Below are 144,179 nucleotides of genomic sequence, written 5' to 3' on the forward strand. Positions count from 1 at the left end.
GGGCCTCGGAGGCCCCCCCCTCAACAAATCGCTCGATATTTTCGCCGTGCGAAATTTTTTGACTGCGCCACTCGCTGAGTTTTTATATTCAAGTCTTGCGCAACTTTTGAGACCAATTTTGCGTCACCCGGGTATGTGGTTCCGAAATTACGTAACATTATGTAAGTGCATGTCAGACCGAAAATTGCTCAAAAACGTGATTTCGTGTACAAAGTCAATGCAAATTGTGTTTTCAACCAAATTTCATAAATGTATGATTATTTTTAGTTCTGCTTGTCTAAATGTATTCATTTTTGCTTTTTATGATCACAGAAGAGTCCCCAACAAATTTCATTGAAAAAACAATGAAAAACAAAAGGTCCAAAAAACAAAGAAATACATAAGAAATTGCAAAAAACAATATAATACATAAGAAAATGATTTGATATCACAATTTTTTTCATGTACTCTTGCTTAGGACACATCAAAGAGTTTCTATACCAAAAATTAGTACATTTGGAGCTTTATTTAGGGAGTTAGAGGAAAAAGTATGATTTCGCATACTAATTACGCATAAATTAGCATAATCACTTAATAGCGATTCGCATGAAATAAATTACTATACAATCTTGTAGATTATGTCCCAGGCAACCCGTGTGCCAATTTTCGGCGCGATCGCGCGGTCGACGGCCGAGATCTTAGGGGGGGGGCCTGGGAGGCCCCCCTCGGCCATAGGAACTCCCAAAATACCCCGGCCTAGATAGGGTTAATGTATTCGAAGTAACTCAATTTTAAAATGAAATCATATAGTCCAGTAGACGGTCTCATAGGCCATGTACAAGACCTGGAAAAGTTGTTAAGTACAAGGTTTTTTTGTTGATTCGTAATCTAGATGGGTATTGAAGTAAATTCAGCTTGGTTGCCACCTTGGCAACCTTGAGCAATTTTTTTAATTAGCCTAATTAGCATAATCGTCTAATTAGCATACTTCTCTTAAACCAGAAAGACTAAAAACATAAATAATATCATTTGTCTAAGAGGTCCTGTGACTTTGAATCCATGCATAACAATATTTTAAATATCTAAGTTATGCAATTATCGTAATCAGCCTAATAAGCATAATGAGCTAATTAGTATACTAAGTGTAATACACTGTGTATATGTATTTCATTCATTCATTCATTCATTCATTCATTTATTCAATTTTTCCAACAAAATTAAGAAGCATTAATTACAATAAATAAAATATGACATCAGAAAATACAAATGATAAATATTCAAGTAAACCAAATATATAGAATATGCACCTGATACAGAGGATAATATATCAAAAAAGTTGGAAAAACGGAGTGGTCCACTGAAAAGCAAGGCTTGTAGAGTGTGGACCACTCAAGACGAAAAAAAGTATAACACAAATAACTATATATCTATACAAAATAGATAATGAAATAAAGATATAAATAATAATTATAATAAAGGAAATTAGAATTAAAAGATGAGCAGAGACAAAAGACAAAAAAAAAAAGACATGAAGATACACACAAAAAACAAAACAAAAACAAAACACAAAAAACAAGAGTAAAAATAAACAAACATTGCTGCACAATCTGCGAAAAACGAAGAAGGGATAAATGGAGAAAGAGAAAGTCAAGGATAGGAGAGGGGGGGTAGAAGTGTAGTCAATCTGACACCAACACCGAGGGCAACCTGTAGACAGGTAAACAATAAATAAACAAATAAATTATAGAGGAAAAGAAATCAATGTGAAGTTTTGTAAGATTGTAACAAAATAAATTTTAATTTTCTTTTGAATGAATTAAGAGAAGGGGAAAACTGGATATCAGGGTGAAGAGAGTTCCAAAATTTTGGGCCCCTATATATAAATGTATTTTGGGCGAACAGTGTTCTGAGCATGGGCAAATGAAGGTCGTCGCGACCTCTAGTAGGGTAATTGTGAGAGGAGCTGTTTTTTAAGAACATGTCATGAAAAATAAAAGGAAGCATATTATTATTGTATTGGTACATGAATTGGCCAAGCTGGAGTAGGTAAAGATCACTGATCTTCAAAATTTTGTTTTCGAAAAAAATAGGATCAGTGTGGGAACGTACGTGAGAAGAAAAAACAATACGAAGTGCTTTCTTTTGCAGCAATAAAATCCTGTTAAGTAAAGTTTGATGTGTGTTTCCCCATATAAGCAGACCGTAGTGAAGATATGGTAATACTAAAGAAGAGTAGAGTGTGAGTAAGGAAGTTGATGGGAGGAACATTCTTAATTTATTCATAACACCAATATTACGAGACATTGTTTTGCAAATACTGTCAATATGACACTTCCAAGAAAGCTTATTATCTACAATGACACCTAAAAATTTAATATTCGATACACATTCCAATTGAAAATTATCAAACTTAATACTATTAGGTAATGAAGTTAAGGTGTTACTATACAACATGTATTTTGTTTTTTCAATATTAAGAGAAAGTTTATTGCTTCTAATCCATTCGAGTATTTTAGACAGTTCTTGATTGAGTGTTTGAACAAGAGTGTGTGGGTCTTTATGAGAAAAAAATAAATTGGTGTCATCAGCAAAGATTATGAAAGACAAAATTTCAGATGATCTGCAAAAATCGTTAATATATATTATGAAAAGAAGAGGTCCCAAAAGGCTTCCTTGTGGCACACCGCAATTAATGTTACATAAGTTGGAAGAATGGTCGTTCAGTGAAACAAATTGTTTTCGATTGGAAAGGTAATTCCTAAACCACTCCAAGGCCTTGCCACGTACGCCATAATGAAAAAGTTTGCTGAGTAATATTTCGTGGTTGATTGTATCAAAGGCCTTGGAGAAGTCTAGGAATATACCAACCATATGAGAAGATTTATCTAAGGCATGAGCTACCTTTTCAATAAATGACAAGAGAGCATGAACGGTACTATGTTTTTCTCTAAAGCCGAATTGAAAATTTGAGAATATATCATGATCTTTTAAGAAAGTGAAAGTTCGAACATATATAATTTTTTCTAAAATTTTTGAAAAACACGGTAGTAAAGAGATTGGGCGATAATTATTAACACTCAACCTGTCCCCCTTTTTATACAATGGGATAACTTTAGCTATTTTCATAGAATCAGGAACTTGCCCATTACTTAAAGATAAATTAAAAATATGAACTAGGGGAACAGCAATGAATGGAATAATCGATTTTACTATAATATTATTAATATCGTCATATCCAGAGCTTTTCTTGTTTCCTAAGTGAGAAACAATGTCCATGACTTCATGAATATGCGTTGGATTTAAAAAGATCGAGTTTGGGTTAGAGGGACCAAGAAAATCAGAGAAATGCCCACGAGAGGGCGGTATATTGTTGGCCAAATTTTTGCCTATGGAAGAAAAATGAGTATTAAAAATATTTGCTATGTTACCACAATCCTGAATAACCATATCATTTGATGATATTTTTGTAATATCAATTTTGTTATCCGCTATGTTCATAGCTTGTTTAAGAATTTTCCAAGTATTTTGCATATCATGTTTATGTAATTCTAGTTTATTAGTAAAATATTTTTTCTTTTCTAAGCGAATTATTCTCGTCAACGTGTTTTTGTAAGATGTATATTTATCTCTATTTCTTTCAGTAGGTTTGGATTTGTATTTATAATATAGATTATTTTTTCGGTTTATTGAACGAAGTAAAGATTTTGATATCCAAGGAAGTCTAGGTGTTTTCTTGTAATTATTTTTGTTGTTATTTCTTTGCTTTGGAAGAAAAGTATCCATGTGCCTATTAAGTAAGGTAATAAAATTATCATATGAAGAGTTCACATCAGTAGAATCAAGAACACAAGACCAGTCCACATTTTCTAAACTATCATTCAGTCTAGATAAATTCCGTGCGTTAACTATACGTTGGAGAGGGCGGGTGCCGTGAATATTGTTGGGTTGCGATAATTTGTAGGAAGTCATGATCGGATAATGATCAGTTATATCTGAAAGAATAATGTATGAATCAGGATGAGGAACAACATTGGAAAAAATATTATCAATTAAAGTACTAGATAAATTTGCAACACGAGTGGGTTTGGTAACGAGTGGCAAGAAAGAGGCAGACAAAAATGTTTCTATAAACTCATGGGCAATATTATTAGAGGCACATTTAAGAATATTTATATTAAAATCTCCCATAATAAAACAATCTTTATTCTTAAACATGTTGTTACGAAGTATGTCAGATAAACGAGCAATGAAATCGTTACCATTAGAGCTGGGAGGGCGGTAAACAACACCTACAATAACATTCCTACCGCCTGGAACTTCAATTTCTAGAAAAAGAGATTCCATTATATCATTACTAATTGAAATTGTTTCGTGGACAAAGTAACGGAATTTATGAAGAATATACAACGCGACGCCTCCACCCAATCTCCCCTGACGGTTTTTAGTAACAAGGTTATAATTGTCAATAGAGAGTGGAAGGTTGGAGTCATGTGAAAGCCAAGTCTCTGTTACACCTATAACAGATAATGGTTTAGGAGAGGGATTATTTAAAAGCAACTGTAATTCATCAAAGTGTCTGTTCAGGCTTCTTATATTAAGATGAAGTAGAGAAAGTGTGTCACAGTTAAAGTTCATGGTGATGTTGTCAAATTGAGAAACTGTAATGTATTTACTAAAATGATTATTTGCTGGATCGTGTTGACCGAGATTAAGCAGCAACTCTTCAGCCGATGAATTTATTTGATCCGCTATAGAATCATCATAAGTACTTGAAAAATTTGATTGAGTTGTGTTGCTTGGACTAAGAGAGGACCTGAACAAATTAAATAAATCATCGTCTGTTATAGAGTTAAAAGCAATATGATCATTCGGCATAGCCATGGCGAAACGGTGAAGAATTACTGAAGCCAACGGTGTGGTTAGAAGACTGGTAGAAAGGAAAAGAAATCATGGGATGAAGAGTGAAAGAAGGACAGATTTGAGCAGCAGGACAAACAGAAACACAATGCTCACAAAAAACTAAGATATTCATTAAGAACATGGACAACTTACTTAAGCAATATATATCAAAGGAAACAACAAGATACTTAGAAAAACTTAACTAAAATATATGGTTACAAAAAACGATAACAACAACAAAAACTTTAAGTATCCGTCTCTCCTGATGGTTTTTCTTGTATACATCAATGAAAAAAAAATGAGGATATGGAATGAATATGAAATAAATGTGTCAAAAACAAAATAAACAATTCGAAATAACGACCAATCAAAGAATGAGGGCTAGAGCAGGTAAATAATCGAGAACCTCGAGAATATAGAATCGTATCACTTAGGGGGAAAAAATCTTACATAGAGTGAAGGGGGACAATAACATTACAAATGTAGAAAAAGAGAGAGAAAAAAAGAGAAAATTGTTCATACAAGGGAAAACAAATCCACAAATCCCTGCATGTAATTGACATAGAACCCAACTTCTTTTTGTTGGTTTGTAATATAAAATGATTTACGACGAAGTTAAAAAAAAAAGAAGACCCCAAATAACAATCGGCAGTCTATAAAGTAAGATATTCAAAGCCACTAACAAACATAAATACACTCTAAGTTCCCTTGAGTGCACTAAGACAACAAACCAAAATTAGATTTTAAAACATCACAGATAGATTCCGAATTTTTTAATAGAAATTCTAATTCAATCCTGGCTTCCTCCCTAAAAACAGGCACCTAGATTGTAATCTAGGAAACTTAATGACCTATCAAAATAATGTATTACGAAGACCAACGTAGGTGAGCAACACATCGACTATCACTTTTTTTTAAACAGAGTATTCAAAGAAGTATTGAACAAAGGAACTTTTCAACTCAATTCGGAATAAATAATACTTGTGTATTACAGTGTACATAAGAAACAATAAATATGGAAACTTGGGGTTTCTGCACATTGAGTTCATGTCGTGCTATAATTCTAAAATAGCTGCAAGAAAATAATTATCATTGAAACATGATGAGTAAAGCCTATAACAACAAGGTGCAAACAAGTATCCATCTTGCGATCTTATCAAGACTGGACATATAGGATGGAAACCCCTAATTATATATTCAAGTAATTCCTTTTTATCAAATAAAACAGTAAATAACAATGATGGGAAAAGTATTAATATTTTTCACGCTTTGTCACATGAAAATAATGGGAAAAATACAATAGACACGAATAAACTAGTGTACACAAAAAGGTTCGCGAATTCAATTTTCTAACAAGGGATGATGGTAACTCAAGAAAACGATTAACGCCATCCTTGTAAGTTAAGAAAAACCCATTCTCATCATAACAATAATGGTGAGGGGGAAAATATAACTAAGTTCATTGAAACCTGAACAAAAAACCTAATAGCTCTGGGATTATGAACTATAAATAAAACATCTCTATAGAGAACTCTGATCTGGCAAACCAGCACGCATAATGGAAAATTAAAACAAAAATTATCAAAAACATTCTTGATCCAATCATCCGTGGTAACAAGGGCTTGTAAGGCTGGTTGAACACACATACATGTACACAGTTACATGCAAATGACTTTCAATGACTGTCCTATCCGGCTCAGACATGACATTGGACACTTGATCATTGGTTATAACCTAATCTTTACCTTTACAATCGACTGCACAAAGAGTGCAGATGAAAGTCTTGTAATGGATGGTTGGACACAAAAGTAAACAGATAACAACCAGGGGTATAATTACGATAGACATCAATTGACTTTTCTGAGCGAGTAACGAACATTATTTTATTATTTCCTTTTTTTTCAGAAAGTGTAAGCCCCACATTAAATTTACCTCTCTATGTACTATGTTATTTTACCTCCTGAATAATGAGTTTTAACGTCAACTAGCTATTGAATCACTAAAAGAAAACCTACACTCTAAATTACTTGGAGTGTTCAAGGGATTAAACGATAATTAGAGTAAAATAAGAATCATAGTCTTGTTGATTAAACAGCATCGTTCCCATTAACAGACGCTTTGTTTGCTTTGCAATCCAAGAAACCCAGAGTGTATTAAAAATTCAGTGAACTATGATACTCTAAAAACTATGAATATCAGCAGATATAATGGATTATTTAAGTCATTACAGAGACAAAACAATTGTAAATAATTAATTTGCAAAGTTCGCTGATGAACAAACCATGTATAGTCGTAGCATAACCAGGTCGGTTAGTTGGTGGTTAGAATTAGGAAGAGAAAAATTTATCCAATATGACCAAAACAAAACTTGAATCGAATATATCCAAAACAAAACTTTTCTTAAAATGATTAGTAAAGAGAAAAGTATGTATATAACGACCAATTGACAAATAACCTCCAAAAGACAATATTTTGATTATCAATAGTACCCACATAACAATATGCATATGTATTATAATAACGCCCAAAGGATAGAGCTAATAATCAGCAAAATGATCTGAATATATACTTGACTGTAAATGTACATTTCAGCAATGACAGCTACACAATTAAATTAAAGAAGAGAAATAACAAAAGTAACTAAGAGATCAATTAGGAGGGGGAAACATGAGAAGGCTGTCATCCTGGAGCTGGACTAACCTGGTACAGTAATGAATCTTTAGGCATAACCAGAGGCTGAATTGAAAGAGTCGTGGCCTACATGATGAGAAGTGTCCCGGGATGTTTCCTCAAAGTTGTAGGCATCTCCTCCACGAAGACGCCACTTGCCAGCGTAGAAACGCATTCTTACACCTTGTGTGTAAAGCGATTGAACCTGTTTCGCCCATTTACGCTTTTCGTAAAGATCAGCGCTCGTGAGATCATCTATGATGAAGAATTTTTCTTTTTTCAGAACATCGCGAGCTTTCTTCATAACTTCAACTTTGTCACGGTATGATAATAGCTTTACTAAGATGTGACGGGGTTTTCCGGAAACCTTCTTCCCGTCGCGGTGGGCCCGCTCAACCTTCGAGCTGATACCAAAGAGCGATCGAAGCTTATCTTCAGCTATCTCGATACAATTTTCGCTTTGTTGGGGCTGGGATGTTGCTCCGATGACCTCCGAACGCGATGTAGGCTCTGTTTCATCAATCCCGACGATACGGATGTTGTTTCTCCTCGAGAACCGCTCACTCTTGTTAACTGCTGCCTCGTTTTTAACAGCATCAGCACGTAGTTTAGAAACCTCCTGTTCTAAGGCCTTTAATTTAGCTTCCATGCGTTGCTGGTGATCCTGGAGGGCATTGACCCTTTGGCGCTCGTATTCAACGGAGGCCCCTAGAAGAGATTCCACGGCCTCGATCTTTTTGGCCAGCCGATCAACTGCTTTTTCGAGCATTCCTTCGAATTTCTTTGTTAAGAAGGATTCGTATTTAGAAGGCATGTATTCATCATGAATAAGGTGATCGGGCTGAGCGACGCTGTCAGGTGTTGCCATGGCGACTGGTTTGGCGGGGCCTGACCTGCTTAGGTTCTCAGAACTCGGGCTCGATAAAGGATCCACAGCAGGCTGGTCAGCCAGAGTTTTCGGCGAAAATGGATTCGGCCTCTTGTAAGTCGATTTAGAAGGTGGGCCAGTTTGAGCTTGCTTGGCACTCTTAGTCGATTTTTGTGACTTACGCAAATCGTACGACATAGCTCCTCCAAGACACCCAAACAGTAGATGAACAGCAGTCCAGTGGTTAATGTGAGAAGGCAAATAAATTGTCAATTGCGGCTAAAAATCCTCAAAAAATAGGAATATCAGGAGAGACGGAAAATCCGTGTACGATTAAGACAGCGCCATCTTGTCTCCTATTTGTGGATGTCTATCCAGAAAATTCCCAATACGTAAATAATGCAACCTTTTTATGGTTTTCTATAGCGAGGAATTAAGTTATGACATTATTTTTCCATTTTAACCAATGTAATCGCCGTAATTAGCATAATTAGCATAATGCACTAATTAACATATATGTGTGTAATATATATAAAATACATGTTTCTTTGTCATTTCATATCGAGAATGCCCGAAAAATTAATAATACAGCTATCTTATGGCGTTTTATGGCGAGGAATTCATTTATGACATTACTTTTCCATTTTAACCAATGCAGTCGCTGTAATTAGCATAATTAGCATAATCAACCTAATGCACTAATTAACATATATATATATATATATATATATTTGTCAGAGTACTACAACAGCCAGAAAACAAATAATAGAGCTATCCTATGGTATCATTCTATGAGGAATTCTTTTGTGAAATTATTTCTAAAAACGTTTAAGAAATGTTACTGTTTTAATTAGCGTAATTAGCATAATCCGCTAATTAACTTATGAGCAATATTTTACAATATATATTCCTTGTCATTTTATAACAATAATGCCTGAAAATATGAATAGTACAGCTATCCTATGATTTCCAATGACTAGGAATTCACTTATGACATTATATTACCTTTTTACCAATGTAATTTTCGTAATTAGCATAATGCGCTAATTAACATATTTGTGCAATATGTATATATATTTTTTATATTGAGAAAGCCTGAAAACAAACAATTACAGCTATCCAATGGTTTTCTATGATGAAGAATTCTTTTGTGACATTATTTTCCCCGTTTAACAAATGTTATTGTGTAATTAGTGCAATCAGTATACTGCGCTAATTAACACAATTAACAATATATATATATTTCTTTGTCATTTTATTGTCTCACCTGCATAGCAGAGTGAGACTATAGGCGCCGCTTTTCCGACGGCAGCGACGGCGGTGGCGTCAACATCAAATCTTAACCTGAGGTTAAGTTTTTGAAATGACATCATAACTTAGAAAGTATATGGACCTAGTTCATGAAACTTGGCCATAAGGTTAATCAAGTATTACTAAACATCCTTTTAGAGTTTCATGTCACATGACCAAGGTCAAAAGTCATTTAGGGTCAATGAACTTAGACCATGTAGGAGGAATCAACATCAAAATCTTAACCTGAGGTTAAGTTTTTGAAATGTCATCATAACTTAGAAAATATATGGACCTAGCTCATGAAACTTGGACATAAGGTTAATCAAGTATCACTGAACATCCTGCGTGAGTTTTATGTCACATGACCGAGGTCAAATCATTTAGGGTTAATGAACTTTGGCCGAATTGGGGGTATCTGTTGCATTCCCATCATAACTTTGAAAGTTTATAGATCTGATTCATGAAACATGGACATAATAGTAATCAAGCATCACTGAACATTTTGTGCAAGTTTCGGTCTCATGATTAAGGTCAAATGTCATTTAGGGTCAATGAACTTTGGCCGATTTGGGGGTATCTGCTGAATTACCATCATAACTTTGAAAATTTATTGGTCTAGTTCGTTAAACTTGGACATTAGAGTAATCAAGTATCACTGAACATCCTGTGCGCATTTCAGGTCACATGACCAAGGTCAAAGGTCAATGAACTTTGGCCGAATCGGGTGTAACTGTTGAATTACCATCATAACTCTGAAAGTTTATGGATCTGATTCATGAAACTTGTACATAAGAGTAATCAAGTATCACTGAACATCCTGTGCGAGTTTCAGGTCACATGATCAAGGTCAAAGGTCATGTAAGGTCAACGAACTTTGGCCATGTTGGTTTTTTTTTAATAACCATCATATCTCTGTAAGTTTATTGGTCTAGTTCATAAAAAGTGGACATACAGTAAGAGTAACCATGTATCATTGAACATCTTGTGCGAGTTAGAGTAGTTTTCAAAGTCAGCACTGCTGCTATATTGAACCGCGTGATGCAGGTGAGACGGCCAGAGGCATTCCACTTGTTTGTTGAATAACCATCATATCTCTGTAAGTTTATTGGTTTAGTTCATAAAAAGTGGACATAATAGTAACCATGTATCACTGGACATCTTGTGCGAGTTAGAGTAGTTTTCAAAGTCAGCACTGCTGCTATATTGAACTGCGTGATGCAGGTGAGACGGCCAGAGGCATTCCACTTGTATTAAAAAATGCCTGAAAAAATTAATAATACAGCTATTTCATAGTTTTCTATGACAAGGAATTAATATGATATCGTATTTCACTTTAAATGATGTTAATGGTGTAATAAGCTTAATTGGCATAATGAGCTAATCAAAGTGGAACTCATCTGGCAGTCTCGACTGCATTACGCGATTTTATACAGCAGCAGGTTTGACTTTGAAAACAGCAATTGCATATAATATTAACGTAAGAACAATTCATAAGATGTCCATTGATCCAAAATGGCCTTAGACCATGATCAAGTGACCTAACATGTGTGCAAAACAATCCTTCATCCTAGATTACCCATATGTTTATGTTTCATGAACAAGACCCATTATTACCCATATGTTTATGTTTCATGAACAAGACCCATAAACTTTCTAAGGTATGATGCCAAGTTAAAACATACCCCTGACATGGCCAAAGTTCATTGACCTTATATTACCTTTGATATTGGTCATTTGAATTCACATAGATGTTATATGCATTGGGCCAGTAATAATAATTAAGGCATTGACATTGGTTAATATGGAAAATTACTGTCATAAATGAATTCATCAACATAGAAAAGATCAGAAGAGCTGTATTATATATGTTTTCAGGCTGATGTAGACAGTACTTTGACACAGGAATCTATTTATTGCAAATATATATTAATTAGCGCATTATGCTAATTAAGCTAATTATAACAATAACATTGTTTAAAGGAAAAAGATGATGTCACAAAAGAATTCCTCATCATATAACTACAGGATAGCTGTATTATTTATGTTTTGGGGAATTCTCACTCGGTATAAAATGACAAAGAAATATATATATTGCACATATATGTTAATTAGCGCATTATGCTAATTATACTAATTACGACAATTACATTGGCAAAAAGAGGAAAAATAACTTCAGAAATTAATTCCTCGTGATAGAAAATCATGGGATAGCTGTTTTATTTATGTGTTTGGCATTTTCGATATAAAATGACAAAGGAAAGTATATATTGCACATATATAATGGTAATTAGCGTATTATGCTGATTATGCTAATTACGACAATTACATTGGTAAGAAGGGAAAAATAATGTCATCAATGAATTCCTCGCCATATACATTAAAACAAGCATAGGGTAGCTGTATTAATCATGTTTTCGGACATTCTCGATATGAAATGACAAAGAAATATATAAGTTTATATGTATTACACATATACATGTACATGTGTTAATTAGTGCATTATGCTAATTATAAATAATTACAGCAATTACATTAGTTAAAATTGAAAAATAATGTCATAAATGAATTCCTCGCTATAGAAAACCCTAAAAGGGATGCATTATCTACATATTGGGCATTTTTGGGATAGACATCCACAAATACGTATATACAATGTATTACACTTAAGCTAATTAGCTCATTATGCTAATTAGGCTGATTACGATAAATGCATAATTTAAATATTTAAATTATTGCTATAAATCGATTCCTTGTCACAGGACCTCTTAGTAAAATGACATTATTTGTGTTTTTAATCTTTCTGGTGTAAGAGAAGTAGCATATTACATAACATAATATGCTAATTAGATGATTATGCTAATTAGGCTAATTAAAAAATTTGCTCAAGGTTGCCAAGGTGGCAACCAAGCTGAATTTACTTCAATACCCATCTAGAACGCAAATCAACAAAAAACCTTGTACTTAACAACTTTTCCAGGTATGAAAAATATCTACTGGACTAATATGGAATAATTCAAATATAAAACATGAAAACAAGTTACTGTATTTCAGAAAATGGTACGATAAGGTTATAGTTAAAGTACACCATTTAATTAAAAATGGTTCATGGAAAAACTCTGAAAGTATTTCAGACTTACTGTCGATGAATTCTCTTTGTATCTTATTTCAATATGCTAAAATTAAAACTGCTCTTTCAAAACATTGGTTCGATAAGTTGAACACTGCTCAGCATGAAAATCACGATGATCAACCAACGCAAAACGACAAATTTATTCAAATAAAAACCGGTGACTCAATTGACATTACAATATCAAAAACAAAACAATTCTTTGTAGCTATAAAAAAGAATTAACACCAAACGGTGTTATATTTTCGGCAAGACAGTCTATCACTTGCAGAAGATTATGATTGGTGGAAATTGCTAAAATTTAAGTTTAGAAAATTATTTAATAACAGAGTTAAAAAATATAATTTCAAATTGCTGCATCGGATTTTGTCGTACAAAGAGAATTTAGTTCGATGGAATATCACATCAGACATGACTTGTAACCATTGTAAACAAATTGAAACTTTAGATCATGTTTTGTTGTATTGTCCACAGGTGAATTTATTTTGGCAGAAACTACGGTATTTCATTATCCAGTTTAATGTGAATATTCAGATTAATGAGAAAACATTATTGATTGGCCACGATGTTGAAAATGAAAACATGACTTTGCTTAATGTAATTTTGGTTTTCGCACAATATACGATTTACAGAGTCTATATGTTGGCTCAGTTCACTTAAAAAAAATTCAGTTATTTTTCTATGTTGTCAGATTTCAAGAGAGAATTAGTTATTAATTTAAGATTTCTTGGAAAGAGTATAAAACTAACAGAAAAACAGTACAACGAAATCAAAAGCATGTGAAATGTGAAAATAATTAAATATATTGTTTGTGTTTAGTTTATTGATTTCAATGTAAAAGAGTAACAAGATAAAAATATCAGGAAAACAGTATAATGATATCAAAAGTTTGTGAAATGTGAAAGTAATTGTATATACTGTATGTGTTTGATTATTGATTTTAACGTAATAAATACCTCTGATGAGGACAGAAAAAAAATAACCGGATTAAGCTTCCGAACAATAATAAAGCAAACCTTTGAAGTATACAGAAGTTGTAATAATAATGCACTTCCCATATTTTTGATGCCATGTTCCCTAAAAATCAATTTGATCATAACTACCCCACGAGACACTCTGACGAACTTTAATTCCACTTTACAGAACTTTACTGGCCAAAAATACATTCCTTTTTAACGGTCCTAAATTCTGGAACTTACTAGCTAATGATATTTAAGACAGTGTCTCCTTAAATTCATTCAAACGTAAACTCAAACTTAGTCTGCTTAATTCCTATAATTCTTCTCAACGGAACTAACACTTCATTATCTTGATTATAATCCTTGCATTTTTAACTTTTATTGTTTTATCTTTTTTCATCTCATATTGTCCAGTTATATCATCCCTTGTTATTTCACCAGATCGAGCTGGTTCATGGTCAGCCCTTTCCCATTCTCAGTTTTCCTCCTTTAAACAAAAAACAGTTATCTTGTCTTGTACTGTCCTGTCTCTTGTTTTGTTTTGTCTTCCCCTCTCTCTGTTTTTTCCGTCTGTTTTGCACAATATATCCGTTACAACGAAGACCTCTTTGTGTGAAAAGCTTTGCATCATTTCAGTAATTATGTTTGCATTAATATTATTTCTTTTGTTATCTTTTTCTTTCCTATAATACATGCATATACGCATATAAGAATAAGTCAACTATAATTTCTTCATTTCCAAGGGGATCCACACTTTACAAGCTTTGCACTTTAGTTGATCCCCTCATTTCCATTTATGCTCTATATTATACCGTTTTTTTTTTCTTTTTTACGAAGAATGCCCTATAAACAGTCAGGACCATATTCGATTTTCCACTAAGGAAAAATTAGTGTGGAAACGTTCATGGCTCACTTATGCCCATAGAGGGATTTCGATCGGCGTCGGCGTCTCTATCGATACGCTCTGTGTGTGTGTGTATTTTGAGTTTTGTCAGACGTGTATCAATCAGATATGATTATTTACGTCTGGGACCGACCTTTTACGTCACCATCCGAAAGACGTGACCAGGGCTCGAACCTCGAACCTCTGCATCAATTTGTAACTTCCCCACAGCTTGGATTACAGGCGCACGCCACAACGCCCAGTTATTCGATCTGTGCGATCGAAAAAACTAGCATTTTCACAGCCGTTTTCTCAAATACGAAACATTCTACGATCTCGCATCGGCGTAACTCCCGTGTGCATGGTGTGTATGAGTATGAGAGTACATTGTGTACCCGTCTGCCCGTACCGTCTTGTATACACATAAGATTATCCGCTTCTCTTTCCCTCTCACGCTCTCTCTCTCTCCCTCTCTTCTGTATCCTCTCTTCCAGCCCATGGAGAAATCACATGGGTAGCCTAGCTTAGCCCAGCATTTGTAAAATAAGCGCATAACTATGATTATTAAACCACAGGAGTTCATGTATCCTACCTTAAAATGAAATCCATTGCTAACCTGCCATTAGAACAGCGATACTTCACAGAAAATTATGTTATTCCAAATTAGAGTATTCCACGCTTGTCCATCATGAGTCAATCACTGAGAAATACATTTCATTAAGTTGTTCCAACAAATAACAAGTGGCACACTTTTCTTCGATCGTCCCAGTTTGGGACCAATCGCTTCCACAGTCATTGGTGATAAACCCAAAAAAATAATATCTGTATGGTTAATGAAAGTTAATCTCTCCATATAGCCCCTGTTCATGAAAGCACACACAGCAAATATAGCACAGGAACACCAACCGAAGAGATGTTGGCGGGAGTTTTATACTCTGGCATATCTGGGGTCTGTTGCATAAAACTCCAACCTGCCAACTGATTTTCAGGTTGGAATCCCCAAATTCTGATTGGAGCCCAGCCTCCATAATATTACCAGTTGCTCTCAGAGTACTGCCAAACTAAGCAGCTGATTCGACCCGAAAAAAAAAAACTAAATTGCAGTTTATGTAACAGACCCTTCTCTTATCCGTAGATTGGTAGTCTTACCGTTGAAACATCTTATCGTATTTTTGCCAATTATTTGAGTCGTCACAAAATAAATATTTTTCACCAATTCTCCTCTCACACTCCAATGATATACAGCAGTTGTCTTTTGTATCATTTTCATTACGAATGCCTTAATGATATCTATTTAAAGAACGGGAAAGGGGACGGGAAGATAGTAAGGCACAGTGCAAGGTATTACTAAAGAATTCGAATGAAAGACTATTCCGAAAAGACAAAGCATCAGTGTTCATCATGTTCATGGTGTTATGCAATGCCAGCATACCAAGCTTGCATGTGAATAGCGCATGCTCGCAGTCAATGCATATTGCATGCTACGCATACGTCGATCGTGTGCTGGCTGTATGTGTTAATATGGGTTGACAGTCCGAACTTACGACTGTCCTTCCGAGACTAGTGTACGAACAACCGTTGAGGATTTCTTAGCCAAAATTCAAACTTGTTGTTTCGACGCGAATTTCGCCCAATGTACAGGTTGGTTTATTCTGAAAAATTCTGAACCGCTAGTTCATTTATTCATCTTCCAACACAGGGAACTAAAAAATAAACCAACCTGTACATAGCGCGAAATATTTTTTGGTTTCATCGAATGTCAAAACCGGAGGTCGGTTTCCCATAGCTATAGCACAGCGGCCAAAGTATTGCGTAATGTTGCATAACAGGTTGAACCTCGAAACTAACGTTTTCGCATCGTTAGCGGTATATCGAATATGGTCCTGACTGATAAAACTATACTTGATTTCTACTGCTTTATATTACTTTGTATTATGTTTTTTAATGAAAATGAAATAAAATAATTGAATTGAAAAGTATATTACTACAATTGTTATCATTATTATTACTATTATTATTCAGCTTTTCTGGCCACTTTCATTTTGATGTATATTTCATTCACATTGGTTTGGTATATATTCATGAATGACAAAAAACCCGAATCATATAGATTGGACGATATATGATATTAAACTATCAGATGAAACTGATGTTTGGTTGTCTCCACATACTATAAATTGATCTTTTTCTCATAAATATTGTACATAATAGGAAAAACTGGTAATTGAAAGGCCATGTGGACGGACTGTTTCAGAGGACCTGGCTGAATTCATGTGCTCCTCAAACACCCTGAGCTCTGTGAAGATCAGTATGCCTGACTACGTACGTTACCTAGAGGGTGCAAAAATGCATGATGCGTTCTACTCTGTGCTTGCTCGGAACGCCACTGATACAAAGGTACGTTTAACAATGATTTTTTTTTCCATATAACAAATTCGTATAATATAATGTCAATTAAAGTCATTTTTGTAATTAATATGTTTTGGTAATATATAATTGTACATCATGACCAGGAATGGTGGTAATCATAACTGCGTCTATCTCCATGACATAAATGGAGAACACTACTGATGAATGTTAATTGCTATTTACTATCAAAAGTATTACAATCCTCTTGCTCAGGCTACTTAAGATATTTCGGTGATTTTCCGTTATTCCGCATTCACCCCCCTTGCTCTCTCCCTTCTCCCTCCCTTTCCCTCTATTCACATGATATGATTAATTTCGCTTTCTCGTCTCTTTCCCTCCCTGGCTCTATTCTCGGTATTTTTTTTAATCTCGTGCAGTTCTTAATTTGTGTGCTTAATTTTACTTGTGTTTTGTCCGCTGTTGTATGATTTGTTAAATGTCCCGCTCTTGCCCCATGCTGTCATTCTTTTATTTATTTTATAGATTTTTTTTTTATATATCTTTGTCCTTGTTCAGCTCGCGTGTTGGCCCTTTTTACGTGTAGAAGTCAAATCATGTTGATATCCACCCTCATTTTCCTGATAACAGAGAGAATATCAAAAATAAACATTATATAAACAATTAAAATTCATTCATATTTGAAAGAATATAAATAAAAATGTGATGATATTCATTTCTGTATTAATGTATCACTCATTTATTGAAGGGAGCTTTCAACAACAAGGTTTGCCTTCCAGTAGGTTTCAATTTGATACCATTCTCTGTTGAAATATCAAATGAAATAAATTTTTGATCAACCAATTAATTCATTGATATAAAAACTGTGATTGCCTGGCTTTGGCCATAAAGCTATAAAAACAGCATGACTGTAACATATAAACCTAATAGTTCAGAAAATAATTACAATTTTACGCCATTTCACTTCATCATTTCATACGCTTGTTTAAAATGTTGGTCGTTGATTAAAAGTTTAAGAAAAAAAAAATTTTTTCCTTCTTTTCAAAATTCAATTTGTTCATTTATTATTTTTTTATCAATATTATCGCTTAAATTGTTTATTCATTGTTTTATTTTTAATTTGATTATTCATTATAAATTGATGGGAGGGGGGGGGGTGTCCCCAAACAATGTGGTAATGGTTGTTATAGTTTTATTTTCGGTCTTGGAATTTTCGCCTTGAATTGCTTACTGCGTTTATATAATTTCTTGCATAATTAAAAAAATAAATGAACTCCAACTTTCGTACTTGTACATCAAACAATACAGCACTGACTACAGTACGTATAAAAACAAGTTTGCACTTAAAAATAGTTGTGTGAAATGACATATAATACCCTGAATCTTCTTCCACATTTAATGATCGGTACAAATCTATTTAAGCAGATGACGATATAACTGTCAAAAAGTTTTCCGCCTGCTTGCTTTTGAAAAGTTCGTAAAAATGGCTTGCACAGAACTTTGAAATGATTATATGAATACGAGTAGACGATAATCATGAAGAACACATGGTGTTAAGCTAGGTAGATTGTTTGAAGATATATCTTTAGTTTTAGCGTGTTTCCTTACCCAAAACACTTCATAGAGCGCAATTGTGCACCAAGCCCCACATTCCAAGGCCATCATGATAATCTGCTTTACAAAGAGCTGTGATGCACATGGAATGACCAAGGCTTGATTTATACGTTAATCATTGTCAAGCTTGGGGAAAGTGAAAATAAATTTTAACCCCATTTTTTTGAAAAAAAAGCTGGGGAAAAAATGATGGGGTAAACTTTTGAGTTGTCCTCAGATCTGACTGGCACAAAAAAGGAAAAGGTTGTGCTTACTTAGGATTAAAATTGGGTGGCATAAGCCGTTACAAAATCATTAAATGCTTATGTTTTATTTCAATTGGCTAACAATTCCAAACACAGAGGAGTTTGTCTTCGCCTCATTTCATTGACAGCGGGCATTTCTGACAGTGCTTTCTGAGGTGTAACATTCTGTCAAAATGTTTACTTTCATTTGATAGATGAGACCCAAACTCAAGAAGTATGTGCAAAAAATAAAATATCCCCAAGTTGTATAGTTTTCAATTCCCAGGACTTTTTCAAATTGTAAATGTTTCATTGATACGCACTGTAGAGGGCGTCAAATACCCGAAACTGTCTCTAATTTATGTCCAGGCTTACAAACTGTATGCAACAATTGTTGGAAGAATCAATCTGTTTAATTTCGATGAAAGAGCTTAATGGATCAGATATAAAAGAATGAAGCAAATATTCTCAACACTTTTTACATTGTAAAAAAAAACAATTGCTGGAGTCATGATAAAAAAAGCCTTGTACAAATTCAACCCAAAACTTTAACTGTTTAATGTGTTTTCTACGACTTTAAATGAAATCAAAATAATCAAACACATTAAATTGATGAATGTTCGGTGTATTTTCAGAATATTTTTAATGGTAATTTTAGTTTCGAAAGGTCTGTATTCATATTAACTTTAGACGCGCTACTTCGTACACAATCAACTGTTTAATATCCCTTTAGATATAAATGAGGAAAAAGGTTTCTGGTATATCTATATATTTTCTTCACATATCTTTAGGGTAAAGAATCAAGTGGCACACTTCTTTGATGAGGAAAAACAAACAAATCTTTAAGATGTTGAAATCCAGAATGTATCCGTAGAAAAAATAATGTAGAAAATAAAAATCAGTAATAAAACTTCGCCCATGCAGCACATTTTTCGATAAAACATGTTACATTTCGTCTCTGGATCATTCCGTCCCTGAATACCATTTCTATTTTACTTTAATTGTTTATTGAAACGAACCCAAAATGTAGGAACCGTTGTTTCCTTCAGGCGCGGATCCAGGATGGGTCCGAGCCGGCCCCGCCCCCTATTTTTTGACAACCTGCAGAAAAAAGTGTACTCTTTACCTTGATAGAAACTACGAAAAACAGAAATAAAAGTAAGAAAGAGGTAATTTACAGCCTCGGCCGGCCCGACCCCGAAAGGAAACAAAAAAGGTGAGGGGAAGAATTGGAAAATAGACTTTATATAAAAAATTTCGCTCGCGCTTTGCGCTCGCATTGCCTGTGTAATGAATCCCATTCAAGAGGGTTAAATGACACTAATATAAATAAAATATATCCAGTTCTGATATAAATTTGCACACAATGTTTCCAGCTCGCACATCAAGCTTTCATTATTTTGTTTGATTTACATAAATTGTTTATGTATATCAAAATGTTCAGCTCGCGCTGCGCGCTTGCATTGTTTGACGTGTGAGATACCTATCCTCTTTGGAAATTCTAACCATTTTTTTTTCAAAATGCTCCTTTATCATGTCGCATTTAATTGTTTGAGACACACAGCTTGTTTATTTAAATGAAAACGAACTTAGACTGTCCATTTTTCAGGTCGGAAGATCAGAAATTTTGAGCTCGCGCTTTGCACTCTCATTATTTATTTGGTGATACTTGTATCTTCTTCATTAATCACTAAAAGAGTCCTAATTGAGTCACTTTTCACGTTATTGTAATAAAATTTCGGCTCGCGCTTCGCGCTCGCATTCTTTAGTTGGATACATATCTTTGTTCATGATTATAAAAACTGCTCTGAATCTTCAGTTCTAAGGACATAAAATATCAAAGATTTTTAGCTCGCGCTTCGCGCTCGCTTTATATATTAAGATCACGTGAGATTTACCTTATATTGTTTATAGCAATACAAACTAACATATACTTAAAGCTTCAGTCTTTAGTTAGGACTACCCCCTGAAAAACCAACAAAAAAGCCAGACTGTAGCGGCCAATCGAGAAAAATGTTGATCAAAATATTTTTGCCCCCCCCCCTATTGGCGAAAGCTGGATCCGCCCCTGTACTTTTTCCTGTGTTGAAAAGTGTGCATATATGTGCCCCTCTGATATTGTTTTAGCAAACAAGGACAATTCAAACAATGACAAACGTGTCCCTCTAGTAATGTGCATAATGCTTTAATACTTCATTGAAATAGTAAACTATGAACATGGAAGTACCATTCGAATTGTTTCATCAAATCTATTTGGAGTCTGTCTCTTTTTGGGTTTAAAAAGCAATTTGAACATGTTTGTACCTTCAAATGAAATCGACATTTATTGACATGAAAACAAAATGACCGATTAGGGTAACCTGTTTAATCTGATCATTCATTGTCGTCGTACTTAGCACTGAATGCAATATAAAGCAAACTCAGACAAAGAGCACAATTTGAGTATATAACCAGACCGGGAATGACGAAGCCTGCATTATATTTGATGAAACAGTTTGAGGCATGTCTTCAATGAATATGCAATAAACATAACGCGTATGTTCATGTCAAATCCTCACTTATCATTTTTGTTGTTTGAAATTACGTTTTTGAAAATAATGTCAACCGCGAAAGGACAATTGTTTTTTTAACAGCACTTCAGTAATCGTGAGATGAATATTATTGCAACTGATTTTGTTACGAGGGAGACATATTCAACATCCACGTGCTTTTGTTTGTTTTTGTTTTTAATCATTTCCACTACCTTTTTTCATCTTTCTGGCCCAATCCTCTCTTTGTATTTTCTATATCTTCATTTAATTAGCCTTTCCCTTTACTCACCTTTTCTCTTTGCCGTCTCTATCCTTTCCCATCTCTTCTTTTCTTTTACTTTCCATTTATGTACAATGTGCCTCTTTGTATTGGTTATACAACATTTTTGCGTACTTAACATGCAAATGTTGAATCCAAAGATGATTTTTTCCCCAACAATTTATTTCCTTGTATTTTGATATGAAATACTAGTAATTGTATTCAAATTATATCATTTCATGTTTGTACTGTAAGTATTATTCTGTCATTGTAGATTAGACACAGGTTTATTTTTAATTCTGCCTTTGGCTGCGAGGCATGTTTTAATCAACCATTTTGCATTTAATTGAATTAAATCCACATGTTTCAATTTGGAATTGATTGGATATCATGTTATGTCCAAGGAAAGCTGGGAACTGAAGTCATCAGCACAACTATTGCATACTGCATTCATGGCAGCGTGCTTTTGACCGTTTTCACAAAATAAAGCTTAATTATGAATTTCAACCATATTTTTTTTATTAATAAGAAATAAAAGGCAAATTCACAGCCTTCGATCACATAAGCAAATACAGCATGAATAAAACAATAATTTTCCTTTCATTTATAGTGGGTAGAGGCTTTAGAGCAAATTACTGTGATTCTCATAACATTATGTGAACGACCAAGAGTTATTTCCAACGATTCGATGATCCATATTTGTTCTTTAATCGAATGTAGAATAGAGTTCAATGGTTTAGTCAGACCCTTGTTTGATGACGTATTTTTTATTTCAAAATTATGTCACCATTATTCCAGATTGAGAGTCTTGATATCGATGACATTAAACTCAGTCAACGTCAGTCTGCATCGCGTGATCTCGCTCAGTTCATTTGTAAGATGCCTCATCTCAGGGAACTTCATCTCGGTGGTGCATACAGAAACATCAGTCCCTCGCTTCATGACGAGTTCTATTCAACGTTGTCATCATTAGCATCGTCTGCAAAGGTATTTTTTTTTTTTTTTCGTTCTCTTCAAGTTTCATAGCATTTTTCTCCAGTTGATGCAGTATAAGGTGATGAGAATTTTCACTTTTTAAAACTGAATTTTGTCTAATGTTATATACCAGAGGAATGATATATCATTATGGTTTGAACATTGTGTATAGGCATAAAGTGTTTGGCCCAATTTGTATTATTTTATTATTCTGTGGAACATTTTTAACCATTACCTTGATTTACTTTTAAAGTTATATTATAATCCGTTAGTTATTCCAGGAAACCGAGATAAGCAGACTCTGCTTCAAATTGAATTTCATTTTCTTTTATGTCCTTTATATTTTACTTAAGTTTGTATTGTATTTTATGTTTGAATTGAAAGAGAAGCAGAACGAATTCAGTCAATCTATCATGATATTCTTAATTCACCTTCTTATAGTCACAGACTCCAGTACGCAAAAGTTTTGGAAGCCATATTGGATTTTTGGTCATACCAGACAAATGACTGGCCTTAAAAGGAAATGCCCTTTTTACACAGGATTTTCTTAACCCCGGACTATCGCTAACCCCGTACTATCCTTAACCTCGTACTATTTTTTTCCTTTTCACGCATGCCAAATTGTTATTGCTAACCCCGGATAAGAAATGCTTGCTTTTCACACACGAAACTCGCTAACCCCGGACTAGTGGTTTTTGTCGATCATTCGTAGTACAAGCAGGGTACAAGTACTTCACTCGTACACTTTTAACACACGCTACAATTTCCTTAACCCCGTACGATAGGTGGGGCCGAATTGCCATTTAGCCCAACCTATAGTATGGGGTTAGGCTTAGCCCACTTTTGTTTTACACATGCGATCTTAACCCCGTACTATTGCTCTTAGCACTGCAATTGGTGGGATAACCCTGCTTTTTTGCAGGGCCAAATAATCCCGTACTATAGGTGGGGTTAGCCCACTTTGCAAAAATGCTGTGTAAAAAGAAAGTGGGCTAAGCTTAACCCCGTGCTATAGGTGAGGCTAAATTGCCATTTAGTCCCACCTATAGTACGGGGTTAAGGAAATTTTAGCCTGTGTAAAAAGGGTGCTAATGTATTATTTTGGCCCTTAACCCAGTGGTTTAGACACCAAAATCGCATCTCCCAGGCCAATATGAAATAAGCTATGTCCGCTTTAAATAGCAGCAGTCAATTTAGAATCAATTTTTGGAAGCCAACTTAGATTTATTTTTTACCGACCAGGCGACCGACTGTCCTCGTAACTTGCACTAATGTATTAATTGATCCTTGAAACTAGTGGTTTAGGCACAAAAATCACATCTCCCAGGCCGATATGAAATAAGCTACGTCTGCTTTAAGTATCAGTAGCCTATTTTTAAGATCAGATCAATTTTGGACTCCATCTTCGATTTTTGGACATACCAGACCATTGACGGTCCATGAAACTTATCCTTGTATATTATTTGACCATTGAAATCATGGTCTAGACACCAAAATTATTATATCCCAGGCGGATATCAAATGAACTATGTCCATTTTAATTATCAACGGCCATTTCAGAATCAATTTTTGGAGTCCATCGGGGATTTTTGCACATACCAGACCACTGACTTTGCTTGTAACTTGCCCAATGTATTATTTGACCCATTTATCCATGGTATAGACACAAACAATCATATTTCTGGACCTTTAGCAAAGTATGTAGGGATTTTTTCAGCAGCAACAGCCATTTTCGACTCCCTTTTTGGAAGCCATCTTGGATTGTTGAACATACTGGACCACTGACTGTCCTTGTAACTAGTCTCAATGTCTTTTTTGACCATTGAAATCATGGTCTAGACACCAAAATTATTATACCCCAGGCGGATATCAAATGAACTATGTCCATTTTAATTATCAACAGCCATTTTAAACTCCATTTTTCGAAGCCATTTTGGATTTTTGGACACACCAGACCACTAGCTTTCCTTGTAACTTGTTTCAATGTACATAAAACCCTTAAAACCCCTGAATAAAATAAAATAATTTAGATGAATTGTGGATTTTCAGCCTACGGCAGCATTTCGGGTGCCATCGTGGATTTGCCTGGTACACAGGAGGGCCTACTGAATGGATCAAGGCAAATAAACTCTCACTTAACTTACAAAAGACCAATTACATGTTATTTAGTAATAGAGTAAATAGTTTGCCTGACAATCTCATTTTTGAAAACATCGTCCTTGAAAATGTTTCTCAAACAAAATTCTTGGGTGTACTTATTGATAATAAATTGTCATGGAAACTACACATCGATAATATATGCAAAACAATGTCAAGAAATATTGGAATTATCAAAAAACTCAATTTTTTTCTTCCATCTTGTACACTACTTACACTATATTACACCTTAATATTACCATACATTAATTACGGTATTTTGGCATGGGGTTGTGCAATTCAAACACAATTACATAGGATACTTTTGTTACAGAAAAAAGCACTTAGGATAATATTTCATACACATTTCAGATGTCACACGGATAAATTATTTTTTGAAAACAAAATCCTTAAAGTTGATGTATATCTGTTCCAACTCGGCCAATTTATGTATAAACTAAATAAAGATGATCTCCCCGCAATTTTTTCAATTATGTTCTGCAAAAACTCCTCTGTACACGATTATCCTACAAGACAACGAAACTCTTATCACCTACCTCCAACCCGAACTTTACTTGCAAAAAAATCTTTTGTTTTTTCTGGTCCCGTATATTGGAATTCCTTGCCCAACGCCTTTAAGGAATCCCCAAGCATCACAATTTTTAAACATAACCTTAAAAAGATGCTTATTTGCCAATACTTTACACAAACAAGTCAATCTACCACATAACGAAAACCATATACAATTTTTTCATTTATTTATTTATTATTATTTTTTCCCCTCCCAGCATACAACTTGCCTGCCGACCTGTTTCCGCACCTGCCATGCTCCTCTTTGCACCTCCATTGTACCTGCACCCCCTCTCTCCCTACATTTGCCTCTCTGTTCTTCCCTCATAATCAAAATTATTGTAGCCATGTTGTTATTTTTTTATTATTTCTATTGCTATTACTATTATCATTTATTCTAATTTGGTTCACTCTTTCGTTGTTACCTTCGATATTTTGTATAGCCTCCTTTTAAACTGTCTTCCGTCTCTCCTTTATACTATATTTTTGTAATATACGTATTGAAACTAAGTTACGGGAGCTTGCCTCCCATACAAGCTTCGCTTTTCTTAGCAAGCCCCTCCGTTCTGTTTTATATAGTTATTATAGTCAAAGTTACTTTAGTTTGCATTAGTTCTCATTGTTTATACTTTATTTCGATTGATGTTGTACTTTAAATTTCACTATGTATTGTTTGATTTTGTTGTGCTTTGTGAACGGAAAATGAATAAATCTAAAATCTAAATCTATTATTCATTCTACCCTAAATCAATGTTTAACACCCCCCGACCATTTAATATGAACCGAAATAGGATTCTAGGTTGGATAATGTGTCAGTTGTATCCATTTTCAGTGAATGGCGGCCATCCTGGACGCCATCTTGTAAAACTAACCACTTTCCCGGATGCGGATTTTGGTAGATTTTTAGTATATTATTCCTGAGGTCAAATAGTACAGAACACCGTTGAAAAATCATTTGTTGCAATTTGTTCCGGGTAAGGCCGCGTTTGGTCGTATATTGACCCGTCTATATGTTAAACACTAGAAAAAACAGAAATCATGTAATATCATTTAAGGCACTTGCCGGTTTAAAACGAAACTCGAATTTCAATTTCATTTTTTTTCCCAGAGTGTTTGTCCCATTGAAGACACCGATGGGAAAAAAATCGCGTCGAAATAAAAAAAAAACCGCCAGAAATCCAAAACCCAAGCGATTTCGCACGCGACCCGAGTGATTAGTATAAGCCCCTTGAAGTGTTTTGGGCAATAAAACAAGTTAAGTTAAAAATAGTAAAAGATATCTTCAAATCAATTTTTTTCTTCTTCATTATTACGGTGTACACTTATTCGCCTAACTATTTTAAAGTCTTGTGCAAATAATTTTTCACTAACTTTTCAAAGGTAAGTGGTGCTTACTCAAGCAGAAATATTTTTTGTACAGTTATATCGTAATTTGCTTAAATTTATCTGTACCAATGTTAAGATGTGGCAAAAAATCTTCAGGATATTGCAAATGTCTAATTTTACAGGATTTTTTTCGAAGAGTATTTTTTTATACGCACTGTATATTTGCAACTAATTTTGTTACAAGAAAGACATATACAGCATCCACGTGATTTTGTTTGCTTTGATTTTAATCTTTGCCACAATTTTCTTCGTCTTTCTGGCCCAATCTTCTTTCCTTATGTTCTATCTATATATCCTTTTAATTACCCTTTCACTTTACTCACCTTTTCTCTGTCTGCCTCCCTTTGCCGTCTTTATTATTTCCCATCTTTTTCTTTTCTAATAATTTCCATTTATGTTCAATGTGCCTCTTTGTTAGTGGTCATAATTAAATGTGCGTACTGAACATTAAAATATTTAATACAATATATGTTTTTTTTTCAACAATTTATTTCCTTGTGTTATGATAAAAATGCTAGTAATTGCATTCAATTTATATCATTTCATAATTGTACAGTAAGTATTATTCTGTAATTGTAAATTGGACACATGTTTTTTATTCAGTCTTTGGATCCGAGGCAAGTTTAATAAACCATTGTTTGAATGGAATTGAATCCACATGTTTCAATTTTGAATTGATTGGATATCATGTTATGTCCAAGGAAAGCTGGGAACTGAAGTCATCAGCACAACTATTGCATATTGCATTCATGGCAGCGTGCTTGGCCGTTTTACTTATGAAATTCAACCATATTTTGTATTAATAAAATATCAAGGGCAAATTAACAACCTTCTATTACATAAGCAAATATAGCATGAATACAACAATAATTTTCCTTTCATATATAGTTAATACAGGCTTTAGAGCAAATTGCTGTGATTTTCATAACATTATATGAACGTCCAAGAGTTATTTCCAATGATTCGATGATCCATGTTTGTTCTTTAATCGAATGTAGAATAGAGTTTAATGGTTTAGTCAGGCCCTTGTTTGATGTATTTTTGTTGCTTCATCACGTTACTATTATTCCAGATTGAGTATCTTGACATCAGATACATTGATCTCAGTCAACGTCTGTCTGCATTAAGTGATCTCGCTCAGCTCATTTGTAAGATGCCTCATCTTATCCAAACAGTCTGAAATATCATGACGAGTTCTATTCAACATTATCATCCTTGGCATCGTCTGCAAAGACTTTCAGTTTCTTATTTTCTTCCAATTAGTGCAGTATGAAGTGATTCGGATATTCACTTTTTTCAACTCAAATTTGTCTAATGTTATATACCAGAGGAACGATATATCATTATAGTTCGAAGATTGTGTATAGGCATAACGCGCTTGGCCCAGTTTGTATTATTTCATTATTCTGTTAAACATTCTTAATTATTATCATAATTTCATTATAATCCGTTATTTATTCCAGTAAACCGAAATGAGCAGACATTGCTTCAAAGTGGATTCCCTTTTCTTTTATGTCCTTTATATTTCACTTGAGTTTGTGTTTGAATTGAAAGAGAAGCAGAAAAAATTCAGACAATCCCTTAATCAATCATGATAATCTTAATTTCACCATCTTAGAGTGACATACCCCAGCCCGCAACAATAAAGGGCTTTCCTTTCCTAATTCGAGAAGCATTCAACGTTAGCCTATTGTCTGCGGTTTTGTGTGTGTGCGTGCGGGGGGGGGTGCTTGTTGTTTCCAACCATCCGTCGAATAGGTAGAAATCAAGCATGTTTTCATCCAACCATTTCTTAACCTTGCGTCAATCATATTTTACGCTTTTGGTCTCATATGGAAGAAGAAGAGATGGCTGATTGATGTATGACTTTTTATCGAAACAGATAGCAGTAAAAGCCAGAAAAACTCACTCAAAATTGCAAATTTTCTCGTGCAAATTAGATTGGTAGCACCATTTTCCATTGTTTTTACTCAGTCATGCATGCGTTATAGAAATGTTGAGGTGAATATCAAATACAAGAATCGAAGCATAATTATCTTTCCATTCATTTTAGGAGGAAAATTTATGATTCTAATGGCAAAAATTACTTTTGATTCCGGTGTCCCTCTTTCGGTGACGCACTGTACTTTACATTTTCCTTCTTGAATAATTGAAGACAATTACTTGTTACTCTTTTCCCCTGTTGACAATTACGTATAAAATAGAAACAAACGATTATAGAACAAACAACATCAGACGCATCCATCTAGTTATGTACATAATGTCTAAAATATTACGTTCAAATAATCTTTAGCATCATCTGCAAAGGTATATTCTATTTATCAAAACCTAAAATCTGACTAAAACGACTATATATTTCACCTTAAGTTTTTATCGTGTATTTTCAATTAATAATCGGGCCGATACTTTCAAAAATACGGAGTGTGGAAAGTAAGCGAATGCAAAACGCGATTTCCATTAAGATTTTTTATTATCATGATTATGATAACAATGTTTATTACCATGATTGCAGCCATACTAGATTGGTGTGTTGTTTCGTGCATGATATTCATGCTAGATTTGATTTTTATATCCCCATTTCTGTGTACGTATTAATGTACAGTAATCTTGATTCCATCTTCATGTTACTATTATATCAGATTGAGATTCTTCATCTCAGTGAGAATCTCAGTGAACGTCCATCTGCATCACGTGATTTCGCTCAATTCATCTGTAAGATGAATCATCTGAAGAACCTCACACTCTACGGTCAGTATCATGATGACTTCTACTCAACAGCATCGTCGATGGCATCAACTTCAAAGGTAATATATGTGAAGAGGTTTTTACATGTAAAAAAAGTACCACTTACAAGCAAACCATACAAGTTCTGATTTTTGTTCATGCTCCTCATTCGGCTGCCATTAATTTGTCTAATGGGGCTATGATGCCTCATATAAGGTGAAATTGTACATATCTTTACTGAATTGTTATTCTTGTAAATCTTATTTCATTCTTTCAAGTATGTTTCAGGTATTAAAGTAGCACCTTTCTTAGTTCAATTAATTATAGAGTGTTATGAACATTTTATTCAACAACTTGGTTTGATTGGTGCTATTGTGTTTCATATAGCACTTGCAATTCTTGATATTAAATGAATTGTGGAGCGTTGTGGCCCAGTGGATAAGTCTTCTGACTTTGAAACAGAGGGTCGTGGGTTCGAATCCCAGCCATGGCGTAATTTCCTTCAGCAAGAAATTTATCCACATTGTGCTGCACTCGACCCAGGTGAGGTGAATGGGTACCCGGCAGGATTAATTCCTTGAATGCATGAGCGCTGAGAGGCAGCTCGAGCTAAAGCCGGGGTAATAATAATAACAACGCGCCTCGGAATAGAATATTTCTAGATAGAAGGCGCTATATGAATGCCTATTATTATCATTATTATTATTAACAATAATTTTATTTATCAAAACCTAAAATCTGACTAAAAGGACTATAGGCTATATTTCACCTTAAGTTTTTATTGTGTATTTTCAATTAATAATCGGGCCGATACTTTCAAAAATACGGAGTATGGAATGTAAGCAGATATGCAAAACGCAATTTCCATTAAGATTTTTTATTATCAGGATTATGATAACAATGTTTATTACCATGATTGCAGCCATACTAAATTGGTGTGTTGTTTCGTGAATAATATTCATGCTAGATTTGATTTTTATATCCCCATTTCTGTGTACGTATTAATGTACAGTAACCTTGATTCCATCTTCATGTTACTATTTTATCAGATTGAGATTCTTCATCTCAGTGAGAATCTCAGTGAACGTCCGTCTGCATCACGTGATCTCGCTCAGTTCATCTGTAAGATGAATCATCTGAAGAACCTCACACTCTACGGTCAGTATCATGATGACTTCTACTCAACAGCATCGTCGATGGCATCAACTTCAAAGGTAATATATGTTAAGAGGTTTTTACATGTAAAAAAAAGTACCACTTACAAGCAAACAATACAAGTTCTGATTTTTGTTCATGCTCCTCATTCGGCTGCCATTAATTTGTCTAATGGGGCTATGATGCCTCATATAAGGCGAAATTGTACATATCTTTACTGAATTGTTATTCTTGTAAATCTTATTTCATTCTTTCAAGTATGTTTCAGGTATTAAAGTAGCACCTTTCTTAGTTCAATTAATTATAGAGTATTATGAACATTTTATTCAACAACTTGGTTTGATTGGTGCTATTGTGTTTCATATAGCACTTGCAATTCTTGATAGTAAATGAATAATTATATTTATCAAAACCTAAAATCTGACTCAAAGGACTATATATTTCACCTTGCCATTTTATTTTGTATTTTTAGTTAACAATCGGGCCGATACTATCAAAAATACGGAGTGTGGTATGTTAGCAGATATGCAAAACGCGAATTCCATTTTGGATTTTCTATTATGATATCATTTTTATTACCATGATTACAGCCCTACTAGATTGGTGTGTTGTTTCGTGGATGATATTCATGATAAATTTGACGTTAATAGTCCCATTTCTGTACGGATTATTGTACATGTACAGTAACCTTGATTTCATCTTTATGTTACTATTATATCAGATTGAGACTCTCAATGTCTTTGGTCATCTCAGTGAACGTTCGTCTGCATCACGTGATCTCGCTCAGTTCATCTGTAAGATGAATCATCTGAAGAACCTCAAACTCTGCAGTCAGTATCATGATGACTTCTACTCAACAGCATCGTCGATGGCATCAGCTTCAAAGGTAATATATGTCAAGAGGTTTTTACATGTAAAGAGAGTAGAACTTACAAGCAAACCATACAAGTTCTGATTTTTGTTCATGCTCCTCATTGTGCTGCCTTTGTCTATGGGGCTATGATGCCTCATATAAGGCGAAATTGTACATATCTTACTGAATTGTTACTTGTTACTTGTCGCAATAATCCCAAGACGCAGCTCCTTGGAAGCTATACTGGGATGTCAATAATGTCATGTGCCAATGGAGGTGACAAGGTGCAGGATTTGGGTTGGCTCACATATATACAATAAAAATGAGCATGCAGGGGTGCGAGTAAAAACATGCATTGGTCCATTTATAGCATGTGGGACCCAACAGGAGGCTGCATCATGCTGATGATAGGTAGTGCAGCCTCTCTGAACGTAGTTGGGTTTCCATGGAGAATGACATGTCCTGGTAATCTGTTCCATATCCGTACTGTCCTAGGGAACATTGTATATTTGTATGTGTCTATTGTAGCTTTGGGTATGGCATATTTAGCTTTATGGTCGTGCTTACCAAAGTAGGTTGCTGGAGAAATGACCTGTGGCAAAGGCACGCGAACCAGTTGATGGTGCTATTCTTGTAAATGCTATTTGATTCCTCTAAATATATTTAGGGTATTCAGGTAGCACATATCTTATTCCAATTCATTTTAGAGTATTATGAACATTTTATTCAACAATTTGGTTTGATTGGTGCTATTGTGTTTCATATAGCACTTGCAATTCTTGATATTAAATGAATAATTATATTTATCAAAACCTAAAATCTGACTAAAACGACTATATATATTTCACCTTAAGTTTTTATTGTGTATTTTCAATTAATAATCGGGCCGATACTTTCAAAAATACGGAGTGTGGAATGTAAGCAGATATGCAAAACGCGATTTCCATTAAGATTGTTTTATTATCATGATTATGATAACAATGTTTATTACCATGATTGCAGCCATACTAGATTGGTGTGTTGTTTCGTGAATAATATTCATGCTAGATTTGATTTTTATATCCCCATTTCTGTGTACGTATTAATGTACAGTAACTTTGATTCCATCTTTATGTTACTATTATATCAGATTGAGATTCTTCATCTCAGAGAGAATCTCAGTGAACGTCCATCTGCATCACGTGATTTCGCTCAATTCATCTGTAAGATGAATCATCTGAAGAACCTCACACTCTACTACGGTCGGTATCATGATGACTTCTACTCAACAGCATCGTCGATGGCATCAACTACAAAGGTAATATATGTTAGGAGGTTTTTACATGTAAAAAAGTAGCACTTACAAGCAAACCATACAAGTTCTGATTTTTGTTCATGCTCCTCATTCGGCTGCCATTAATTTGTCTAATGGGGCTATGATGCCTCATATAAGGTGAAATTGTACATATCTTTACTGAATTGTTATTCTTGTAAATCTTATTTCATTCTTTCAAGTATGTTTCAGGTATTAAAGTAGCACCTTTCTTAGTTCAATTAATTTTAGAGTATTATGAACATTTTATTCAACAACTTGGTTTGATTGGTGCTATTGTGTTTCATATAGCACTTGCAATTCTTGATATTAAATGAATAATTCTATTCATCAAAACCTAAAATCTGACTAAAACGACTATATATTTCACCTTAAGTTTTTATCGTGTATTTTTAATTAATAATCGGGCCGATACTTTCAAAAATACGGAGTGTGGAATGTAAGCAGATATGCAAAACGCAATTTCCATTAAGATTTTTTATTATCATGATTAGGATAATAATGTTTATTACCATGATTGCAGCCATACTAGATTCATGAGATTGGCGTGTTGTTTCGTGAATAGTATTCATGCTAGATTTGATTTTTATATCCCCATTTCTGTGTATGTGTTAATGTACAGTAACCTTGATTCCATCTTTATGTTACCATTCTATCAGATTGAAATTCTTCATCACAATGAGAATCTCAGGAAACGTCCGTCTGCATCACGTGATCTCGCTCAGTTCATCTGTAAGATGAATCACCTGAAGAACCTCAAACTCTGCGGTCAGTATCATGGTGACTTCTACTCAACAGCATTGTCGATGGCATCAACTATAAAGGTAATATCTGTTAGGTTTTACATGAAAAATGTAGTACAAACAAGCCATACAAGTTTTAATATTTTTAAATAATACTCATTCTATTGACATCATCTCTAATGAGGCTATGATTAACTGTAAATATACAATAAATTGATATTGTTCATATCTATACTGAATTGTTAATATATCAATTGTCAATTAATAGTTAACAGTAGCCATGAACCAATTGTATAAATCTTTCGGCCATTGTTTACATTTTCGTTCAAGAATATAGAACAAACAAGTAAGGGATTAGTGCCCCCTTATTTGATTCTTGAGCTCTACCAAATGATACATAATGAACTGATGATTTTAAGCATAATGCAATCAGATATATGTGTTTTTTCCTATTAATTTTCGAATCTTATTGTGTTTTGATGAGGGCTTTTTATGCAATGGAAAACTTACAATTTCGGAGGTTTGGACAGCATTTTATCAAAGCTAAATTTCTTTTGAAAACTTATCGAGTATTAAAATTGATTGACCCATTAACCTCGTCTACATTACTAGTATATTCATGATAAATATGTATCACATGACGAATAGGCCTGTAAGTTTTACCCAATTACGCAAAGTTGTTATCTAAATTGACTTTCGGATATATAACACTTACACTTCGTAATGCACATTAAGGTTTAACACTTAGCAGATTAAAAAAAAGGTGTGTTATGCGGGATATTTTAGCAGGATAAATTTTCCCAAAATGTGGTGCGTGACATTTTCGTTCTGGTCCTTCTCTATATAAATCAATTTCTCGTTTTCTTACCTCTGTATTGGGATCTGTGAATTAGATTTGTTTATTTTTTTTATTCTAATTTTGATTTCAGCTGTTATGATTAAACTACAATCTTGATACATTGTACACTAGGGGGCATATCAGGCTCAAAAAGAGATGTAGATGTATTCGTCGGCATAGCAATAAAAGAACATCGGATTACAGATGAAAATCACAACATGATTGTTCCTTTATTACAAAGGCAAACAAATTTATTCGCTGCTTTCAATCTATCGTTGGTTTTTTTTTGCCTCTCTTTCCACGCTCGCCCCCCTCAAAATATTTAGTTCTTTCAGCCACAGATTGTGATTGCACTGATGAATGTACTAGGGTGTGGAAGAGAAATACGTTATGTTTTCTAGCCATACCGAGCCCGCATACCATTTTGCTGCACTTCGAAGGGTTACATTGAATGAAAATAAAAATCAAACGAGCTCTCTAGTTTGTTTCAAAAACTGGATGTCAAATGAGATTTTGCTCAAATTCATAAAATAGTTATGTACACATTTTAATTATCAAGCAGATGAGGAAACCAAAGAAGTCACCCACTTACAATTGTATTTTGATATACTTCTCCTCATGTAAAACAAAATTTGGTCTCTAAAGAAGGTAAATTGTCATTTTTGTAACGTCATTGTGCTTTGATGTAGAGTCTCTGTACTGTAAAAAAATATTGTTTAATTATAACGAGAAATTACGAAATGGATAGTGAATTAGGAGCATCGACTATCTCGTTTGCATATCGGTATGCTACGCATAGTGTGTTTTGTAAAAAAAATCTATGCCATAAGCTTCTAATTTTAAATCAAATTTTTATGAAATCATCAGTGCTATGCTATTTCTTTCATTTGTCTCGTTTTATTTTATGTGCAATTATTGGTTCGCTGTTCGTATTTATGAAATAATTTGCAAGACATGTTAGTTTATAAGTGAGTTTAGCCTTCAAATTCGAAATAGGGTGCAGGAAAAGTTACTAGAAATCAATCTTAATGCATTTGTTTTTTTAATTATGATTAAACTGACAATAATACAAACGTAGTAAAGAAAACACTTCATTGGTGATTTGTTATTGATAATTTGTCATCTTTAGCGTTTTTAATAGTTTCTCTCTCTCTCTCTCTTCATTCTCTCCTCCATTGTGTAAATTATATTGTTCATTTTACATGACCTTGTCTATAAATAATTAATCTGTCTTAATTATTTATTTGCACGGCATGTACACAATTTTCATTTATTGACAATGTGTGAATAATTATACTTTCATATACGTATGCTTATATATTGTCAGTCAATATGGATAGTTATAAATATAATGTTTCCACTAGTATGATGTCTTGTCATCACTTTCGTTCACTTTATTATTTTTTTCATCAATTAAAGGATGACTGCAACACGAGCTCAAATGTGACTGATCTGACCGTTACTGATTATACACTAGAAGAATGGCAGGATTGTGGATCGATGTTTGACAATGTGAAGAGATTCACCATACAGGTATGGGACACGATTACATGTGACGTCATCCAGAGGATCCATCTACCAGCAGCGACAGAGCTCACCATTCAAACACGTGAGCGTGTGAACCAACTGGCTTCTCTCCACGATGATCCCACTTCACTACCAAATGCACTTCACAAGGTCTCATCTCAGCTTGTCAAGGTCACATTCAGAGATCTCAACATCGGTAATAGTGAGGTTAGAGACATCATTCAAGCTTTCAGATCATCGGACGAGAAACTTCTGAAGATCTTAAGGTATGATATATTCAGTTTATTTAATACTCCGTTTGGTCATGACGAGCGTTTATCGGTTGATATATAGGTCACCATTTTCAATTTTTCAAGGTTTGATTCTTTATTGTGGAGAGTAGGTATTTCCTGGAATTATAATAAGAACCCCTTTTGGAACTCCCTGACAATGTTAAACATGTACTTTTGAATATAATACATCATGCATATACAGTGCATGTATAACGTAAAATAAATGCTCATCATAGAGCAAAAAACCCGAAAATGCATTATTTTATTATACGCCATTATACGCATTATACGCCATGCTGCTCTTTACCACATAGAGATAAAAGCTATGATACTTTAAGATTAAATCCCTCTTTGGCATTTCTGTCTACAATGTGGAACCCCACGTATTGACATTGTTATAATGTAACATAGCTTAGATCCTACCAAATGTTTCCATACTTACCGTAATGATTTGTTGTCTTACATTTCACTTTATGTTCATGGGCATTGGGCATGCATGGGGAAGCGCGCTTCTGGTTAAGGACGACAATACCTTGCTCTAACATTTTATTTCATTTTGATTTGATTTCATTTGTTGTAAATCTAGTTTTCTTGTAGTTACAATCTAATCCCTGCAACAAATAATTAAACTTATCAGTTTTGTCTCCGCCTTTGCCGGTGTTTTTACTTTGCGTTCCCCAGAGCAGACCCACCAAACACCAGCCTTCCCCCATATAAGATACACAAAATATTTCTTCTCTACATGTTAATACTATTAGATTCATACGATGTGGGACTGATGAGAGATTAGATCGTTCTAGTATTGATTCCGGTGATGAACATAAGGTAAAGGTGGAGATAGAACGTGGCAAACCAGTTGGGTAAGTCATAAGACCTCGTTTTATCAAACATTCCACTTTTTCAACATATTCAAGTTTCTTATACAGAGGAATTAGCTAGGTGTCTTTTTTTCGTGTTTGTTTCTTATGTACGAATTTTCTGTCTCCATTTACAATTGGCCATGATATATGACGAGCATCACTGCCTTTTTTCAGCTTTACAACCAAATATAGTATGCAAAATAAATCTTATTCTTGCATTGTGCTCTTCTTATATTAAATATTAATCTTCTTATATTAAATATTCTGATAGAAAGTATGCCCTCGAATATTTATAATGAAGTAATATATGTGTTTTGGGTCGCGTAGTCTTAAGCAGAGAAATGAAACTGCATTCGGGGGGGGGGGGGGTAGTCAAAAATAACACGAGCTGACTAAAGTTAAGAGTGTTTAAAAGAGTTGAAAGTCAGATGATCTCCCATACTTTTTTTCAGACAGGAATAAAAATACGAACTGAAAATCAATGGAAAAACAAATGCCTGAAATGAGCTAAAGTAACCAAATTCTTTCACCCCTGGCATGGCTACTGCTACTTTCTTACATTATCATGGTTATTTAGACGTAGTTGAAATCTTCATGAACCTAAGTGACTATTCAACAAAAAACTTGATCACTTGATCATAATGATAACGAGATCATCTGATGATGCAAAGAATACATTGTTAGCCTACAATGCGGTACCTGGAAATCGAACATGATTTTTTTTAAGACAGTGATGAAATATATTATCTGATCACGTTGTGAACCTATTAATGAATACATTCCCAGCATGGTACACGATGATTTACTGAACTCACTATACACACGCTAAATCGAAATTACCTGTCCTAATAAATAATCCCCACTCAACTGGCGTTCCTCAATTTTTTTCTTATTTACTTATTATGTTCTTATCCTGTTTTGTCCTGCATCTTGTCTTGTCTTCTATGTATTGTAATTCACTCTCTCTTCTTTTTCTCCTCTCTAATTGCGCAATATATCCTTCTCAGCGGAGACCTCTTTGTGTGACTAGCTTTGCATTTGGTCAGCGATTTAAAATATGTTTACATAAATCTGATTTCCATCTTTCTGTTTCTTCTCTTTTTTTCCTTTATAATATGTACGCATACATAAATATGTCGATAATATTTTTTTTTTCATTTCCAAGGAGGATTCACGCTTTACAAGCTTTGCTTTTAGTGGACCTACCCCCCCCCCCTTATTTCCATGTATATGCTAAATTGCATTTTTTAGCGAAGTAAGAATGTTCATCTGTAACATTGTTTCTGATTTATATTACTTAGCATTATTTTTCGAATGGAAATAGAATAAGGAATTTAATATAGTATCTGGATATAAAAACAGCACAAGTCTGATTTTTGGTGAAATTGAGTTATATATGGGAAATTATTACAATGACTCATTTTGTGTATAAATGATAAATCTAAAATCATCTCAGAAATGTCTTATTAAAGTAGGAAAATCTGGTATGAGTATAAGAAAAGCCCAAGTCCAGGACATGGACTTTTCTTACATTCATGTCATAGCGACCTCTCTGATTCCTTTACTACTTACTACAGAATTCTACCACGTACATGACGTATATGAATGTAAGAATGTCCCAAGTCCATATTCGTAAAGCAACCCAAGTTCACCAGACAAAAGAACCCACCCACAAATATCGTGAACATTAATGTTCCCCCAAAAATATACACTTAATTTGTCTTATGATACTTAAATTTGTTTTATGATGTGTTGTAATTTCGTCAAATATAGGCCTACATTAATTGCCCAAAATAAAATATCCATGATTTTTTCCTTATTTTTCTCGAAATGACGTTCTGAGGACTTGTTTCATATTCATATGCCCTATTGAATCGAATTTAATATAAAGGTCACTGTGTCGGGTTGCAAAATTCCCGGGAATTTTCGCAGTGGAAACTTTCCATGGGAATAATGGGAAATTATTGGGAATTTGGGGAATTCTTGGCAATTTACTGGAATTTTAAAGAATGTTGGGAATTTTCAAAAAATATACATTTTCTGATATTTATATACAGGAATGGAAAGGGTTACGGTGGCAGACGAAGCTTGATTGTGCTTTGTCAGCAAGTTTAAAGCCAAATATTATGCTAAGATAGTCAGACAATGCAGAATTTCAATGAATTTAAAGTAACAGTTGATTACTGTTTGAGTGGCTGAATGCTACGTGCGATGGCAGTACATGTACACTGCAAATGCTTTACACAAGGGATATATAGGATATACACTGTTCATGCGATGATGCCTATTGGATATTCTAATCCTTTTGCAGATGAGGATAATCATTATTAATGAATATTATAACATTATTGTTATTTATCATTTATTTCTGCATCGCAGAAATGAGAAGTTTCGGTTTTTTGTGGCGTTAATTGGATGAGTATGAATTTAGATTGCTGGTTTTAGTAGTGTAGATCAAATATAATGAAACTGATATGAGATTGTCATTTAATAGCCACAGAAGATAGGTAATTAATACTAAGTTTCTCAATCTCAATCAATGAACGTCAAAGTTCATTTGAGGTCAACAAACTTAGTGCATTTGTCTCCATTTGTGAAAAACTATTCATCGTGATTGCTTTCAAAGTCAACCATTATTGTAATATTTCTTGCCCCCCCCCCCAATTTTTTTTCGTGGGTGGAGGGGATTTAGAAATAAATTAGCAATGTAACATTTTTGTTCCTGGACCTGATTTTTCCCATTTGAAGACGCAAGCCAGTGCCATTGCCGCTGGTGGGATAAGTATGCTGTGCATACCTAGTCTGCAGGCACATACCATGGATGGAACTTTGATCAACAAGTGGGTCTCCACACAAAGACTAACACATACAAAACTTGCCTGAGCGAGAGGGCCTTCAGTACACAAGTCGTGAGTAGGCTGCACATTCATATCCTTAACTCGAGTGAAGGCTTTGCACAGTAGACAAGTGCAATCCCTTCCTCGAGGAAAGTGGTTTGAATATGCAGCCTAAAGTTTCGGCCAATGACTCCAAAATATCCTTTTGTTCAACAGAAAGTTGTATTTAAGCTAGTCTTGTGAGAAGACCCACTTGTGGATCAAAGTTTTAATAGGGGTCTGTGCGTGCAGACTATTTGTAGGGGGGGGCAATATTGTCTTAATGTGTTATTATAAAATGGCATAAAAAAGTATTGACATTCAAGGAAAAATTAAAAATATATAAAAAATAGTGTAATGCAAAGTTTTATTTTTTTCATGTTGAATTTAAAAGCATTAATGCTCCATCGTGTAATGGATACATGGACTATAATGTTTTTATCTACAGTTTGATAAGTAATATATAGCCTGGGCAATTTAAAGAATGAAGAAAATTTTAAATACAAATGCAAAATATAATATTCGAGGATATCAATTTATAATTTTGTTTTTAAAAACATAATTTGTCACTTTTTGTGAAAAAAAAAATGAAAATTCCCGGCAGCTGAAAATTCCCAAAACTTTCCATGGAAATTTTCCAAGATCTCCAGAAAATTTTCTGCCCTTCGCAACCCTATCACTGTGTAATACCCCCCCCCCCCCTACCCTGAACAAACGCGCCCTCTCCCTTTCTATTTATTCCTTTCCCTCTCCCCTCAATTTCTCCCCAGACTCCTTTAAATGCAAATCTCTCTTTGTATTACTCGTTTACTTCTCTTTCTCCATTTTCTTACTTTATTATCAGTCTTTTTTTATTTCCAATACACAACAACCTTATTAAAATGTGTATATTTCTCTCTCTTCTCTCACACACCACTATACAGTAAGTACTTTTGAAGATGAAGTTGCGGCATCAAGGTCATGACGAATCAGACGAGCTTAATATTCATGTATGATGGCAGCCAACAAGAAGCCATGAGTTATTTCATTTCGGAGTACCATAATTGGAACAGATTTCCTGATAACATGGATAATGAAGATCCCACACCTCAACCATTTGTTAATGTGTCGGTTAAATCATGGACCTATTAGAAATGGACTTTCAACGCTATCTTTTTTTTTGATCGAACGAGATCCGCCGCCCAATGATAATGTGCATCTTAATGAGAACATACAGGTATTTTGACAATAGCGATTACCATGGCGTATATCTCATTATTTTCAAAGCACAACTTTACTGGTTTTAGTTATGTTGGCTGATGCCCTGTGTTAGAGAATGTTTTTCAATTAATAAGCAGCCAAATTTTGTGAATAAATTATAATTTTATCCGCTGACTTCCGGACGCAGATAATGACCTCAATCAAATTAAGAGATAAACGCTCTCTACATAATATGAGACATGCATATCTTTAATATTAGGATAAAAAATTAAAAAGGGATTATAAATATAAGGCAATCAATCACAATATTGCATCTATCTTGAAATATGCATAGGGTAAACCAGAACTGTACATTTATTTTCTAGGATATAAGTGATTTTTTCATCTTCTGCGCATGCAGTTTGTGTAATATCAATGTCTAATCACGAACTGCTTCTTTCACCTCAAGGCCGAATTGATGGCGGAACATGGTAGGATGAAAGTAGAAAACATATAAACCGAATGAAATTCAGCAACATTGGCCACGGAATGATTTTTTAGAGGGTTGAAGCCCCGCCCCTCCCTCACCGCCCCCGCTTACGCAGACCCTGCATAATACTCATGAGGAGGGGGGGGGGGGGTGCGCATTCTGGTATTCTGGTCGTTATGCAAATGAAGAATTAATACAATAACCGACTCATTATTCCTGTTGTGTTTCATTATCAAGCATTTCTATATGTTATTTGCCATTGTTGCAATCTATGGCGATTCAGTGACAATTGATTTCCTTATGTAAAAAATCCATACATTGGATAAAAGAATTTATTATGGAAATAAGCGAGACTCTTTAAAAAGTGTATAATTATCAAACTTTTTTTTATATATTACCGAAGCGATGACGTCGGTTGCCATGGTGCCATGGCGGCCTGGTTCTAAACAAGTGAACCCGGAAGTATTGCGAACTGCTCATATCACAAAGCACGTGTTTCTCAGGAAAAGAAGGTTGCTATCGGAATTTCATCAACCTCACAATAATGGTAACAACCAGGGACAAACACATCATCATTTTTCAAAATTAGAATGTGTATAAACGATTGTCACCTGCGACTCTGTTTAGAACCAACCGGTTCATTGCCATGACACCGTGACGTCACAATTCGGTACTGAAAACGTCGGTCCATATTTTACATCCGATTTTGAAGAAATTTCGCTTGTTACACTTGTTTTGCGTCCCCTATTTCATTCAAATTTATCTTCCTGGTGGTGGACGGGTCCTTAAATTATTTTGTGACCAACCGATTCAAAGACTCGAAGATAAAAAGATACCCAAACATAACCACTGCAGCTGTAAGACCGTCCTCTACCATGGAGGATTTGATCGAATATTGCCACAGTTTTATTAGATATTTCATTCCTGCCGAGCAGTTCCAACCTTTAAGAAAATAATGGACGTTCGTACACAATTAATTTCTAATGCCTGATACGATACTTATTGCTCGATTTTTTTGTTACTTTTCATCGAACTTTTACATTGTTATTATCTTGTTTAGAAACAAGCAATCATTCTAATGTGTGATATGAAGTTGAATCGTCTGTAAATAGGGTAACTACATTATTTGTACCAAACGTAATCTAAGCAGAGAAATGCTAACTTTCTAATATGTTTATTTAAAAAAAATCTAATTTTATATCGTCATTGCATCATTGGTTCGATGTCTTTCTTGTTTTGTAGCATTTTATATATATATATATATATACTGTAGAGATTGATGGGATGACCAAACAAAAACAAAATCCGATGAGTTTCTATCATCTCATAATTTCATTCAATTTTTCATATCACTCTTTCCATTTCCCACGATGGCATGTACTGTTTCGTTTGTTCATCCTGACATAATAAGCAAATACAACATAAAAATATATTTAAGTACAATCTTACAAACTGGTTATGAATGGAGGATGCTGTCAAAAAGTTTGTAGAGAGATTGAATGCATGAGCGCTGAAAGGCAGCTCAAGCTAAAGCAGGGGGAAGTAATAACGACATCGCGCCTAGGAATAGAATATCTCTAGATAGATGGCGGTATATAAATGCCTATTATTATTAGTGTACAGTGCATCTTTCTTTTAAAATATTGTTGTAAATATTATGAATAATGAAAAAAAAAATCAGAAAAAGGAAAAACCTTATTGCCCACAAATTGCACAAAATTAAAGAGAAATGACACAAAGAGATCAGGATAACCATTTTTGTCAATACAGGGCAGTAACATGAATGCGAAGTACGTGAAAAAATGCATGGTAAACCTTAAACTGGCGTGCAGGAAAAGATGGGTAATCATAAATGGTTCGCTATAATGGTATAAGTTTGAATAAAAAAAACGGATTATGTTCAACGATCTCTACAAACTCTCAATATTGCTTGTTACTGTATTTGGATCAAATCACATAGTATCTGATGTAAATAGATTAAAAGTGGTGTCTGTATATTGTGTAAATACTATATTACATAACGTAGTTATATTATTTGTTCATTGTTTTTTGTGAATTGTTTTGCATTACGGTAATTATTTACAATGCCCTACCAGACGAAGTTTGAAATGAAATGAAATGTGGCTCACAAATTGGTCTCGAGGTAAAAATGTGCAGGAAATAATGCTTCCATAAGTCACAAAACTACTTCATCAGTTTATAAGCAATTATCATGATATGTATCTCACACATTAGTCTTGAGGTAAGAATAGTTAAGACATTTATGTTCATGTGTTGGAAACTGTTGACGTGGTAACGACATACAGGTGGGGCATTGGTAACCTACATTGATAGTTCTAGTTCCTATGTTTGAAGTCAACAAGGGCACATGACAAAATGTATATATATATTTTTGTATGGAACTAACCTTACAACGTAAGTTTATTAAATTTGTATATAGTTTGTTAAAAAGTTTTTTTAAGATTTGGTCTGATCCAGGTATTATAATATATTGATCATTAGGAAGTTACATTAATCTTCCACTAAAGTTAATTTACTTGAGTTATAGTATAAAAATATTTAACGTTGTAAATTTTACTATTTCGAGGCCCCGTTCCGATGTTTTGTTTAGTTGAATACTCGAGTTCTAGCCAACAGAAACAATGATTTTTTTTTTTGCTGTCGAGGCAACATGCATAGAAATCCAATCAATAGATTTGTATTCTAAGTATGCTTTTAAAGAAAAAGCCAAATATATAACAACTATAAAGTTGGACATGATCGCATGTATACATACTGTATTTTCTAACAAGTATACAATGTAATGTACTTTTTTTTAAGGGCAAGAAGGGGAAGAATGTTGCTGCAAGATTGGCGTGTTTATGAAGTGTGTAACATACTGGTTACTAAGTGCTTATTGTCCCTAACAAACACCATGGGTGTTGTTAATAAATACTTGATAAGTGTAAGTGACGCCTGGATTTAGCCCTGGAATTTGATTCGATCCTATGACCTGATAATTGACAAGGAAGAATCAGAACCACTGCCATGACTACTAGTCTCTGTTATCATCCATGTTTATGTTGACTCGCTGAAACATTTCAATTCGGTATAATCTATATTGCTTAATGTCTTGTGATTCTTTTTAATTTGTAATTTATGTTTAAATTGCTTAGTGAAAATAACGCATGAGGTAAGATTCGATCCTACGACCCGATGATTGAAGTAAGAATCAAAACCACTACTAGTCTCTGTTATCATCCAGGGTTATGTCGACTCGCTGAAATATTTCAATTTTGTATACTCTAAGCCGCTTTATGCATTGGATTTTTTTTATTTTTAAATCATGTGTATATTGCTGAGTGAAAAAAACGCATGAGGTAAGATTCGATCCTACGACCCGATGATTAAATAGGAGGAATCAGAACCACTACTAGTATCTGTTATCGTCCAGGTTTATTTTGCCTCGCTGAAATCTTGAATACTCCATATTGTTTAATGTTGTGTGATTCTCTGAATTTGTAATTCATGTTCATTTAAACATGTAGGCCATCTACTAGACATGATGCTTTGGTAAGATCGATTTATATTAGAGATTGTGGATATTTTTTTTAGATCTATTCAAGGTCAGAATCATAAATGATTCATTCTGTGGAGGCATATTATAATAGTTAATATCTAAATACATTTATTAATCATGATCGTTCTATGCGTTATATCACAGTGCTAAAAACGGTTTATTGCCTTAATTATCAATATGTGCCCGTCAATCAAAATCTGTCTTTCTACTTCGTATCATAAATTAAATGATTACCGATGTGTTACATATTCGTTCTTCATTTACCGAATAAAGAAATAAAGACACAAATAAATGTTCAACATTTTTTTTATTGAGTTTGTAAAGATATTCTATGTAATGAGATCTCGCCTCGAATACACATATCATAAACGAAGAAACCCTTCAGCGCCATAAAATAAAGGTTGTGTTATTCATGTCATAGCGCCACCTTATCTCGATTTGGCTTGTTAAGTTTCTGCTTGTTTTCGATGCAATTCGGTAATGCCGCCGCCTACCTGTTGCCACATTTATGGTTTGACACTTAATTGGAACCTTTTTTAAGGGTGAGCTTATGTAGATTAGAGCCGTAAAAACGGAAAGAAAGGGGCAGGGGTCAATAAAAACATGAAGTCCATTTTGGACCCGAGAAATTATACAAGAACAGAATTAAAGAAACTAAGAGAGACAAAATGAAGGTCATTTTGTTTTTATTTCTCATTTTGCAACACCTACCAGAATTCCATGTGGTGCTGCCTATGGGGAATAACACATAGACCAGCCCATGTAAATTTGTGAGGGTGTTTCAATGCTTCACCGCCCTGCTTCCGAGGGCCATGGGTTACACGTGAGACCAAATGAGATCAAAATCAGAAAGTGCATTTGGATATGACTATTAAGTACAACAATGTTAATTTGTATAAAAGAGTGAATGAATATTTATTTCAATAGGGAATAATTGCTTAATTTGCATGACCATTCATTTAGACCACTTCTCCATGATTGAATGAGTGGCATGTTTCTTACATTTTTTTCTTACTGTTTCTCCCAATGTGTGCATAAGGAAGATGTCTGTAAAATTCTACCTGAGAAAAATATCAGATACTACCGATATCATCAATAATGCTTAAAGTGTATATTCATGTTGGAAGCCTTAGACAAATATCCAAAGGCGTATATCACTAGCCTACTACATGTCCGAGCCCCTGAAATAATATGAATTATAATGAATAAAGATATATATGTTTTTACAATAATTCAATTTTCGATTTTGTATGAAAATCAAAATAAAATTGATATGGTTGTGAGTCCAAACTGCGCGGATGTCCATATTTTACGCATTAGTACAATACGCGATATAATGACTGCGGAAGGACGTTCGAAAAACGGAAGCAACCAACCAAAGTTCAAAATGCGACACGAAAGACGTAAGTTAATTCATTTTAAGTTCATTTCATGCAAGTAAATCATGATTATTTACAATATTTCTGCTTTATTTGAAAGAAAAATCTAAAAAAATAACCATCAAATTATCGAATTCTTGCCAAAAATTTAGCGTTGATTCTCCCGTTGTCAGATACATGTAAATCATTTTGCCATGATTCAAGCATAGAAACTAATCGATGTATTCATGTGCAGATACACCTTTTTGCCATGATATTGCTGTATGAATTGTATGATGTATCTACAGATATATCATTTTGCCATAAACGCAGGACAGTTGAATAATTTTGCTTATATGGTGTATCTACATAAAAACAGTTATTTTGATGAAAAACAAAAGTTAAATGTTATAAAAACTATTACGGAAGATGAATTGAATGACATTCTTATAAATCTAACTAAATTCAACACTGGGAAATTTTCTTTTGAAGAAAGACAAAAGCTGTAACTTCAAAGTGATTTTTCTAAGAATGTGCATTTTGCAGATACATCGTTTTGCCGTGTAACGGCCGCTTTGTTAATGGAAGTACATTCAAGGATAACAAGGGGAAGACTTTTGTTTAAAAAGTTTGATTTCTTTTCCCATAGACATTGTATAAACAATGAATGCATGAGCTTGATAATGAGTAACCCCTTATTCAATATGGTGAAACTTTTTTTTTCAAAACTGTCTTTAGCAATGTTATTTGGTAGTAATGTTGATTAATCTATCGGCAGAATTCTGTGCAAAAATTAAATCGATTTATGTATTTATGGATGAGTAAACACGCATTACAGAGGAAAATGACATTTTCTTACGGCACAGAGTCTTTTCTGAGGGGTTATAAAGGGAATATTGGAGGCAAAATCAGTTTTAGATATGACTTAATTGTTGTTTTATCATCCATAATTTTTATTGCCACACACTCTCTGAACTTTTTTACACCTTCATGGTTGAGCGAGCACATTGGAAAACTTATAAATGAATGCTATTTATATTGCATAAATGCATTATGTTTTAGAACAATTTCTCAGGATCAGCTAAATTTATGGAGTATTCAGTGATGGATCCAGAATTCAAATATAGAAAGGGGCCGATGATTTGTGAGAGGGGAACATGATTAACATTTCCCAATTTTAACATTTTTAGTGATAGAGGATATTAACATAAACCCCTAAGATGATACGTCACCAAAAATTGTGGTCACTCAACCATGAACATACTATGATGGATAGTAAAACGACATTGGCACTCGAAAATTCACCAACAACATTCGCTCGACTTTACCCAATCTGAAAAACGACTCATGAGCCTTTATAAATTGTCATTTATTATTCACTATGCTGCTTGCATAGTTGTAAGACCCTACATCTAAATAACAATCCATAATATCAGTAATCAAATCACCCATTGATATAATCGGAACGTTGACTTCCCTTAATAAATCAATTTTCATAGGAATGAAGTACTTTACAAATTTACAAAAAGACAGGTTTTGAATATTTGATGTTAAGAATACAAACATTTTCTTAGTGTTCAACACAACTGGGTATGCACACTTGTCAAATATGATACTTTCATGTACATGTATGCTAACCCCTCCTCCGTTTCTGCTTGTATATCTTCGGCCATGCGTTTTGAGTTTTGCCAGTTTTGTGCGGCGAGTTTTTGCGACATGCAAGTTTCGTCTTTTTTAATATGAACACTTGTTTAAAACGTTTATACAACTTCTGTGCGATTCACATAATAAACACTGTTGTTTACTACTGTGTAGTATTTAACCAGACCCATCTGAATCTAGCTAGTCGCTATCAAAATGATTGTCAGGACCCTGCTGTATGTAATCAAACAAAATAAGAATAAATTATTGTTTGTTTGCTTAACATTTAGTATGGCGTAACATTTTACTCATCTATGGTTATTAAAGGTTTGATCTCCATGTTATCCAAAGTGAATAGACGGATTTAGATAAAAGTTACAAGGCAGTTGTACACATTAGGTCTCCAAGACCCTCTTTTTCAAGAATGCAAAAGTTATCTGTCTTAGGAAGATGTATTCCCCAAGTTTGGATTTAGTACAATTATATTGCCTCTTCCATGTTTTTGGTACTTCCAATACTTCACATTGCCATTCCTTCAGTTAGACTTACATATTTCTTGATAAATGACAATGACGTTAAATAATTCTGTTGAGGGCTTCCATGTAACGAGGATTTCATTGCTGAAAATTGTCTCGTAGATGTCTGTCCTCTACTCAACATATTACTGGCTCAAATCAAAACGCATGGGTAGACGCTTTGGCAACCAGAAATATAACATTTTTTTGAATACATGTAATATATCACTAATTTCATCGACGTTCTTCAAATAAGCTGACCCCATTCAATTGAATAAATTTTACATCGCTACCCCACAATTCCCTGAAATTACCGGAATTGTAATGTGCTTAAAAATAAGAATTATTGATAAAATTGTGTTACTGTTTTGCTTTCCGTTTTTGGATGCAAAGGGTCTTACTCAGCTGAAAAGAGTAAATGTTTAAATACACAACGTGGACAAATCCATTTTACAAAATGTTAAAATAGATCATTGTATCATAATAGGTATCTCTTTAAAACGTTTATAGTTTACTTTCACAAATCTTTGACATATTTGCCACAAAGATTATCCCTACCCCAAAACGAATTTATCCTTAAAACAAAACTTATGACAAAAAAAGTTCATCAAAATGAGAAAAAAGTGAGATGTATTAGAAGGATGTGAATAGACCTGCAACATGGCCATGGGAAGCGGGGATGCCGAAGCACCTCGAATATTTTCCAGGGGTGATGCGCGTATTATTCTACATAAGCAGCATCCCTGGAATTCTGGAAGATGCGAAGCAATGGAGAAATATAAACCAAACTGACCTTTATTTTCCAGTGGAATACCTCATTTGCCTTTCAAATTTACGTCAGCATCCCCAGTGGAAAAAAACTCGCTCCCAGAGTCTTGACTTGCAATGATGGAAAATGCAGGAAGAAAAAAAAAATACATGTATAAGTAATATATAGCGTACATTTCCATATAGGTCTGATGCTTTTTTTAACGGACGTAATGGGTTTCTTTATGGACTTTACAGAGCTGCGAATATTTTTAAATCCATTAGAGACCAAAAAATGAAACAATTTTTTTAAATCCCCGTTCTGTGTTCAAGATTCCATACTTTCAGTTTTTGGCGGTGAGGTCCTCGGAAATTGATATCCCAGTTTTATTCAGTTTTCTTCTGTTAAGGAAGGTCAAAAGTTTCTGATGCAATTTCGTCTCCAATTTTGTTCCTCTGAATTGCCATCATTTTTTATGACTTAAAATCTTAAATTACCAATTGATTACTTCTGACTAATCATATATCTGTTTCTCCAGGTCGTTCAGCGTTGAATATTTTGAATCTCTGTCAATTTCAAACACTATAGATTTCATTTTTATATTACCTCCCCTATGCAGATGACCCGGTTCTTTTGGCTGAATGCAAAGAAGATATACAGTCACTTGTAACCAATATCAAACATAGAAATGAACAATTAGACCAGAAAAGAAACATCTAGAACACAAATACGGAATGTCCTAATATAGATAGTATTATAAAGTGAAAGGTGGTGAAAAAAGGTCAATAGAATATATATTTTGGTCAGCAAATAACAGAGGATGACAAATTTGAACGAGAAATTAAAAGAAGGATCTGCCTTGCAAAGAACGCTCTCTCATCAACCGGATTATAAGCTGTATCAGTTAGCACACGATAATGCCTCAATAAATGCTTCGTTTGGTCCATCTTCATGTACAAATATTATGGAAAGAAAGGAAATCGAAAGATTATATCCCGAAACTCATGGATCTCACACGGAAAGAACGATTAATATTATTCAAGGATCACAAACTCTCATACAATGGCCATACAAGAAGACACGAATTTTTGCCAAATAAAATAATAGAGGGTAAATTTGAGGGAACAAGAGGGAGGGGCGAAAAGACAAATCTGGTTTAGGAATATATTGATGAGATGACAGGCAAAAAGATATATGCATGTTGTGATATAGCGCTGGACACAGACAGACGGAAAACCATGACCTCCAACCTCTTTTAAGGAGAAGGAACAGCAGTAAGGCACGGTAAGATTTTTAGAATCACTTTGTTTTGCAAGATTCGATAACTTTTACCTTTCATACTTCAACTCTTGTATTTCCTCTATTATCACTTGAAATGCAATATTCCTTGCGTGGTATCTCATGCAAACATTCACGGGTATACGAGTGCGTTATTATTTTTTTTCTAAGCCGGATCATGCCTATAAAAAGTCGCATTTAAACTTACTAGATATGATAAATTAAATACGCGAAAAAAAACCATAGGGGTGCTTTTCAGAGAGCTTATCTTGTATAAATATTTTATAATAAATAAATGAAATGAATGAATCCACTCTTAACTTATACACACCCATAAACGCCCACAACACGACACCCTGAGGATCAGAAAATGATTTCCTCTTCCATGTATCAAGTCAACATATATCATTGGACACGAACGATAGACATTACGACATATTATACAGTATTTTATTTTTCTCTCTCTCTCTTTTATTCTCTCCCTCTAATTTCCGTCCCAATTTTTCCATTGTTTCCATCTACAGTATCTCCACATGTCAACGAAAAGAAGAAAATGCGAAATAAATAATGGAAACACCCACTCCCCTTGTGCAAACTAGAGTTGCCTAAAAAATCCACAATACATTCGCACCAACACTCTCATGGCTATCAAGCTGCACAAAACCTCGTCCCGCGTGATCGAACAAAGATTCCAATGTCATATTCGTGGTTAAAACCCCTTTATACAATTTAAAAACTTTGCTTGTGGGCGTCGATGAAGTTCGTAGTCGGTTTTGGCATTTTGCAGTACATAAACTAAGTTGCAATAATTCACCAGGAACCGAATGGCAGGACTTTAAGGGTTGTCCTAACTTTTATGATAGGCCTACCTCTCAGAGGAAGGATACCAAGTGACGTCACCTACGCCTACATCTATCTTGAATGTGCTTGAATGTGGAAGATAAAGTGCAATCCAGTCATTATGGATGGTAATATGATGCACCATGCAGGAAATTCTTTTCATCGTTGATATTGGAAAACCCTGTTAAAGGTAAGCGCATTACAAACGTCCATGACCACGTATATTCAATTTTGACCCAGACAAACCGACACACACCAACTTTTTGGGCCGGCAAATTATTTCGTTTTAGAAGAGTGTTTTAAATTTGCAAACTAATTGAAGCACTAAGGGATGCATTTGAACTTCTTTTCTCACCCTTCCCCCTTATTTAAAATCTTGTCTTTATTTGGTTCTTATCTTTTTTTTCATGTTTCGAATCCATTTCTCTCTCTCTCTCTCTGCTCTTATTTTTCCCCTTCACAAACCATCAGATTCTCTTTAGTCTGCTATACAGACTCTGAATGGCTCGTGAGATTGGAGCACAGCGCGCGAAGCGCGCTGCTGCTGGTTTGCGATGCAAACCAGTCTGAAAGGACGAGCGAAGCGAGCCATTAGACATGTTAGACCTAGTCTGCTATGCAGACTTTGTCTTCCGTTCTTTCCCCTTTTTTCTTTTCCCCCTCATTTTCCCCTTTCATTCTTCTTGACTTCTTTTCCTACATGTATGCAGACTCCTTGAATCAGCTGTGGTGCAAACACTGCAGATGTGGGGCTACATTTGTAGACCAGTTTCTCTTAGCAGTACAGGAAGCGCCCTGGTGTAGCTGTTCTGAGTTTCGCCTTGTAAGCAGAGGGTCATGACTGTTTTCAAATCCCACCATGGCCTAGCGTCCTTTGGCAAGGCTTAAATCCACACTTTGCCACTCTCACCCAGGTTTTTAATTGGGTACCTGTAGGAAACAACCGTCATTGCGGTTGGTTTAGCAAGTGTGCACCTACATTTAACAGGCGGCTTGAAATGCTATAAATCCAGTAACCGGGTAATAATAATTGTGAACAGCTTTGAACAGTCGTAGATTGATAAAACGCCATATAAATGCAAATTATTATTATTATTATTGTTGATATTATTATTACAATTAAAATGGGTTTGCTTACAGCACCAAAGAGAGGTGTCAGTGGTTACATATATGGGCATATTAACATTCAACGCTTTCAACAGAAATGTTCACAACAAAAACGGACAAAAAGAGTGCGCTGAAATGCTTTATTGTAATCAAAGATAATAATCATAGAAAAAAAAGTGTTCCGGCGCTCAGTAACGGTTAAAGGTAAAGCATTGCTAGAGCAGGATTAAATTTCCATTGATGGAGAGAAACCCTTTCTTTGTATATCATTATGATTTCCTCCTGTGTATTCAGAAAAGATCATAAAAACTGATACCTAGCTTTTCTTTTCTGAGCATTGCGTAGATAAAATTTATCTCTCTTAAAAGAAATAAGGTACAATAAATCGTCGAATGTTTTATGGCTACATATGGAATAATGTCAGCAATTTATACAAATGCAAACACTCATCTAAGAGGTATTCTGAATATAAAAATCGTTCTTTCATTTAAATATCTTAGATTCAGGATATTTTTGTGAAGCAAAACGTCGACCACTTCATGGTCATAGACAGAAAACAGATCTCGTCGTACAAACTTTCGTCTTATTTTCTGGAAGTACTCAATACTTCTTGATGTTTCTGTGTACAAGATCAAATTATTTTTTGCTATGCAATAATGTTTGCCGTATACACATGAGCATGTTCATGTATACACAACAAACGGGTTTTCTTCATCTTTTATCACATGAGATTATATCGACCATATGCATCAGACACCTGTCACCTTTTATCTCGTAAAACCATCCTTCATGGAAATCTAGGATACCTGGAACGCACAGAGGTCCACGTGAAAATCAAGACTTTCATTTAGTTTCTCCAAAATACTCTACTATGCACAGTATATTTGCTCTTTGGTTTTGAAAAAAAAATCGTTTATACCAAATTCACTGGGTGAAATGACCCGTCTTTTTTTCTCACGTTTGTATGTTTAACTAGACAACCTGAATATAAGAGAGACTGTGGTATTGTCCTAGTATATTTACCCAACTGGTAATAATTCGTAGATAGAGAGCAGTAATGATTTACAATATGGATGTATAGAATAATGAATGAACAAAGAAACTCACGAACACATTCATTGTATTGTGTGCAATCGAAATTAAATTTCCACACTTTATGTAGAGCTATCTGACCGTGTTTTATTCGTAAAAAAAAGACTCAGGTATTTTGGAATAACTATTTTTCTTTCAAGGTTTATTTTCATTCATTAAATCAACTGAAATTATTGAAAAGAAAAACACTACAAACATTTTTTTCCACAACATATTCATGTTTTTTGTTTTCCTCAATAGGCCTATTGGTATTCGTGTATTGTTCTTTGATTAAAACTGACTCACACCATGTCTCGTTTCGATATCATTATACATTTCCTGTTTATGTTCTATACATTGTTTGTTTGCTAATCTGGATATTTGTTACGATGTTTTATCAAAAAATGATTCTGATAAGGATCAATATTCGTTAGACTGTCTAATCGTTATTTTTTCAGCATTATGAACCTATATATATTTTTTGTACAATCGTGGTTTTAAAACTTACTGAAAATGTCCAGGCACTTTTCGTACCTTACTGCACACTAGTTCGTTGTGTTAGTCATGTTAGTCTGGGGCAAATAATAGATTATCGGCCAGACAAATTTATTAGATGTGATACATGGATTAAATATAAATGATAGATGAACGAATCAAGCACATCTCTCTACTTTTAGTTTTCAAAGTAAAATCCTATATAGCAATGATAAAGAATCGTCAGATTTCACTTCAAACTTTGAAATAGAATCTAAGCGATTAGTTCTTAAACTTTGAAGAGTACATTTCAATTTTGCAATGTTTTTCTGATGATATGGTTGTTTATTTAGGAGGGAGAAAATAATGTTTACAAAAAATGATAGTAATGAGAAACCTCGATTTCGAGAAATACAATACACATGGACGATAATTTGGAAAAGGCGCAACTTTACCAACTCATATTTGTAAATGTATTAAATGTACTGATTCATGACCATTCTGTCATGCCAATATTGCCAACGATAATAATAATGATTATACTATTATCAATTTTATGGTTATGATTGCCGCCATCATTATCACGAATACTGCTAGTGCTACTCTTACTACGATTCATAGGGTTTGTTACAATCATCCGCGTTCGCAGAGCGGGAATCTGGGGATGACCGCACCATTTCGAGAAAAACCGGGAGATTTTCTCGAAAGGGTGGGTTGAGGAAGGGAAGTCAAATTAACGCACGCTTTACGGAAAACCGGGGAGCTTTTCCCGAAAGGCTATTAGCTATCCGAACCAGTTCGTTCTATGACAATTATTCATTAACCAATAACAACAGTTTATTATTGATAGATTATTAGCACTGGCGTACAGATAGAAGGGGGGGGGGGCTGCCTACCACCCCACTTCATTTTTCAAGACCAAGAAAAAGGTAAAGAAAACAGGGACAGAGATGGAGAGCGGGCAAAATTTGCCATTTCGTCAAAAATATGATAGAAAATTGGATTTTCAAACGCATTAATCTTAAAAAACCTTCATATTCATAACTTAAACGAAAGAGGAAGTTCAAACGGCGTATCACCAACTTATGGACAAATAGTGTTTTTGCAAGAGTAACTTCCGTTTTGTTTGTTTCGGATTAGTCTGGTTTTCCCCAATTTGGTTTTATTGTCAAAAATATTTTTTTTCCGCCAGCGTGTCAAGGAATTCGCAGCAATAGTCGCACTTTTGGTAAGAAAAAAATAAATACGTAACAAATAGCAGAAAAGGGTTATTGTTTTGTACAAGAATCGAACTTTCCAAACCCTAATCAATATTTCATAAATCATATGCTTAAAGAGTACTGTATTAAAGACAGCAAATAAAGATCAGTACTATATTCAAAGGAAAACAAAACTATGTGCTCACAGAACGGAATTTTGTATTGGGAATGACGGTCGCAAGTCATCTGTGATCAGCCCTTCCAAAGTCAACAAGTCCTAAGGTAAAAATCCCATTTGGTTCTGCTCTAATCCTTAACATTGCAATTGTCGCATACATATTAATTTACGCAGGTCCCCCTCCCACACCCTTCCCCGCTCGGCTGCTTTGCTTCCACGCCGATCAACCCCCAATCATCACAAGAAATCGACTCCTATGGTAGAAATAGTATGAATGTTAACATACATTCTTCCCAATGTTGGCAAATAATATAATGTATTTAAGGGCAGGATTTTATTTGCAATCAGAATAATCATTAAATTCCTTGAGATGGCAACACATTGAATGTTGAAGATCACCATTTTTCATGTAAATTTGAAGTAAAAAAAATCGAAGTTCCTAAGTATGTGTGTTGGTTTCAAACACCTCACATTCAATCAGAAGCATGTGGCATTCAAACTGAAATATTGATGTTGCCAATTTGAGTAACATAATATTGATTTAACCCTTAAACAAAATAAAATAATTTATTTTCTAAAGGTGTTATTTAGTCAGCCTGTTCGTACAGCTACAACTTAAAGTCTTGTAAATCTAACATGCCTAAAAATACAACGTTTGAATAAAATTGAATAAATAATCATTCCTTCAAAAACTTCAGCCACGTTCCCTTTTAACCAACAAAGTACTAAAGAGTTTCATATTCCCTATTGTGCCAGATATTATGCACACTTTTTAAATAGTAAAACATTTTACACAACCTGTACTGTGTTGCTTTTTACCCAACAACAACAACAACCATGTTCCCATTTTACCCAACATAAATACTTAAAATGTTACATTCCTCGTTGTGTAAAATGTATTCTGCACATTTGTTGAGTAAAATACTACGCATTTATTGTGAAATAGTTTACTCAACCTGTGTAGTGCCGTGTTTTACCCAACAACCGTGTTCCCTTTTTACCCAACATAAATACTAAAGATCTTACATTCTCCATCGTACCAATTGTTCTGCACATTAGTAAAGTAAAATACTGCAAAAAACATATTCCCTTTTTACATATGTAATGTAATTTTTTTTTACTAAATATTGAGCAGTTATTTTTCAGAGTGTAAATTTGAATTATCACCCTTGACAATACTAATCATCTTCCAGCATTGAATTCGTACAAATCTTCCTAGCTACAAGCTTCACCTTTATGTAGAAAATTACAAAAAAGTGTACAACAATAGAGAATACCAAGTTCAATCAAATGAAACATATTTTTCATAAAGAATCGGTAAAGAAGTCGTATCATGTATTCAGACAGGAATGTTCGTACGATATTCCAATATTGCCTCACTTCCATGATTGTGTACGAAGCTTCATGCAGTCTTTGAATTTGAATATACGCCTGATCTGTATTCATTTTAAATGGAATTATTTGACTTGTATCAGACAAGGGAACTCACAATATGTCTGGATCTATCAATGGATAATAAACTACAATATGACTAAAAATAGAGTTCAATGTGAACACTGGCATGCCCTTAGTATTTTCGAGTGACTATATATAGTCTCCAATAACAGTGAATTAGGAAACTAAATTAAAAGCTTTACACACATTTGTCTTCGAACACGTTAGATATTTATGCGTGACTCGACATATCATTATATGTATATATGCCTAATATTTTTTCTCTACATACTGTATTTATAAACAAACGTGTGTTATGTGATGGGGGGGGGGGCTATTTCCTATTCATCATCATCATCATCATATCAGCCATGTTCAGCCCACTGCAGGGCGAAGGCCTCCTCAAGTTGGTGCCAAAGGTGCTTGTCTTGTGCTGACGCAATCCAATTTATACCAATGAATTTTGTGAGCTCGTCACTCCATCTCAATTTCTGTCTACCCCGATTTCGTGTCCTAGCCATGGTCTCCATTCTGTGATGCGTTTGGTCCACCTATTATCATGTGATCTTGCAAGGTGGCCAGCCCATCTCCATTTCATTGATTTAATTGCTTTGATTATGTCTATTACTTTAGTCTGGTTCCTAATCCATTGTATGGTTTTCCTATCGCGTTTTGATATCCCTAGCATTATACGTTCCATACTGTGTTGAGTGGTTTTTAATTTCTGTTCCATTTTCTTTGTTACAGACCAGGCTTCGGAACCATAGGTCATTGCCGGTATAACACATTGATTAAAGACTTTTCTTTTAAGGCAAATTGGCATATTGCTCTTCATAATGTCATTGAAATTCCCAAAAGCGATCCATCCGGCTCTTGTCCTCCTTTTAACTTCTTCCAGTTGTTCATGGTCCATTCTGACATGTTGCCCAAGGTAGATATAATGATCTACTCTCTCGATTTCAGAATTATCCATTATGATTCTTTGCTCTGTAGCAAATTTGTTGAACATTACTTTTGTCTTTTTCATGTTGATCTTCAGCCCTACTTTGTTACTTTCAGTGTTGAGATCGTTAAGCATATTTTCTAGCTTGAGGCAATCATCAGTAATTAGAATGATATCATCGGCAAACCTTAGGTGATGGAGACACTCGCCATCAATGTTTAGCCCTGTACTTTCCCAGTCTATTTTACGTATTATTTCCTCCAGTGCAGCGTTGAACAGTTTGGGTGAAATGGTATCTCCCTGTCGCACTCCTCTGTTAATGGGGAATTCATCACTGTCTTTGTGCAGGTGAATGGTTGCAGTTGCTTGGCTATACATTTCCTGAATTAGTTTAATGTAGCTATGGTGCACACCTTGTACCTGTAAGGCTGTTATTACTGCCTGAAATTCTACACTATCAAAAGCTTGTGCAAAGTCTACAAATGCCACACACAAGGGTTGTCTGTATTCGCAAGTCTTCTCTAATAATTGGTTTAGTGTGTGGAGATGGTCTGTAGTAGAGAAACCACTTCTGAATCCGGCTTGTTCCCTCGGTTGATTAAAATCTAGAGTTCCAGTGATTCTGTTTGTTAGAACTTTTGTAAATAATTTGTAGGTGTTTGAAAGTAAGCTAATTGGCCTATAGTTTTTAATATCCTTTATGTCTCCTTTCTTGTGGATGAGGATTATGATTGCGTTGTTCCAGCTGTCTGGTGTTTGTGTTTTTACTAAACAGAGTGTAAACAGCTTGGCCAGCTGTTCTAAGATGACATCGCCTCCATCTTTAAGGACATCCACCAGCACCTCATCGCTGCCTGGTGCTTTACCACGCTTCATTTCTTGTAAGGCTTTAGCAACCTCATCTACTCCTACTGGAGTTATGTCCTCATCTGCATCTAGAGCAATGATTGGTGCATCAACATGGACCTTGCTGGAGTACAACTGTTGAAAGAAAATCTTCACATGATTAATTATCTGGTCTCTGTCATGAATAACACTTCCATCCTCCCCTTTAATAGCTATCAGTTGTGATTTCCCACTGGAGAGTTTACGTTTGGTTGCTTTATAGCTGCTATTATTCGTTATGGTCTCTTGGACTTTCTTTATGTTGAAGCTGCGAATTTCACTTTTCATACGTTTTCTTATTGTTTTACACAATTCTGTATACTCTATGCTATCCTTCTGTGTTGATACCTTCATCTGTCTCCTTTTTCCCATCAGATCGAGTGTCTCCTTTGTGATCTTGTCAGTTGTTTGATTTTCCCTTTTACCTGCTATCTCAAGAGCACAAGTTTGGACAGTGTGAGAAAATTTATTGTAGATATCATTTATATCTTCCTGGTTTACTTCATCCTGAAGCACTTGGAATCTGTTCCTTAGCTGTAATTGAAACTCATCCTTACGTTGTTTAAGTTTGTCCACATTTAGGCTGGCATTCTTCTTCCTTATTAGTTTACTTCTTTCTAGCTTGAAATTGACATGCATTTTAGCTCTCACAAGCCTGTGGTCACTTCCAGTATTGAAACGATTTAGCACGGAAACGTCTGTAATGATGTCCGGTCTGTTTGTTAGAATAAAATCGATTTCGTTCCTGGTAGTGCCATTTGGGCTTTTGTCTAATGCCAATTCGTCCAATTACCAACTCGTGTACTATCAATTGGCGTACCATTAGTGGGCCCACTATTCACATGGTCCAATTGCCATTTCATCCACTCACCATTTTGTCCAATAACCATTTGGTCCGATGGCAATTTATCATTGGGCCTGATCGGAGTTGGTGTTGATTGAGTGACATGAATTTAAATAAATTGGTATTACACTAACTGGTTATCAGACGAAATGGTAATCGACGAAGTGGTGATTAGACGAAGTGATTATCTGACTAAATGGCTGTTGAACCAAATGGTTGTTAGACGAAATAGTTATGGATGGAAAGGCATTGATTGGTCCAGGGGTGGCGGAACGTATTTTCGTCGGAGGGGGGGGGGGCCAAAAAGCCACTTCTATGTAAAAATTGGAATTTGGGTGCAAACAGTTTTTTCTCCATCAGATTAACATCTGCGAAGGTTAGATTTTGTGCTGTGTAGTAATTGAGTTAAGCAAAGCTTTTTTAAGTGATTTGTGACTGATGAAATACATATTTAGTCCCCCTTTTTCCGCATGTAAATATTTCATGCAGTTTTTTATCATTAAAAGGTTGTGTATTTAAGTAAAGAATTGACGTGAGCGGGGAGTGCGAGCTCACATTTTCAATATACTGACCAGGAAAGGGAGCTGATTAAGGACTGTGTCTAATGACTAAATAATAAGATACACATGCAGTTAACCAATCGAATTAAAATTTGCAATACTCCAACATGAAAACCTGACATTTTATAAACACTTTTCGTAAGGAAGAAAAAATTTAGTACCTTATAACAATAACTAATGCAAGCGGAAAACCTGAGACCACAATTTATGATATTCTAACATGAAAATTTGACGTTATAAGCATTTTTGTAACTAAGGTCAAAATGAGTACCTTACGTAACAAACTTAACAAACAAGCCCCTGTTGCACCCACAAATGTAATAACGCCCACAAATGTAATAACACTTTACCCACAAATTTTTGATCGCCCACAAATGTAATAACACTTTACCCACAAATGTAATAATTTTTGATCGCCCACAAATGTAATAATGACTTTACCCACAAATGTAATAAATTTGAAGGGATTTTTGGCGAATTTGTTCTAAACATAAATCCTATAGTAATGCGTTCATATAGCACAAAAGTGCAAAGTCTTTTTTTCAGACCGGGTTAATAAAACATCAAAGTACAAGTCCAAAGTATTTCTTCCAGGCCCGGTTGTTTAAAAAAATTGTGATATAAGTCCAAAGTCTTTTTTTCCAGACCCGGTTGTTTAAAAAATTATAATATGAATCCAAAGTCTTTTTTCCAGACCCGGTTGTTTCAAAAATTATAAAATAAATCCAAAGTCTTTTTTCCAGACCCGGTTGTTTCAAACTTTATAATATAAGTAAAAACTAAGATATGATAATGATATTCCTGTGGAAAAAATGGGAATCGAGCTTAGTCTTTTCTCCAGACCCAGTTAATTAAAACTGGTGGAATTAATGTCTTTGTTGTTGTTTAAACTTATACGGTGTATATTGTGAATATAATTATGCACTAAGAGTAAATTGAGAATCAAGCGTAGTCTTTTCTCCAGACCCGGTTACCTGTTATTTAAACATTACGAATAACAGTTTAAAAACAGTATAAAGACCCCATAATCTTATTAATGCTGGATATATAGCGTAGTCTTTCATCCCGACCATTTTTTTCTTTAAAAAACGCTAATAGTAAGAATTAAAAAAAATCAAAGTTTAAGACCAAACAAACCTTCAACCTAAGAACCTGTTTTAAAAGAGGTTTAGAGTGTTGTCTTTATTCCAGACCTAAAACAGTTACGAAAAAAATCTTCTAACATAAGACCTTATATTCTTATTCTCGTGGAATAACACGAGTTTTTAAACGTACTCTTTCCTCCAGACCCGGCTATTAAAAAAAGTAACTGAAAAAGTTCGAATCTAAGACCAAATTTCCAAAGTTTCACCCAGTAAAAATATGTCATTTTTAAAATAATACTACTACCCCTACAAAACATTGTAATAACGCGTGGGTAAAGCAGACATCCTTTCTCCAGACTTGGTTACTATTTGAAACATAAATAAGTTTTTTTTACAAATATTCTAAAACGAATACCCAATAATCTAATTATGTGGAACAACATGAAGACCGATTGTCGAAGATCGACTTTCCTCCAGACACAATTATTTCAGGAATAAAAAATCAATAAAACTCAACCCCCAACAACGAATCTAAGAACCAACAATCCTCCAAATTAAGACCATGCATGTAGAAAAGCACACGTTTAGAGCGTTGTCTTTATTCCAGACCCGGTGATTTAAAAATGATTTAAACAATCCTAAAAACAAAAGACTCATATTCTTATTCTTGTGGAATAACACGAGTATTATGCTTAGTCTTTCGTCTGGACCAGGTTATTTAAAAGATAAAGAAATATTGAAAAAAAATGACAGCTGAGACCAATCTTCAAAATTAAACCCATTTAAAATGCTTGGGCTTAGAGTGTTGTCTTTACCCCTCACCGACGTATATTATAACTTTTGAAACGACCGGGTCTGAAAAAAAGACTTTGGACTTGCATTATAATTTTTGAATTAACCGGGTCTGGAAAAAAGACTTTGGACGTATATTATAATTTTGAAACAACCGAGTCTGGAAAAAAGACTTTGGACGTATAGTATAATTTTGAAAAACCGGGTCTGGAAAAGACTTGGACTTGTACTGTAATATTTCATTAACCGGGTCTGGAAAAAAGACTTTGAACTTTTGTGCTATATGAACGCATTACTATAGGCTATTAGTTTAGAACGAATTCGCCCAAAATCACTTCAAATTTATTACATTTGTAGGTAAAGTCATCATTACATTTGTGGGTAAAGTGCATTATTACATTTGTGGGTAAAGTGTTATTACATTTGTGGGCGTTATTACATTTGTGGGTAAAGTGTTATTACATTTGTGGGCGATCAAAAATGATTACATTTGTGGGTAAAGTGTTATTACATTTGTGGGCGTTATTACATTTGTGGGCGATTATTACATTTGTGGGTGTAACAGCCCCCCAAATTGTTTTTTTAACCTAAAATTATGTTTTATGTTTTACTTCACAAAGGGTATAACATTTTGAAAAAGGGCAAATTTCACACTTCATTTTGAACAAAGAGAGTTGGCTGTCATGTCTGACGCTCTTTGAAATTGTGAAAGTTTTAATGAGGGAAAACCAGCTGAAAAGAAAATGGTTCGTCCGGTTATGAGGTATAGCCCAGCTTCAACGGGATCTGTCCAAAACCCTTGTTGGTTGAGTGATAGAGATGCTGGGCACTCAACTGAATCACGAGCATCGGAGAAAGGAATTCATACTACATGTACTAGTTCAAATCTTCTTCAGAAATCTATTGGTGAAGCTGTTTTTGTCGAGGAGACTCGTAAATCGCTCGTGGATGCTATTGTTGAAGTGATCGTAGACAATGTTACGCAATCAGTCTACGACGCTGTTGAATTGGATCTTCAGTTGAACGTCAAAAGAGCGAAATAACATCTTCGAGCAAAAAGGTTGATGAATAGGAAATAAATCACGAGTCTCAAAACTTCATGTGAAATCCAGGATCAATATAGTCGTCGAAGCTGCCTCCAGTTCCACGGTATTCCAGAGAAGGAAGACGAAGACACGGACGAAGTCATACGACAAGTGGTCAACGAGAAGCTGGGAATCAATCTGACATCAACCGATATCGATCGGAGTCATCGTCTCACGTCGCGATAAGGAATGTCAGAAGGTGCCAAGCCTCGTGTCATCATGATGAAGTTCGTTCGTTACAACGTCAGGAAAATGGTCTATACCAGTAACAGAGCAAAGTTGAAAGGAACTAGGATTTTCATCCATGAAGACCTTACAAGACATCGTCAGTCCCTCGTCAACGCTGCTAACAAATCTGATCTTATATCGAACTGATAATAGAGTCAAAGCCCTTCTGAAGTCAACGCAAAGATGAGCAACTATCACTTCTGAAAACCAAATAGAAAAACTGTAGACTCATGAAAACTACTCTAGTTCAAATATGATCGTATAACGCTCAGATTATGAACCTAGCTTTCCCATGCATTTTTTCGTTAGAAACAATTAGAAAGATATTCTTTGTGTTAAAAGAGAATAGATGGACCTTGTGGAGCTGGTGGTGGTGTTAGCTGCTATTACATATAAACGGAGAAATGACCTTGAAAATATTTCTTTGGAATTAATGTGGATAGAAATCCAAAGTAACAACCAACCAGAAATCATACCCACTACATGTAGGTATTGTTGCCTCCCAATGCAACAATAGATGTGTTTGAAGAATTAGAATATAACATTGAAAACATTTGTAATAGCCTATAAGTACTAATATACTCATCACAGGAGACATGAATTGTAATACGTTAACAAACAACGATACCAATTGTCTCGGAAAATCGCAGACTTGTGTGATTCCCTTCAGTTTAGACAAGTGATCACAAAGCCAACTCGCATTGCTCCATATAGTGAAACACTAATTCATCTTTTTTTTCTTATATCTGATAGCCTGGGTACATTGCTGCGTGGTGTTTAGTCGGTCGGTATAAGCGATAATTCCTTGATATATATAAATCTCAAAGAAAAGAAATTGAAATCCTATCCAAAGATAACCATTATGAGATCTTTTCGTATGTATGATACAGAAAACTTCAAAGGTGACCTTACTTTATTAAACTGGGATAAACTATTTTCAGACAAAGAAAACGTTATATGATGTGGTTAACTTTTAATAATAATTTCATTGAAGTGGGTGACAAACACGCGCCTTATATTTGTATGAGAAAAAAAAGAATAATCATGCTCCATGTATTGAAAGAGCTTAAAAATATTGATACGACTAAAGTTTATGGTCTCGAGGACCTTCACCCTCGATTGATCAAAGACGCTGCAGATTTTATTGCAGGACCTCTAACCTACATATTATTTTTTTTAACTAGAACTGCGTGTGTTCCAATTGATATTAAATCAGCCAAAATAATACATAAAAGTGGTGATACGTCACAACCAATGAACTACAGAGCTATATCTATTCTGTCTGTATTTTTTTTTGGGAAAATTCTATAGAAGGGAATTCATAAACAGTTGTATAAATATTTAAACGACCATTCATTGCTTACTGATAATTAATCGGGATTTCGACCATTTCATTCCACAAATTCTTGCCTCCTTGACATCAATGAATATATTTTACAAAATACATGTATGAGCTCTGGCTACCTAACGGGTGATGTATTTTTAGACCTTCGGAAAGGTTTCGATGTAATTCTGCGTGATAAACTATTAAAAAAAATGTTATTGTATGGTATACAATGCACTGAATATAACTGGCTCAAATCATATTTAACAAATAGAATACAACGTGTCATCGTACATATTGATGCACTTTTAAGCAAACTCTCTCGTTTCGCTGCATGTATACGTCGAATTAAGATTTATCTAACACAGAAAACAGTAACTGATATTCTGTTTGTACCACACCTTGATTATTGCAGTATTATTTGGGGAACCTCAACGAAGCATAACTTTACCAAACTACAACGAGTTCAAAATAGCACGCTAGAAGGATTTTTAATGTCGCTAGATATACACCAACTAAGGTTCTGTTACATACCGCAAACTAGCAACCCGTCCAACAACGTTTTCAATTCAATTACTGTACAATGATGTAAAAGATAATTAATAACCTTGTACCAATGTATCTAACAAGACTCGTTTCCTATAGACCAATTAATTACTCTACAAAATATGCTGCAATCAATCCTTTACATGTCCCAACACCTAGAACAGTATATGAAATCGACTTTTTCTTATCAAGCAATCGTCATTTTTAATACCCTTCCTTTAAAGATACAAACTTGTGGATCATTTGTTAATTTTAAGAAGCATTGTAAACAACCATGTATACATGTATATACGTATAAATATATTTATGTTACTCCTAACTGAAGGTCATTTCGGCCCGAGAAATAATGATGTTCATGATTATAATTTTTTGTTGCTTGTCAATTTGACATCAACAATGCCATTCAAAAAAATCATTCTTAGGGCCATGTATTTCGATTTTAGAATTAGATACATTTAACAAATATAATCGAAGTTGTAGTACATACTCAAAACAGTGTAGACATTTCAGTGACACTTTATAACATATATAGAATATAAATTACCTGAACTTGCCAAGAAAAGTAATGCTTCTATAAAAGGCAAGTCATTAAACGTAGTTTCAATACTAGTTAAAGATATATACAATAATAGAGACGGTAAAACAATTAATTTACAAAAACAAATCAAAATAAAGCGACTACAATAAATAAGAGAAAGTGATTTAGGTGATAATAGTACGAATATATTACAGGTATAAATGCTAAGGAGAAACGAAAAAGGCAAAGGAATAGATTTCGGTATACATTTCAGGAGAGAAAATTAAGATATTGGGTAAATCAGATTAAATCATGAGCTCTAAGACCCACCCGTATTACCGTATAGCATATACCATAAAAAGGGGCTATTGTATTAATTGGCGCTCACCAAAATCGTTGTTTATTTTAGTATATATGTTTATCTTGAATAAACTTTCTATGTCATAATAGTGATAAGCCAGCTAGATGGTAATAAGTAAACGGATTAGTATAGCATTCAGACGTTGATTGATATGTCAATTTATATTTCGGTTGATACGCTTTAAAAAATATGGCATGCCAATAATGATAAACTTGAACTCAAGAAATACTAAAAGTAAAATGTATAACAAGATCATTCATATTAACAGTTCAATGTAAAAATGGTGGAGGTACAAATTTGACCCCCCCCCTGGCTATTTTACCCGGCACTCGTTTTGTAAGTTTACACACTCCTGGCGTCTTTACTCTCAAAATTGTCAGAGCATATCAGGTAATAAAGTATCCCATTAAATGTCATCGAAGATCTGAATTTGATAAAAATATATATTGGATGATGGGGGGGGGGGGGGTATTGATTGAGCGTTGAATTGAACTGCCCCTTTAAATCATATTTTTATGTTGTTTTCCTTTATTGATTGATCTTGGACTTAGACCTATTGCGTTCAAAGGGGTCAGAACATGGAAAGGAATATATTGACGAACTTTGCACAACTTTGTACATGTAATTTATATTGATATATTGTACATGCAATTTATATTGATATTGACTGCACATTTGCACCACAGACATACATGAACACCCGTTCAATCACTTGCAAACACACCTACACCACAAGCACCCTTGCAGTTGACCCCTTTCTTAGTTTATGCTACTTTACATTTTTATCAATTTTGTTGGAGTCCCTCTCTTTTATTCTTGATAATTACATAGACAATTCACATGACAGCAAATACTATACACCTCAAGAATTTAATAATTTGTTTGATAGTAATTCCGATCATATTTCCCTTTTACATGCAAATTTAAGAAGTCTCAATAAATAGTCTCAACATGAATAATAAAATGATAGGAGGAATTCTATGCTCTGAAGTTTCAGACCACCTACCAATATTGTTAACTTGTGAAATGAAATTACCTTTCCCCAAATCAATTAACCAACGCTCATATCGAAAAGAATCTAAACGTAATATTGAATTAATTATAATTCGTTAATACTCCCGTATATAACATATTGCAACATTGTTTGGGCTAATTGTGGTTCCACAAAACTTACTTCTATTTTTAAATTACAAAAAAGAGCAATTCGCATTTGTACAGGATCACATTATTTGGCTCACACCGATCCTTTATTTTTTAAACTGAAAACGTTAAAAATTGCCGACTTACAATGTATATACTATTCAAATAACTATAATTATGTTTAAATATATTAACAGTCTGCTCCCTTCGTCCTTTGATAACATGTTCAAATTTAATAGTTCTGTCCATACTTACCCAACGCGCATATCCGGAAACTTTCATCTCTCTAACCCCAGACTGTTAATTGCCTCTAAATTAATATGACCCCATGGTCCTGATTGGAATGGTCTTCCAAACAATATCAAAACGTGTTCAACCATATACTCATTAAAAGCCACTCTAAAGAAAACTATCATTCAATTTTATCAACCCCACCCTCCAAATTAAAACATTCACTCAAATATTCACATTCGCTATTAAATATTCTGATTTTACTCAACTGCTATACACAGCACCAGCACCTGCACTTGCAATGCACCCATTTGGTCAGTAAATATCAATTTTAGTCACGAATGTTTTACGAGGCCGCCATCAATTCAAGCCTAACCGGTCACGATGGCGGTCTCCTGCGTACATTTATTACATTATATGTATATGTTTACATTTATAAAAGATCAATTTATACTCACATCCTTATTTGTATTTATTATGCAATATGACCACATTGTTTATATTATGAATTATTTTGTATTTTGTAATTATAAATAATTTTGTATTGTGTTTTTGAACGCAGAAATAAATGCAAACAAACAAACAAAACAAGGCATGATAGTGATTTAAGAATATTATACCCCTTTCAGTAACTCGCTGGCCCGGGCCAGGCCCGGGCTAAGTCGTAAAATTTTGAGTTTATGAACGGATAGCAGCACCAGGCCCAGGCCAAAATTCCTCACACGGTCAAAGGTCACACAATTCTGGCCGTGCCTCCGCATCGCGTGTACATCAAATTTACCGCGCGAATATTCAGCGAATACGGAGCACTTCCGCTCTGTATATGGCGTGTTCAGTTACCATGACAGTTTGCCTTTACGTGCCCGAGATTTTGAATGGGTGATTGTAAAAGTGGCGCGGTTGTGCTATAGTTACTGAACCAATTTTTATCGCTTGGTGCGGACTATTTTAGCGCGGGCCTGGTACTGACCAAAAAATCATGAGTTACTGAAAACGGTATTATACTGCTTTTGGTAACTCATGATTTTTGGGTCCGTAACAGGCGTGCCAGGATCGGCACGTACATGCGCCGTAAGCCGAAAGTATATGACTACTTCTACTACCTGAGGAGGTATGTTTATGGTCTTAAGTTAATTGAAAAGGCGGAGAAAGCAGCTGAGCACTCAAAAGAAAATGACAAAGGCAATTGCCACAACTCGTCTTTCAATGGCTCTTCAACTGGTGAAAATGGCAAAACTGGTAACGCATCATGTCGAATACCTCCGCCTTCTAACGATGTAGACCAGAGTCTATCCCAAACTGAATCTCCAAGTGACGGTGAGGTTAAATGTAGCAAAGTCGAAGCATGTTCTCAGACCAGTTATGTTGTGGACATTGGCTCTTCGTGTAATACCAAAAGTCCCGATCAGATCGCTCAGGATATGTCTTTGAGTGCAGATGACCGTACTCTTTCAACCTGTTCAACAGAACAGGATTCCATTCCTGCCCCGGAACCTACCACGCCCTGTGAAGTAGACGACGAGCTGGACCTGAGATACATAACTATTCATAGCGCATCACCTGTCAACGTCTGCAATTCAACTCCAACAAGTAAACTAGACAAACCAGACGGCACATCAAAGTCATACTCGCAGGTACAGGTAGCTACATCCGTCATTGGTCAAGAAGATGACAGTGATCATAGGGAGACATCAAACCTTTTACCGTCGAGAGCAGCTGCAGATGACCTATTTTTAACTAGTTCTGAACCTGTACACACGTCATCGAGAAGCAAGGCAGGTTTTACATTAAATAACTTTTTTGAGCCCATGTTATCTATCATCAGAAAGAACGATTAGGGAGCAAAGATTTTAACCATAAATGAGTTGAAAAAATCTATGTAATGTTTCCATGCAAAATCAATTTGTAACGATTCTTAAAGAAGTAGGCCAACCTTACACGGTTAACTAGCCATTTTTCAATAATAGAACTATAACATACCGTTTGCTTTGTTAATTGTATGTCACAGTTGCCTCTTTATTGTTAATCTGTCTCTCCCTCTTCGTAATCACAGGTCGCAGAGCATCACTGAAAACGGTATGATACTGCTTTTGGTAACTCATGATTTTTGGGTCCGTAACAGGCCCGCGCTAAAATAGTCCGCACCAAGCGATAAAAAATGCTTTCAGTAACTATAGCAGAGCCGCGCCACTTGTACGATCACCCATTGAAAAACTCGGGCACGTAAGGGCAAACTGTCATGGTAACTGAACACGCCATATACAGAGCGGAAGTGCTCCGTATTCGCTGAATATTCGCGAGGTAAATTTGATGTACACGCGATGCGGAGGCACGGCCAGAATTGTGTGACCTTTGACCGTGTGAGGAATTTTGGCCTGGGCCTGGTGCTGCTATCCGTTCATAAACTCTTTGGTCGGCGCCTGGCGATGGTCTGGTGCTGATAAAAGCAGCACCAAAATAGCCCGGGCCTGGCGCGGGCTATTTTGGCCCGCGCCATTCATAAACTCAAAATTTTACGACTTAGCCCGGGCCTGGCCCGGGCCAGCGAGTTACTGAAATGGGTATTAGAGTATGGAAGAGAGCTTTGAAGAGGCTAGACGTGTTTTGTCTGTGCTCCGTGAATTTAAAGGTTTTTACCGTTCATACTTAATTTCTATTCAATAAACCAATATCGATCTCTTGGATATATTTCGGCAATTCCGGATATCTCATAGTCTTTAACGGTATGTGAACATTTAATTAGATATTCTTCAATTTCATCATTGTTTTTTTATCATTTTAAGAGCAGAATTATATTTCAAATTCGGACATTTGCGTATTGTCATAACATTGCAATTGCGCAACCAACATCAACGCTTCATAACGACGCTGCCTTCCTGAATGAATCAGCTGTTTAGCTGTGAAAAAACCAGAAATCCGTTCCAACCTTGTTAAATTTTGCAAGAAAATTATGCTTCGTTTCTAAATAAGTTATGCTCTAAATTCAATATTTTGAGCTGTAATTGAAAAGTGGTATAACAGGCAATCATATGCTGATGCCATTACTTGCCTTGTATTAAACAAATGTTTATGCTAATTATAATGTTAATAACCTGGGTTTTTAATCTTTAGTTTATCCATTATCTCATCTGTAGGCCTTATTATCAAATTCTCTAAACTCTGACACGCTCGAAATATAAAATTTTGAGCTTTTTTTAAGGCTGTGGTTTAATATCCAACGATGCGATAATGTCGTTACTGTATGATTTATCTTTTTTTTAATCATATGTAAACTTTGATTATATTTTTGAAGCTTCAAGGTAATATTTTAAATGTAATCATAAAATTATTTTTAATGCTAAAATTTGTATTATTTTATTTTTTTCTAAATGTACTCTAAATGAGATGAAAATTACTTGATGAAATACTATTTAGGATTTTGTACATTTATATGATTGTTTCTCCAATACCCACTCTATGGGTGACATGGGAATAAATGTCATTGTCACTGTCATTGTCTGATTGGCCTACTCTGACGTCATAATGGAAAATTTACCAGCAGACTTAAAACAACTTCGGATGAAACAACTCCGTTCAGAACTACGCAAGAGGGGCATAAATGCTAATGGAGTGAAGGCAGTGCTAGTTGATCGATTAAAAAATGCAGTTGATGCCGTCCGTGAACAGGAGGTAAATGACGAAGGAGAAGCAGAGATGATAATGAAACCAACAGGAGACGCCCTAAATGATGACGAAAATTGCCGAAACTTACTACAAAAAATCTTGAGAGAAATGGAAGCTTTAAATAAAAGGACACAATCGAAACACATGTCGTGGGTGCTGTATCGATTGGACCTGGAATTTTCAAAGAGACTGAGCGAGAAGAGCAACGACTTTCAACCACGATTCCAACTCAAAATCGTTACGATGTTCTATCAGTGACGGAAAATGAAGTCGACAGCAAGACGAGAAATGACGAAAAGCTCACACAATCGTCAATTCAAGAACAACTGCATGAATATAAAGCGAAGCATCAGCAGTCTTATGCCGCCATCAACAACAACGTCATCCAGGATTCAGCATCAATGTGCGATGTTCTTCTTGTTGGAGACTCCATGACTAAATACTTGATTCCATCAAAACTTTCTCGAGATAAGACAAACGTCACCAAATCGCTCTCCGGCGCAAAAATTGAGGACGCGTCTGAGATAATCTGCACCAAAGTGCAACGATTGATTTAGAGTCATGTTATCATTCATCTTGGGACAAATAACTTATTGAATGATGGAGTCGAAGTAATCGTAGCAAAGGCAGCCTCACTTTGCGATCAGATCAAGAACACAACACCTGCAGCAACAATATCAATATCGTCAATCATCCATCGCCTGGACGTGACTCCAAAGATGACATCCAAGACGAACGAAGTTAACACAGCTCTCCAGCTACTTGCATATACCCAAGAATGGTTGTACAACTCAAATATCGATGTTCATTTGCAGCTATCACATGATGGGGTTCACCTCAACAGGAGTGGCGTAAAGACACTGGCATGGAACTTCATCAAACATCTCAGAAGACCAGATCAGCAGTATGCGGATCAGACCCGAGGGCAGAAGCCGGATCAGAAGTGGAATCAGGAACAGAGGCGAGGTCAGCACTGGAATCCGAGACAGAAGCGTGACTGGAACCAGAGACAGAGGCATGACTGGAACCAGACATGCCAGATGAGGAGCAACGCGACTCTGAGGCGAGTGAATAGTCTGGACGGAAATCAGAGGTGTTGGCCTAAACAGAACTGGAACGAGACCCAGAGTGACGATCGGAACTGGAAGCTGAGGGATAGCGATGATCAACTCCGAATGCGAGGCAGGGATCGTGACCATCAGAACTGGCACCGCAGTCTTGGTAGCGATCAGGAATGGGAGCAGGGACAAATGAACCATTTTCGGATGCATCACCTCCAGACACCCAGAAATCCTGGACACAACCATGACAACAGACACGGCGGTACAGCTTCAGGGAGCCCACCAGGACCAGAAGAACGCCACCATCCGGTTCAGGAAGGGTACCAGAGTCCACCTAGACGTAGAATCAGCCCCGTCAAATCCTACGCAGAGGCCGTTTCTGGATATGGGGAATCTTTGGATTTCAGCCCGGTCAGTCAACGATCTCGACTGAAACGAACCCCAAGATCATCCAATGTAGACTTGAAGGACTGGGAGAGATATCTCCACTTTGTAGGAAGGGTAATGAATTAACTGAACATCTGACTCTGAGTAAATCTGGTGGTAATTATTTGATGAATCAAGAATATGATATCATGATAACAACGACAAAAATAATAAGCTTTATTGTATATGGCAAAGCATTGGATCTTTTGAATTGTGTGCATTACATTAATTTAATCTGCCCAAAAAAAATAAAATTCATGAAAGAATAACTGTCAAAATAATATATCACAAAATGTACATTTTTAATTTTCAAAACAAATTTATCCTATTTATAGAGCTTAAGAATATGGAAGTGGCAAATTGGATTGTTTTTATTCTCGTATTACTGTCTGGAGATATAGAATCAAACCCAGGTCCACAATTTAAGTTTCCGTGTGGAAACTGCGAAAAACCAGTAAAATCAAATCAGTGCGGCCTTCTTTGTTCCACTTGTAAAAAATGGTATCATATTCAATGTCAAGAAATAAGTCATGAAATATATTCAAACATATATTTGAGCCCCGGTGAAGAATGGTTTTGTTCAACTTATTTTTTTACCACCTTTCTGTGAATCTTTATTTGATCCCTATGCTAATAGTACTATAGAAAACAGTGAGCACGAAAATCTAGTACCAGAAAATATACCAGAACCAATTTTACAACCAAAATGCTTGAAGGATCAAACGGCTCTTTATCAAGATTTTGAAAATATATTTGATGTGAAAGGTCTACACTTTGTACATCTCAATGTGAGATCTATCCTACAAAAAATTCCTGAACTTCGAATTCTTTTTAAGAGAAAGAATCTAGCAGTCATTGCTTTCACAGAAACATGGTTAAATGATTCGGTGAACAATGAAGAAATTAATATAGATGGATATAAAGTTATACGCAATGACAGATCATCTGGCCATGGTGGAGGTGTATGTTTATACATAAGAAACAACCTAGCATTCAACATTATTAGTGAAAGGCAGACGGAAGATACTGAATCGTTATGGATTAATGTACTTTTACCAAGATCAAAACCAATCGTTTTAGGAGTTTTATACAGACCTCCTAAAGATAATGAGCTTATTGAACATTTATCAAATTCTCTGGAAAATTTCAGCAAGGATGAAGAAATTATCGTTTTAGGTGATATGAATATCTGTCTACTTCACAATTCATCTTTCTCCAAAAAATATATCGACTTATTAAATCTTAATGGTTTACGTCAACTCATCGACGAACCAACACGAGTCACATCAACTTGTTCATCTTTGTTGGATCACGTAATCTGAAGTAAAGAAAATAAAATCAATAAGTGTGGTGTTATTGATCTTGGTGTAAGTGACCACTCCTTTACCTTTTGCACGCGAAAGATGAATAAATTGGTAGTTAACCAGCAAAAAACGACGACTTTGAGATCGCTAAAAAGTACAATGATGAAGCTTTTATTTCTCAACTTTCCCTCGTAGACTGGTCATCGATAACTAATTGTTCGGATGTAAATGAGGCTTGGTCTAAATTTCAAGATGTTTTTATTTCAAAATTAAACGCAATTGCTCCTCTCAAAGAGGTCAGGATAAAACAGAGAACTGAAGTTTGGATGAACAAAGATATTTTGTTTCTTATTAGAGAGAGAAACACAGCTTACAAGAAAATGAAGAAAAACATGAAAGACGAAAATTTGTCTAAAGTATATAGAAAATTAAGAAATTTGGTTCAAAGGGAAGTAAAAAGGGCCAAGCTCGATCATTTACCAAACCAGAGAGAAGAAAATAAACAAGATTCACGGAAACCGTGGCAAAACCTAAAAAACTTAGGTTTAAAAAATGAAAAAGGTGGAGATCAAGAGATTGTATTAAATATTGACGGAAAATTATGTCATAACAAAAAAGCAATAGCCAGTGAATTCAATAATTATTTTACAAATGTTGCTACCAATTTAGTTAGTAAGCTACCTCCATCAAATAATTTTTTCCAATGTACTTTATAATGATAATGTTCGTAAGTTCTACAGTGAAAATGGTTTAATCGAAGACAGCTTTGAGCTTTTACCAGTTGGTGAGCAGTTTGTGTATAACGAATTACAAAAATTGAATGTATCAAAAGGAACGGGTCTTGATCTGATTCCTGCTAAGTTTTTGAAAGATGGGGCAATAATTTTATTTAAGCCTATATGTTTTATGATCAATCTTTCTATTATGACAAGTACCTTTCCTGACGATTTGAAAATTGCTAAAGTGACACCATTGCACAAGAAGAAAGATAAAACAGATGTTGGGAATTATAGACCAATTAGTGTATTGAGTGTAGTATCGAATTTTTTTGAAAAATCTGTTCTTGTTCAAATAGAAAGATACTACAAAGATAATAATATAATCTATGACTTTCAGTCTGGCTTTAGGCACGACTATTCAACTGAAACAAGTCTGATTCATATAACAGATTATGTAAGAACACAAATCTCGCATGGGCGATTCGTTGGCATGGTGCTTCTTGATTTACAAAAGGCTTTCGACACAGTAAATCATGAGATATTATTAAAAAAGCTACAAGTGTTAGGTTTTAATAAGGCAAATTTAGCTTGGTTCAAATCATACTTTTCAAACCGACACCAACTGGTATCAATTCGTAATGTTCATTCAGAGCTACTTCCTGTAAAGTGTGGAGTGCCACAAGGGAGTATTCTAGGTCCTATACTTTTTACGAGTTATATCAATGACATGTGCATGTACATGACTGCAAGCTACTGTTGTATGCGGATGACAGTGTTTTACTTTATTCAAGCTCTAACCCCGAATCCGTTGAAAAAAAATTGAGTGAAGAGCTGTCAGCTTGTGTAGATTGGATAACAGACAACAAACTTTCTCTACACCTCGGTAAAACAGATTTAGTAGTAAAGGTAATACCAGAAAAATTGACGGCTTTGAGGTGAAATATAAGGATCAAACAGTTCAGAGAAAAGAATCAGTAAGATATTAAGGTGTCCATTTAACTAGCCAGGTTTCATTCTCTTCTTTAGTAGAGTCTATAGTAAAAAAAAGCAAATTCGCGTTTGAAATGTCTGTATACACACAGAGAAATGTTTACAGAAAAAATGTAAAAAGTGATGTAAAATAGGAACTCCATAATTTCTGTGTAATTTTTACCTAACAGTAAATTCCACAAATATTATGTAAATCATTATGTAAACTACAAAACCCAATTTATTGTGTAAATATTACCTAATTAAAATGTTTTACAGAAATTATGTAAAAAGTGATGTTAAATAGGAACTCCATAACTTTTATGTAATTTTTACCTAACAGTAAATTTCACAAATATTATGTAAATCATTATGTAAACTACAAAACCCAATTTATTGTGTAAATATTACCTAATTAAAATGTTTTACAGAAATTATGTAAAAAGTGATGTTAAATAGGAACTCCATAACTTTTATGTAATATTTACCTAAAAGCAAATTTCACAAATATTATGTAAATCATTATGTAAACTACAAAACCAAATTTATTGTGTAAATATTACCTAACTTGAATGTTTTACAGAAATTATGTAAAAAGTGATGTTAAATAGGAACTTCATAACTTTTATGTAATATTTACCTAAAAGCAAATTTCACAAATATTATGTAAATCATTATGTAAACTACAAAACCCAATTCATTGTGTAAATATTACCTAACTTGAATGTTTTACAGAAATTATGTAAAAAGTGATGTTAAATAGGAACTTCATAACTTTTATGTAATATTTACCTAAAAGCAAATTTCACAAATATTATGTAAATCATTATGTAAACTACAAAACCCAATTCATTGTGTAAATATTACCTAACTTGAATGTTTTACAGAAATTATGTAAAAAGTGATGTTAAATAGGAACTTCATAACTTTTATGTAATATTTACCTAAAAGCAAATTTCACAAATATTATGTAAATCATTATGTAAACTACAAAACCCAATTCATTGTGTAAATATTACCTAACTTGAATGTTTTACAGAAATTATGTAAAAAGTGATGTTAAATAGGAACTTCATAACTTTTATGTAATATTTACCTAAAAGCAAATTTCACAAATATTATGTAAATTATTATGTAAACTACAAAACCCAATTTATTGTGTAAATATTACCTAACTTGAATGTTTTACAGAAATTATGTAAAAAGTAATGTTAAATAGGAACTTCATAACTTTTATGTAATATTTACCTAAAAGTAAATTTCACAATTATTCAAATCATTATGTAAACTACAAAACCCAATTAATTCATTTTCTATTTTCAAAACCAACCTACATACCTGAGGCCTAAAATATTATAGTTTACATTGTAAATTACCATGCAAAAAATCATAACCATTGTGACATAAAATGATACAGGTGTAATAAGTAGGGGAAGGCGGGGTAAGGTGAGCATAGGGGCAAGTTGAGCCACCAGCCCCAGGCCAATAATGAATGAGTCAGACATTGTGGTGGTGTCATGTATTGATGACCCATAGCATAACCCCTAACCCCACCATATTGTTTTCAACTTTGAAACAAAAAGTAGTTTTTTAGAGGGAAAAATATGAATTTCAGCCAAAAAAGTAAAAAAGAGTGTGAAATAGATAAGTGCTTTATAAACACACACGTCTTTAAATATAATAAAGACATGATAACAACATTATTAGTCCAGGTATGGATCTTCATTCTTGTCATAGTATTTTATATGATGGATGCATAATAAATGTGTGGATACAAAATTATCGCACTAAGTTCGGACTGGGGTAAGTTGAGCCAAACAGCATGGGGCAAGTTGAGCCATGGTAATTCCTATGGTAATGTATCTTAAAAAACAAACAAACCATAAAAATCGATTGAAATGCTGGCTGAAAGGAGCAAATTTACATGAATGCTCTTTTCCTTTTAAAGGATGTTAGTATTTATAGAGAATTATCAAGTGAAAAGACTTTAAACAAAAAATTGACATGCTGGTTCTCCCTCATACATTTTGTACATAGTTTTTGTGGCTCAACTTACCCCAGAAGGTGGCTCAAACTTACCCCATATATGGGGCAAGTTGAGCCATTTGATATCGTTTTTTTCAAAGGTCACGATGACTTTCAGTGTGGGGATAGAAAGTTATATATAGGTGGAAAATATTTCAGAAGAATTAAATTTCAAGGCAAGGTACTTATTTCGACAAGATTATTAATCATATCAATTCTAACATGCAAAAAGCAAAAACTGTCACAACTTACCCCGCCTTCCCCTATAGTTAAACTGCCTTTGAAAAAAAATCTAATTGTGTCAAGATATTTCCCAAATAATTTTATCTAAATTAGTGTATTACTACCTTCCAAATGTAGACGGGAGGGGCAACATTTGACTATGTGAACATGCATAGAAAATTAAAATGCATAAATAAGTCAAATATTTGACAAAGAAACCATGTACATTATTTGGTGTTTATTTTAAGAAATAACATCCCTTGACAATAAAACATCAGATAGAAAAGAAATTGAGTTCTTAAAATTAATTAACCAACTTGCATTGAACTTTTTTTAAGGTGAAATAATAAAGCTGCAATATGTTCATTACAACTTCTCTACAAAGAAATCTGGAATTTTCTGTGACATGCCATGACTTACATCTGAAATAAGCATAAATCAAATCTAATCACTATATCAGACATATTTATAAAGAAAATGGGCCTTTGCTCTCTCGGTGTCATATTTCAAGACATACCTCCCCCATCACCAGGGGGGTAGAAGACCAAAAACTCTTTCTTGTAAGCTTTTGTTTACAATAGACACATGTGACCACCAGATAAACACTTCTCAGATATTTGTGCCACCTATACGGTATTCTGTATTTCTATCAATTATGCAAAATTCTTGTAATGGCTTAGTACACAGTATCCAATGTAAATCTGGGGCTAGTACTTTCTCTTATAATCAATATCACATGATTCAATTGAAAAATTGAATATTTTCATTGAATGGTAAACTTTTACCTCCACATGTTTGTAAACAAATGTATGCCCTATCACATACAACCCCATTTTGTTTTTGCTTTTTATTTTAAATTGGTTGCATGTTCGAAGCAACTTTTAGAAAAAATTATCTTAAAATAAAGTATTGTATTCTAAAATGATTTCATTGTATTGGGGTATTGCATATTTGAAAATTAAAATATATTCAGAAATGTCCCCTTTATTGAATACCCATACACACTGTTGATATATTTTGAACCTCTGGTTTCCCCATGTCTTTATAAAATTATTGACAAAAGTGCTTTCACTCTTAACATTGGTATCAATTACATTTTAAGGCTATAGTCTCAATAGACAGAGATGGATTCTTGGCATGTCTTACCATTGTAGCCTTAACCGATGGCAATTTTAATCTATATAGGGAGCAATGTGTCATTGAATTATGTTTATGCTACACATAAAATGCAATCGGGTGTTCTCCCATTTTAATCTAAAAGACTTGAAATTACCTCTTGAGAGGGATATCAACATTAAGCATTTTTACAGTTTATATGAAACACTTTGAAATATTAATAATTGAGTTCACAATTAATACTGGACAGTTTTAACCTTTTTTTTTGGGGGGGGGCAAAATGGGTGCGGAAAAATCTACCATTGTATCTTTCTGGCATCTTAATCAAATAAGCAAGTCATTACAATAGAATATGACTATCAAATCTATAAAGGTTCCTCCATTGTAATTACTTCACACAGAGCTCTATAAAACTAGAAGGCCATGAACCATTTACTGGCATGTTACACCATATAACACTTATTCAGTTTACACATGGTGATGGTAATAACAGTTCTCAATTACAACTAAGATCAAAAGAATAAAAAAAAAATGATATCAATGTAGTTTCCCCCTGTAATGTCTTCAAAGGAACATGCATTCTTGAACAACTTACATGTATGCTCTATAAATGACAATGATCAAAATTGAGTTATAAAAAAAATAATGAATTTCTTAAGGCTAAACCTTTTAAAAAGCCTGTTGAAAAAAGGTGTACTAGTTCCTTTTGAATATAAACAATAAAACAAACAAAAAATATACAAATAACAACTAAAGGTGTTTCCCTTTCTAAACAATGATTGTTTAAAAGTCTTACAAGAGCCATGATTTCTTGGCAATAACACTCCAAGTTAACAATAATTAAAATGCTTTGTAAATGAGCTAAAAAGCAGCTACAAGGTTTGATAGGCTTTCTTGAGAATCATATTCAGTGTCATTAACGATATCAGCATCTACATTCATTTCAACACGATTACAGTCATCATCACTTGATTCCCCATGACTGCTTACATTAGATAAGTCAGATATGTCAATATGAGGAAATCTATTAGCTTGGCACTGGTCATCAGCGTGAACTGTAGGGGGTTGCAAATGCCCTATGACATGTATGAGGTGCCTTTTGTATGATGATCCACGGCGCAAAATTTCCTTACATTCTACACAAACAAGTTTTGTGCAAGTAGATTTTAGTATACCATGGACTACTTTCAGGTGGCAAAATAGCCCAGAAATTCCTCCAGGAATTTTAGAAAGACATTTGCAGCAGATGAAAGATGACATGTTGATTATTTTTGGCAGCAGTTACTGGAGAAAAACAAAATGAATTATTAAATAATCAAAACACATCCCTGGAGATACATACACTTTGGGATGAGGCAAGAATTATTTGAAAGCAATTTTGTCAGTTGAAAAAATATAAATTCTACATATGGATAAACTTAACTGTTAAAAGTGATAATGAACTATTGATATTTCTTTTTCAGAAATTTATTTTTCCCGTTTCCTGTTATTTATTAAAATCTTACTACATGTATCATTTGTATTTTTTTCAGTCATGAATAAATTTTTCTTTTGTTGTCTTTATTTAATTCTTATTCATATTTTAATCTGTTTTTCTTTTGGTTTTATTTATTTTCTTAATATCAACAAGGTCTCATCATATCTTTCTAGGTTGAAACAGATTTTACTCTAAAATTCAAATTCAATAGTTCAGGAATATCAGCAAAGTTGTAATCAAATGAAAAAAAATACAAACATGTACCTGGTAGGCAATGTTTCAAAATTACCCATCATATTACATATTTTTATTTAATATTTTGAATATCAATGATGATTATAGCTTGTGTATAACTTTGGTAAAGGGTCAACAATGTAATTGATAATCAAATATAATTCGATATAAAAGTCTTACTGAAGCATAGAGACCGCTAGATATTTTTCCCACCACCCCTTCTGAGAAAATTTCAAATCTTCAAATTTTGGATATCAGCGCCTTCTCTCGGCGATGCTTGTTTTTAAATTTGAAAAAAATTGTCTTTCAGCATTTATCTAATTTAAAGCTTAGATATCCTTAATAACAGACAAAGAATATATCCTGAAAGTTTCAACCCATTCCATGCTCTGAAATAGGTTTTAATTGAAAAAACAAAAACATGCAGATATTTTATTTTGATTTGGGCACCCGATCAAATTAAATTTTCATGTAAATCGCAAAATTTATCCTGTAAAATACATTTTCATTTCATATCCTCCACCTCATAACTGTTATAGGGCATATCCATTCATATTAGCTAGCAATGAATTGGAATAGTGTTAGGTGCATTTTGGTGGATTTACCTAAACTATACACAGGCTTTACAACTAGAATACAAAATAGTCATACCTGTACAGAGAATTTTTTGATGAATTTTAGCCTAGGTCCCATCTTTGGAATAAGCTCTTTAATTTCCTCGCTCTCCAACAGCCAGAAACTATCATCATCAATTCCATTTACTGTTTGTGGAGAAACAAATATTTGAAAAGAAATTAATAATAAGCTTAAATGTAAAGTACTTCACATTTATGATAAACAAGTGGATCCCCTCTGGCAGTTTCGCCTTGATCACATAATTCATTATTGCAGCAGTGCTGACTTTGAAAACAACTACATGTAAAACAGAGAGGAAAAAAAGTACACATGCATGTGATAATGATTATAGCATGTTGACTTTGACCTGAGATCACATTTGTCCATTTGCTGATACTTGATTTATGTGAAAAGGATATAGGGCCTACTTGCAAAATATTCTTCAAAAATTAAAAATGTTATATTTGATTAAGAATAAGATTTCAGTGATGTCACCCCAACATGGACAAAGTTTGACCCTTAATGATCTTTGACCTAGATCATGTGACCTAACACTCATACAAGATTATCAGCAATACTTAATAACCTTTTAAGCCTCATGAAATATGCCCTTATACTTTTAAAGTAATGAACATAAAAAATGAGCATTTTCTAAGTATATTGACCCTGAATTACCTTTGACCTTAAACGTGTGACCTGGAAACTCATGTAGGATGATCAGTAATACTTGGTTACCACTATGTCCAAGTTCATGAATTAGGTCCATATATTGTTTAAGTTATAACATTTAAAAAAAATCAACATATTTTATGTTTATTGACCCCAAATGACCTAGGCCTAGATCTATAATCTAGATCTAGTAGAATCCTAGAATCAAACTGTATGAAGTGCATAAATGGTGATGGCTAATTTAGTTTTAGACATACCAATTTGTATTGACATTATTGGTTATCCGCCCAATTCCCCCCCCCCCCCCGGCCCGCCTGGGCATCAATGGCATGCGCCTATAGCCCTAGGCCCGAAAGCTGCCTGGCTAAGGAAAGGTTTGCCCTCGGTGCCGGCAGCGCAGGGCAGGTTGTCACGGGCGAACGGTACGGTACCGTTAACTTCAATGACGTCGTAGGCCTAGGCTACAATCTACGAACAACGGTAGATTGTGAGTCGGCCAATTGATTTTCAGCCATTCAAGTTTAACATTTATAAAGACCAAGGTAAAACGCTACAAAGAAAAAAAAACGAAACTCACCTTCAAAAGTTTCAATGAGGACTTCATGGTCCCATTCTTTTAATAAGATTTGCCAGGTCGCCATTCTGATTCTGGTCAGTCACTCTTAACTTCAAGATCTTGCGAGCGCTGGGTCTGGGTACCGGAACGTGGCGCTGCCCCCCCCCCCGCCGGCCGTAATACTTGGTTACCACTATGTCCAAGTTCATGAATTAGGTCCATATATTGTTTAAGTTATAACATTTAAAAAAAATCAACATATTTTATGTTTATTGACCCCAAATGACCTAGGCCTAGATCTATAATCTAGATCTAGTAGAATCCTAGAATCAAACTGTATGAAGTGCATAAATGGTGATGGCTAATTTAGTTTTAGACATACCAATTTGTATTGACATTATTGGTTATCCGCCCAATTCCCCCCCCCCCGGCCCGCCTGGGCATCAATGGCATGCGCCTATAGCCCTAGGCCCGAAAGCTGCCTGGCTAAGGAAAGGTTTGCCCTCGGTGCCGGCAGCGCAGGGCAGGTTGTCACGGGCGAACGGTACGGTACCGTTAACTTCAATGACGTCGTAGGCCTAGGCTACAATCTACGAACAACGGTAGATTGTGAGTCGGCCAATTGATTTTCAGCCATTCAAGTTTAACATTTATAAAGACCAAGGTAAAACGCTACAAAGAAAAAAAAACGAAACTCACCTTCGAAAGTTTCAATGAGGACTTCATGGTCCCATTCTTTTAATAAGATTTGCCAGGTCGCCATTCTGATTCTGGTCAGTCACTCTTAACTTCAAGATCTTGCGAGCGCTGGGTCTGGGTACCGGAACGTGGCGCTGCCCCCCCCCCCCCCGCCGGCCGCCGGTAAACGGTAGCTAGCTCTCGTACGTATTGCACGTACGTGGCCACGCGCGCTGCGCTGTGTGGTCTCTGCACATGTACCGTCAGTACATGTGCTCAATCGCATGATGACCGTCGCCATTTTTCAAACGGTAGAAAGAAATGTAAAAAGAAAATGTGAAACACCGGGGTATAACATCGCGTTACTTTTGTTTGGGGGGGGGGGTTGGGAAAGCTAACACCTTTTTCCCCTGTTGTTTTTATGATTTGATTAATAAGCACGCATAAATTTAGGGCCTATCCACCTTGATGCACCGTGAAGCATAATATAGCCTAAAATGTCAAGTGATTTACACATGGACTTACAACATTTTGCAGTTTGATGATTTGACAACTGAAGTTCGTTGTGCTTAACGAAATTTAGATTACAGAATGCAAATATGTAATCCTTACAGAAGAATTAGGCTTTTCAAAATTTTTTACATAATAGCCAAAAAATACAAAAACTGAGAAGTGCATAAAGAAATATTAAAAAAAATAAATGGGACCTTCTGCCAGTCTATGCCTATGGCTCACTAATAGTTTATTGAAGTGGCTACACTGGCTGCCCCAAAAACAAATGTTTTTTTTTCTTTTAAACTTTTTATTGATCAAACAATCGGTATGTACAACAATAATCATGATATCAATCACATTTACAATGGTATAGGATACACTCACAAACAAAACGATACAAAAACATACATCACAGTTGTACATGAAAAGTGGGTAACAAATAACATTATCTGTATATCAATGGTATAATCAAAAGATTTTTTCAACAGGGGTCCATTTTTTATAGTGCAATCCTTCAATATGCCTCTGTTTTGCAATGTTAAGTTCAATCAGTTTAATATTAGAAATAAAAGATATTAGCCCTCTTATACATGGTTGTGTGTTTTTACACTTTTCTACGTAAACATATCTTTTGAACATTAGTACCAAATGGTTTAGTAGCATTTTGTGGGGGCCTTTCCAGTCCATAATGAATCCAAATATCATTCTTTTCTTAGTAAAATCTTCAAACTTAGTATTAAAGCTCTTGCCAATCTTATAGATAAATTCCCGTCGAAGATTATAAATAACATCACAGTCATAAAACAAATGAACAGGTGTCTCCAAATTTGAGTGACAGAACGTGCAAGTTTCTGAGTCGACCACTTTCATCTTAAACAATCTATGATTAGTATACAGTATATTATGAATTAATTTGAATTGAAAAACTCTCATTTTTGCTTCTATTGTGCACTTGTACAGAAGGGTGTAGATTTGAGACCAGTCATCATCTTGAATATTAAAGGTTATAGAAAATAATTGTTCACTAACTGGTCTGGTTATCAACCCAGATAAAAGGTTCTTGTAGATTGCTTTGGATTTCACATTACATAATGCAGAATTCACTTTTTCTTGTTGTAACTGATATTCATTATTTTTATCCCAAAACATTTGTAATATTAGGGGATGGAATTCACATTTCCATTCTTTCTTCACTGACTCGATTATTGCCATGTATTGTAGAAAATAATTATTTTTAACACCTTTTCCATTCCAATACTCAAAATGTAAAAAATTTCCATCACTGTTAAATAATTGATAAATATTAGATAGCCCTGCTTCAGGAAGGGCACTGCAGTACATTGACTTGTTATTTATCAATATGCATTTGTTATTCCATACACCTTGTCTCAGTATGCTAACCTGGCTTGTATCATTAGTAACCAAGTCCAAATAGATATCCGTCTTTAACCACGCTTTTAATAAAGCAATATAAAATGGAGGGATATCCTTAATTTTGGTAGTTTCTCCATTGCATAATTACTGACAAATATAAATTTTCCACCATATGACTTTACAAAATATTCACACAAGGTTATCCAACTATGATTTGATCTAAAGAAATATCGCTGGACCCATTTCACTAGCTGAGTGTTGATCATACATTGAATGTTTGGGAATTTTAGTCCCCCTTCTGCATAATCAGCAAACATAGTAGTACGTGCGATTTTATCTGGGCCATTCCACAAAAATGAAAACATGAGCTTCTCAACTTCTTTAACAAAAGCAATGGGTAATGAGATGTTGGATAATAAATAAATTACTTTGGACATTATAAAAGTTTTCAATATCTGTGTTTTGCCAATCAAGGTAAGTCCTCTGTTTTTCGTCAACCCAAGATGGGAGGCTGTCACTAGAGCTGTAACAAATTCCTCATTCCTTAGTAAGCTGTTGTTAAATTTCCAATATGAGGGTCCCATTTTTTGTTTTTCAATATGGAGTTGCAAGGTTACATAATCATGATCAGATAAGACACATGGGTACATATCATTTTCTACGACAACAGACCGCAGAGCGTCTGTGACCAACCAGAAGTCCAGTCTTGACTGAATATATGGATTAAGTCTCCTCCATGTAAACCTCTTTGTTGTTTGGTTTCTTGTTCTCCAAATATCAATAAGACAAAAGCATTCTTTCAGTTTTTCTATTGTTGTACATGAACGTTTCCACACTGTTCTCATACTACCACCTTCTCTATCCATATCCAAGTCCTGTATAAAGTTAAAGTCTCCTCCTATTATGCATTTGTGTCCTTCATCATTAAATTCTTGTAATTTCAAATAAAGATCGGTAAAATATTCCACATGATCCTTTTCATTATTGGGTGCATATACATTAACAATGATATATATTTCCTTTCGTACTTCAACTTTGATGCATAAAAAGCGACCTACTTTATCTTTAATCGAGTCGAGAAGTTTAATATCAGGTGTCCTCCTCAAAATCATACAAACTCCTCTGCTCATTGATGTACCATGACTAAATAATATGTCTGATCTAATTTGATTCCTCCACCATATCTCATCCTTTTCTGTGGAATGTGTTTCTTGTAGCAAAATTATGTCCTTTTTTAATTTCGATAAGAAATTGAAGTATCGTTTTCTAGTCTTGAAATCCCCTAATCCATTTACATTATGCGTCATTAATTTTAAATCCATTGTTTGAAAAAATCAGACGATGGTCCCACTAAAAAACACAAACAATTACAATATAACGGCAAACAAAAAAACAGAATGATTGCGGCTTTCCCAACCACTTGCTTCATGCTTGGAGTGACGCTTTGCGTGGTGAACAAAATGATCTTATAAGCCTTGTTTATACTCTTCTTCCTTCTGTGTTTGTTTGTCCCGATAAAACAGCCTAGCCGGATACTTGAAGTAGGCCTTTCCATGCTCTTTCTTCAGCTTCTGTCGGGTATGCGACATCTTCTTTCGCTGGTCTCTTATCTCCTTCGGCAGCATTTCATCAATGAATATGGGGTTCCCCTTCCCCTCGTAGACGAATGGCTTGTCTTTTAGTAGTTTTCGAGCACTTGCAAGTACAGAGCTTCTTGTGGTATACCTATTGAATGCCACCATAATCGGGCGGGGTGCCCCTCTTTCAGATCGCTGACCTGAACGGTGTGCCCTCTCTATGCATAAATCCTGCCCTCGTAGATCCAAATGAGACTCTCCAAAGGCCTGAATCAGCTTCTAACAATTGCCTTTCTCACAGCCTTCAGGAAAGCCAAAGAATACAGCAGTGCATCTCATTTCTCTGGCTGCAAGATCAACAAATTGACCCTTCATTCTTGCATTCTCTTTCTCAAGCTCTCTAACTCTGTCCTTCATTTCCTTCAGCTCAAAATCAGTGTGTTGTTCCTGCCCCGAAAACAAATGTTATTATTCATTGATATTAGGCCTACATAATTAAATTTTATATAATTATGTGCAACGCTTAACCAAAAACCTTGCAAAAGTTTAAATAATGAAATATTCAGTAAACATCAGAATTTTACATTTTGGCAAGGCATGAAGAATGTAATTCTTACCGTTATTACATAATGAAATTAAATTGAAACAACTAAAACATTTACAAAAGGAAGCATACTGAAATATACTTTAAAATTCTATATTTTACAAGACATGTGAAATGTAATTTTTACAAATATTTCTTAAATATTACTTAATGAAATTGCATTGTAACATTTGTTACATATTTATTAAGCAAAACATTCACAAAAAGAAGTTTACGTAATGAAATATTAAGTAAACTTTAAAATTTTACATTTTACAAGACATGTGAAATGTAATTTTTACAAATATTTCTTAAATATTACCTAATGAAATTACATTGTGACATTTGTTACATATTTTTTAAGCAAAACATTTACAAAAGGAAGTTTACATCATGAAATATTAAGTAAACTTTAAAATTTTACATTTTACAAGACATGTGAAATGTAATTTTTACAAATATTTCTTAGATATTACCTAATGAAATTACATTGTGACAATTGTTACATATTTTTTAAGCAAAACATTTACAAAAGGAAGTTTACATAATGAAATATTAAGTAAACTTTAAAATTTTACATTTTACAAGACATGTGAAATGTAATTTTTACAAATATTTCTTAAATATTACTTAATGAAATTGCATTGTAACACATGTTACATATTTATTAAGCAAAACATTCGCAAAAGGAAGTTTACATAATGAAATATTAAGTAAACATTAAAATTTTACATTTTACAAGACATGTGAAATGTAATTTTTACAAATACTTGTTAAATTTTACCTAATGAAATTAATTTGCAACGATTTTTACATATATTAAGCAAAATTTTACAAAAGAAAGTTTACATAATGAAATATTAAGTAAACATTTCTCTGTGTGTAGATACCAAAATTGCATGGATTTGCATGCGAGACGTATACTTTGCTTTGCTCTCATTCAGTGCTTGTTTGATTATGCAAACGCTGCGTGGTTTAATAATTTAGGAAAGTTGGAACAAAAGAAATTGAAAATAATTCAAAATAAAGTGGTGAGATTTATTCTTTGTTTGGGTCCAAGAAACCATGTTGGTTACTCTGAGCTGTCTGCTGTTGGTCTTCTGGATGTCAATCAAAGATCGAAGCAACTCATACTTCACCACGCGCACAAAATATATCATTTAATGGTGAATCATTACATTGGCTATAACTTTGATCTTGTTAGAGATTTGCATGATCATGACACAAGAAATCGTCAATTTAACTTTGTATTGCCCGAAAACGTTGCCCTTATTGACAAGTGTTTTTATTATAATGCAATAAAGTACTGGAACTCTCTCCCTAATCACATTAAAGCGATCAGAAACTTCGCAAATTTTAAGAGAGTGCTAAAAGATTACTTAGCCAATGAGTATGAGATACTCGAACAAATGAGTTAACTTCTCTAAACTGTTTGCGAGAGATTGTCAACAGTTTTAGCAATTATATTTTAATTTGTTTTTGTTTACAGTTAAAGTGATATTCAGATTATTTCCTTTCCTTCTTTCTCATACCCTTCTTATTACTCCTCCTAATCTTCCTGCCCCTTCTTAATCTTTTGCTTTTCTTATTTTTTTCTTCTTCCCTTCTCCATATTCTTTTCCTCTTTTTGCTCCTTCTCCTTTCTTTTCTCACTTTTTTTAATCATTCTTTTATTTTCTTTCTCTCTTATCTCTTTTAGCTTATTCCCCTTCTTGATCATCTTCCTATATCCTTCTTTTTCTTTTCGTTCTTCTTTTTCTTTTTCTTCTTCTTCCCTTCTGCTGTTTTTCCTCCTCCTTTTCTTTTTCTTCTCCTTTTTTATGTCTTCTTACTTCTGTTTTCTACATGTATATGAATTCTCTATTTCATTTATTTTGCTTTTTGATTGATATTAATTTCATTTTTTAATGTGTATATACGTTTTGCTATTCATTACTATAAAGTGTGATTTTACTATTTAGGACCCCATTGGAAATAAGCTCTTGAGCTTTCATGGGTTCATCCTGTCAAGCTTTATGAATCGATATACCATGTATACCTTAATATGCTTGAAATGTATGTGTATATAGACTTGGCAAATAAATCAAATCAAAATCAAATAAAACAGTTTATCTGAATTAACAACAATTTCAAAGTTCCTGTTTACTTAAAAAGGAGACAAACATAAATAAATGGTGTGTATTGCTTGAATAACTTTGATAACGACGTTAATGATTGATATAATATGCTTTAATGTATGATAATTGTCATGAAGATTGCAATTCGTCTTTAAAATCATGGGACATTTCACACGCTCACTTAAAAACTATTATTTGAATCCGAATTCTCGAGCGAAGGCGGTATGGGTTCTTGGTGACTTGCCAATCAAAGTACCGCATCGAAAATACAAACTACATGTACGATTAGTGAATGACAATTGTCATGATTGTATTATCTTCGGAAGGGCTTGAAAGGTCACGTAAGTTCTGTCTCCAAAAGATGTTTTGGAGATCAAGCCTTTCACACGCAAAATACGTGCCATTATTTGAGTGAAACTTAACTGGAATTCACATCCAGTAAAATTTAAATTCATGATTGTGATTATCGTTCGTGATTCTGTTCTAGTTTGGTTTCACACGTGCTAACAATTCGTCATTAGCCTTATTTTTCACTGGAATCATTGTTAAATTTACGATTTTTTAACCGTGTGAAAAGGCGGTTTCTAGGTTGAGACGGCAACCTGCGTTTGTAGATATCTCTCTCACATACCCCAAAGCCACGCCCGCATAGGCCCACATACACCCTCACCTCTGCTGTTTTGAAGGTATAGGGACACTCAACTCACACTCCGCGAACACAGACGGTCACCACAATCCTAATTTATTTGCGTTGCAGAACAGTCTGTAAAAATTGCGATGTATGTTTTCGATTCTTTTGAAGGATGTCATCATTTACTTTTTATTTCAGGTATTCAGTAGATGAAAAAAAAATCTCTCAAAATTAATAAACTCTTTAATATTCAATATGCTCACTGTAAAACGATTGAAAAAAAACAAGCATACAATTGTTACTTTATAAGCTTATACTAATGCTTGACATACTTGACATTCATCATCTTTTTTACGAATGCGTTTTTTTATCATTTGTCACGCAGTCTCCTGATGCCACTATGCCTGTCTCTCTCAGTGTTTGGCGTGCCAGGATCGGCACGTACATGCGCCGTAAGCCGAAAGTATATGACTACTTCTACTACCTGAGGAGGTATGTTTATGGTCTTAAGTTAATTGAAAAGGCGAAGAAAGCAGCTGAGCACTCAAAAGAAAATGACAAAGGCAATTGCCACAACTCGTCTTTCAATGGCTCTTCAACTGGTGAAAATGGCAAAACTGGTAACGCATCATGTCGAATACCTCCGCCATCTAACGATGTAGACCAGAGTCTATCCCAAACTGAATCTCCAAGTGACGGTGAGGTTAAATGTAGCAAAGTCGAAGCATGTTCTCAGACCAGTTATGTTGTGGACATTGGCTCGTCGTGTAATACCAAAAGTCCCGATCAGATCGCTCAGGATATGTCTTTGAGTGCAGATGACCGTACTCTTTCAACCTGTTCAACAGAACAGGATTCCATTCCTGCCCCGGAACCTACCACGCCCTGTGAAGTAGACGACGAGCTGGACCTGAGATACATAACTATTCATAGCGCATCACCTGTCAACGTCTGCAATTCAACTCCAACAAGTAAACTAGACAAACCAGACGGCACATCAAAGTCATACTCGCAGGTACAGGTAGCTACATCCGTCATTGGTCAAGAAGATGACAGTGATCATAGGGAGACATCCAACCTTTTACCGTCGAGAGATGCTGCAGATGACCTATTTTTAACTAGTTCTGAACCTGTACACACGTCATCGAGAACCAAGGCAGGTTTTACATTAAATAACTTGTTTGAGCCCATGTTATCTATCATCAGTAAGAACGATTAGGGAGCAAAGATTTTAACCATAAATGAGTTAAAAAATCTTTGTAATGTTTCCATGCAAAATCAATTTGTAACGATTCTTATAGAAGTAGGCCAACCTTACACGGTTAACTAGCCATTTTTCAATAATAGAACTATAACATACCGTTTGCATTGTTAATTGTTTGTCACAGTGGCTTATTTCGAAAGGGTGGGTGCTGTCGCGTTAGGGTGCGTCAACGCGAACGCGAAGATTCGTCCAAAGCCCCCCCCCCCCCACGGTTTGGCCGAAAGGGTGCGTTGGGAGCGCCACGTCGCGTCGCGTTCACTGGAACGCGCCCTTTCGTCCAAAGCCCCCCCCCCCCGGTTTGGACGAAAGGGTGTGTTTAATAATAATGAATAAATAAATAAATACAAATATTTATAAGAAAGCTGAACAAACAAAAAGGACGAGTGATATGGGAAATTTGCATAGGAACATAAATCATCATATGGCACAAACATTCTTTTTAAGGTAAAAAAAAAACAATGACGGCATGCTGCATGAGGATTTTTCGGTGGAAATGTTTTATGGTGTAATATTGATACATGTAAAAACTATGACTGATTTCAAGGTTCTTTCAAATAAAAAAAAGTAACTGACCTTCAATTTTATACTTTGCAGGTGTGTATATATTACAAAGGAAAACATTCGTATACCTGGAGATAATTGGTGTCCCCCAAATTATAAAACTTACGGCAGATGTGTCCTGGAAGGGCAAGGCCAAAATTGATGTCGGGTCAGCATTCACAACATTTAACTCTTCAGACCCTACCTTATTATATTTTACACTTGAGACCCTGCCTCAGTATATTTTGTGAGATGTATCTGTTGTGTATGTGTGCGTGTTGTTTGTATAATAATACTAATAATATGTGCGTGTTGTTTGTATAATAAAAATAATAACAATAATAATGATAATACTTATAATAATGATAATAATAATAATTTTCACCCCAAAGAGTTAGTTTATGGAAATTTGGAGTGAAAAATTGGCTCCAAGTGGCTTATTGCAAGGGTGGGTATCTGATTTTATTATCATTATTATTATCATTATTATTATTATAATCATTATTATTATAATCATTATTATTATTATTGTTATTATTATCATTATTATTCTTAGTTGAACTTTTCTTTTCCTCAAATTGTCAATGCTTGGAATGATTGAAAATCCTCTATTTTACATGCAAATTGGCAATGTTTGACAAAATACCTTATATTCAGCTTTCTTATAAATATTTGTATTTATTTATTCATTATTATTAAACACACCCTTTCGTCCAAACCGGGGGGGGGGTGGACAAAAGGGAGCGTTCCAGTGAACGCGACGCGACGCTCCCAACGCACCCTTTCGGCCAAACCGGGGGGGGGGGGGGGCTTTGGACGAATATTCGCGTTCGCGTTGACGCACCCTAACGCGACAGCACCCACCCTTTCGACATAAGCCGTCACAGTTGCCTCTTTATTGTTAATCTGTCTCTCCCTCTTCGTAATCAAAGGTCGCAGAGCATCACGGAATACCAATCTTTGTAGGCAGTATATCTTATTCATTCAGTGGAGAACCAGATGAAATCAAGAGGAAGAGCAATGCTGTTGTGACCAATGTGCTCCTACTGAGGTCTGGTGACGTGGAGCCAAACCCGGGTCCAGATACCAAGTGAGCAGATTTAATTCAGGTCCTACAGTACCACAAATCCAGTGCTTACTTCAAAAATGGGCTACTACATTCTAGTATAGTCCAATTATATTCATCGGAATTGGAATGAGTCCCATCCAGGGGTTCTCAATGCTGAAAATAGGATGATGTGAACAGAAAATATATCTGCCAAATTAGAGAAAGAAGACGCCGAACATTTAAGTTAAATCACACAAGGAACACTAAATGTTTACAAGTTGAAACGCTCAATTATTTCATGAAACAGTATTTATAGATATCGAATGAGTAAACTAATAATATCGTATTCCTTTTTATTATCTTGCATATTTCTGTATGAAATTATAATTTTATTCAAATTATGTCACCCGAAACTAAACAAAATTAGATTGCCAAAGGATTTAATGCATTAGATAAAGAATCCAGTGACCTTCCCCCTTTTTCAAGGAGGACATATCAAACACCAATGAATAAAAATGTCTAAACATATAAAAAAGGAAAGTGGGGACACCATCAAACCACCTAATAAATATTTAAGCATCTTTTAAAACATTTTGAAGAAATATTGCTTAAAATCAAAAGTCATTACCTTGGTGACTTGTTATATGAATGTGATGACATTTTCGGCATTTGGAGAGGTGACTTTTAATCGTTTTCATTAAGCTGATATACTCGTTTTAATATAGATTAACACTTTTCTTTAAAAACTGTCTATATCAGGCTGCAACCTTCGATTTTTTTTTTCATATTCATTATTTATTTATAATTTGCTTGTTATCTTTGAAGTGAAATGTTTATTTCAACTACATTAACTAGGGGAAGTACTTTCTTGAATCTCGATAATAACAATTTCCCCCAAATCAAAATAAAAAATGTACCAGCAGCATTGGACACCTTTTGACTCATTTTATTTGAATACAATATAGCCCTGGGAATCTAACTGAGCTCGAACTCATTCTTCTTGCTGACGGTATGGATCCATCAGACTTCAGGAAGGTTGGACTAGCTCTAGGATTCACTGAGGCTAAGCTAAGTTGGTTTGAGAGAGATAATACTGGCATCCTAATGGGAGCTACCTATAAGATGCTTTACGAATGGCTAAAGACAGTAAGGCATCAAGAAGCGAGGGAGATACTGTCCAACAAGTTAAAAGACATCAATCTGGTTCAGCTTGCCGACAGTGTAGAAAAAGGTGATAACCACTGTCAGTATTCTACAAACACCACATGTACACTAATGCCATGTAGATAAAGGAAAATGATAAAAATGATAGTTTGACGAAGAGTCACAGTATGACGAAGAAAATATATTATACAACCACCACATGTACACTACTGCCATGTAGATAAAGGATAATGATAACAATGATAGTTTGACGAAGAGTCACAGTATGACGAAGAAAATATGAATGCTAATTGTAATGGTACAAACATGCGAAGAAGATATCGATTAAAATTAAAATACAATAAGTAGTGCAAGTAATAAAAGCAATGCTAATTACGATTCGAGAACAATTGACAAGAACATAAAAGATTGAACATTGTAATCGTAATAATGATCACAAGAAAATAAAGTTGGTCCTTCTCAGTCAAAGTCGGCAGCGAAAAAATAAATATGCCTTATTTTAAAACTTTACATGATGTACTTCCCAAATATACATCTTCCAAACAAAAAATCAATTCGAATTGTATTATAATTCAATTGACACATATTAGTTTATCTCTCATAACAGGCCAGGTCGGTGATCACATATTATCAATGACAGAAGAGGAAGTCCAACGGGTCATTAAAGAGGTCAAAGAATATTCTGCACTTCAATACTGTCAGATTCAAGCCGATCCACTGAACAGCAACGTTCTGTTTCAATTGGACAGGATCTTCACCAACTTAACGTTGTTGGAAGAAGACAAAGGAACAACTTTAAAGGCGCCGATACTCTACGCAGACCTGCTCAAGACTAAAGTCAATGGAGTCCTTCCTAAACGTCTGTTGGTTGAAGGTGAAGGTGGTGTGGGGAAGACAACTCTCTGTGCAAAGATCGTTTGGGACTGGATTCGTGGAAATGGTTACAAAGATTTCAAACTTGTACTTCTCGTCCTCCTTCGTGAAGTAAGGGATAAGACCATTGGAGAGATCATAATGTCTTATCTCCCAGACGACATCAAGGTTACAGCCATGCAGCTAAACAAGTATGTGTTTTCCCATCAGAAAGACGTCCTTCTAGTTCTGGACGGTTTCGACGAGTTAGCTGGCGATCTTGATAGCTGTTACCAAATCGCCCTTATCATCCTAAATCGGCTGTTCAAGTCAGGGAAAGTACTAATCACATCAAGACGATGGAGATCAGATGAGATACGGAAGATTACAGAGCTTAGAAAGCTTTATGCCTTCTTTGCCGTGGAAGGTTTCTCTGATGAAAATCTTTCCTCCTACATCAGCAAGTTCTTCCGTCCAGACACAAGTTCATCTGAAGATTTGAATCGATTCATATCGAACAACGATGTGATCAGAGAGAACATGGCCCCTTTCCCAATATACACAGCAATGCTGTGTATTATGTGGAAAGACTTTGACGCCCAACGCCGTGAAGCAATGTCCAAACTGCAAACATTTTCTCAACTAATCGATGAGATGGTCCAATTTTTAATCGATCATCATCTTTCCAAGCGCAATATATCTGCAGGTGATATTGGTGGAGAACTGGATATGAAACGTAAGGAGATTCTGTGTCATCTGTCTGATATCGGTTGTCTTGCCTTGAAGGGGCTCCATGAGAGGAGACTGGTGTTCACTGAACAGGAGTTCCAGCGCTGGCCGGGATCTATGGAAACAGGTTGCCAAGTCGGAGTGCTCACTAAGCAAACACAAACCCCTTCGATGAGAGAGAGAAGACACCGTTCTCATTCTGCAGTCACATCTGTGCAGTTCCCTCATAAGCTGTTTCAGGAGTATCTATCAGGGAAGTATCTGGCATCTCTCCACAATTCAGACAGGAGCGAATACGACAAATTAATGAAGGATATCATCGGAAAGGAAAGAGAATTCCGGGAGCTTCTCTACTTCACCTCAGCCCAGCAGAAGGAGGTCGGATTGGATATCGTATCTTGTCTAACCAAACAACGCAGTGATAATGACTTCATTGTTGATGTAGCATATGAGAGTCAAGACCAAACAGTGGCTAAAGTTGTAGCAGATCATCTATCGACTTCATCCAGCAAGACACTTGTGATCGAGGAGGAGATGCCGGCACACACGGTATCAGGACATATCTTTGTCATGGATCATTGTGTAGTGGTAAGCGACTTTGTAAATGCTAATTATACAGACATTCACCATTCATATCAAACCTCTCATATTCACAATGTACATAATAAATTATTAATAAAATAAACGTTTAAGGGAGTATCAAAAAGTAATTGATTACTTTGTTTCCTTTGAAAAGCTCTAACCCATTTTAGCTTTCTTGTCCCCCCAAAAAAAAAATTGAAAAAAAATCATATGACTTGTCCCGTCATTACTGCCTTCATTAACCAACAACATTGCATTTTTAAAATCAAAATTGTAGACAGTGGCTAGTTTATACACTGTTATAATGAGAAAAGTACACAGAAAACATACATTTCGGCCAATGATCATAAACATTGCCTCTTTAAGGCCACCGTACATTACGACCCGACCGGTCGCCGACTGGCTAGCGACTGGATGAGGGGAGATGAGACGTCACAGCTCTTGTCAGCTTGAGCGTCGCAGACCGGTCAGAGACAAGTCGCAAGGAAAATCGGAAGGATTTGACGTGTCGAATCCTTATGACTTGATCGCAAGCTCAATCCAACCTCCAGCCAATCAGACAGCAGAGTTGCATAACGCATATTACAAGCATTTTCTCAGCTGATTGTTGAGTCCAATTTTTGGTCGATCATTATCTCACAAAGCTCGGTCTAACGTCAAGAGACGAGGAATGGCATGTTCAGCGTGCAGACATACTTCTCCATCTATCAAACATCGGTTGTCTTACCTTCAAGGGCCTCATGGAAAGACGATTGGTGTTCACCGAGCAAGAGTTAAAGAGCTGGCCAGGGTGTGTGACAATAGGTTGTCAAGTTATCGTACTCACTAAACACAAACCTATCCTTAAGAGGAGACACAAATGTACCATACACATCCCGCAGACTCATCACAACTCAAACAGAAGTGAGTACGACAGATTGATTGCGGATATAGTCGGAAATGCACGTGAATTCCGCGAGCTTCTGTACTTCACCTCGGCCCAACAGAAGGAGGTCGGATTGGATATCATAACTCATCTCATAGCGTCAACGTCAACACGATCAATGAGATATGGAGATAACGATGATGACTACATTGTCGCTGTAGCATATGAGAGTCAAACAGTGGCCAGAGCTGTGGCAGATAATCTATCGACTTCATCAAGCAACACACTCGAGATCAGGGAAGAGATGCAGGCCCACACGGTATCAGGATTCGTCATGAATCATCGTAAAGTGGTAAATGATTTCAACAAAAAGTACACACCCTCTTAATTCGAAGATATAATTTGTAAAAGCTTAGATATTATTTCTTTCTTATTTCTATTTTCTACCAGCAATATTCAAAACAAACGAGACCAAAGAGTACTGCTCCTCAAAAACATGAAACATTCACGAACATCACTTTCACTGTTATTTAGTTTTATATCTGTCACAAAATACACCCCTTGGAAAGGAAATCAAATGACGCGAAAAGAATAATGTAATTTCAGATATTTGATAACATCTATTTGATAACTATTTAAAAACAAACAAAACGTAGAAGGAGGGGGAATAAGTAATACGAAAAGTGTATATACATGTATTTTGTTTTGTTGTTGTTCTTAAACGTACAAGAGTTAGGCCTCGGGTATGCAGATAGGACTCAAATGTAATCAGGGGCGGAATCCAGCTTTCGCCAATGGGGGGGGGGGATTTACCGGTGCCAGTTAAAAATGGCAGAGGTAAAAATGGCAGAGGTAATAATCGCAGAGGTAATAATGGCAGAGGTAATAATGACAAAGGTAAAAATGGCAGAGGTAATAATGGCAAAGGTAAAAATGGCAAAGGTAAAAATGGCAGAGGTAAAAATGGCAGATGTAAAAATTGCAGAGGTAAAATTGGCAGAGGTAAAATTGGCAGAGGTAAGAATGGCAGAGGTAAAGATGATAAAGATAGGCTACGTTAAGATTATCATCCATGACCGGACTATTGTCGACGAAATGGGCTATAAAAACTGATTAAATATTATGTTGTTTTTCGTCATTTAAGATCTAAACTCATTTTCTTGCCAAAATGATTTCAATTAGTGACTGCATGATGAAAGGATCTTAAGCTCGTAAGCTGGCAGAACAACGCTTTACATACAAACCCATCGATTTTTAAAATGTAAACACCAATGTGTGCAGCCACTTACCCTCTGAAACGAACAAGTTCAGGTCTACGTCGAACTACTTTCATAATCTAAACTGGATAAAAAAAAGTAACTGAACATTCGGTAATAAAAGTTTTTTTTTAATTTCCATATCATGATGGATCATGATGAATAGATCCGCCAGTGATGTCACTGGCGGATCCATGGGGCACAGCTGGCCCTTGGGCCCCCCCCCCCCCTTGAGAGGTAATTATTAAAATCTTAGCAAATATGCTAACTCAAGTGTGCCCCTTTTTTTAAAGCGAGACCCTTTTCTGCTTGCTATTTATTTTGTTTACGAGTTAGTAGGCAGAAATTTTTTTGCATGTCATTTTTCAGGAAAATGTGCCCCCTCCCCCTTGGAAAATCCTGGATCTGCCCCTGATTGATGTGATACGTTAATTGTAAATGATACAATTATTGTTCAGTCTTTATAGAGCAATACCTCAATGCAGCTAGTCCAAGTGGATGCCAGGTTCCCATTGCAAAGGGTTTGACGTCACATATGGGAAGCTGCCCCATGACATTTTATGCAATAAAAAATGGTTCATAATTGCTTTAAAAAAATATTTCAGGAGCGTCAGTGAAATGATTTGTCGCTTGATATATACTGGAGATAATTTTTTATTTTTATTTTTCTAGAAAATTACATTTCATTAATATTTTCTATACACCAAATATGGGAAAGCTGCTCGCAAATGACGTCACCATTGAAATATAAAAGTATAGCTTTTTAAATCTTTAATTGATTTCCTAAACCGTCACCATTATCATTTTATTTTTTTCTGCTATTCTACAATGACTTTTAACCGAGGTTGAACTTCCCCTGTAATGAATTAAGTACAATTGCGATCAAGAGTGTGCTTCAAATTTGAATACTAATACAGCGATTTGACATGAGAAGGCCATCCATGAGAGTCCAGAAAAATAAGATATTCTAGCCAAAAGATTATCAATTTGGTGCAGACGATCTATCTATGATTTTAAGAATGTCACCCTTTCCATTATTTTTATTTTCTTAAAACCTTTCTTAGTTAATCTATGTACATGTAGGGCTTACATGCGGGGGCTTTTTATTTTTTTTTTCATGGGGGTTGAAGACTCTTTTTACCTATACCATTATGACCTCTGCCATTTTTACCTCTGCCATTATTACCTCTGCCATTTTTACCTCTGCCATTATTACCTCTGCCATTTTTTACCTCTGACATTTTTACCTTTGCCATTATTACCTCTGCCATTTTTACCTCTGCCATTATTACCTCTTCCATTTTTACCTCTGCCATTATTACCTCTGCCATTTTTACCTCTGCCATTTTTACCTCTGCAATTTTTACCTCTGCCATTATTACCTCTGCCATTTTTACACCGAGCCGATTTACCCATATTCTCCCCGATCGGCCGCTCAAAGTTGATTGATATTTGTTTCTTTGAAGGGGTAGTCCTAGCAGTAACTTCTTTGCTTTATTCTCACAAAACATAAATAAATAATAATCTCATATAAACTCCTCAAAAAGGTTTGGAAATCTGACTTTCATCGATAGTCCCTCCGATCGTTTTTAGTAAATATCGATATCTAATTAACATAAAAAATACATTATTTCATTATCTTTAAAGTGATAACCTACATGATATGATTATGGTTCACATGGAGGTGCAGTGCCTTGAAATGTGGGGCAAGGTGTAAATTTAAAAGTCGCAAAATGACACAATGTTGAAAGTCACTGTGCTTTTTTCAATTGTGATGAGTGAGTTACTCGGTAGTTTGTTTTGAGTATGATCGAGAATCCCTCCCCTGTTAATAAATATCAATTTGTAATTTATATCAATGAATAGATCATTTAACTCTCTTTAAAACGATACCCTATATAATATGATTAGGGTTCACATGGAGGTGCAGTGGCTGTTCTTTTTTTGTGGTGATGAGTGAGTTTCTCAGCAGTTTCTTTTAATTGTTTTCATGCACCTAAACATCAACATTAACATGGAGTCAAACACACCTCTGCACAAGCAAACATATAACAAACAACATGCATGGGTATTTCAAAACACGATTAAAACCATGTTATTTCACAGAATCATCACTACATAAACCACAATAAAACATAGCAAATGAAGAAGCAGGGGCTTGATTTGATTGTATTGTATTGACCTTTTATGACCATTTCTGCTTGTTTTGCAGCTTTCCAGTTCAGACCTCATCCAACACTTTTGAGTACTGCTCTTTTTGTGGTGGCTTGATCATATCAAGCATGGTATCAATTTAAAGGGGAAGTTCACCCTGAAGAAAACTTTGTTGCAAATATAGCAGAAAAAATAATAAACAATAATGGTGAAGGTTTGAGGAAAATCCGTTAAAGAGTAAGAAAGTTATTAGAGTTCAACGTTTTGGATTCGTGACGTCATAAACGAGCAGCTGCCCCATGTGTTATGTAATATAAAATGCATGAATTTCAAATTTTGCACGGGTCCTGATGACTTAATTTTGTTTTCTATTCATGATCGGGTATGAAATGATTTGTCTATTGATATACAAAAGGTACAGTGAAAACCATTTTCAATTTTCTGAGAAAATGAAATTTTATTGATTTTTTACCATTCGCTATAATGTAGGAATGGTGCTCGCATATGACGTCACAAATCAAATAATTGAAATTCTAATAACTTTTTAATTATTTGATGAATTTTTCTCAAACCTTCGGCAATATTTTTTTCTTATTTTTTCTGCTATTTTTACAATAAAGTTTTTGTCAGGGTGAACTTCCCCTTTAAGGAGAATTAAGTGATAATGTCAAATATGCATTGTGTAAAATTGGAATTCGGGAGAAAATATTTAAAGGAAATTGTATGTATTTTGTCTTGACAATATTAATATTTTGAGCAACGATTGTGATCGTGAACAAGATGTGTATGTACCACTGCTAGCACGAATCGCGAGCAGAAATTTCTGATATCCGCTCTGGCCTGATGGGAAAACAGACCTACTACTGTTTGCAGTTACCTTTTAAAGCAATACATATTTCAACAATCAAATAATGCGAGCGCCAAGAGCGAGCTGGATATTTATGACATTTCGACCTAAAAATTTGACATTCTAAGCACTTTTGTCATCAAAAACAGGATAGGTATACAAATTAACATTTAGAATTAGACCTAAAAATGTTCAGATTTCTTAATCACAAAAAGGATGACTTATCTTCCTTCATTAATAATGCAAGCGCAGCGCGAGAAGAAATGTTTTGATATTCTGATGTGAAACTTGATAAATCAAGCACATTTTGAATAAAGAACAAATTGCGTATCTATTGTGTGCGCATGTTTTTTGAGATTTATACCTAGAATCTGGGAATTCGAAATTCTTTTATTATGAAGAAAAGCAATAATGCTCGAGCTTTAAAACCCATTATGGCTATCTAAAAAAAGTCATTCTAAACACTATTTCAAGCATCGTAGGAAAATCGTTAAGTGGATATGTATCGTACTAATCGTACAAATGATGCAAGCGCAAAGCGCGAGCCAATTTGATTTTAAGTATTTTTTAGACCAAGCACACGGGGAAATTGCAAGTATATTGATTTTTCAGATTCCATTCCACAAAGAACCATTTTCAAAAGAATTAAAGATTTCACAGTTAGCAGACGACACCGCTCTTTTTGTTAATTCCGTCCAGGCAGGAAATGTCGCAATTCAAGATGTTATTAAGTTCGGGGAATATTCTGGCTTAAAACTTAATTTAGATAAAAGTTATGCCACTTAATATAAATCATAATGAAACAAATTGTATATGCAACTTGGAATGGTCTGATGAACCAATTAAATATCTTGGTGTTGTATTGTGCAAGAACACAAATGACTTCAATGTCCTTAATTGGTCTGTAAAGATAGATAAAATTAAACGTATTATAAATCTTTGGAAGATGAGAAATCTGACATACTATGGGAGAATAGTTATTATAAAAATTTTACTTGTATCACAGTTAATATACTTAAGTACATGCTATATCATGCCCCATAATTATATCAACGAACTTAATAAAATAATTCATTCATTTTTATGGAATTCTAAAAGAGAAAAAGTGAAAAGAGTTTACATTATTCATTCACCCCAATATGGGGGTTTGGGTATAATTGATATAGATTCTAGATTGAAATCACTCAGACTTTCTTGGTTACCAAAACTGGTAAGAGGTGATGAACCACCATGGAAATATATTTGTGAGTTTTGGTTACATAAATTACATGAATTAGGCGTTATATCTTTATCAATTCAATGTAACTGTTCTCCTATAGACATGATCAAATTATGCAAAAAATATTCATTACCTACATTTTATACAGACTTACTTACTTCATGGGCTGAACTTCACTATCTTAACCCTATCTAGGCCGGGGGGGGGGGGGGGCCTCGGAGGCTCCCCCCTCAACAAATCGCTCGATATTTTCGCCGTGCGAAATTTTTTGACTGCGCCACTCGCTGAGTTTTTATATTCAAGTCTTGCGCAACTTTTGAGACCAATTTTGCGTCACCCGGGTATGTGGTTCCGAAATTACGTAACATTATGGCCCGAATTCACAAAGGTGGACTAAAGTTATACCCGGGGTATAAAACGCGTCATTTGACGTCATTTTAATCCATGGACTAAAGTTAGTACCTAGGTACTAACTTTTGCGATTCACAAAGGTGGACTAAAGTTATACCGGGGTATAAAACGCGTCATTTGACGTCACGATTTAGTCAGCTCTTTGGGGTGGACTAAATCGGTGGATTAAAGTTAGTCCACGGTTTTAACCAATCAGAGAGCAGCATTGCGGTTGCAGAAAAGTTTGCTGCAAAAAAAGTTTTTTGGACGGAGACGAGATTCGGTGTGATCGGCTTATCTAAAGCTTAAAATTTCACGACTTCGACCGAGATTGTAAGTAAATTACATAATTTATTGGAGCTTAAATCATGACGGAGCCTTCAGTTCCATCTGTAACTATCATTGATAGCTTTAACTTTCCAAAAAGTGTACTCGAAAACTTGAAATGGTATCTTAATCATTGTTATCGTCGCGTCTCTAAGCTGCTCAGTCCCAGCCATGTATTTTTGTGTGCGTTCTTGGTTATCAGATGAGCAGTGCAGTGCGAGACGCAATTAGCAGTCACACTCACAGGCGAGGTATAGGTAGGCGTGATTGAAAGGCCGATACTAGTTATGCCAGGCAGTGATTTTGTGTGATTTTCATGGAATTTTTGTTGTCTACGATACCCCTGCCAACACAATACTATACTGTGCATCAAATTTTGTCTGAAAAGTGAATCAAGACCAAGGAGAGCAGCGATAAAAATAAATGAAAAAAAATTCTAACGTTACAAATACAAGAGCCGGTCTAACTTACGTTAGAGTACATTCTACCCTGGGCTGGCTTTGCCTTGGCTTGGTCGATGGCCAGGCTTACCTGGTAGCCATGTTAGAGTTAGTCCTACAACATCGTTGGAGTAAAAAAAAAAATTTAATAAGGGTCAACTCGAGTCTAAGGCTAAGCCCTGATTTAAATATTTTTGGAAAAAAATGTTTTAAAAAGATTGGGTTCCACTCACCACTGTTTACTCCAACAGCTGTATATGAACTTAATTTTAATATGACTTTGATTTTACTAAAACTAAGTTTTACTTACCTTCGGCATCGCATTTGCGATCACTTCTAGATTTACGGTGTCGTCAAAACAAAAAATAATGGAAATCCTAGGCCTAATTGAATAATTTGAGTAATTCTAACTGAGGTCTAACTTTGAAAATTCTATCTTTTGGGGGTTATTTTCTCTACCCCACTCTCTTTGTTTCAAGTATTTTTTTTCACAAGGTGTCCTTCCAATGTTAAATCCACACGAGACCGCACATAACTACAAGTGCATTTGATCTTTAGTTCTAAACATTTGTAGTAGACCGATAAATAGGTTTATTTCTGTCAGAGATATGCTCCCCTGAGACTTCATGTGGCTCCGCAGCATCCCCTCTCACAAAAAATCAGAAAATGTTGAAAGACTCCTTTGAAACAGCGGATTTTATCATTCTACAATTGTACCTGCTTATTATTTTTTCTTTGATATAGGGCCTAGTACATTGCAGTATGATTGATGAATAAATATTTTTTCATTCTTTTTTTTCTTCCATATCAGAAACAGACCATACTCGGCAGATTGTGAGATTGTGATCAATCAAGACGACAAACATGGCTCACATTTTTGAACTGCTGTGCCTTCTTGCAACAGAGTGAGGTATGTCTTATCAATTCATATTGAAAAAATTAGATATCATTAAAATGGCATTTTGCATTAAATGTTATTTCTGTGATTTGAATTCATCTTGTAATTGTTAATGTATCACGTATGTTACTTTTTCATTCTTGTCATAGTAATTGACAAAAAGGAAGAGGGGGGGGGGACCTTGCTTGTATGTTATAAGCATATGTGTACTGGTCACTAGCTTTTTTTTAAAGGCTTGTTGATCTCCAATTAATCCTGACATTTTGTTGAATATTTATTTAAAAGAGAGAAAAAAGCATAGTCTTATGAATGCCAGGGGGGGGGGGGTGGATGTAGAAAAAAAAGTTTAATGAGACTTTGATGAAGATTCATGAAAATATGTTATTCGAAAGTCACTCGCAAGCAATACCCTCTTTTTGTGTAAACAATGTTCCATAAAATTAGTGCCTTGCCTTCACTATTCAAGCCAATTGAAAGTGATTCAGCATCTCTTAGACGCGCATGGTTTGATCAATGATGATGATCAGCAACAATTGGCAGTTTTCTTTCTTCACATTTACAAGTACATGTAGGTAAATAGAAAAGCTACTCATGACAATTAGACATTTTTATCCTATCTTTTTTTAGGGATTTCTGTATAATCTTTGACATTCTGTTCCTCACTTTAAACACTTTTGAATTAAATGAAATTCAAAGAGTAAATTGCCCATTCATGATGACTCTTCAACACAATCTTTCAACTTCCATGCAGATTCAGCAACACATAGGAAGACCACAGCATGGATTAAGAGACAGGAAGAATCCATTTGAATGCTACAAGGATGAACCTTTCAGAGTGGGCTACCAACAGAGAGAAACGACACATTGCCTGACATGTTACATGTTTTGACAGGACTTTGTTTTTATGCCATTGGTGAGTTTGCATATGCGAACTATAAAGCAGAAGGTAATTGGGGGGGGGGGGGTCAAATTATGTTCTATGAAAGCGATTCTCCAGGCCAAAAATAATGAGATTTTTATAAAGAAAAATTCGGCTCGCAAAAACCATCAATATTGGATGGAGAATTATGAATTGATTCAATTTTAAAGTTTTACATTACTTGGGGGAAACAGTTCTGTGTATCCTCATGAATATGCAATATTCACATTCCCACTTGTTCTCTAGTGATTTGAAATTATAATCGTTCATTTTTTTCCTCCAGGAATGTAAAAATGTGGTTGACTGCTGATTATATATTTAAGATAGTTATTGCGAGTTCAGAATAATGTAAGGATCAAGGGTTGGAAGTATCTAGTCATGAAAATTAAGTTTTATGTTTTGCATAGCATGCAGATTTTCCATTAAGTAATTGTCACCAGAGCAAATATCGTGGAACCCTTGTACATTCATGTATGGAAAATGTGTGGATGTGACATCATCAGGCCACTTCTTGCATATTAATGATAACATGCACATGGTTTACAGAAATAATTAATGCAAAACCTAATATAATTCATCATCCAAATTGTATGATTTTTGTTTCTGCTTTCAGTCAGGAGTACAGGGGAGGGGGAGTGTTGGGGTATTTCAGAGAAAGGTTTTTGTGGAAATGAAACAAATGAAGCAAATGGGTGGGGATTTTATTTTTCTCTCATTTTTTACAATGTAACAACATTTTTTAATACAAATATGTCATTCAAGTGGGAAATTATCATGAAGGATGGTTTATAATCACCCAAAAAGAAATATTGGTATGTCATTCCAGCTTAAGAGAGATATTCTCCATTTTGCATGGATTGTTATTGCAGTAGATTTTTTTTTAGTGAATCTAAGAAAAATCTCTTTAATCAGTTCCAGTGCATCATAAACATCAGCTCATAACAGAAGCACAATGTTTGCAAATGTAAATGGTAAAGTATCAATTGGCTTTCATATCAATAAAGCAATTACACAACATCACTTATCATTCATTAACTAAAGGTACCTTTTAGAAGATGCAAGCAGACAAAGCAACTATATCATAGTCATCCGTGTGCAGAATCATCAAAGATTTTTCTGAGGCAATGGCAAGGAGTAACAGTTAATGAAGTGTCCGATGACGAGAAATTCAAACCACCCAGCGACAATTTGATGATTGCTACAGGTTTCCAAGAGTCGCAGGTGCTATCGATTGGGGCCATGTCTACATCAGGAGTCCTGATGGGGAACAAGCCCTGTACTTAGCAGGAAGAACAGGTCTTCTGTAAATGTATAGGTTGGTATACACACTCAGTTTTCAATTTGATATTCTCTGTATTCAACACCTACTAGATGTATGTGATAATGAAGAAAACATATATTGGCCCCTACTACATACTGTATTTAATCAAATTTCAATCTTGTTGGTCAAATTTTCTTGTAATTTTATACTCTTTATATGTGAAATAAGACAATTTTAAAGATTTCACAGAAGAAAAAAATATATAGATAATCTGCTAACTTTCCTATTGCAGGAGAAATGAAAAATAGTAAAAAAAAATGCATTTTGCTCTTCAGGTAAAGGGGGTATTAATTGCTTGATCAATGAAGATGTATTTCCAGAAAGAATAACGAAGAGCAAATTTTTTTAATATTCATTTTGTTTTTATCCTTATTGCAGGTATCCGTTGCTCCTCTCTTTGATGAATTCCTGCCTGCATTCTGTTGTCAATAGAAAAGGACCATGTGCTTCGGGTATTAAGCATTCCATTGGATTATCTGTGTATGAAAGTGGACACTTGTGATCACAAAATGGTAGCTTAGTTGATAGGATGTATTCATGCATTCCGATTTATCATTAGTGATCAAATGACCATCTTGCTTTTAAAAACCCAAATTCACAACATTTTTCTTGTTTGACAAAAGGTTTGGGATGTGAATTCCAGGAAATAAATGACACACACGATGGGCTAATGTATAAGCAGGGATGTGAGAGGTATAAGCAACATTTTGCTCATGCTTAACTAAGTTTGGCATGAGATGGTCTTGGTCATTCTTATGATTCAAGTCTATTTTTATACCATTTTTTTAAAACAACAATCAATGTTTGAAGCCTCATGATTTCAATATCAAAACCTCTTTGTTAATTAAATGGTCATATTTCTAAGCATATGCAGCTTCCTAATTTATCAAATTTAAATTATATAATATCATTTTTGCTGAATATCCTTTTTTTTCCCACCTATTTTCATAGGCACTAAGATACATTTCTGTAGTAAGCACTATATATACATTGCAAGCTATTATCATTTGTTTGATATTACTATTTTATGATAGAATCATCCTTTAATTTCTTTCAGAAATATAATTGCCTAATTACCTGTGATATTCATGCTTTAGCTGTAGAGTTTAAAATCTTGACTAAACTTTTTTTAATCCATTGTTTATCTATTTTTATTCAGAGTTTCTGATGCATTGTTAAGAAAATGTAAACAGTCTATTCAATCTTCGTATCATTATGTAAAGAATTTCAATCTACTTTAAAAAAAAATAATGTACGAAATAAACTGCTCTGTCTACTACACATGTACATATAAGTTTTGATTTTAAAGGTCAAGTCCTCCCCAGAAAGAATTCGATTTGAATTAATAGAAAAAAATCAACCTAGCATAATGCCGAAAATTTCATCAAAAATGGATGTAAAATAGGAACGTTATGACATTTATAAGTTTGGGTTATTTTTCACAACACAGTTATATGTGGAGATCAGTGGCATGCAAATGAGACAGTCAATGATGTCCTTCACTATTTCTTTTGTTTTTGTTGTATGAATTGTACAACATTTCATTTTTTTACAGATTTGACATTGAGGGCCAACTTGACTAAACCAAATTATATTATTAAAATAATGCAAATTCCACATGCTCAGGGAGTGACTAATCTTGGGTTCACTTGACAATGAAGAGAAATTCGAATATTTCATCTAGTAGAATAAAAAGAAATAGTTTGCATACCGACCTGGATGTACATATAAACTGTTATGTGTGGTCAAGCGAAACTTTAAAAATGTCATAATTTAATATCTTTACATCAGATTTTGATGAAATTTTCAGTGTTACACTTGTTTGATTTTTCTCTTTTTATTCAAATCAACTTTGTGGGGGTGGACTTGTCCTTTTATTTTGATATCGTTTTCAAGTAATTGTGTCAGGAGAAAACAAAAATGAAATTCTTTTATCAATTCTGTCCATATGCTGCATGGTTCATCGTTCTTGCAGGAAGCAAAAAATAAATTTATATAAGAAAGACTGTTAAGGAGAGATTAATGTTATGTGTAAGGCAGGGGCGGTGGTAATGGTATGTTGGTTAAGGTTGTGTATGAAGAAAGTCAAGTGATTGCTTGCTTGTGCAGGAGGATATACTTCAAGAAACTTGTTGTAGGGTATACTGCAAAATGATTTATAGTAAAACTTTTGAGAGAAAAGTATTTGGCACGTTAAGATGCACAATAATGTACATGTGATGGAAGCAAATGAGAAATGAAAGGAGTAAAGGTTGCTACATGTGTCACTGAGAGAATGGCCAGTGGTGTTATAGCATAAATCTTTGTTAAAAGTTATTTTCTTTTAGGGAAATTTAGTCCCTTCAGTTTGAAAGTATAGAGGGGGACCACTGACCATGGAAAAAAGCCCCTCCCCCAAAAAAATCTTTATTACCAAGAAAAAAAAGAAAGAAGGGTAAAACATATTTTTGAATATTATGTCAAATCTATCACAAAATTGGATATTTGCAATTAAAATTTTGAATATTTTTCCTTGCAATTTTTATTTTATTTTACCTGATATGCCATATTTAGCCCCCTCAAAATTTTGGGCTTAATACGTACACCACTGTTATTTCCCCAATTTCAAATATATCATTGATTGGGTGGAATACCCTTTACACTTATCCACGGTTGATAAGTCTTTATTTTTCTGATAAGGAAATTGTGTTTCTTTTAAAGAAAAAAAAATACTGCAAGCATGGTGAATAGCTTAACCCCCCCCCAAAAAAAAAAAAATACTGCAAGCACAAACTGGAGAATAGGTAAAGGTTGGGAATAATGCGATTGCAAGAGTGACCTGAGTGTGGAGGAGCTACCAATGAGTTTCTCAGCTCCTTTTAGAGATGTTGGTAGAACTGACTTACAGAGTGGGGGGGGGACTTGGGGCTCTTCCCCCCCCCAAAAAAAATAATAAATTCATGACCAAGAAAAGAAAGATAAAAGAAATTAGGGTGAAATAGAATTATTCTTTTATATATATCATGTGAAAATCTAACAAAAACTTGGATATTTGTTAATTTAATTGTCAATTAAAAAAAGTTGCTCGCTTAAAATTATTTTTTTTAATCCATTTATCGAGATACATATAAAAAGACAAGAATAAATAAATGAATTGAAAAAATACTTCAAATGGGAAAGTCAATTCTGAGGGAAAGGAAAAGGGGCACGCTTGTGGACGCGGGATCAGATCAAGGTCATGTCGCTCGGCCCCACGCGACGCTGGCCCCGGCCGGCCCACCATGTACCAATTAACGTACACAACCTTAAAGCTTGTGTATAGTTTTGGTAAATCCACCAAAGTGCACCTATCACTATTCCAATTCGTTGCTAGCTAATATGAATGGATATGCCCTATAACAGTTATGATGTGGAGTATATGAAATGAAAATGTGTTTTACAGGATAAATTTTGCGATTTTACATGGAAATTTAACTTGATCGGGTCACCCGATCAAATTAAAATATCTGTGTGTTTTTGTCTTCCAATTAAATCCTATTCCAAATCATGGAATGGGCTGAAACTTTCAAGATATGTTCTTTATCTGTAACTTTTGGATATCTAATCACTAAATTTATAAGATAAGTGCTTGAATGCCCATTTTTTAATTTAAAACAAGCATCGCCGAGAGAGGGCGCTATATATCCAAGATTTGAATATTTGAAATTTTCTCAGAGAAGTGCAGTTGGAAAAATATCTAACGGTCTCTACGCTTCAGTAAGACTGTCATATTAGATGATATTCGATTATCAATCACATTATTGACCCTTTACCAAAGCTATACACAGGCTTTAACCCGGGACAAAACCCAAACAAAGATTCAATTTCATATTTCCATTTTCAATCAAAGCTAGCTCCGGGCAAAGTTCCACCGGACTTCGATAAGGTAGGTAGGATTATACAATAGTATCAGATTGGTTATTATTTATTTCAAACAAATCATAATGTGCACTCAATCTAACATTTAGATTTAATTGATGTGTAACGTTAGATTTAACTTCCGTAGATCTAACTTCTTCAAGCCTAAAAAAACGCAGTACAGTATTAGATAGATTAGGTAGGCCTAGATCCACGTCGTACTGCTGTGTTACGATGCCGATCGATATGGACTTCATACATAAGACCAAAAAGGCAAAACTAAAAACAACTTTGGTCTCTGTGATTGTTCCGCTGGACTCCGTTGCCTCCACTCACCAATTGAGAAATAAGAAATTGAAAAAAAAATGTTTACAACCCCCTCGAAACAGCCGGTTGCTGCAGCTGTCTAAAAAAAGTTATAACTTGTTCACGTTACCATACGGTGTACCGTATACATTGTGGTGAGCTTGAACTTCTCGATAGAGATACGGTACGATGCTGCAGGCGCAGCCGAGCTAGCTCGCACGCAGGTAGCGCTAGTCCGAACCTAAGTTGGCCAATATTAACAAATAAGTAATGACAATGTTCGTTCTCAACACCGCATTGCTAAGAAATTCAAGTGCATGCTGCTGATACATGATTTTTTGGTTGAGTTCTGCTCCTAATTCATGTGATGGCGACGTTTCATACGGCCCTAGCAGACTAAACTCTCAAATACGGCTCTGAGCATGCTCAGTACTGCTTTATTACACTGAGCATGCTCAGTGCAGTGCTATAATAGTATGCTAGCTTCAGTTCATGATTTAATCCATGGACTAAAGTTATACCCGGGGTATAACTCAGCCGTGGACTAACTTTAGCACCCGGGTATAAAGTTAGTCCATGGATTAGTAAGTCCACCGTTTGTGAATAGCGCGGTGGACTAACTTTATACCCCGGTATTAGCTAACCCCCGACTAAATTTAACCCCGGTATAACTTTAGTCCACCTTTGTGAATTCGGGCCAGTGTAAGTGCATGTCAGACCGAAAATTGCTCAAAAACGTGATTTCGTGTACAAAGTCAATGCAAATTGTGTTTTCAACCAAATTTCATAAATGTATGATTATTTTTAGTTCTGCTTGTCTAAATGTATTCATTTTTGCTTTTTATGATCACAGAAGAGTCCCCAACAAATTTCATTGAAAAAACAATGAAAAACAAAAGGTCCAAAAAACAAAGAAATACATAAGAAATTGCAAAAAACAATATAATACATAAGAAAATGATTTGATATCACAATTTTTTTTCATGTACTCTTGCTTAGGACACATCAAAGAGTTTCTATACCAAAAATTAGTACATTTGGAGCTTTATTTAGGGAGTTAGAGGAAAAAGTATGATTTCGCATACTAATTACGCATAAATTAGCATAATCACTTAATAGCGATTCGCATGAAATAAATTACTATACAATCTTGTAGATTATGTCCCAGGCAACCCGTGTGCCAATTTTTGGCGCGATCGCGCGGTCGACGGCCGAGATCTTAGGGGGGGGGGGGCCTGGGAGGCCCCCCTCGGCCATAGGAACTCCCAAAATACCCCGGCCTAGATAGGGTTAATGTATTCGAAGTAACTCAATTTTAAAATGAAATCATATAGTCCAGTAGACGGTCTCATAGGCCATGTACAAGACCTGGAAAAGTTGTTAAGTACAAGGTTTTTTTGTTGATTCGTAATCTAGATGGGTATTGAAGTAAATTCAGCTTGGTTGCCACCTTGGCAACCTTGAGCAATTTTTTTAATTAGCCTAATTAGCATAATCGTCTAATTAGCATACTTCTCTTAAACCAGAACGACTAAAAACATAAATAATATCATTTTTCTAAGAGGTCCTGTGACGTTGAATCCATGCATAACAATATTTTAAATATCTAAGTTATGCAATTATCGTAATCAGCCTAATTAGCATAATGAGCTAATTAGCATAAGTGTAATACACTGTGTATATGTATTTGTGGATGTCTATCCAGAAAATTCCCAATACGTAAATAATGCAACCTTTTTATGGTTTTCTATAGCGAGGAATTAAGTTATGACATTATTTTTCCATTTTAACCAATGTAATCGCCGTAATTAGCATAATGCACTAATTAACATATATGTGTGTAATATATATAAAATACATCTTTCTTTGTCATTTCATATCGAGAATGCCCGAAAAATTAATAATACAGCTATCTTATGGCGTTTTATGGCGAGGAATTCATTTATGACATTACTTTTCCATTTTAAACAATGCAGTCGCTGTAATTAGCATAATTAGCATAATCAACCTAATGCATTAATTAACATATATATATATATATATTTGTCAAAGTACTACAACAGCCAGAAAACAAATAATAGAGCTATCCTATGGTATCATTCTATGAGGTATTCTTTTGTGAAATTATTTTTAAAAACGTTTAACAAATGTTACTGTTTTAATTAGCGTAATTAGCATAATGCGCTAATTAACTTATGAGCAATATTTTACAATATATATTCCTTGTCATTTTATAACAATAATGCCTGAAAATATGAATAGTACAGCTATCCTATGATTTCCAATGACTAGGACTTCACTTATGACATTATATTAACCTTTTTACCAATGTAATTTTCGTAATTAGCATAATGCGCTAATTAACATATTTGTGCAATATGTATATATATATTTTATATTGAGAAAGCCTGAAAACAAACAATTACAGCTATCCAATGGTTTTCTATGATGAAGAATTCTTTTGTGACATTATTTTCCCCGTTTAACAAATGTTATTGTGTAATTAGTGCAATCAGTATACTGCGCTAATTAACATAATTAACTATATATATATATATTTCTTTGTCATTTTATTGTCTCACCTGCATAGCAGAGTGAGACTATAGGCGCCGCTTTTCCGACGGCAGCGACGGCGGTGGCGTCAACATCAAATCTTAACCTGAGGTTAAGTTTTTGAAATGACATCATAACTTAGAAAGTATATGGACCTAGTTCATGAAACTTGGCCATAAGGTTAATCAAGTATTACTAAACATCCTATTAGAGTTTCATGTCACATGACCAAGGTCAAAAGTCATTTAGGGTCAATGAACTTAGACCATGTAGGAGGAATCAACATCAAAATCTTAACCTGAGGTTAAGTTTTTGAAATGTCATCATAACTTAGAAAATATATGGACCTAGCTCATGAAACTTGGACATAAGGTTAACCAAGTATCACTGAACATCCTGCGTGAGTTTTATGTCACATGACCAAGGTCAAATCATTTAGGGTTAATGAACTTTGGCCGAATTGGGGGTATCTGTTGAATTCCCATCATAACTTTGAAAGTTTATAGATCTGATTCATGAAACATGGACATAATAGTAATCAAGCATCACTGAACATTTTGTGCAAGTTTCGGTCTCATGATTAAGGTCAAAGGTCATTTAGGGTCAATGAACTTTGGCCGATTTGGGGGTATCTGCTGAATTACCATCATAACTTTGAAAATTTATTGGTCTAGTTCGTTAAACTTGGACATTAGAGTAATCAAGTATCACTGAACATCCTGTGCGCATTTCAGGTCACATGACCAAGGTCAAAGGTCAATGAACTTTGGCCGAATCGGGTGTAACTGTTGAATTACCATCATAACTCTGAAAGTTTATGGATCTGATTCATGAAACTTGTACATAAGAGTAATCAAGTATCACTGAACATCCTGTGCGAGTTTCAGGTCACATGATCAAGGTCAAAGGTCATGTAAGGTCAACGAACTTTGGCCATGTTGGGTTTTTTTTTTTAATAACCATCATATCTCTGTAAGTTTATTGGTCTAGTTCATAAAAAGTGGACATACAGTAAGAGTAACCATGTATCACTGAACATCTTGTGCGAGTTAGAGTAGTTTTCAAAGTCAGCACTGCTGCTATATTGAACCGCGTGATGCAGGTGAGACGGCCAGAGGCATTCCACTTGTTTGTTGAATAACCATCATATCTCTGTAAGTTTATTGGTCTAGTTCATAAAAAGTGGACATAATAGTAACCATGTATCACTGAACATCTTGTGCGAGTTAGAGCAGTTTTCAAAGTCAGCACTGCTGCTATATTGAACTGCGTGATGCAGGTGAGACGGCCAGAGGCATTCCACTTGTATTAAAAAATGCCTGAAAAAATGAATAATACAGCTATTTCATAGTTTTCTATGACAAGGAATTAATATGATATCGTATTTCACTTTAAATGATGTTAATGGTGTAATAAGCTTAATTGGCATAATGAGCTAATCAAAGTGGAACGCATCTGGCAGTCTCGACTGCATTACGCGATTTTATACAGCAGCAGGTTTGACTTTGAAAACAGCTATTGCATATAATATTAACGTAAGAACAATTCATAAGATGTCCATTGATCCAAAATGGCCTTAGACCATGATCAAGTGACCTAACATGTGTGCAAAACAATCCTTCATCCTAGATTACCCATATGTTTATGTTTCATGAACAAGACCCATTATTACCCATATGTTTATGTTTCATGAACAAGACCCATAAACTTTCTAAGGTATGATGCCAAGTTAAAACATACCCCTAACATGGCCAAAGTTCATTGACCTTATATTACCTTTGATATTGGTCATTTGAATTCACATAGATGTTATATGCATTGGGCCAGTAATAATAATTAAGGCATTGACATTGGTTAATATGGAAAATTACTGTCATAAATGAATTCATCAACATAGAAAACATTAGAAGAGCTGTATTATATATGTTTTCAGGCTGATGTAGACAGTACTTTGACACAGGAATCTATTTATTGCAAATATATATTAATTAGCGCATTATGCTAATTAAGCTAATTATAACAATAACATTGTTTAAAGGAAAAAGATGATGTCACAAAAGAATTCCTCATCATATAACTACAGGATAGCTGTATTATTTATGTTTTGGGGAATTCTCACTCGGTATAAAATGACAAAGAAATATATATATTGCACATATATGTTAATTAGCGCATTATGCTAATTATACTAATTACGACAATTACATTGGCAAAAAGAGGAAAAATAACTTCAGAAATTAATTCCTCGTGATAGAAAATCATGGGATAGCTGTTTTATTTATGTGTTTTGCATTTTCGATATAAAATGACAAAGGAAAGTATATATTGCACATATATAATGGTAATTAGCGTATTATGCTGATTATGCTAATTACGACAATTACATTGGTAAGAAGGGAAAAATAATGTCATAAATGAATTCCTCGCCATATACATTAAAACAAGCATAGGGTAGCTGTATTAATCATGTTTTCGGACATTCTCGATATGAAATGACAAAGAAATATATAAGTTTATATGTATTACACATATACATGTACATGTGTTAATTAGTGCATTATGCTAATTAAAAATAATTACAGCAATTACATTAGTTAAAATTGAAAAATAATGTCATAAATGAATTCCTCGCTATAGAAAACCCTAAATGGGATGCATTATCTACATATTGGGCATTTTTGGGATAGACATCCACAAATACGTATATATTACACTTTAAGGTATTGTTTAACTTTGTGAGCAGCCGATTTAAAAAATTCTCAAACCAAGATGAAACATGTGTACAAGTGCATGTATTAGAACTAATAAACCCTGAAAACAACCATTATTGAGAATGAAAAGCTAAAACTACAAGGCAAACCCCGATTTAGTAAATAGGCGTCTTATAGACACCTAAATAGTACACATAAGTGTATGGGATGAAATAAAGATGGTGTTTCCGGTCACTTTATATTTCAATTTTTGAAGCACTAAATAATCATTTTCGAACGCAATTTTTTCAGGGCTTCATTTTTGGAACATATCAAAGACACAGGTGACAAGTGTGACCTTCTAGCTCAGATTTTTTAAACGTCAAACCAATGTTAACCAATCACTTTAAGCTAATTAGCTCACTATGCTAATTAGGCTGATTACGATAATTGCATAATTTAAATATTTAAATTATTGCTATAAATCGATTCCTTGTCACAGGACCTCTTACTAAAATGACATTATTTGTGTTTTTAATCTTTCTGGTGTAAGAGAAGTAGCATATTACATAACGTAATATGCTAATTAGATGATTATGCTAATTAGGCTAATTAAAAAATTTGCTCAAGGTTGCCAAGGTTGCAACCAAGCTGAATTTACTTACTGTCCGTCTTCAGGAGATGGACAGTCAACCTGTCCGAAACGTCGAGTCTCTCTACTACTCATCATCTCTACTCGCCGACGCAAGCCAGCATCTCCTCATCAGCTCTACTACTCAAGCTGTTCTCACTCAACATTCCTTCTGGTTTACAGTCCTTTTCAGGACTATTCTCAAGAAAGAATACTCTATTCTCAAAATCTCCACTTTCTCGCCTATCCACTTCCTCTCTTCTTCTATCCACTGCTTCTATAACACTCCACATGGTGTACCGTAAACCACATCAGCAAGGGATGACAAGGTTATGGATAGGTGAATAATACAATGAAAATAACTGTTATGCATAAGGTTTGACCTACTCAATTAATTTAGGGGAAATAATAAAGTTAGTGTTTTGCATGAACTCATTAGAATGTCCAACATTGATGTTGCCTTAGCAATACTTGAATTCCACGATAAATATCAATGTTGCAAATGACCTGTTGCCATAGCAACAGCTCATTTACACAAGAAAAGTACCAGTTTTGATTAGAAAAATGACTATAGACTCTGATTTTTCTTTCATTTCTCCTAATTTTGTGATAAGAATTGATATGTTTGCTGTTAACATACAAATAATATCTGAAGCCATTGTCATGGCAACCAAATTACATCGAATTTGAAAAAAAAACATGGTTGACAACACAATGGACAGGTGGAAAATGCAATTAGAATTATTATGTATATGCTTAAGTTTTGAACCCCTCATTTGAACATAAAGTATAGAATGAGTTCTGCAGGAGTTCTTTAGAAAGATAAAAAATTATGTTGCCTTGGTTACGCTTGAATTAAATTCTTTTTAAAATGTTGTAAAGGGCTCGTTGCCATGGCAACAGCTTATTTCCCTATAGAAAGGTAAATATATTGATAAAAATGTAGAATACAGACATGTATGATCATCTTTCCATTTTCAATTATTTTAAGGTACTGATCAAGATATGTTTGTGACTAGATTTATAAATATAACATTTTAAGCCATTGCCATGGCAACCCGATAACATCTATTTTTTCAAAAACAACATGGATGGCAAGGGTATGGAGACTATGGACAGGTGAAAAATTCACTTAATGTGCATGCATAAGGTTTGACCTCAATCTAGGGGAAACAATACAATGAGTGTTCTGCATGAACTAATTAGAATGATAAACATTGATGATGGCTTGGTAATACTTGAATTCAATGATAAATATCAACGTTGCAAATGATCTGTTGTCATAGCAACTGCTCATTTTCCCAAGAAAAGTACCAGTTTTGATTAAAAAAACTGTAGTGGTCTGATGTGTCCAAGACCTTGAGACGGCTTCCAAAAATGGAGTTTAAAACGGCTGTTGATATATAAATGGACATAGCTCACTTCATATCCGTCTGGGATAATTATATGATTTCGTGTCTAGACAATGGTTTCAATGGTCAAGTAATACATTATGACAAGTTACACGGACAGTCAGTTGTCCTGTATATTAAAAGAAATCCAAGATGGCTTTGAAAATGGAGTCTAAAATTGCTGTTGCTGCATTAAAAAGCGTAGTTTCTTTAATATCCTGGAATAAGTTTATGCCATAGTGAAATGTGTCAAATTATACATAAGGACAAGTTACAAGAACAGTTAGTGTTCAAGTATGTCCAAAAATCCAAGGTGGCTTCAAAAAATGGAATATAGAATAGCCTCTGTTACTAACAAATGGACATATTTCGTGTAATATCTGCCAAGTGCATATTATTTTGATATCTAAATCATGGTTTTAAAAGTCAGTAAATACATCATGTACATTGGAACAAGTTACAAGGACACAAGGACAGTCAGTAATCCAGTATGTTCCAACATCCAAGATGGCTTCAAACAATCGGGGTCTATTGAATTGGAGCCTGTTCCTTAAAAAATGACATAGTTCATTTAAATCCACCAAGGAAAACTGATTTTGGTGTTCACACTTTGGTTTCAAGTTTTAAAAGATACGTTTAGACTTGTTACAATGATATCCAGTTGTCCATTTTGCCTAAAAATCCAAGAGGGGTTTTCCGAAATGGCATCCAAAATGACTTCTATCACTCAAAAATTATCAGAGTTCATAAAACCTGTAAGAAACAATTTTGGTGTCTACACTGTGGTATGAAGTGTCCATTATTACATTAGGACAAGTAACAAGGATGGTTAGTTTTCAATTTTGTCCAAAATCCAAGGTAGATTCTCACAAGTGGATATCATATCCACTTCAAAGTAACAGTCGCCATTTTAGAATCTATTTATGGAAGCCATCTTAGATTTTCAGGCAAAATGGACAATTAGTCCCAACGTATCATTTGATCCTTGAATTCCTAGTGTAGACACCAAAACAACATCTCAATGTGTATTTAATGTACTATGTCCACTTTTAAGTAACATTAAAACCCCCATTTTCAAACAATCTTTGAATTTTTGGACACATATTGACGCCTGACTGTCTGTTCAACTGGACACAATGTACAGTATTAGTTGACCCTTGAAACACTTCTGTAGACACCAAAATCATATCCCCAATGTGTATTAGTAATGAACTATATGTCCATTTTGAAGTAACAACAGTCAATTTAGACCCCATTTTGTAGGCCATCTTGGATTTTTAACATATCATTCCATTGATTGTCCTTGTAACTTGTTCTAATGCATTAAAAAATGGTTTTATGATAATGGTTGAGACATCAAGATCATATTCCCCAGACAGATATTGAACAAACTATGTCCTAATTTATTATTTGACTCTTGTAACTATGGTTTAGACACCAGAATCACATTTCACAGGCGGATATAGAATGATCTACGTCAGATTTGATTAAAAACAGTCAATTTTAGACCCCATTTTTGTAAGTCACCTTGCGTTTTTTTACATACCAGACCAATGGCTGTCCTTGTAACTTGTCTTAATGCATTACACGACCCTTTAAACTATGGTTTAGACAGCAACATAATATTCCCCAGACAGATATTGAACAACCAATGTTTATTTGTAAGTAACATTAGATATGGTTTAACAAAACTTTTTTTGTAAGCCATCTTGGAAATGTGGACATACTAGACCACTGACTGTCTATGTAGCTTGTCCTTATGTATTTACCCTTGAAATAACAAATCATATTCCCCAGACAGATATTGAGCAAACTATATCCTAATTTATTATTTGACTCTTGAAGCTATGGTTTCAACACCAAAATCATATCTCACAAGTGAATATAAAAGGAGCTATTCCATTTTCAAGTATCAGCAACCGTTTTAGAATAGTTTTTGGAAGCCATATTGGATTTTCAAACACACCTGTCATTGTAACTTGTCCTAATATTGTTAGACTCTTGAAACCAATGATTTAGACACCAATATATCATCCTCTAGGCCAATATGAAATGAGCTATGTACGCTTTAGGTATCAGCAACCATTCTAGATTCAATTTTTCGAAGCCATCTTGGATTTTTGGACATTCCAAACCACTGGCTGTCCTTGTATTTGGCCAAATGTACTACTTGATCCTTACAACCAATGAATAGAAACCAAATTAAAGCCATTTTATCAAGTAATGGATAAATTGTGGATTTTTAGCTCACGACAGCCAGTGAGGGCATCATCTTGGAACACCCTTGAGTGCTTAAATTATTTTTAACCTTTCAACCAGTAAGGGTATTTTTATCGTATTTGACCAGACTACTTTTCATGTAAAATAACCAGTGAATAGATTAAACTTCGTGTTGAATAGATTCAAACGTTACTTTAAAAATTATCACAGTATTACAAAATTTTCTTCGTCAAAATCAGCAGTGTAATTTTGAGGGGGCCAGATATGACGTATCGAGCAAAATTTACTTTAAATGTTCTCACCGAGCCAGCGACAAAGCAAAAAAATTCATTTTGTTTTTCATTTTGGGTACATTATTCGTAAAATAATATTTCATCCATCTCTCTTTCACTTTCTCTTTATTTTTTTAGTAATGATTTTTTTTGGGGGGGGAGAAGGGTTGCTAAATTACTGGGAATTTTCTTGATGGAAACTTTCCATGGGAATAAATTTGATTTTTGTGGGAATTTTTTTTAATTTTTGGCAATTTTCAGGAATTAAAAAAAGATGATGGGAATTTTCAAAAAGTAACAATTTTCTGATATTTATATGCAGGAAATAGGCATATCCTGGCAGATGATGCTTAATAGTGCTTTGCTATCATATTTCAAGCCAAGTATGCTAAAACAGTCAGACAAGGCATGATTTCAATGATCTCCATGTAAAAGATGGTTTACTGTATTTACCTTAATTTGGATATCAAGACCATGTCGACTTCTTACATAGACCTAAGATTTTGAGTTATCAACCCCTATAATCCCCTTATATATTGATATGTTGAACAGCTTTAAAACACATATCACCCCAAGACGCTTCTTCAAAATGGCCGCCTGCGAATACTTTGAACGAAATTGTCCAGCATCGAGTTTCGGGCATTTATTTGAGCCCACAAAACTCTGATACAAGTTTTGTTGGTCTTATTTCGATGCCACGTATAATGAAACAAGATTGTGCTTATCATTTAGCATTTTTATGTTCAGCACCCCCCTAAAAGAGGAAAAAATAAATAAACATATTTTTATCGAAATTGGTACTTTTTTGGAGCCATTTGCAACATTAATATTCATCTTTATGTTCAGCATTACCAAAACATAAGTATTTTTGTCAACCTAATGGAACAATGCATAACACTTAATGTAACTCTTGTTCAAAATTACATGTAAAAGAGCAGGTCCAATCTTGTGCATATTAAGTTAATTTTATTGTATTTTCCGTCTGTCCATTATTTTGTCAGCTATAGTTTTTTTGGTAAATTAAATGTTATGTTATTGCAATATTAATGACTCAATATGTTATTTATAAACAACAAAAATGTACGAGTATCTTTGGCACCCTAACTTTAGTAAAAAATAAATGAAATATAAGATTCTACTAGGTATTTTTTTAATCAAAGATGGTCTTTTCTGGAGGAAAAATGATCCGTTGCCATGGCAACCGAACACACATTTGCAAACATTGATATCATTAAGTTCAACCGTTACCAAGGCAGCATCAGTTTTATCATGCTATTGTACTCATGCAGAACACTCACTGTAATTTTTGTTCAAAACTTAATGACTGTTCAAACATTATGTAGATTAAGTAAAATTTTATTTTACATTCCACCTGACCATTATCATTTCAACAGTGTAATTTTTTGTATTTATAAATTACATCTTAATCTCAATGGCTGAAGATGTTATCTACATATTAACAAGAAGCACATATGCTTAGCACCCTAAAATTAGGTGAAATGAAAGAAAAATCAAATTTTACCATGTTTTTGTTTATCAAAGTTGCTTATACTTTTCTGGGAGGAGGGGAACATTTGAATTACTAACATTTGAATTACTAATATTTATCATTAAATTCAAGTATTACCAAGGCAACATCAATTTATTATTCTAATTAACTGCAGAATACTTAGTAAATTTTTTGTCCAAAATTAAATGACTGGCCAAACCTTTCACACATTGAGTTATATTGTATTTTCCACCTGTCCATGATATTGTCATCCAAATTAATATTTTTGTAAATTAGATATTATTTGGTTGTCATGTCAATAGCTTTAGATGTTATTTAAACATTTTGCACCAAACATATCGATGTTTAACACACTAAGATTAGGGGAAATGCAAGAAAAATAAGATTCTATAGTCTTTTTTAATAAAAATTGGTACTAAATGATCCGTTGCTATGGCAACAGGCCATTTGCAACATTGATTTTTATCCTTGAATTCAAGTATTACCAAGGCAACATCAATCTGAATCATTCCAATTAGTTCATGCAGAACACTCACTGTATCATTTCCCCTAAATTAATTGATGAGGTCAAACCTTACGCATGTATATATAAGTTAATGTTTATTGTACTTTTCACCTTTCCATAACCTTGTCATCCCTGTTGTTGTTGTTTTTAATTAGATGTTATCTGGTTGCCATGACAATGACTTAAGATGTTATATTTATAAATTTAGTCACAAGCATATCCCGATTAGTACCTCAAAAATGGTTGAAAATGGACTGATGATCATACATGTATTCTACATTTTTATCAATATTTTTACTTTACTAGAGGGAAATAAGCTGTTGCCATGGCAACGGGATCTTTGCAACATTGTTTTTTTAAATTTAATTCAAGCATTACCAATGCAACATAAAGTTTTATCTTTATAAAGAACTCCTGCAGAACACTTTCTGTAGTTTTGGTTCAAATGAGGGGGTCAAAACTAAAGCATACAGATTAAGTCAATTCCAGTTGATTTTTCCACCTGCCCATTGTCTTGTCAACCATGTTATTTTTGTAAATCAGTTGTTATTTGGTTGCCATGGCAATGGCTTGAGATATAATTTATACATCTAGCAACCAAAATATCTTTGTTTAACACTGTAAAATTAGGGGAAATTAAAGATAAATCATATTCTACAACGTTTTTTTTAATCAAAATTTTATTTTTCTGGGGAAAAACAAGCCGTTGCCATGGCAACGTACCAAATGGAACTATCTTGTTGATTTTGAATGTTTCTAAATTTTATATATATTTAATTAGAAGCTTGAAAATTATCATTTTATTCATCTATATCATGTTTATTTACCATTTACATGGGAATGTATGTCATTTTTGAGAAATTATTCCGTTGCCATGGCAACGGCCGAAAATGGCATTTTTAAATTTACCTCCCATCTTTAAAATAAATCTTACGGCATATACTAATACTTGTGAAAGTTTCATGCTTTAGTCAAATTTTGCACAATTGTTCGGCTAATCCGCTCTACTATATGGAATAATTCAAATATAAAACATGAAAACAAGTTACTGTTTTTCAGAAAATGGTACGATAAGGTTATAGTTTAAGTACACCATTTAATTGAAAATGGTTCATGGAAAAACTCTGAAAGTATTTCAGACTTACTGTCGATGAATTCTCTTTGTATCTTATTTCAATATGCTAAAATTAAAACTGCTCTTTCAAAACATTGGTTCGATAAGTTGAACACTGCTCAGCATGAAAATCACGATGATCAACCAACGCAAAACGACAAATTTATTCAAATAAAAACCGGTGACTCAATTGACATTACAATATCAAAAACAAAACAATTCTTTGTAGCTATAAAAAAGAATTAACACCAAACGGTGTTATATTTTCGGCAAGACAGTCTATCACTTGCAGAAGATTATGATTGGTGGAAATTGCTAAAATTTAAGTTTAGAAAATTATTTAATAACAGAGTTAAACAATATAATTTCAAATTGCTGCATCGGATTTTGTCGTACAAAGAGAATTTAGTTCGATGGAATATCACATCAGACATGACTTGTAACCATTGTAAACAAATTGAAACTTTAGATCATGTTTTGTTGTATTGTCCACAGGTGAATTTATTTTGGCAGAAACTACGGTATTTCATTATCCAGTTTAATGTGAATATTCAGATTAATGAGAAAACATTATTGATTGGCCACGATGTTGAAAATGAAAACATGACTTTGCTTAATGTAATTTTGGTTTTCGCACAATATACGATTTACAGAGTCTATATGTTGGCTCAGTTCACTTCAAAAAAATTCAGTTATTTTTCTATGTTGTCAGATTTCAAGAGAGAATTAGTTATTAATTTAAGATTTCTTGGAAAGAGTAATAACATAAAACTAACAGAAAAACAGTACAACGAAATCAAAAGCATGTGAAATGTGAAAATAATTGAATATATTGTTTGTGTTTAGTTTATTGATTTCAATGTAAAAGAGTAACAAGATAAAAATATCAGGAAAACAGTATAATGATATCAAAAGTTTGTGAAATGTGAAAGTAATTGTATATACTGTATGTGTTTGATTATTGATTTTAACGTAATAAATACCTCTGATGAGGACAGAAAAAAAATTAACCGGATTAAGCTTCCGAACAATAATAAAGCAAACCTTTGAAGTATACAGAAGTTGTAATAATAATGCACTTCCCATATTTTTGATGCCATGTTCCCTAAAAATCAATTTGATCATAACTACCCCACGAGACACTCTGACGAACTTTAATTCCACTTTACAGAACTTTACTGGCCAAAAATACATTCCTTTTTAACGGTCCTAAATTCTGGAACTTACTAGCTAATGATATTAAAGACAGTGTCTCCTTAAATTCATTCAAACGTAAACTCAAACTTAGTCTGCTTAATTCCTATAATTCTTCTCAACGGAACTAACACTTCATTATCTTGATTATAATCCTTGCATTTTTAACTTTTATTGTTTTATCTTTTTTCATCTCATATTGTCCAGTTATATCATCCCTTGTTATTTCACCAGATCGAGCTGGTTCATGGTCAGCCCTTTCCCATTCTTAGTTTTCCTCCTTTAAACAAAAAACAGTTATCTTGTCTTGTACTGTCCTGTCTCTTGTTTTGTTTTGTCTTCCCCTCTCTCTGTTTTTTTCCGTCTGTTTTGCGCAACATATCCGTTACAACGAAGACCTCTTTGTGTGAAAAGCTTTGCATCATTTCAGTAATTATGTTTGCATTAATATTATTTCTTTTGTTATCTTTTTCTTTCCTATAATACATGCATATACGCATATAAGAATAAGTCAACTATAATTTCTTCATTTCCAAGGGGGATCCACACTTTACAAGCTTTGCACTTTAGTTGATCCCCTCATTTCCATTTATGCTCTATATTATACCGTTTTTTTTCTTTTTTACGAAGTAAGAATGCCCTATAAACAGTCAGGACCATATTCGATTTTCCACTAAGGAAAAATTAGTGTGGAAACGTTCATGGCTCACTTATGCCCACAGAGGGATTTCGATCGGCGTCGGCGTCTCTATCGATACGCTCTGTGTGTGTGTGTATTTTGAGTTTTGTCAGACGTGTATCAATCAGATATGATTATTTACGTCTGGGACCGACCTTTTACGTCACCATCCGAAAGACGTGACCAGGGCTCGAACCTCGAACCTCTGCATCAATTTGTAACTTCCCCACAGCTTGGATTACAGGCGCACGCCACAACGCCCAGTTATTCGATCTGTGCGATCGAAAAAACTAGCATTTTCACAGCCGTTTTCTCAAATAGGAAACATTCTACGATCTCGCATCGGCGTAACTCCCGTGTGCATGGTGTGTATGAGTATGAGAGTACATTGTGTACACGTCTGCTCGTACCGTCTTGTATACACATAAGATTATCCGCTTCTCTTTCCCTCTCACGCTCTCTCTCTCCCTCTCTTCTGTATCCTCTCTTCCAGCCCATGGAGAAATCACATGGGTAGCCTAGCTTAGCCCAGCATTTGTAAAATAAGCGCATAACTATGATTATTAAACCACAGGAGTTCATGTATCCTACCTTAAAATGAAATCCATTGCTGACCTGCCATTAGAACAGCGATACTTCACCGAAAATTATGTTATTCCAAATTAGAGTATTCCACGCTTGTCCATCATGAGTCAATCACTGAGAAATACATTTCACTAATTTGTTCCAACAAATAACAAGTGGCACTTCGATCTTCCCAGTTTGGGACCAATCGCTTCCACAGTCATTGGTGATAAACCCCAAAAAATAATATCTGTATGGTTAATGAAAGTTAATCTCTCCATATAGCCCCTGTTCATGAAAGCACACACAGCAAATATAGCAGAGGAACATCAACCGAAGAGATGTTGGCGGGAGTTTTATACTCTGGCATATCTGGGGTCTGTTGCATAAAACTCCAACCTGCCAACTGATTTTCAGGTTGGAATCCCCAAATTCTGATTGGAGCCCAGCCTCCATAATATTACCAGTTGCTCTCAGAGTACTGCCAAACTAAGCAGCTGATTCGACCCGAAAAAAAAAACTAAATTGCAGTTTATGTAACAGACCCTTCTCTTATCCGTAGATTGGTAGTCTTACCGTTGAAACATCTTATCGTATTTTTGCCAATCATTTGAGTCGTCACAAAATAAATATTTTCACCAATTCTCCTCTCACACTCCAATGATATACAGCAGTTGTCTTTTGTATCATTTTCATTACGAATGCCTTAATGATATCTATTTAAAGAACGGGAAAGGGGACGGGAAGATAGTAAGGCACAGTGCAAGGTATTACTAAAGAATTCGAATGAAAGACTATTCCGAAAAGACAAAGCATCAGTGTTCATCATTGCATTGACGCCCAATGGCGACAATGCATTGTTCTTGTTCCATATTCCTATTCCGTAATTGCATTGACGCCCAATGGCGACAATGCATTGTTCTTGTTCCATATTCCTATTCCGTAATCTTCTTTGCATTGACGCCCAATGGCGACAATGCATTGTTCTTGTTCCATATTCCTATTCCGTAATCTTCTTCTTCTTCTTCTTCTTCTTCTTCTTCTTCTTCTTCCACCAAAATCCCATTTGTTTAACACATGGTTTTGTTAGCTCTACCCTGACTCCGTCCCTGATCCAAATTCATCCAAATTTGGTAGACATGTTGTCCAGCATCCCTAGTTGTGCCTCTCGTCTTCCATTTTCCAAAATCACTCATGCATGACCATCCAGGCGCCATTTTGTCAATTTCAAGTCCATTTGCATACCATTCTTCATTCTTTCATATCTCAGTTATCCTGCATGCTACAGACTTCTAACAAATTGCTATAGATAGTCCAAGAGTTGCTCTATCATCTGCGACGTATAACTTGACCTTCAAAATGCCATCTTCATGCCTTAAATTCAAATCCGAAATAGCCTTCCTTCAAAAACTTCATATTTATTGAAATGTAATGTCTAAAAGTCGTAAAATGGCCGTAACTTTTGTGTTTTTATTCATTTTGCGCTCATTCTCTTAGAAATTGATCACGGTATCATAGCATACATGCTACTAAGTTTTCACGCATCATTGATCTTCTGTCATTGAAATAGCGCCCTCTAAAGTTTCAAAAACGCTTACCTTTGAATGCCCCTCATTGCGTCATGCATGGCCAAACCCGTACCCTTTCTTGGATTTAGGGTCTTCAAGATATGCCCTTTCATGCCATTTAAAAAAATATATACCTTACAACTGACGAAATATCTCAAAAATGCTCCTGAAAATCAGCAAAATACCCAAAAATGCACTTTACTGCCAGCACAACTTCAACTTGCTCTTATTTCCTTATTATTGAAGCTTATCCTTTTTAACTTGGCAGATATGAGTATTGATATATACTTAAACAGTTCGTTAATGTTTTGTAACAGAAACTAACAAATTGCTGACGGTAGCTTAAAATTATTGTGCAAAACCTTCATTTTTAATGTCTTTCTTTATATGGCATTTACTTCCGGTCTATTGCCTCCACACAAATAAAAGTGGTATCAATGTCACCGCATTGGAATACTCTTTCTAGTGATACCAAATACGACATAGGTTACAACAGAAAATTTCAAGATAAGTCAATCTGAACACATGGTATCCTGCTCACAATGCACACATTTTCAACAACCACATATGGGCCGCCAATATGGTCTAAAAAATTTTACTCGAGAATGTAACTTCCTATGGACAACAAAAAGTGCTAATATCCAATTTGATTAACATGTAATATTTGTTAGTCCTCCCTGCCACCGTTCCTCATCAAAATTCATTTTAATTTGGTAGACATGTTATCCATAATTAGTGACCATAACTTTAGAAATAGCGCCCTCTATTGCAAAGTCTTAAAATAGTTGAATTGCCATAACTTCCTTTGAATTTATTTTTGTCTCATATTTTCAGGGTTTGCCAATTGTATCATTTCACATAATCTAACTGTGTTTTACGCATCAGTGACCATTCCTTTAAGAAATAGCGCCCTCTAATATTTTGAGAATGTATATCATCTACAGTTTTCTTTCTATCTCCTTCTGTTTCTTGCCCTCTATTAAATCAGAGGCGTCAATGCATGCACATCGTTCTGAAACGATTGCAGTTCTAGTCTTCTTCTTCTTCTTCTTCTTCTTCTTCTTCTTCCACCAAAATCCCATTTGTTTAACACATGGTTTTGTTAGCTCTACCCTGACTCCGTCCCTGATCCAAATTCATCCAAATTTGGTAGACATGTTGTCCAGCATCCCTAGTTGTGCCTCTCGTCTTCCATTTTCCAAAATCACTCATGCATGACCATCCAGGCGCCATTTTGTCAATTTCAAGTCCATTTGCATACCATTCTTCATTCTTTCATATCTCAGTTATCCTGCATGCTACAGACTTCTAACAAATTGCTATAGATAGTCCAAGAGTTGCTCCATCATCTGCGACGCATAACTTGACCTTCAAAATGCCATCTTCATGCCTTAAATTCAAATCCGAAATAGCCTTCCTTCAAAAACTTCATATTTATTGAAATGTAATGTCTAAAAGTCGTAAAATGGCCGTAACTTTTGTGTTTTTATTCATTTTGCGCTCATTCTTTTAGAAATTGATCACAGTATCATAACATACATGCTACTAAGTTTTCACGCATCATTGATCTTCGTCATTGAAATAGCGCCCTCTAAAGTTTCAAAAACGCTTACCTTTGAATGCCCCTCATTGCGTCATGCATGGCCAAACCCGTACCCTTTCTTGGATTTAGGGTCTTCAAGATATGCCCTTTCATGCCATTTAAAAAAATATATACCTTACAACTGACGAAATATCTCAAAAATGCTCCCGAAAATCAGCAAAATACCCAAAAATGCACTTTACTGCCAGCACAACTTCAACTTGCTCTTATTTCCTTATTATTGAAGCTTATTCTTTTTAACTTGGCAGATATGAGTATTGATATATACTTAAACAGTTCGTTAATGTTTTGTAACAGAAACTAACAAATTGCTGACGGTAGCTTAAAATTATTATGCAAAACCTTCATTTTTAATGTCTTTCTTTATATGGCATTTACTTCCGGTCTATTGCCTCCACACAAATAAAAGTGGTATCAATGTCACCGCATTGGAATACTCTTTCCAGTGATACCAAATACGACATAGGTTACAACAGAAAATTTCAAGATAAGTCAATCTGAACACATGGTATACTGCTCACAATGCACACATTTTCAACAACCACGTATGGGCCGCCAATATGGTCTAAAAAATTTTACTCAAGAATGTAACTTCCTATGGACAGCAAAATGTGCTAATATCCAATTTGATTAACATGTAATATTTGTTAGTCCTCCCCTGCCACCGTTCCTCATCAAAATTCATTCTAATTTGGTAGACATGTTATCCATAATTAGTGACCATAACTTTAGAAATAGCGCCCTCTATTGCAAAGTCTTAAAATAGTTGAATTGCCATAACTTCCTTTGAATTTATTTTTGTCTCATATTTTCAGGGTTTGCCTATTGTATCATTTCACATAATCTAACTGTGTTTTACGCATCAGTGACCATTCCTTTAAGAAATAGCGCCCTCTAATATTTTGAGAATGTATATCATCTACAGTTTTCTTTCTATCTCTTTCTGTTTCTTGCCCTCTATTAAATCAGAGGCGTCAATGCATGCACATCGTTCTGAAACGATTGCAGTTCTAGTCTTCTTCTTCTTCTTCTTCCACCAAAATCCCATTTGTTTAACACATGGTTTTGTTAGCTCTACCCTGACTCCGTCCTTCATCCAAATTCAACCAAATTTGGTAGACATGTTGTCCAGCATCCCTTTTTGTGCTTCTCGTCTTCCATTTTCCAAAATCACTCATGCATGACCATCCAGGCGCCATTTTGTCAATTTCAAGTCCATTTGCATACCATTCTTCATTCTTTCATATCTCAGTTATCCTGCATGCTAAAGACTTCTAACAAATTGCTATAGATAGTCCAAGAGTTGCTCCGTCATTTGCGACGTATAACTTGACCTTCAAAATGCCATCTTCATGCCTTAAATTCAAATCCGAAATAGCCTTCCTTCAAAAACTTCATATTTATTAAAATGTAAATTCAAAAAATCGTAAAATTGCCATAATTTTCTTGTTTTTATTCATTTCGAGCTCATATATTCAGGAGTTGATTACATTACCATATCATACATACTACTCAGTTTTCACGCATCACTGATTTTTCGTCATTGAAATAGCGCCCTCTAAAGTTTCAAAAACACTTACCTTTGAATGCTCCTCATTGCGTCATGCATGGCCAAACCCGTACCTTTTCTTGGATTTAGGGTCTTCAAGATATGCCCTTTCATGCCATTTAAAAAAATATATACCTTACAACTGACGAAATATCTGAAAAATGCTCCCGAAAATCAGCAAAATACCCTAAAAGGCACTTTAATGCCAGCACAACTTCAACTTGCTCTTATTTCCTTATTATTGAAGCTTATTCTTTCTAACTTGGCAGATCTGAGTATTGATATATACTTCAACAGTTCGTTAATGTTTTGTAACAGAAACTAACAAATTGCTGACGTCAGCTTAAAATTATTGTGCAAAACCTTCATTTTTAATGTCTTTCTTTATATGGCATTTACTTCCGGTCTATTGCCTGCGCACAAATAAAAGTGGTATCAATGTCACCGCATTGGAATACTCTTTCCAGTGATACCAAATACGACATAGGTTACAACAGAAAATTTCAAGATAAGTCAATCTGAACACATGGTATACTGCTCACTATGTACACATTATTAACAACAGAATTGGACACAGTGTCTATTGCATCGGTTTCGCACAAAAACGAACTGAACGTACTATGGCACGCCATTTGTCCAGTAAGGCGATAAACTCAGTTTATGCATGCACATCGTTCTGATATGTACTTAACACTGGGTTACGTTGATGAATTGTCAGCGAATTCGTATGCTTATTTCTATTACTCTCTCTGCGTCTTTCTCTCTCTCTCTTTCTTCAGCGGCCACATGGTCTAAAAATGGACGAAATTTGTTTGACTCGAGAATGTAATTTCCTATGAAAAGCAAAATCTGCCAAAATCCAATTTGATTAACGTGTAATTTTTGTTAGTCTTCGCCTGCCTCCGTTTCTCATCCAAATTCATTTTGATTTGATAGACATATTGTCCATAATTAGTGACCATAACCTTTAGAAATAGCGCCCTCTCGTGCAAAGTCTTGAAATAGTTAAATTGCCATAACTTCCTTGTTTGAATTTATTTTGGTCTCATGTTTTCAGGGTTTGCCAATTGTATCATTTCACATACTCCAACTGTGTTTTATGCATCAGTGACCATTCTTTAAAAAAATAGCGCCCTCTAATATTTTGAGAATGTATATCATCTAGAGTTTTCTCTCTATCTCCTTCTGTTTCTTGCCCTCTATTAAATCAGAGGCGTCAATGCATGCACATCGTTCTGAAACGATTGCAGTTCTAGTTTTCATGGTGTTATGCAATGCCAGCATACCAAGCATGCATGTGAATAGCGCATGCTCGCAGTCAATGCATATTGCATGCTACGCATACGTCGATCGTGTGCTGGCTGTATGTGTTAATATGGGTTGATAGTCCGAACTTACGACTGTCCTTCCGAGACTAGTGTACGAACAACCGTTGAGGATTTCTTAGCCAAAATTCAAACTTGTTGTTTCGACGCGAATTTCGCCCAATGTACAGGTTGGTTTATTCTGAAAAATTCTGAACCGCTGGTTCATTTATTCATCTTCCAACACAGGGAACTAGAAAATAAACCAACCTGTACATAGCGCGAAATATTTTTTGGTTTCATCGAATGTCAAATCCGGAGGTCGGTTTCCCATAGCTATAGCACAGCGGCCAAAGTATTGCGTAATGTTGCATAACAGGTTGAACCTCGAAACTAACGTTTTCGCATTAACATTCTCGTTAGCGGTATATCGAATATGGTCCTGACTGATAAAACTATACTTGATTTCTACTGCTTTATATTACTTTGTATTATGTTTTTAATGAAAATAAAATCAAATAATTGAAATGAAAAGTATATTACTACAATTGTTATCATTATTATTACTATTATTATTCAGCTTTTCTGGCCACTTTCATTTTGATGTATATTTCATTCACATTGGTTTGGTATATATTCATGAATGACAAAAAACCCGAATCATATAGATTGGACGATATATGATATTAAACTATCAGATGAAACTGATGTTTGGTTGTCTCCACATACTATAAATTGATCTTTTTCTCATAAATATTGTACATAATAGGAAAAACTGGTAATTGAAAGGCCATGTGGACGGACTGTTTCAGAGGACCTGGCTGAATTCATGTGCTCCTCAAACACCCTGAGCTCTGTGACGATCCGTATGCCTGACTACCCACATGACCTAGAGGATGCACACATGCATGATGTGTTCTACTCTGTGCTTGCTCGGAACGCCACTGATACAAAGGTACGTTTAACGATGATTTTTTTTTCCATATAACAAATTCGTGTAATATAATGTCAATTAAAGTCATTTTTGTAATTAATATGTTTTGGTAATATATAATTGTACATCATGACCAGGAATGGTGGTAATCATAACTGCGTCTATCTCCATGACATAAATGGAGAACACTACTGATGAATGTTAATTGCTATTTACTATCAAAAGTATTACAATCCTCTTGCTCAGGCTACTTAAGATATTTCGGTGATTTTCCGTTATTCCGCATTCACCCCCTTGCTCTCTCCCTTCTCCCTCCCTTTCCCTCTATTCACATGATATGATTAATTTCGCTTTCTCGTCTCTTTCCCTCCCTGGCTCTATTCTCGGTATTTTTTTTTTTAATCTCGTGCAGTTCTTAATTTGTGTGCTTAATTTTACTTGTTGTGTTTTGTCCGCTGTTGTATGATTTGTTAAATGTCCCGCTCTTGCCCCATGCTGTCATTCTTTTATTTATTTTATAGATTTTTTTATATATCTTTGTCCTTGTTCAGCTCGCGTGTTGGCCCTTTTTACGTGTAGAAGTCAAATCATGTTGATATCCACCCTCATTTTCCTGATAACAGAGAGAATATCAAAAATAAACATTATATAAACAATTAAAATTCATTCATATTTGAAAGAATATAAATAAAAATGTGATGATATTCATTTCTGTATTAATGTATCACTCATTTATTGAAGGGAGCTTTCAACAACAAGGTTTGCCTTCCAGTAGGTTTCAATTTGATACCATTCTCTGTTGAAATATCAAATGAAATAAATTTTTGATCAACCAATTAATTCATTGATATAAAAACTGTGATTGCCTGGCTTTGGCCATAAACCTATAAAAACAGCATGACTGTAACATATAAACCTAATAGTTCAGAAAATAATTACAATTTTACGCCATTTCACTTCATCATTTCATACGCTTGTTTAAAATGTTGGTCGTTGATTAAAAGTTTAAGAAAAAAAAATATTTTTCCTTCTTTTCAAAATTCAATTTGTTCATTTATTATTTTTTTATCAATATTATCGCTTAAATTGTTTATTCATTGGTTTATTTTTAATTTGATTATTCATTATAAATTGATGGGAGGGGGGGGGGGTGTCCCCAAACAATGTGGTAATGGTTGTTATGGTTTTATTTTCGGTCTTGGAATTTTTGCCTTGAATTGCTTACTTCGTTTATATAATTTCTTACATAATTAAAAAAATAAATGAACTCCAACTTTCGTACTTGTACATCAAACAATACAGCACTGACTACAGTACGTATAAAAACAAGTTTGCACTTAAAAATAGTTGTGTGAAATAACATATAATACCCTGAATCTTCTTCCACATTTAATGATCGGTAAAAATCTCTTTAAGCAGATGACGATATAACTGTCAAAAAGTTTTCCGCCTGCTTGCTTTTGAAAAGTTCGTAAAAATGGCTTGCACAGAACTTTGAAATGATTATATGAATACGAGTAGACGATAATCATGAAGAACACATGGTGTTTAGCTAGGTAGATTGTTTGAAGATATATCTTTAGTTTTAACGTGTTTCCTTACCCAAAACACTTCATAGAGCGCAATTGTGCACCAAGCCCCACATTCCAAGGCCATCATGATAATCTGCTTTACACAGAGCTGTGATGCACATGGAATGACTAAGGCTTGATTTATACGTTAATCATTTCAAGCTTGTAGTAAACTTGTTAAGAGGTTGAACGCTGCATTTTTTTAGTACAAATGTCCCACATGGCACAAATGTTCCTTGAGTCAAAAGAAAAAGATTCATCCATTGAGACACGTTGTATCTATGCAAATAAGCAAGTAATTTGCATAAATTTGCATATTATTTCAATATGGTATTAACAAGTAATTCAGAATATATATTTCACCAGAACTGCCCTAAAATTGGAAATAAAGACTTAGGGTTAGACAGGGAAGAAAATTGTCATAAAATAATTGGAATATCCTTGTTTATTATTACCTAATTTAAATAAATTATGCAAATTATAATTTAAAACAGAGTATTTTTTCAAGAATCCTGAACTATTTTATAAATAACAGCAATTAATACAAAATGTCAACATTCTACATGAAAGAGAATGTATTAGCGAAAAAATCGATATGCTTCATGACAGCATTAGTGTCTTAATTTGCTTAGAAAGAGGGCAGATATGTCAAAATGTATGACGTGATATTGCGCTAAAACGAGACCAAAACAACCTTTATGTCATAGTCACACTCACGAATCGGACAATAAAACGATTAATGGTATGTCATTCGATATAACACAATCTCAACACAATAGCTTCCATCGGCTTCTCGTATCGCTTTTGTTGGTGTGTCTGCCACACCGTAATCTATGATACATACGGGCAAAATGCATTTCGGTATCGGTAAAACACTATAAATCTTGTTTTATTTGTTTATAATTTGTTTCTCGTGGAAAATTTACAGGAGACATTGCTTTGCAGGTTACTGCTTTAATGAAGCTCTGGCACATGAATCATGACGAATGTACCCCACCTCAATCCATATATTAACTTTGTTATCTTTTGGAGACCCCAAAGTGGCAAAACTGCATCTCCCCGGCATTCCCGCTACTTTACAAAACCAGTTTGACTTGTATTATCAACTTGGAAATTACAGATATATGGGACATCAGACAACATGATTCCTGAAAAAAGGTTTTTTATTTTGTTTATTTAAGCCCACGGGAGCCCTCCGATTGTACCCCATCCCCTCTCCGTATTTTGACTTTAAATAAAAAAAATATCATGTTTCAAGCCATCGGCAAGGCATATTGCGGTTTTTGGTATAATAAAGCAGCTTTTATATCTATATTTTTATATTTACATTCATCATTATTGATATTATTATAATTATCATTATTATTATTATTATTATTACTATTATTATTACTATTATTGTTCTGCCATTTGTAATAGTGCTCTAGCACAGTAAAGGCTATAACCCAACAGGAACATGCCTAGGATACCCTTTCCCTTTTTGGTTTTAAGTATTAAAAAATAGTTTATTGTCTTTGGAACTCTTAAGAGATTACTTTTGTTTGTATTGATACCTTGGAATAGATTGAGGAGAAAATACTCTTCAACTGACATGTAGAGGAGCTGGGGTAGATTGAAGGGCACTTATTAAAGGCAGCATCTACATTATATAGAGGAGGCCTTGGCACTGGGAAGAGGGGGCTGAAGCTTGTTTAATTTCTTGGGATAATCATTTTACATTGAACCTTTTTATTTTCAAATTTACATCAATTAATTTTACAGGCAAATAAACAAAAAGGATTGCACTTCAAAATGAAGTTTTTTGGGTAACGTTTCTTTTTTTTGTCACATCTGCCAGAATTCCAGGGGGTGCTATATATCGAGAATAATACACGCAGCACCCTCACCCCCTCTTCCGGAAAATCTTGCGGGTGCTTCAGCCCCCGCTTCCAAGTACCAGGGCTGTTACAACCGATAATTGGGACCTTTCGCAATCATCACCGACGCTAATTTAGGGTCCCCTAACACAAATGTTAACGCTTAATCATACACTTGATTTTTAAGATTGATCGTACATTTTAGTCAATAGAATTAAACGTAGAAAACTGTTCTACAATCAATGCTAAGCTTTGTGTTACCGGGGGATTACAGGCCCTACAGATCTGCCTTTCGTGTGCAAAATCCTTTCCCGCGACACCCGCACCGTATGTGCATGTATATTACGACTGATGGCTGGAGATATTCGAAATGCAGGACCTAAAAGAAATTATGACATGGATAAGAAAGTGGTTTTTCAAAAAAATCGACTCCATATTTAGAGAGGAAAAACTTACTGAATGAAGGCTTAGATATAGATCATTACAGTCCATCGAATCGATATTGCATTTAATGTGGATTATTGGTGGATCACTGGCAATTGATTTCATGAGGTTAGATCAACCTCTCCAGCCGAACATTTCATTTCGCATGCGTTGATACACGTATGTACACATCATGCAATACGTTTGACCAGGGACGTGTTGACCTCGCGGGTTTCTTTTGTTTCTTTTGTTTAACCCTTCTACACAAACGATATGCCTCGAGAACACGATGTAATGGGCATTATGTTTTATACTTTCCGCAGAAATGTGGATTAGATTCAAATTCCGGGGGACCACTTTCATTGATGAGTGGATACCAGGCACGACCATGGGGTTTCGAACAGTACCCCGCTAAACAAGGGAAGCAATTAATCATTTTTCAGATTATGAAAATGCATCTCTTAACAAGTGTGAAACCCTACAAGTATTGGATATGTATCATTTTTTCAGCATTTTAAACATCGTTTTGACACCTTTATAACGTTACATAGGTCTATACGTAATGTACTTGCCCACTCTGTCCCCTTTTACGCGTGCTCGCTCTTGGTGTCCACTAATCAATGGAAGTGGGCCCCCCGGGCGGCCTCTCGAGCTCTAGGAGGAGTCAAATGTTGATTTGGAAAGTCGTCCTCAATCGGATATATCGCTGTTACCATAGTAGCAACCAGAATTTTGCACACGAAACGCATATTGAACGTTTCTGTCGCAGATGCGAAACGAAAAAAAAATCTCATGTCACACAATTTGCATTGCCGGCCAGAGTTTTAAGACGGGCCCAAATGTCTCTTCCAAAGCCAACTACCGTTGTAAATTAGCGTCTGCGTCCTCAAACGAAAGGTCGGGAATGTCGCACCAACGCATAATGTCGCAGCAACGCATAATTGTGACCTTTCGCAATCATCACGGACGCTCGTAATAGGGTCCCCTAACACAAAAGTTAACGCTTAATCATACACTTGATTTTTAGGATTGATTGTGCATTACAGTCAATAGAATCAAACGTAGAAAACTGCTCTACGATCAATGCTAAGCTTTGTGTAACAGGGGGGTTACAGGCCCTACAAATCTGCTTTTCGTGTGCAAAATCCCTTTCCGCGACACCCGTACCGCATACATGCATGTATATTACGACTGATGGCTGGAGATATTCAAAATGCAGAACCTAAAATAGATTTATGACATGGAGAAGAAAGTGGTTTTTCAAACAAATCGAGAACATATTGAGTGAGGAAAAACTTACTGAATGAAGGCTTAAATATAGATCATTACAGTCCATCGAATCGATATTACATTTAATGTGGATTATTGGTGGATCACTGGCAATTGATTTCATGGATAAGATCAACCTCTCCAGCCGAACATTTCGCATGCGTTGATATGTACACATCATATGCGATACCTTTGAACTCGTTTCCTTTTGTTTACTCCTTATACACAAACGATATGCCTCTCGCACACGATGTGAGGGGCATTATGTTTTACATTCCCCAGAAATGGGGATTAGATTCAAATTCCGGGGGGACCACTTCCATTGATGAGTGGATACCAGGCACGACCATGGGGTTTCGAAAAGTACATGCTAAACAAGGGAAGCAATTCTTTTCCAGATTATGAAAATGCATCTCTTAACAAGTATTTGGCTTGTGAAACCCTACAAGTATTGAATATATATCCCTTATTTCAGCATTTTAAACATTGGTTTGACACCCTTATAACGTTACATAGGCCTATATACGTAACGTACCTGCCAACTCTGTCCCCTTTTACGGGTGGTCGCTACTGGTATCCACTAATCAATGGAAGTGGGCCCCCCGGGCGGCCTCTCAATCTCTAGGAGGAGTCAAATGTGGCTTTGGAAAGTCGTCCTCAATCGGATAAATCGCTGTTACCATAGTAGCAACCAGAATTTTGTACACGAAACGCATATTGAATGTTTCCGTCGCAGATGCGAAACGAAAAAAAAAATCTCATGTCACACAATTTGCATTGCAGGACTGAGTTTTACGACCATGATGACGGGCCCAAAAAGTCCCTTCCAAAGTCAACGACCGTTGTAAATAAGCGTCCGCGTCCTCAAACGAAAGGTCGGCATTGTCGCAATCTGCGACATTATGCCAAGAGCGTCCGACGCATAATGTCGCAGTCAACGCATAATGTCGTAGTTTTTCTAACGCATAATGTCACATGTCGCAACGCATAATGTCACAGCAAATCGTTAACGCACAATGTCACATGTCGCAACGCATAATGTCACAGCGGTATTTTCTTCTGGAATTGAGCTACAGATAAGATATAAAACATGCTTTTACTTAGTATTATGAGACACGAAAAAGAGAATGAAATTATTTTGAAATCAGGATTACTCTTTGTATGGATATTTGTCGCTTTATTGCCATTTCGTCTACTGCCTTTTCCCCACTATCGCATGGTCTGATATCATTTCGTCTACCATTAGTTAGTCAACTATCAACATAGTCCAATAACCATTTCGTCTAATTACCATCTCGTCTAATAGCCAGTTGGTCTAATAGCCGTTGTGTTTATTATCATTTAGTCTAATTGTATTTTTTTCAGTTGGTCCAATATCCATTTTGTCCAATATCATTACGTCTATTACCTTTTGGTCTAATAGCCAATTGGTGTAATAACCACTTGGTGTACTCTTATTTTCGTCCATGTTCCATTTGGTCTAACTTCAGTTGGTTCGCTATCACTTTGTCTAAATCCTTTTCGGCTAATACTCATTTGGTATCGTTGCCACGGGTCCAATCACCAATAGGTCCAATCATTGGTTCTAGGACAATTACCCCATGGACAATCACCCTTCCGGACAACTAATCCCTGACAATTTTACCCACCCGAGGACAATTACCCCCTGGACAATTACCCCCTGAGGACAATTACCCCCGAGGACAATTACCCCCTGAGGACAATTACCCCCTAGACAATTACTCCCGGACAACTACCCCCTGTAAAACTACCCCGAGGACGATTACCCCCTGAGGACAATTTCCCCCCCCCCCGGACAACTACCCGTAGGGCAATTTCCCCCCGGACAATTACCCCCTGGACAATTACCCCCTGACAACTACCCCCGGACAATTACCCCTTAGGAAAATTACCCCCCCCCCGAGGACAATTACCCCCGGATAATTACCCCAGAGGACAATTACCAAAGGGAACAATTACCCTGCCCCGGGGACAATAACCCCCTAGACAAAGAAAGTGCACAGAGTTAGGGCCTAAATAGTAAAATTACAAGTCGTTCTTGTGTATATTATCTTTGCATATTTTTTTTGCTTACTGTATTAAAACTAAAGCCGTATCTTAATATGGAATGTGCACCAATTGTTTCATAATTCTTAGCTTCTTGTTAGATGAATTGTTTTAAAATAACAGGTTTATAGGTTCTTCTTGTCAAAGTAGTGTTGATGGTTTGCGTTACTGACTTTCAATATTTCTACCTGTGAAGGAGTCTTTTTTAATGTTTTATCTATTTTCCTGATTTTTTCCTGAAATTAAACCCCAAATTAATCAAGAAACAAATCAGATCAGTTGGAATCAGAGAAATTAGGCATTTGTGATTATTATGTCTAATCGTGTCTTTTCATGAATGTTCAATTGTTCTATGAAAACTTAGTATGTGGGCCAGTTTACACATTTTCTGATGTACATATGCGTAGCTATATAGCGCAAGCCCCCACCCCCATTTTTCATGATGCAGAATGCATTGCTAAACAAAAAAAAAAGAAAAAAAGGCGGAAAAGGAAGAAAAAAATAAAAAAAGAAGAAAACGAGAGAGAGGGAGCGAGAAAAAGGGAGAAAGAGCGATAGTATAAAAGAGAAAGTTATTAACATAAGATAAAGTAGAAAATATATTGAAAACCTGTACCACCGACCCAGACCATTATAATGGTTCACGCCCGGGGGGGGGGGGGCACTCAGTATATAATAATGTGCAGCGGAGGGGACCCCCATTTTTACACTCAAATTTTCCGTTCCAAGGCATAGCATCTTTGTCTTATTGAGAAAAAGAACAAACAAAGCCGCTCCAAGGCAAAACATTTTCTTCTTATCGAGAAAAAAGAAGAAAGAAATCCGCTCCAAAGCTTGTCATATTTTTCGTTAAGCCGTTCCGGTCGCATTGATCTGCTACAATGAGCTGCAATTTTGATGAAATGCGGCCGCAGAGCGCTGTCCGACCATCACCTCTGCGCGAGCGCACCCGGCAGACGTGCCGCCGGGCGAGCTACATAATGCACGCATGTTCGTTCCACAGGGATGCATCAGCACTGACTCGCTAGCATGGCTAGCGATCCGTTCCAAGGACCCTGTTTTTGTCTCTCCCTCGGCACACCCCTACCACTTTTTTGGTCGAGTGCCCCCTTCCCCCCTGGGGTCACGCTTGATTCGATGCCAGAGATAAGGTGGGGGGGGGGGATTTTCCGGGGTAATTGTTTGGCGGTAACTGTCTGGAGAATCATTGTCCTCGGGGCATTTGATGGGGGGGGTAATTGTCTGTGAAATAATTGTCCAGGGGATGATTGTCCGAAGGTAATTGTCCTCGGGGGTAATTGTCCGGGGGGGGGGGTAATTGTCCTCGGAGGCTAAATGTTACTAGAGGTGGTTGTCCGGAAGGTGATTTTCTGAGGGGTAATTGTCCTAGAACCGGTGATAGGCCCTAATGGTGATTGGACCTATGGAAACGATACTTAGCCGAAATGGGTTTAGACAAAGTGATAGCGAACCAACTGAAGTTAGACCAAATGGAACATGGACGAAAATGAGAGTACACCAAGTGGTTATTAGACCAATTGGCCATTAGACCAAAAGGTAATAGACGTAATGATATTGGACAAAATGGATATTTGACCAACTGAAAAAAATACAATTAGACTAAATGATAATAAACACAACGGCTATTAGACCAACTGACTATTAGACGAGATGGTAATTAGACGAAATGGTTATTGGACTATGTTGATAGTTGACTAACTAATGGTAGACGAAATGATATCAGACCATGCGATAGTGGGGAAAAGGCAGTAGACGAAATGGCAATATAGCGACAAATATCCATACAAAGAGTAATCCTGATTTCAAAATAATTTCATTCTCTTTTTCGTGTCTCAAAATACTAAGTAAAAGCATGTTTTATATCTTATCTGTAGCTCAAGTCCTGAAGAAAATACCGCTGTGACATTATGCGTTGCGACATGTGACATTATGCGTTAACGATTTGCTGCGACATTATGCGTTGCGACATGTGACATTTTGCGTTAACGATTTGCTGCGACATTATGCGTTGCGACATGTGACATTATGCGTTAGAAAAACTATGACATTATGCGTTGACTGCGACATTATGCGTCGGACGCTCTTGGCATAATGTCGCAGATTGCGACATTATGCGTTGGTGCGACATTATCGGTTGTAACAGGGCCTCCTCTATATAATGTAGATGCTGCCTTTAATAAGTACCCTTTTCCAGATGAGGGCTTCATTTAGACGATATTGTAAAAAAAAAAAATAAAGGGTTGGGCAACTTCGATAGGCAACTGTCATGTACACGAACTTATTTTATGCGATATAAAACAATGCCTTCTATGTTTTTTTTTCAAGAGAGTAGAAAGTAAAGAGGCTTTTAATCTGTGTAGTAGAAATGTATCTTTCTTCCGAATGGGCTCTGAAAATGTTTGAATTAAAATAGAGTGGAAGCAATAACGGGGTTTTAGTATTATAGAGCTTACGTGTGGCTTTTTTTCAATGTACTACAGCTCTTCTGCATGTCAATTATAGACCAATTTCACAACGTGAGAGGGCAGCAGACTGGTCGCCATGCTGCGGTGGGCGAATCAACTTTTATAGTACACAAGTCAATATGGTATTTGGTACATTCGTTCGATTTTTATTTTTATTTTCGACCAATGGAGCAGATTTCTTGTAAGTAGTAAAGGTGTACGTATAGTCACATAACTAATCTCTATTGTTCTAAACAATAGAAATATGAATTATGAATATTCTTTTGTTATAAACAATAGAATATGAAATATTAATAAAGTTATGGAAATATGAAATATGATTATGAATTATGAAAATATGAAATATGATTATGAATTATGGAAATATGGATTAAAATTAAAACAATAGGATTATAAATTATGGATTATAAAGTATGGAAATATGGATCGATAATTATGGAAATATGGATCAATATGGATTATACCTTAAAACAATAGCGATATGGATTAAAACCTAAAAACAATAGCGATATGAATTAAAACAATAGCGATATGGTTTAAAATGTTAAAACAATAAGAATATGGATTAAAAAGTTAAAACAATAAGAATATGGAATAATTATTGAGTGACGTCATAGATTTGAGACGCCTCGAAAACAAATGACGTCACCAGTGTGATGTAAGACAAATGACGTCATAGAGTGACGAAACATGAAAAACAAATGACGTCACAAGTGTGACGTAAGACAAATGACGTCATAGAGTGACGAAGCATGAAAAACAAATGACGTCATATCATCAGGCAGAACAAGAAATAAGTAAAGAAATAGAATTCAACAAGTCCTGACAAGTGTGACGCCATAGAATGGCGAAATGAACGTGCAATACCAATGACGTCATAGAGAATTGCACAACACCGATGAAATCATATCTATAAATAACCATTAAAACAAGAAGAAAGTAAAAGACACATCCAAACAAGTCTGGACCATGTCAAGATAGAACTAAATATAGTAACTTACAGCTTTATAGTGGGGTCAGAAAACGTATAAAAGGGGTTATTGGTATCGTGAAACTTCATTGCGAAACTGCTCTCTATAATTGACCAACACACATGATACAAGATGACCGAAACTCCGGAAGAATGGTGTCGAGATATGCAGACGACGGTAGAAAAGGTCGAACTCATGATGCTGACGGAGTACCTGATGATCGTAGAGACGCAGT

General features: G+C 35.0%; 3 protein-coding genes and 2 long non-coding RNA genes across 5 annotated transcripts; 3 read left to right on the forward strand and 2 right to left on the reverse strand.

Annotated features, from left to right (window-relative positions):
- Nucleotides 1–7,597: 7,597 nt before the first annotated feature.
- Nucleotides 7,598–8,614, reverse strand: LOC121413074. Its single transcript, XM_041605837.1, has one exon. It carries the CDS (start codon nucleotides 8,612–8,614, stop codon nucleotides 7,598–7,600), a length of 1,017 nt encoding a protein of 338 aa, XP_041461771.1.
- Nucleotides 8,615–16,949: 8,335 nt separating this feature from the next.
- LOC121413075 lies at nucleotides 16,950–36,225 on the forward strand. The gene is made up of 11 exons (XM_041605838.1): nucleotides 16,950–17,075; nucleotides 22,472–22,660; nucleotides 25,573–25,632; nucleotides 27,813–27,888; nucleotides 29,034–29,047; nucleotides 29,380–29,544; nucleotides 30,514–30,678; nucleotides 31,341–31,505; nucleotides 32,602–32,769; nucleotides 33,444–33,608; nucleotides 35,785–36,225. Exons 1-11 carry the CDS (start codon nucleotides 16,950–16,952, stop codon nucleotides 36,223–36,225), a joined length of 1,734 nt encoding a protein of 577 aa, XP_041461772.1.
- Nucleotides 36,226–79,292: 43,067 nt separating this feature from the next.
- On the reverse strand, nucleotides 79,293–83,579 carry LOC121414356. Its single transcript, XR_005969842.1, has 3 exons — nucleotides 83,268–83,579; nucleotides 81,380–81,489; nucleotides 79,293–80,301 (listed from the first exon to the last, which is right to left on the reverse strand). It is a non-coding gene; the product is annotated as an uncharacterized LOC121414356 (long non-coding RNA).
- A 6,844-nt stretch (nucleotides 83,580–90,423) lies between these two features.
- LOC121413076 lies at nucleotides 90,424–97,455 on the forward strand. The gene is made up of 5 exons (XM_041605839.1): nucleotides 90,424–91,179; nucleotides 92,760–92,917; nucleotides 93,841–94,106; nucleotides 94,647–96,208; nucleotides 96,847–97,455. The coding sequence occupies exons 1-5, from the start codon at nucleotides 90,424–90,426 to the stop codon at nucleotides 97,453–97,455; spliced, it is 3,351 nt and encodes a 1,116-aa protein (XP_041461773.1).
- A 5,455-nt stretch (nucleotides 97,456–102,910) lies between these two features.
- Nucleotides 102,911–107,621, forward strand: LOC121414357. Its single transcript, XR_005969843.1, has 5 exons — nucleotides 102,911–103,266; nucleotides 104,512–104,610; nucleotides 105,350–105,511; nucleotides 106,559–106,832; nucleotides 107,217–107,621. It is a non-coding gene; the product is annotated as an uncharacterized LOC121414357 (long non-coding RNA).
- Nucleotides 107,622–144,179: the final 36,558 nt, after the last annotated feature.

Source organism: Lytechinus variegatus, chromosome 4 (assembly GCF_018143015.1).
Source record: "Lytechinus variegatus isolate NC3 chromosome 4, Lvar_3.0, whole genome shotgun sequence".
NCBI classification, from domain to species: Eukaryota; Metazoa; Echinodermata; class Echinoidea; order Temnopleuroida; family Toxopneustidae; genus Lytechinus; species Lytechinus variegatus.

Coding starts and splice junctions, on each gene's coding strand:
- LOC121413074 (XM_041605837.1), bottom strand. CDS start 8,614: ATGTCGTACGATTTGCGTAAGTCACAAAAATCGACTAAGAGTGCCAAG.
- LOC121413075 (XM_041605838.1), top strand. CDS start 16,950: ATGTGCTCCTCAAACACCCTGAGCTCTGTGAAGATCAGTATGCCTGAC. Junction 17,076..22,471: donor GGAACGCCACTGATACAAAG/GTACGTTTAACA, acceptor CCATTATTCCAG/ATTGAGAGTCTTGATATCGA. Junction 29,545..30,513: donor CGATGGCATCAACTTCAAAG/GTAATATATGTG, acceptor CTATTTTATCAG/ATTGAGATTCTTCATCTCAG.
- LOC121413076 (XM_041605839.1), top strand. CDS start 90,424: ATGCCTGTCTCTCTCAGTGTTTGGCGTGCCAGGATCGGCACGTACATG. Junction 91,180..92,759: donor ACACGTCATCGAGAACCAAG/GCAGGTTTTACA, acceptor TCGTAATCAAAG/GTCGCAGAGCATCACGGAAT. Junction 96,209..96,846: donor TCATGGATCATTGTGTAGTG/GTAAGCGACTTT, acceptor TATCTCACAAAG/CTCGGTCTAACGTCAAGAGA.